Source organism: Acanthochromis polyacanthus, chromosome 15 (assembly GCF_021347895.1).
Source record: "Acanthochromis polyacanthus isolate Apoly-LR-REF ecotype Palm Island chromosome 15, KAUST_Apoly_ChrSc, whole genome shotgun sequence".
In the NCBI taxonomy this organism is placed as follows: Eukaryota; Metazoa; Chordata; class Actinopteri; family Pomacentridae; genus Acanthochromis; species Acanthochromis polyacanthus.
Window position 1 is genome coordinate 3,242,728 of NC_067127.1, and position 119,151 is coordinate 3,361,878.

At 38.6% G+C, this 119,151-nt stretch overlaps 5 protein-coding genes and 1 long non-coding RNA gene across 10 annotated transcripts in view; 4 read left to right on the top strand and 2 right to left on the bottom strand.

Annotated features, from left to right (window-relative positions):
- LOC127537579 (uncharacterized) overlaps positions 1-4,643 on the top strand; it is a 49,586-nt gene extending 44,943 nt beyond the window's left edge. The window contains exon 2 of the long non-coding RNA XR_007947295.1: positions 4,555-4,643. This is a non-coding gene — a long non-coding RNA (uncharacterized LOC127537579). The remainder of the gene's footprint in view (positions 1-4,554) is intronic.
- The window catches only part of LOC110964919 (cytochrome P450 3A30-like), a 21,343-nt gene extending 10,766 nt beyond the window's left edge, over positions 1-10,577 (bottom strand). Inside the window, exons 1-13 of one of the 2 annotated variants that reach the window (XM_051960188.1) lie at positions 10,422-10,577; positions 10,205-10,298; positions 9,980-10,032; positions 9,407-9,506; positions 8,716-8,832; positions 8,527-8,612; positions 8,257-8,399; positions 8,038-8,162; positions 5,214-5,298; positions 4,835-4,995; positions 4,499-4,725; positions 3,284-3,446; positions 2,811-3,201 (exon numbers count right to left, since the gene is read on the bottom strand). In XM_051960188.1, coding sequence (XP_051816148.1) covers positions 3,127-3,201; positions 3,284-3,446; positions 4,499-4,725; positions 4,835-4,995; positions 5,214-5,298; positions 8,038-8,162; positions 8,257-8,399; positions 8,527-8,612; positions 8,716-8,832; positions 9,407-9,506; positions 9,980-10,032; positions 10,205-10,298; positions 10,422-10,489 — 1,497 coding nt within the window. In that variant the 5' untranslated portion in view covers positions 10,490-10,577 and the 3' untranslated portion in view covers positions 2,811-3,126. Of the gene's footprint in view, positions 1-2,810; positions 3,202-3,283; positions 3,447-4,498; positions 4,726-4,834; positions 4,996-5,213; positions 5,299-8,037; positions 8,163-8,256; positions 8,400-8,526; positions 8,613-8,715; positions 8,833-9,406; positions 9,507-9,979; positions 10,033-10,204; positions 10,299-10,421 lie in introns of those variants that run through there. The other variant, XM_051960189.1, reaches the window with a different exon arrangement.
- A 416-nt stretch (positions 10,578-10,993) lies between these two features.
- Positions 10,994-13,736, top strand: LOC110964920 (ribosomal protein 63, mitochondrial). Its single transcript, XM_051960196.1, has 2 exons — positions 10,994-11,052; positions 13,395-13,736. Exon 2 carries the CDS (start codon positions 13,410-13,412, stop codon positions 13,719-13,721), a length of 312 nt encoding a protein of 103 aa, XP_051816156.1. The 5' UTR covers positions 10,994-11,052; positions 13,395-13,409; the 3' UTR covers positions 13,722-13,736.
- Positions 11,005-31,411, top strand: LOC127537576 (ribosomal protein 63, mitochondrial-like). Of its 3 annotated transcripts, none has more exons than XM_051960194.1 (2): positions 11,005-11,052; positions 30,856-31,411. In XM_051960194.1, the coding sequence occupies exon 2, from the start codon at positions 30,871-30,873 to the stop codon at positions 31,180-31,182; it is 312 nt and encodes a 103-aa protein (XP_051816154.1). In that variant the 5' UTR covers positions 11,005-11,052; positions 30,856-30,870; the 3' UTR covers positions 31,183-31,411. The 3 variants fall into 3 exon arrangements, with proteins under 3 accessions (XP_051816154.1, XP_051816155.1, XP_051816153.1); XM_051960195.1 differs by lacking the exon at positions 11,005-11,052 and adding an exon at positions 26,650-26,720; XM_051960193.1 differs by lacking the exon at positions 11,005-11,052 and adding an exon at positions 27,647-27,790.
- Positions 18,591-26,226, bottom strand: LOC127537575 (cytochrome P450 3A30-like). Its single transcript, XM_051960192.1, is given in 12 exon segments — positions 18,591-18,980; positions 19,063-19,225; positions 19,964-20,190; positions 20,300-20,460; positions 20,679-20,763; positions 23,163-23,287; positions 23,382-23,524; positions 23,652-23,737; positions 23,841-23,957; positions 25,170-25,269; positions 25,741-25,793; positions 26,083-26,226. Coding segments are annotated over 12 exon segments (1,401 nt in total). The 5' UTR covers positions 26,149-26,226; the 3' UTR covers positions 18,591-18,905.
- A 5,959-nt stretch (positions 31,412-37,370) lies between the features above and the next one.
- Positions 37,371-115,995, top strand: LOC110964923 (potassium voltage-gated channel subfamily H member 1-like). 2 transcript variants are annotated; one of them, XM_051960179.1, is made up of 13 exons: positions 37,371-37,644; positions 43,614-43,640; positions 45,669-45,792; positions 52,416-52,522; positions 52,908-53,036; positions 54,949-55,067; positions 56,562-56,954; positions 69,292-69,449; positions 74,565-74,836; positions 83,867-84,066; positions 91,076-91,328; positions 99,441-99,637; positions 106,551-115,995. In XM_051960179.1, the coding sequence occupies exons 1-13, from the start codon at positions 37,572-37,574 to the stop codon at positions 107,412-107,414; spliced, it is 2,916 nt and encodes a 971-aa protein (XP_051816139.1). In that variant the 5' UTR covers positions 37,371-37,571; the 3' UTR covers positions 107,415-115,995. The 2 variants fall into 2 exon arrangements, with proteins under 2 accessions (XP_051816139.1, XP_022069476.1); XM_022213784.2 differs by lacking the exon at positions 43,614-43,640 and having other exon boundaries at positions 37,372-37,644.
- Positions 115,996-119,151: the final 3,156 nt, after the last annotated feature.

The window sequence follows — 119,151 nt, forward strand, 5'->3', positions numbered from 1 at the left end:
CCAGTTTACGGGATGTCCCGGCTAATACGGGACAGTTGGCAACCCTAATCGGAACGGACATAGCCACATACATACATAGATACTTACCCAGCCAGATACCGCACCAAATGCAGTAACCCTGCTGACGTTCGTCAGGCGTGGTTAAATACTGCCCTTGTGATTCACAGAGTCGAAGGCTGGTCATTACTTTCCTCTGTTTGTTTTCTTCCTTTTTTGTTGCGAGCTTTTGCTGCCGTCCAGGTTTACAATACACTTAACTAAAAATATACAACATCTTATCTTTAATAACTACACACTGTAAGTTTTACAGCAGATTCTTTAGAAAATACAACAAATTATCTAACAAAAAAGATTGGCATTTAAATGAGCAAAGACTTATTCATCGTAACAGTTGATATCTTTTGTAATGTTAGTTTGTTCACCACTTGTGTGAGCTTTGAATGTAGGTCAGGAAACTCTTTCAAATTACTTTTCAGACAATTCAGTGGTGCCAAACACTTTTGTACGCCGATGGGAAGTTGTTCAGGAAAATATAGCATCCGTGACTTCTGTGTCATAAGTATTCTGACTAATTTGTTTATTGATAATACTACATTTAGTTCCTCAAAACAAGATCAATGACACCAACTGTTGTATGGCAAATGAGTGGAGACCGACCATTCATTTATTCACTTAGTTCATTTTAAAGAATGGTTTTATATTTTGGAAAATGAGCTTATTTGCATTCTTGCTAAAGCTCACAGATCATGGGATAGTTCACTTAAAAAAGCAACTGAACATCTCATTGAAAGAAGACATTTAAATCCCTCCTTCGCTCACTTGAGTTGATGAAGTTGTGGCATTTATGATTGAACAAATGATAAAATTAGACAATAGGATGTGTGAATCAAATTTAAGAGCTAACAAAGACAAGATCAGAAGAGCTAATATCTCAGCTAAAGTTATGAGTACACTAAATAATCCTGTGGAAAACAGCAACCCAAGTGAAGCTTTTGGAGCCCATAAAAGGCATAAAACAGAAAGTTCAAACCCTGTCTTCATCTGCACTCGTGAGTTGAAACATAGGTCACGCTGAGCCAAGCAGAAAAAAAAGAGGAGGTGGGGTAACTTTTGACACGATTACATCATGAATATCCTGATTGGGTCTTTAGACGATGGGTTGTGGCTTCCAGAAAGCAAGAGGAGTGTTTAGGTGAAAGGTAGACGATGTAACGCTTTGTGTAGTCAGTTAAAATCACATTTGTTCTAACAGCCTTTGTATTGAATAAATATTGTTCACATCAGACTCTGAAGACTGCTTGAAGTCTTTTTCTTGAAAACTTTTGTGAAGACTCCAACGTTTTTGATCCAGAATTGATTTTTGCCTGATAATCATTGGCCCTTCGTGGGCAGACGGAGTCACAACAAAGTGCAAACTAAATTACAAATCAAGGCCAAAGTGTATGACTTGGCTTTCTTCAAAGATCTTCAAAAAATCACCAAGAGAAGTCAGAATGTGGAGGGTCAGCATGATTGATTGTCGACAAAAAATCCAGGAGTAATACTTAGCAGTGATAACACCCCAAAAAGACCTGAAGACACTGAGCTGTACGCCGTCTTTTATGCTGTGAGCGTTGGTCATTTTTCCACGCCTACAGAGTGCATAATAGGAGCGACAGTTGAGACACCATTATACTTTTCTCAATCTGTTGGTCAGATCATGATGTCAGGCTATCATATTTCACATTACAGAAGACGTGCATGAAGTTATCATTGGGTCATCTTTTACAGAGAACATGCCCAGAAATGTTATTTTGTGATAGATGTCATGCATATTGTACCATTACGTACTTTATACATATGTTTTACCTCTGGTCTTCAGTCTAATAGCATTTGCCATAATTTGATCATTTTCTACGTTTAGCACATCGTACCCAAAGAATATTACTCTACAGAGTGCATTATGTGGTGAATGTTTACACGCTCAGAATTCACTCAAACAATAAACTAAAAAGACAGTGAATGAGTTATTCTGTCTGAGTGCAGAGATTTCCTGCAGTCTTGTCAAGACTGTCAGTTTTTATGGTTTTGCACTAATTGAACAATGTGTTAATCAACAAGCTTCATGTTCTGGTAAAAAGTCTTTTGTGTTTACTTTTGGACAGAACAACTGCAAACACTTACTTTTTCCACAACAGTGCTGATGTTAGCATTTAATCCTGCATGTTTGGGAATACTGAGTGAGTTTCTGTTGTGAAAACATGTCTGACATTGTAGTTAAGACCAAAACCTTAAAATTGTGAAAACATTTTATTTTTAAAAGCAACACAGTGTGATATTTACTGCTTTTTTTGCATGTAGATCACATAGGTCCAGATCCCAAATCACAACACTTAGACTGTTTAAATCCAGACGAGTTCATCATAGATAAGCTAAAGTATCGTTTAAACACAGATTTGATTTGTTGAAATTGTTTTCCAATTTGTGAAAATGCATTTCAAATATTTCAAAGCATGAAAGCTTTGGATCAAACAAACAACTCAGCTGAACATCTCATGGAAAGAAAGAAGACATTCAAATCCCTCATTTGTCCACTTGATGTCAGTTTTTACACTTACGGTGTTGCATGAATTGAACAAACTCAATATAATGTGTTAATCAACAAGCTTCATGTTCTGGTAAAAAGTCTTTTGTGTTTACTTTTGGACAGACCAACTACAAACACTTACTTTTTCCACAACAGTGCTGATGTTACCATTTAATCCTGCATGTTTGGGAATACTGAGTGAGTTTCTGTTGTGAAAACATGTCTGACATTGTCAACCAAAACATTAAATTTGAGAAAACATTTTATTTTTAAAAGCAACACAATGTGATATTTACTGCTTTTTTTGCATGTAGATCACATAGGTCCAGATCCCAAATCACAACACTTAGATTGTTTAAATCCAGACTAGTTCATCATAGATAAGCTAAAGTATCGTTAAGACACAGATTTGATTTGTTGAAATCGTTTTCCGATTTGTGAAAACGCACTGAAGTAAAACATTTCAAAGCATGAAAGCTTTGGATCAAACAACAATCTGAAAATAATGTGACGGCTTGTAGTTCAGAAGCATGATATCTGTGGAGATCTTCCCTCTGGGATCATGATTTTCGAGGAACAAACTTGAGCTGTACAGGTTTCACCGGTTGAAACATCAAGGTAAACTTCAGTGGAATCTGAAGAAAAGAAATGGATTCAGATTGAGGAACGACAGCAGAACAGCATGATGATCTGAATGTACTGCAGTGTTAGTCTTACCATGGTTTCTTTGCACGTTTCCACATTGTAATTCTGCAGGATGCGGACAATGCTCATCTTCATGACGAGGATAGCGTAGCGCATCCCAACACAGTTACGAGGGCCGAGACCAAACGGCATGAACGCGTATGGGTTCACCTCCTCCCCGCTGTCTTTATCAAACCTGCACATACAGACCAGATTAACAGATAAATAACCCATAACCCAGAACGACAAAGTGAAAACATGTTTCAGGAAGTTTTACACATTTGAAATCCGTCTCCAACTCTTTGCTGTGAACCCAAACGACAATCAATTTTATTCTTGAAATACGTCTAAACACTCGGATAAAAAATGATTCATGACATCCAGGGAACTCTCTGTGATAAAATTGTAGATAGACATCGATCAGGGAAAGGATATGAAACCCTTTTCGAAATCTTTGAGTGTTTCCATGAACACAGTGGCCTCACTAATCGTGAAATGCAAGATGTTTGGAATCATCAGGACTGTTCCTTGAGTTCCCTCAAGGAAGGAAGAACAAGGACGGTAGCAAGAAGGACCTGTTATCAGGGAGGAGTCCAAGAACACCAGTCACTGTTGTGGAGCTTCAGCAGTCGTACTGAAAGAACAACCATCTCAGCAACAGTCCATCGGTCAGGCCTTTCATGTGACAATAACCTGCTAACACCATTCCTACAGTGTGGCATGGTGGTGGCAGCATCATGCTACGTGTGCTTGTCACCAGCAGGGACAGGGAAGCGAAAGGAAATGAATGTCGCCAAATAAACAGAGGTCCAGAGTGAACAGACTGCAGAGACGGTTTACCTTTCAGCAACACAACAACTTGGAACAAGTTGAGACAACAGTAAAGTGGTTTCAGAACAAATCTGTCTGTCATTAAGTAGCTCAGTCGAAGGAACTCCCCAAATTCGTGTGTGCAAAGCCTGTCTACCCACTTTTTTTTAACTGTGCTGAAAGTGTGCACTGTACATGGCAAATAAAACAAAATGGAAACAACTAAAGATGCAATATTTACATATGTATTTAGCACTGTAGTTCTTTCAGAAATAAGAAAGCAGTAAACTGCATTATTGCTCAGGCCAGTCCAGCTTTACGTTGTCTGATATTACCCGTAACTTTGAGTGATTATCTACCTGAAGACCAGTGTACCAAGTTCAAGTATTTCTCTCCTGGATTCATTAATACAAAAGAATGAAAACTGATAACATTCACCTCTCTGGCCTAAAAAGCTCAGGTGACTTCCAGTAGCGAGGGTCCTTGTGCAGCAGGTGCGCAGGAATCCCAACCAGAGTTCCTTCAGGGATGGTGATGCCGTTGATCTGCACAGTTTTCTTGCAGGCCCTTTCAAGTCGAGGTGCAGTGGGAAGCAAACGCATCGACTCATTAATGACGTGGTCCAGGTAATGAAGATCATTGACATCTTCATAGGAAATGGAAGCCTAGAGGGAAAAGTCAAAGCAGGAGGCAAACAAAAAATTTTAAAACATATGGACGGTGTCAGATATTAGATCACAAATGACAAACAAATCTTGTGTAGAGTTACTGTACATCTTTTTTCAGTTTGGCATCGATTTCCTTTTGCAGCTTCTGCATCGCATCAGGGTTTGTGGCCAGATTGTAAAGGATGAATGTGACTGTAACGGTGGTTGTCTCATAGCCACCAAAGATGAAGATCAAGGACTGGGAGAGGATCTCGTGGTCAGTCAAACCTATGAAGAAATGCAGCAAAACATTTCCCATTTAAACAATTTATTTCTCCTATAACCTGTATTAGTATGTAAAGCACTTTCAGTTCATGACTTCTCAACTCTGGACATGAAACATCTGAGTGGATTAATGTGACTTTGGACAAGTTTGTGAGTAAAACCCTCTATCTTTAGTGCCATAAATAACCTGATGAAGTTGAACAATTTGAATGTAAACATACCTTTACTGGGCTGTTCCTGTTCACTCTTTATGTCCGACTCTGGTATCTCATTCTGAATCAACACCTGCAGAAAGTCCCCTCGAGTCTGGATCAGCAAAGAAAACATTCAACTTTAACACAGACTGCACAGATTTGCTTGTTCACTTGAAATGTCTGCAAAATGATTTGAATAAGAGAAAAAGACAAAGAACTTGGGGAACGAGATCTGTAAAATACCCCTTTTGCAGTATGGAGTGACATTTTGAAACTGTACTTGAGGTGGGAATACTGATACTGCTCTGATGTCTGTTTATAAATATTACACTTGGTGCAAGGGGTTAGCTTAGCGGTAGAGCAAATGCTGTCTAGAAAAGTTCTGAAGAAATTTTGAGTGTGTCCATGCAGCTTTTGATGGTTAAATATACATAAGATATAATCCATCCATTCATCCCTCCCTCTCATCAGCAACGCTTTCCAGCTCTTCCTGGGGGATCCCGAGGTGTTCCCAGGTTAGCTCCCTCTGGATGTCCAAACTTCTCACCCAATCTCTATGGCTGAACCCAGCCACCCTATGGAGGAAGCTCATTTCAGTTGGTTGTACCCGCGATCTCATTCTTTCGGTCAATACCCGAAGCTCATGACCATAGGTGAAGGTTGGAAACATAGATGGATTGGTAAATTGAGAGCTTCGCCTTATGGTTGAGCTCCCTCTTCACCATGATGGTTCGGTACAGCGACCACATTACTGTTGATGTTGCATCAAGCCGCCTGTCCATTTCACGCTCCATTTTCCACATCACTCGTGATCAGAACCCCGAAACACTTGAACTCCTTCGCTCCGGGGAGGCAACTCCCCCTAAACCTGGAGGCAGCAATCCACTTGTTTCTGGCTTAGAACCATGGCCTTGTACTTGGAAGTGCTGATCTGCATCCCCACCATTTCACACTCGGCTGCAAACCGCTCCAGTCCATGCTGAAGGTCACGCTCTGATGAAGCCAACAGAGCAACATCATCCAGGGAGGCGGCATGGCTCAGTGGGTAGAGTGGCCGTCTTGTAACTGGAAGGTTGCCGGTTCTATCCTCGGCCCGTCGAGCTCATGTCGAGGTGTCCCTGAGCAAGACACCGAACCCCTAATTGCTCCTGGTGGGTAGTGGTTAGCGCCTTCCATGGCAGCTTCCGCCATCAGTGTGTGAATGTGAATGTGACTTATCATTTATAAACACAACCATTTACCATCCACAAAAAGCAGAGATGCGATCCTCAGGTCCCCAAAAGGGACACTTTCCTCGCCCCGGCTATGCCTTGTGACCTTGTCCATGAGCACCACAAACTGGATCAGAGGCATCCCTGGAGGAGTCCAACACCAACTGGAAATGTGTCTGACTTTATGCCGAGTATGGGCTGTGCGAAGACGCAGGGACCGAATGGCTGGTATCAGCGCGCCATTCAGTACCCCTGTACCCCATGTTCCTGCAGTACCCCCCACAGAGTCCCTTCGGGGACACGATTGCAGAACTTCTCCTGATTCACAAAACACGTTGACTGTCTGGTCAACTCCCATGCTCCATGTTCCACGTCCCCAGAACTAGTCTACGCCACCATGGGGCGATGCACCAGGCACCCATTCCGAACTACTGCCAGGTAGACACAGCACCTGACCCCGATTTCCAGTCCTGCAGTCGTTTGGTCCACTGGGCGGTAGACCTGTGTTACTTCTTTGGGCTGACCTAGGCCTCTGGCCCCAAGGCTCACCTGCCAGAAGCCTGACTCCTTGGGAAGGCCCCGGTTTCCCTAAGAGGTGGCAGTTTTTCCTTTTTTTGCTTTCTTGAGGGTATTTTGAATTGCTCTTTGTCTGGTCTCTCCCGAGGACCAATTCGCCTCGCGAGACCTTACCAGAGGCTACTGCTCTGGACAACATTGGTCCCTGGATCGTACTCTGAGGCGATTTATTAAATAAACATAGGTCTTATAGTAATGAGAGTCCCAATGGGTGAAAGAGGACAGAAAATCCAACATTTATAGTATTTATAATGTATAAATTGTTCATGGAGACGTAAAACTGTGGGAAGAAGACAAAGTTCACCACATTTTATTCAGAAAGATGATTTGGCTGAAGCTTAGAGTGGGTGATGTCACACGTCATCCAGTCCAACTGAAGAAAAAAATCTGGATTTCAAAAAAATTCATAGAACTTGAACTGCGACTACGTAAAAATCGTAAAATTTGTCAAAACACGGATTTAGAGGACATATAGATAGATGACATATAAAGGCTTGTGACTTGTTTAAACTTCATATTGGGTTTCTGCTGTAGAATATGCCAGAGCTACAGGGTTCCAAACATGACTGGGTTTGACAGTTCTCTGATCGACGCCCATTTCCTTGCAACAGAGATTTTAAATGCAGTTTATTGCAAATTTCGCAAAAAACGTACTCAGAATCACTAACAAAAGTCATACCACACCATTCCCAATTAAGGCACATGCTGGGATATTGAAATTATATTAGTTTTCTCAAAGCTCCGGGACAAGTTATTTATCAAAAACTGTGTCAGAAGAATCCATAATTAAATACATCGTCCTTTTTTTTTAGAGGTTTTAAATTAAGTTAGAACTCATCAAAACGATGCTGTCGATATCTCAAACGATGACAGGATGTGTTTGGCCAATGAATAGTCCAACACAAAACCCTCCGGAAAGAAAAAGGCATTTTTAGTCTTCAATGTTTGTACATATTAAATGAGCAAGCATATGATGTCAAGTTTTCTCGCTGCTCAAAGCTTCATATCACACACACAGCCATAACAGTGGTATCAATTTATAAAAAAGAGAAAAGTGCACTTACAGCTTCCCCATTTTTATGTTGAGCTTTGAACTTCTTGATGATGTTGTAGAAAAAGTCCACACTGACTTTGGGCATCATTTCAATCTTGAGAAGTTCCAGCAGACGAGCACAAAAGGGAAATACCACTGAAGGGAGAACAAATAGTTGTAAACTAATATTTGCTACTGACAACATGTGATCATATGACCTGTATCTGTATCAGACAAAAGGAGAACGTACTTAGCAAGAAAAAGGGCCATATTTTGAAGTTTAGAATCTTCTGCATATGAACACTGACGGGGTCTTCTGGGTTGTTTATGGAGTCTGCCTCCACACTGAAAGATGCACTGGTCACCACATCTAAGCTGTACGGTGCCATAAGTCTATGAGAGGCAGAAAAGAGAGGTGGGTTTGGATTAAGTGTAACCACATGTATTTATTTTTGGACACTCAGTGCAGCAATCTTATATGCCATAATCTGTTATGGCATATAACAGATTAATAACATACTTTTTGACATCGACCGCCTCATCCAAATTTGTGCGTCCAAGTTTTTCCATCAGGTGATCTGCATAGCGAACAACAAGAGGAAAGACCTACAAGAAAATGGAGAGAAAAGAAAAGTGAGTTCAGTTTCCTTTCTTGCTTTTTCTCATGATTGCACATCACAGGTAGCAGGAGCAAAGATATGATACCAACCTGTTTGAGTCTTCCACTGGTGAAGCATGGAGATAATGAGCTCCGCATTCGTTTCCACCTTTCGTCTTTGACGACTGTAATGGCGTCATCAAACGGTGCGTTACTTAAAGGACTGTCCTGTGAACGGAAGAAACTACACTGAACGTTTCAATCATCGCACAATTTCCTTCCTCAATTATTTCCCCATTTCAACAAAAGAAAAATGCTGAAATAACAACTTTTACCTTCTAAGTTGTCTCACAGGTGACTCATCACAAATTAATACACCCCAATCCAAGAAACAGCAAGATCAAATGACACACATTTCCAAAATGATAACAAATAAACAGGAACCAATTATTACACATAAACATTCTCCTAACTACTTATCTAAGTTCTATTCATTTTGTTGTTAGTTTATTATAATATAGTCAGTTTTCACAGCTTAGTCAATCTGTAGAATATATAGTCATGTTTCTTGTGCCTCAAGGACTTAATATAAAAATAAATCGAGAGATCCTTTCCAACCACTTAATTTTATTAAACTAATCAAATTTTCTGATTTAGTAAACATTTTAAGTTTCAAACACTATTTTAATGAGTTGGATAGATGTAATAATACTGGTAAATCTTAATATTCCTTGCTCTTTGCTGGTCTCTCTCCCAGTTGAATTTTTACTACCTCTGGTGTCTGATCAGAGGAGTCTCTTACCCTGCGGTTGGTAAATGCAGTGTAGCAGTCCTTCACCGTCACACTTTTAATAATTTCTGGGTCTGTCACCATCAACATTGGCGTTCTTCCATCATACAACCTGCACAAACACAACATCAGAGATAAAGTTTGAGCTGCTATTAACAGACAAATATTATATGAAGCATCCATGTCAGAATTAAACATTTAATGATGTTAAATTTAGTTAAATCTAAAGACATATTGTTATTATATAGCAGGACATCATTTCGCAGTTAGCTCTGTTCATTGCAGTTATTTGCTGTGGTTCATTTGAATGGTTTATTGGTTTATGCAGGCAGTAAAATTACATAAAACCCAACCTATCATCATGCTTGATGGTAATTTATGACCATGTGAATAAAGCGAATGGAGTTTAGTCTTCAAATAGCAGAGCTCATTATTTCATGTAGTGGGGGAAAGTATCAAAGCAACAGGACCTTCCAGTTTTATATTATAGAGAGAAATCTAACAATCCCTTTAAACAAGTACCTAATCTCCCAGTAATTTTGTGTTGTAATAGTCTGCAGAACAAACTCTTACTGTTTTACTCACCCCCAGACATCTCCATACTTGGCCTGGCACGCACGGTCAAATCCAAGAAATCCCTGCAAGAAAAACGTTTTAGTGTTTAAAGGCTGAAGGGCTACAGAACAGGTAGAGCCAAAGTGAACACATAAGTCAGACAGGTTTCTGACACTGATATCTCTTTAATCCTCAACTGTCTGATCAGTCGCCTGTTCACACACCAGACTCAAAGATTTGTTTGTTTTTCCATACCTTCATCAAGTGATGCATTGTTCCAATAAAAGGCAGAGGTCTTGGTCCTTTAATCCCCAAGTTGGAGAAAAGTCTGTATGGCCACATTCCATACCTGTGTTGCAAAGAAGAGAGCGAGTTACAGATCAATATTACACCTGTTTAAAGTATAGCTGCCACTGCAGTGACGGTAAAAACAACATGACCCAGCAGTGTTTTGACAGAAACAGATACTCACACTAACACCAGGGAGAAAACAAGAGCCACTAAAGTCCATGTTGTCGCTGAAAACAGCTCAAAAATCATTTTGGCTTTGTTAGCTGGACAACAAACGAAGGAGAAATAATGAACAGCTCTGACTGAAGTGCACTTAAATATTTCCTGTAGTAGGAGGAGTCATGAGACTGAGGCTGGTCTGAGTTGTCTGTCTATTTTTGCTTCCCTTTTTGGCTCCTGTGTAGATTTGCGCAAGAACTAAATCATAAAAATGTTGACTATACATTCGTTTGTTGTTAAATTTAATAATAAATATGTAATTATGCAACAAGCTGCTTCGTTATTACTCGTGTTCCTTCCTGTTTTCACAATGCACCCTCACAAAAGAGTCTCGTCTCAACAACAGAATGTGAAATAAATTACATACAGCGTTTTAAACGATACAATTACAGTAATAGGGTTTATTTACAGCAGTTTCGGATAGTTTTACTCGAGTGTGATTTTTTTAAATGTGGTTGAGCCTTCTCGGGCACCGTAGCTACCCTGGAAATGAAGCTGGTAACCCTGGTTACCTCTCGCGTTGACTTTTCGTGATTTTAAGCTAAATCTGGGAGTGTTTTCATCTTGTCAGCGGTCGTTAACGCACTTAGAAGGTGAGATTAAGGACAAATATGTGGCTTATGATTTTATTTCTGCTGTCAGGGTGAAATGGCCCCGTCAGGCTAAGCTAGCCTCATGTGACATGCGACTAATGTTAGCAATTAGCCTTCTGCACGCAGACTTTGCTTTGAGTGACAATTTGCTTGTGTGTTACGGGAGGAAATAATATTATTTCTCACCATGTATTCACATTCAAACAGCAGAGGTGTTGCTTTTATATCCACTACACTCGTTACGATTATTTACATCTTTTAACTTCTGTTTATTGATCCAACAGTGACCGTTCAGTCGCTGCAGCTGTTTTTCATGATATGACATTTTGTTGTGTGGTAGGACGTCATTGTCGTCCGCTGCTGTAAATTTATCAGTGTATGACTCATTAGTGTATCATGGGTCAACGTTTAGTAAATTATTAACTGCTGAAAAGGCAGTTCACAAACTCATGATAGAAACCCAGATTAGAAGTTATCACTTAGTTCCTTTCCTTTTTAGGTAGTTGTTTGGAGGGTTGTGTTTTCCCTTATGCATGTTAGCTAAAAGAGTCTGAAGTAGTATCACATACTGATTAACAAATGGGTCAGATGGCAAATGGCTCTTTGGCTGTTGTCAACAGTAAAGGCTTATGACATGTCAAGGGTTTATGATCATATTTCACACTGAAATTCCTCTTTGGGTGTGTTTATTTAGTGTGACTGAGGTGGACAAAATCAAGGTGAAGGATTAACTTCATTTCTTTTTCTGTTTAGTGCTGCATTCATGTGATTTCATTTTAGCCATAGATAGATAGATAGATAGATAAAACCTTTATTAATCCCACAGCGGGGAAATTTACAAAACAAAGCAACATTCTCTGACCAGGAATCAAACCCAGGCCGCAGCAGTGAAAGCGCTGAATCCTAATCACTCGACCACCAAGGAGCTGTAGAGAACAGAGCTGCAGCAAGTAATCAAACATAGCTATCGAATTAACTGATTTGGGTTTTCTTTTTTCAAGAAAAATGAGAAATGTCTGATTCCAGTTTGTTAAATGTGAATACTTTCATATTTTTCTCTCTGACAATAAACGGATTATCATGTGTGCTGTGGGTTTGATGTGTACTCTTAGCTTTTAAGAAACACTAGTCAACATTTTTCAGTTTTCTGACATTTTAGTGACCAAACAACTAATTGATTTATCAAGCAACTAATTGTAAGAATGCAGCCCTAGTAGAGAACAGCAAAGATATTGACTGACTTAATAGCAGCAAATGTCCTATTGCTGGCAGTTACATCAAAATAAACCCAAATATTAACACTAACATAATCTTTTCAGCTCAGCTTATAGTTACTTTAATGCTGTTTGCTTTCGTCTTCTTTCACATCCTAATGAAAGGTGAAGCTATAAATATGAAATGCAGCAAATGAAGCTAATTTAAGCGGTTTGTGTGATTAATAATGTGTAAACACAGCCAAGTTGGAATATTGTTTCCCTTTTTTGCCCTTTCGGTCCACGGTCATCCATGTTTACGTCTTTATTGTTTTTTCAACTGTTGCCCCCTAATAAAGGAAATTAAATAACATCATTTTTCTCAGTAAAATTTAAGGCTCTTTCTTCAGTGTTCACTCAGTTTGATAGCAGGGTTTAAGTTATGCTGCAAAGTCTATATAAAATCACCGTACGCTCCTTCAGACGTTGAGTTTCAGCTCTTGGTTTGATGCTTGCTGTCTCACTGTCCGCTCACTGGAACAATAGAATGTCTCATATTGATTATTAGTGGTATTACCTGTGTTTTTCATATTTTAAGTCAGTCAGACTGCTGTGAAAAATGCCTTGAGACTGTGCTGCTGCTGCTGTTTGTTGTTGTGATTGAGGGCTTTTTCATTTATGTTTGTGCAGCCAGGGGCAGAAAACAAACTTCTGCTTTGTCCTAACAGCTTATATACGGTCAGTTAGAAGTAAAACTCTGAAATCACTGCTTAGAGGACAATTTTATACGCTAAACACATCCTTGCACTGTTCTTTGCAGATTCATAAAGTGAATCTCTGAACACACATCAAACACAGAACATGATGAATGTCTCTAATGTGATAGAAACAGCCACAAACATGCATTAAAACAGATGTTGACAGCTGCATTTTCAGCACAGAACCAGCCACCACCACCTTCAAAAAAGAAATCATGGCTCTGACCAAGTTTTGAGAATTAAAACAACTCTTCCTGTTTATCTCTTGTTGAGCTCTTTCTTGGCCGTTTGTCTGGTGGAAGCCATTCTTTACCTGCTCTGAGGAGCTATTTCAGGCTCGACTCGTCATTAAAGTCGTCACTAATCTATTTTTATCTGTCTCTGTCTCCAGATATAACCCTCCGTCATGTTCCTCACACTCGCCCTGCTGCGGAAAGGCATCCCTGGGAAGCAGTGGATCGGAAAGTACCGGCGGCCGCGGCAGATTACGTGGCAGATGAAGCGCAACACGCTGAAGAATCTGGAGCGCGAGGCCGAAAACGAATACTGGATCAGCCGGCCGTACATGACGGCGGAGCAGGACCACGGCCACGCCGCCGAGCGCCGCGCCAAGGCCTGGATCAACATCAAGGAAGCCAAGTTTGCGAATTTTCCCAAATACAAGCACATCACGGATCACCTGAGTCATCTGAGAATCACCAAGACGTGGTCGAGTTAACGAGACGACCAGCAGAGATAGGGCTGGGCGATATGGCCAAAAAATAAAATCTCCATTTTTTTTTTAGTCATCTTGGACGATTATGATTTTAATCGATTTTTGTTGTTTCTTTGCGGTCTGTTTGCTATGGCTAGTGCTAACCATGCCGCTCTCCCGGAGCTGCCAGCACTTTGCTGCCAGAGGTGCTGAAAGAGGTTAGTTGTGCTGCTACTCTTCGTTTTCACAGTACTTTTGCAAACCTTACACATGACTACAGTGTTGCCAACTCCTCAGTAAGGAAAGTAGCTATTGGCTGTCCTAAAAGTCGCTAGAAGTCGCTAAGTGACGTCATCTCCTAATTTGCATATTTCCCAGTTTGCATGTAATTGTAATCAATATTGTAGGAGAGAGGAATAACGTTGTGGAAGAGACCAAAAAGTGAGTATAAAACACCCAAAATATGTTTTTGAACTAGAGGCTAAATGCTGTGGTTTATTTTAGTATGACAGTGAAGAAACATTTACATTTATATCCCGCTCCGTAAGTCTGGATCAGGCGTAAACTAACCGTGATGTCACCCGTTGGTTTCAGTGCCGAGAAAATGAAGCCCGGATTTTGCTACTTCCTGGTCGCCGTTTTGGATTTTTTGGAGCCAGTGACGTAAAAAGCGTCATCAAACAGGCTGGACCGGAGAGCAACTCAGGGCAGGACCAGTCAATGGGACTGTCAATCAAGTATAGCCACGCCCCCTGGCTCCGCCAACTTTACCGATTTATTTAAAATTCAGTATTGATTTATTTTAAGATCGGCCACCTGATCTCTCATTTTGACCATGAAAACTAACGGGAAAAAAATCCTGAGCTGTAGAAAATCAGTCTATCACATTTTATTTTTTCCAAAAATGAACTGGGGTCTATGGAGCAAAAGCTTTTTGGAGCCAACCCTAGCGGACGGAGTGATATTGTAAGTTTTTGACACTTCCGGGTGGGCTTCAATTCTGGAGCCAGATGCTACGTCCACTATATATACAGTCTATGAATAGTACCCCAGCAGCTCATCCGGTGGAGTGACACGTCAAAATAAGAGCGGTAATTTCACAATAAAATTATCTATATTAAAATGCATTGAAACGCGCCTGAAAGGCAGAACAGTTTATTTTCCAAAGTTACAGGGAGCCACAACAGAGGGCTGAAAGAGCTGCATGCGGCTCCGGAGCTGCGAGTTGCTGACCCCTGTTCTAAAGTGTGTCCAGAAAATTAGTTTTACTTTATTTTAAACTGCTAATAAAAGCCTGTGTTTTGCAGATTTTTGCTGCTATTTAAATTTTTTTAATAGTTTTTGAATGTTCTGACCAAATCCTTTTAGAGACTTTGAAGTTTGACAACTTAGGAAGGAATCCAGTCTTTAAGGTTCATGATAAACACTTTCTTATTAAATCTGCTGTACGTTATTTTTGCGTTTATATGTGTGACCTGTTTTTACCCAGACTCTTTGGTGACTCAGCGGTTGTGAGCGTCTGAAAGTTGCACTTTGTCGCTGCAATCCGCTCACATACAGCTCGTCTGATAACCGCTGACCCAGCATGTCAACAGGAAGGACCAGCAGGTTGATCTGATTTTCATAACCTTCTAAGGTCTATTGAAGATTAGTACGTGCCATAAAACAAAGCAAACACCATCTGTCCTAAAATGGAGCTCCAAGGGGCCAATTCCACTGTCACGCCTTATTTAGGTGTTTTATCACTGACTTCAGCAGACCACATGTTTCTCAACCCGTTAGTGGTAGTTTTGTGTCTTTGCAGTCATTCTGTGTCTCTGTAGTTTTGTGTTCATTTCTTGTGTCAGTCTTGAGCCTCTTAGTGGTGATTCTTTTTCCTCCTGCCGTCTTTAGGTCTTTCCTTGCAGTGGCTTTTGAATCCATTTGTGTTCATATTTCATCTCTTTCTCCAGCTCGATTTCTCTTCACAATAATTTTGCACCTTTTTGTGTCTCGTTGCAGTTGTTGTGTTTATTTGTGGTGTCTACACTCATTTAGTATCTCTTCTTTGTTGGTTTGTGATCTCCCTCTAGTGGTTTCACTGTCTTATTAGTTTTTCTTAAAGGCTCTTTGTAATGATTACGAGTCTCTTCTTGCTCTTTTTGTAGTTGTTTCGTGTGTTTGTGTGTCTTTGTGTTTGTGATCTAACTGTTCGTTGTCTCTATCTCATCATCTCTGTAACATCTCTTTTTAATTGTTCTCTGTGTTTTTGTGTCTCCTTGTTTGTCTTTGCAGTCTTTTCTTTGTGTCTCTGAAGTTTCTTTTCATTTCTTTTGTTGCTTTGCTGCTTTTGTTGTCATTGTCTTGAGGCTCTTAGTGGTGTTTTATTTTCTTTTTGTCTGTCTTTGAAAAGGTTTTGCATTTATTTGTGTTTATTCGTGGCATTTTTTGCACCATTTGGGCTTTTGAGGTTGTCTCTTTGTCGTCATTTTATCTTTGCATTTCTGTGTGTGTGTTTTAGTTCATCTCATTCTGGCTATTTTTGTTTCTTTGTTGTTGCTTTGAGTGTTTTTGCATCTATTTGTATTCATTTTGTTTCATTCATTCATTTCTAAGTTGCTTAATGGGCTTTCTTTGTTTATTTTTAAAAATATTTTTAGCTGTTTTTATCTTCTTTTTTTTAAAATCTGATTTTTGGGGCCCCTTTACAGTTTTGTGTTCATTTTTTGTGATTGTCCTTATGTTGTGACTTCCTCAGTTGCTTTTTTTTCTTTGTGGTTCTTGCATTTCTTGGTTCCTGGTAGCCTAGCCGCGCTAGACCCAGGTCTGAAGACGCAAGGGTCTCAGAACTCTCGACAGGGAGGGAGGCGGGCTAAAAGGTTGTCTATCAAATCACTCTGCAGCAATTGGGTTGGTATACAACCAATCAGTGCAACAAATAGGCTGACGTAGTTCCTTGAGCACCGGAAATCAGAGGATGCGGGAGTTCGGTGAAGCCTTATTTATACATACAAATACGTCTTTCTTCTCAATGAAACACTTCAGTGCCGTCCTTTGTTTATCTTTCAAGCTGAATTTTAGCTTCAAATCTTTAAGGGCTGTGGCCAAAGCCGAGTCAAAAGATAACTGTTTATTGTGCGCAGCCATCGTCTTGTCTATCCTTGTTTCTATGGTTGTTTCCGGTTGTTTCTGTCAGAATCGTCGCGCCTCTGTCGTCACTTAGTTACGCCCGCCTTCTGACTCTACACTTCATGGTGATTCGTCGGCCAGTTTTAGGAGAATCCAACCTCGAGGTTTACCGAGGGTAACTAGACCCACCCTGGCAGAGAACTAATTTTGTTGCCGTGGGTTGTCTAGCGTGGCTAGGCTAGGTTCCTGGTACTTCTCATGATGTCCTTGTTGGTGTTTTCTGCCTCTGTGTGGTCAGTTGTAGTCTTTTGTTGCTGTTTTGTGTCTCTCTCTGGTAATTTATGCATGTTTACAGCCTCTTTGGTAGTTATTCTGAGATTCTTGGTGATGTTTCTTCTTCTTGCAGGGATTACATCTTTCTTTGGAACAGTTTTGTAGCATTGAGGTCTTTGTGTGTGTGTGTGTGTGTGTGTGTGTGTTTAGTCTTTGTGCTTTACTGCTTCTTTCGCTGGTTCTGCATTTCCTTCTTGCCTTTTTAAAATCTCTTTGTGGTCAATTTTAGTGTTCATAGATGTTTTATACTCTTCTTTGGTCATTTTGTGTGACTTTGTAGTTGTAAAGAATGTCTAATTGTGTTTTTTTGTACTTTTTCCAACTTTTATCTCTTTCTTTCCAACTGTTTTGTGGCAGTTTGTGATCGTCTTTGCTCATTTTAAATCTTGTTGTTGACATTTTGAAGTTGTCTGCAGTCTTTGTGTTCTTTCTTGTGTCTTTTTAATTGCTCTGAGACTTTCACTGTTGTGTTTTATGTTTTTTTCCCCTGTCATTCTGTCTTTTTTGCAGCAGTTTGTGTGCATTCGTGGTCATTTTGCATCTTCTAGCGGCCTTTGAAGTTGTCACTTTGCAGTCTTTTGGTCTTTGGGTTCTTTTTTTGTCTTTTCAAGATTAAAGGCCAAAGTGTATGACTTGACTTTCTTCAAAGATCTTCAAAAAATCACCAAGAGAAGTCAGGATGTGGAGAGCAGCAGGATTTATTGTCGACAAAAAATCCAGGAGTAATACTTAGCAGTGATAACACCCCAAAAAGACCTGAAGACACTGAGCTGTACGCCGTCTTTTATGCTGTGAGCGTTGGTCATTTTTCCACGCCTACAGAGTGCATAATAGGAGCGACAGTTGAGACCCCATTATACTTTTCTCAATCTGTTGGTCAGATCATGATGTCAGGCTATCATATTTCACATTACAGAAGACGTGCATGAAGTTATCATTGGGTCATCTTTTACAGAGAACATGCCCAGAAATGTTATTTTGTGATAGATGTCATGAATATTGTACCATTATGTACTTTATACATATGTTTTACCTCTGGTCTTCAGTCTAATAGCATTTGCCATAATTTGATCATTTTCTACGTTTAGCACATCGTACCCAAAGAATATTACTCTACAGAGTGCATTATGTGGTGAATGTTTACACGCTCAGAATTCACTCAAACAACAAACTAAAAAGACAGTGAATGAGTTATTCTGTCTGAGTGCAGAGATTTCCTGCAGTCTTGTCAAGACTGTCAGTTTTTATGGTTTTGCACTAATTGAACAATGTGTTAATCAACAAGCTTCATGTTCTGGTAAAAAGTCTTTTGTGTTTACTTTTGGACAGAACAACTACAAACACTTACTTTTTCCACAACGATGCTGATGTTAGCATTTAATCCTGCATGTTTGGGAATACTGAGTGAGTTTCTGTTGTGAAAACATGTTTGACATTGTAATCTAAAACATCCAATTTTTGAAAACATCACTTTATTTGTAAAAACAACACAATGTGATATTTACTGCTTTTTTTGCATGTAGATCACATAGGTCCAGATCCCAAATCACAACACAGACTGTTTAAATCCAGACTAGTTCATCATAGATAAGCTAAAGTATCGTTTAAACACAGATTTGATTTGTTGAAATCGTTTTCCGATTTGTGAAAATGCACTGAAGTAAAACATTTCAAAGCATGAAAGCTTTGGATCAAACAACAATCTGAAAATAATGGGACGGCTTGTAGTTCAGAAGCATGATATCTGTGGAGATCTTCCCTCTGGGATCATGATTTTCGAGGAACAAACTTGAGCTGTACAGGTTTCACCGGTTGAAACATCAAGGTAAACTTCAGTGGAATCTGAAGAAAAGAAATGGATTCAGATTGAGGAACGACAGCAGAGCAGCATGATGATCTGAATGTATTGCAGTGTTCGTCTTACCATGGTTTCTTTGCACGTTTCCACAGTGTAATTCTGCAGGATGCGGACAATGCTCATCTTCATGACGAGGATAGCGTAGCGCATCCCAACACAGTTACGAGGGCCGAGACCAAACGGCATGAACGCGTATGGGTTCACCTCCTCCCCGCTGTCTTTATCAAACCTGCACATACAGACCAGATTAACAGATAAATAACCCATAACCCAGAACGACAAAGTGAAAACATGTTTCAGGAAGTTTTACACATTTGTTGGAATCAAAAACTAAAATCCGTCTCCTACTCTTTGCTGTGAATCCAAACAACAATCAGTTTCATCCTTCAAATACGTCTAAACACTCGGATAAAAACTGATTCACGACATCCAAGGAACTCTCTGTGATAAAACTTTAGCGAGACATCGATCAGGAAAAGGATATGAAACCCTTTTCGAAATCAACAGTGCCCTCCACTGTTGAATCGAAGACAACAGTGAAGTGGTTTCAGAACAAATCTGTCTGTCATTAAGTAGCTCAGTTGAAGCCGAGACATCTTTGGAGAGACCTGAATACTGCGGTTCCTGATCCAATCCAATGAGGTAAACTCCCCAAATTTGTGTATGCAAAGCCTGTCTACCCACTTTTCTTTAATAGAATTGTGCTGAAAGTGTACACTTTTACATGACAAATACATGGAAAAGGAAACAACTAAAGATGCAATATTTACAAATGTATTTAGCACTGTAGTTCTTTCAGAAATAAGAAAGCAGTAAACTGCATTATTGCTTAGTTCAGTCCAGCTTTACGCTGTCTGATATTACCCGTAACTTTGAGTGATTATCTACCTGAAGACCAGTGTACCAAGTTCAAGTATTTCTCTCCTGGATTCATTAATACAAAAGAATGAAAACTGATAACATTCACCTCTCTGGCCTAAAAAGCTCAGGTGACTTCCAGTAGCGAGGGTCCTTGTGCAGCAGGTGCAGAGGAATCCCAACCAGAATTCCTTCAGGGATGGTGATGCCGTTGATCTGCACAGTTTTCTTGCAGGCCCTTTCAAGTCGAGGTAAGGTGGGAAGCAAACGCATCGACTCATTAATGACGTGGTCCAGGTAATGAAGATCATTGACATCTTCATAGGAAATGGAAGCCTGGAGGCAAAAGTCAAAGCAGGAGGCAAACAAAAAAATTTAAAACATATGGACGGTGTCAGATATTAGATCACAAATGACAAACAAATCTTGTGCAGAGTTACTGTACATCTTTTTTCAGTTTGGCATCGATTTCCTTTTGCAGCTTCTGCATCGCATCAGGGTTTGTGGCCAGATTGTAAAGGATGAATGTGACTGTAACGGTGGTTGTCTCATAGCCACCGAAGATGAAGATCAAGGCCTGGGAGAGGATCTCGTGCTCAGTCAAACCTATGAAGAAATGCAGCAAAACATTTCCCATTTAAACAATTTATTTCTCCTATAACCTGTATTAGTATGTAAAGCACTTCCAGTTCATGATTTGTCAACTCTGGACATGAAACATCTGAGTGGATTAATGTGACTTTGGACAAGTTTGTCAGTAAAACCCTCGATCTTTAGTGCCATAAATGACCCAGTGAAGTTGAACAATTTGAATGTAAACATACCTTTACTGGGCTGTTCCTGTTCACTCTTTATGTCCGATTCTGGTATCTCATTCTCAATCAACACCTGCAGAAAGTCCCCTCGAGTCTGGATCAGCAAAGAAAACATTCAATTTTAACAAAAACTCCACAAATTTGCTTGTTCACTTGAAATGTCTACAAAATTATTTGAATGAGAGAAAAAGACGAAGAACTTGGGGAACTTGATTTGTAAAACACCCTTTTGCAGTATGGAGTGACATTTTGAAACTGTACTTGAGGTGGGAATACTGATACTGCTCTGATGTCTGTTTATAAATATTACACTCGGTGCAAGGGGTTAGCTTAGCGGGAGAGCAAATGTTGTCTAGAAAAGTTCTGAAGAAATTTTGAGTGTGTCCATGCAGCTTTTGATGGTTAAATGTACATCAGATATAATCCATCCTTTCATCCCTCCCTCTCATCAGCAACGCTTTCCAGCTCTTCCTGGGGGATCCCGAGGTGTTCCCAGGTTAGTTCCCTCTGGATGTCCAAACTTCTCACCCTATCTCTATGGCTGAACCCAGCCACCCTATGGAGGAAGCTCATTTCAGTTGGTTGTACCCGCGATCTCATTCTTTCGGTCAATACCCAAAGCTCATGACCATAGGTGAAGGTTGGAACATAGATGGATTGGTAAATTGAGAGCTTCGCCTTATGGCTCAGCTCCCTCTTCACCATGATGGTTCAGTACAACGACCACATTACTGTTGATGCTGCATCAAGCCGCCTGTCCATTTCACGCTCTATTTTCCACATCACTCGTGATCAAGACCCCGAAACACTTGAACTCCTTCGCTCCAGGGAGGCAACTCCCCCTAAACCTGGAGGCAGCAATCCACTTGTTTCTGGCTTAGAGCCATGGCCTTGGACTTGGAGGTCCTGATCTGCATCCCCACCATTTCACACTCGGCTGCAAACCGCTCCAATCCATGCTGAAGGTCACGCTCTGGTGAAACCAACAGAGCAACATCATCCGCACAAAGCAGAGATGCGATCCTCAGGTCCCCAAAAGGGACACTCTCCTCGCCCTGGCTATGCCTTGTGACCTTGTCCATGAGCACCACAAACTGGATCAGAGGCATCCCTGGAGGAGTCCAACACCAACTGGAAATGTGTCTGACTTTATGCCGAGTATGGGCTGTGCGAAGACACAGGGACCGAATGGCTGGTATCAGCGCGCCATTCAGTACCCCTGTACCCCATGTTCCTGCAGTACCCCCCACAGAGTCCCTTCGGGGACACGATTGCAGAACTTCTCCTGATTCACAAAACACGTTCACTGTCTGGTCAACTCCCATGCTCCATGTTCCACGTCCCCAGAACTAGTCTACGCCACCATGGGGCCATGCACCTATTCCGAACTACTGCCAGGTAGACACAGCACCCGACCCTGATTTCCAGTCCTGCAGGCGTTTGGTCCACTGGGCGGTAGACCTGTGTTACTTATTTGGGCTGAGCTAGGCCTCTGGCCACAAGGCTCACCTGCCAGAGGCCTGGCTCCTTGGGAAGGCCCCGGTTTCCCTAAGAGGTGGCAGTTTTTCCTTTTTTTTTTGCTTTCTTGAGGGTATTTTGAATTGCTCTTTGTCTGGTCTCTACCGAGGACCAATTTGCCTCGCGAGACCTTACCAGAGGCTACTGCTCTGGACAACATTGGTCCCTGGATCGTACTCTGAGGCGATTTATTAAATAAACATAGGTCTTATAGTAATGAGAGTCCCAATGGGTGAAAGAGGACAGAAAATCCAACATTTATAGTATTTATAATGTATAAATTGTTCATGGAGACGTAAAACTGTGGGAAGAAGACAAAGTTCACCACATTTTATTCAGAAAGATGATTTGGCTGAAGCTTAGAGTGGGTGATGTCACACGTCATCCAGTCCAACTGAAGAAAAAAATCTGGATTTCAAAAAAATTCATAGAACTTGAACTGCGACTACGTAAAAATCGTAAAATTTGTCAAAACACGGATTTGGAGGACATATAGATAGATCACATATAAAGGCTTGTGGTTTGTTTAAACTTCATATTAAGTTTCTGCTGTAGAATATGCCAGAGCTACAGGGTTCCAAACATGACTGGATTTGACAGTTCTCTGATCGACGCCCATTTCTTTTCAACAGAGATTTTAAATGCAGTTTATTGCGAATTTCGCAAAAAACGTACGCAGAATCACTAACAAAAGTCATAGCACACACATTGTCCTTTTTTAAAAGGTTTTAAATTAAGTTAGAACTCGTCAAAACGATGCTGTCGATATCTCAAACGATGACAGGATGTGTTTGGCTAATGAATAGTCCAACACAAAACCCTCCGGAAAGAAAAAGGCATTTTTAGTCTTCAATGTTTGTACATATTAAATGAGCAAGCATATGATGTCAAGTTTTCTCGCTGCTCAAAGCTTCATATCACACACACAGCCATAACAGTGGCATCAATTTATAAAAAAGACAAAAGTGCACTTACAGCTTCCCCTTTCTTATGCTGATCTTTGAACTTCTTGATGATGTTGAAGAAAAAGTCCACACTGACTTTGGGCATCATTTCAATCTTGAGAAGTTCCAGCAGACGAGCACAAAAGGGAAATACCACTGAAGGGAGAACAAATAGTTGTAAACTAATATTTGCTACTGACACCATGTGATCAAATGACCTGTATCTGTATCAGACAAAAGGAGAACGTACTTAGCAAGAAAAAGGGCCATAATCTGAAGTTTAGAATCTTCTGCATATGAACACTGACGGGGTCTTCTGGGTTGTTTATGGAGTCTGCCTCCACACTGAAAGATGCACTGGTCACCACATCTAAGCTGTACGGTGCCATAAGTCTATGAGAGGCAGAAAAGAGAGGTGGGTTTGGATTAAGTGTAACCACATGTATTTATTTTTGGACACTCAGTGCAACAATCTTATATGCCATAATCTGTTATGGCATATAACAGATTAATAACATACTTTTTGACATCGACCGCCTCATCCAAATTTGTGCGTCCAAGTTTTTCCATAAGGTGATCTGCATAGCGAACAACAAGAGGAAAGACCTACAAGAAAATGGAGAGAAAAGAAAAGTGAGTTCAGTTTCCTTTCTTGCTTTTTCTCATGATTGCACATCACAGGTAGCAGGAGCAAAGATATGATACCAACCTGTTTGAGTCTTCCACTGGTGAAGCATGGAGATAATGAGCTCCGCATTCGTTTTCACCTTTCGTCTTTGACGACTGTAACGACGTCATCCAACGGTGCGTTACTTAAAGGACTGTCCTGTGAACAGAAGAAAATACACTGAACGTTTCAATCATCGCACAATTTCCTTCCTCAATTATTTCCCCATTTCAACAAAAGAAAAATGCTGAAATAACAACTTTTACCTTCTAAGTTGTCTCACAGGTGACTCATCACAAATGAATTACCTGGGGACCAGACAGCCTTTATATTGTGTATTACAAATACACATAAAGTCAGTCCGGAACTGCTCCATTGAACCAAATCTAGCCCAGAGGCGGGACTACCGATCACAGCTTGAATTGGAGAGAGCCAATCAGCGTAACACATGTGTGACGCAATCACTAAACGACCTAACAATTGCCTTTCCGCCATGATGTTTTGTAGTTTTAACAGCTTCCTTCGCCGTACAGGGGTCCTGAGGAAAATCTAAGCTCTCCCTTTCAACAGTGGAGGGCAGCATTACGCATTCTATCGTACAGCCTGCCGGAATTAAAAATACATCCTTTTAAAAAAGAAAAGCTTTAAGAGCTGTTTCTTGTTGAGGTTTTAAGGACAAATTCAGCCCGTGCAAAACAGAGGTAAGCGCACGAGAGAAACCTCGCTCTGTTGCGGGGTAATCTCGGCCCTGAAGATGACGCATCGTTAACTCAAGCCTCTGGTGCTCTGATTGGTTCGGTCTGATCTGCTCGGAGCTTGAAAACCTGTCAAAATATGTCAATGGAGGAGGGCTAGACCGTATTCCCGTATATCCCTTATAACAGGAATACAGTCTGGCTAAGCTAGGCTAACAAATTAATACACCCCAATCCAAGAAACAGCAAAATCAAATGACACACATTTCCAAAATGATAACAAATAAACAGAAATCAATTATTATACATAAACATTCTCCTAACTACTTATCTAAGTTCTATTTATTTTGTTGTTAGTTTATTATAATATAGTCAGTTTTCACAGCTTAGTCAATCTATACAATATATAGTCATGTTTCTTGTGCCTCAAGGACTTTGGCTCTGTTAAAGTTCCTTTCACTTTGAAAAATAATTCAAGAGATCCTTTTCAACCACTTAATTTTATTAAACTAATCAAATTTTCTGATTTAGTAAACATTTTAAGTTTCAAACACTATTTTAATGAGTTGGATAGATGTAATAATACTGGTAAATCTTAATATTCCTTGCTCTTTGCTGGTCTCTCTCCCAGTTGAATTTTTACTACCTCTGGTGTCTGATCAGAGGAGTCTCTTACCCTGCGGTTGGTAAATGCAGTGTAGCAGTCCTTCACCGTCACACTTTTAATAATTTCTGGGTCTGTCACCATCAACATTGGCGTTCTTCCATCATACAACCTGCACAAACACAACATCAGAGATAAAGTTTGAGCTGCTATTAACAGACAAATATTATATGAAGCATCCATGTCAGAATTAAACATTTAATGATGTTAAATTTAGTTAAATCTGAAGACATATTGTTATTATATAGCAGGACATCATTTCACAGTTAGCTCTGTTCATTGCAGTTATTTGCTGTGGTTCATTTGAATGGTTTATTGGTTTATGCAGGCAGTAAAATTGCATAAAACCCAACCTATCATCATGCTTGATATTAATTTCTGACCATCTTATTAAACCGAACAGTTTAGTCATCAAATAGCAGAGCTCATTATATCATGTAGTGGGGGAAAGTATCAAAGCAACAGGACCTTCCAGTTTTATATTATAGAGAGAAATCTAACAATCCCTTTAAATAAGTACCTAATCTCCAAGTAATTTTGTGTTGTAATAGTCTGCAGAACAAACTCTTACTGTTTTACTCACCCCCAGACATCTCCATACTTGGCCTGGCACGCCCGGTCAAATCCAAGAAATCCCTGCAAGAAAAACGTTTTAGTGTTTAAAGGCTGAAGGGCTACAGAACAGGTAGAGCCAAAGTGAACACATAAGTCAGACAGGTTTCTGACACTGATATCTCTTTAATCCTCAACTGTCTGATCAGTCGCCTGTTCACACACCAGACTCAAAGATTTGTTTGTTTTTGCATGCCTTCATCAAGTGATGCATTGTTCCAATAAAAGGCAGAGGTCTTGGTCCTTTAATCCCCAAGTTGGAGAAAAGCCCACTTATAATCATTTTGTGTTACAAAATCCTGAATGTGTTTACCTGCACTGGTGCTGGGTTGTGCAACATCAACTTGTGCATCAGTAGCAGGTGTCTCCACTTTGACATGTTTTAAAGAAGTTATGTTTTTGCCACATGCACAGCAAAAGGCATCAGAAGCTCCAAGCACAGATCCACAGAATGGACAGTACATCTGCAAAAGAAAAAAGACATGGTTTAGGTATGGAGGACTGTAATAAGGGAATCTGTAATAAATTTAGCTTATTTCTCAGGCTAATCTACAAATGCAAATGTGCTGCCTTGCAACGTCTGGTGTAACATACAATAAAATAAATGCCACGTATGTGCAGCATTATATGTAGTGATACAAACATAATCAGAATAAATATACTCGAATGAAAGTCACATTACCGTTCCCGTTGTATTTTAATGCACAGTCGTTCAGGTAAAGACACTGGTTCAGGCAGCTGTCCGGTTCTCTCTCTCTCTCTCTCTCTCTCTCTCTCTCTCTCTCTCTCTCTCTCTCTCTCTCTCTCTCTCTCTCTCTCTCTCTCTCTCTCTCTCTCTCTCTCTCTCTCTCTCTCTCTCTCTCTCTCTCTCTCTCTCTCTCTCTCTCTCTCTCTCTCTCTCTCTCCCATCTGTTACGCCGAGAGGGCCCCCTGCTCCGTTCGTAGTGACTGGTAATGCAGCGTTTTTCATTCGAAGATCGTTTCTTGGTTTGGAAATCGTTTCATGTTTTGGAAATCGTTTCTTAGTTTGCAGATCGTTTCTTTGTTTTGGAGATCGTTTCATGTTTTGGAAATCGTTACTTTGATTTGCAGATCGTTTTTTTGATTTGGAGATCGTTTTCTCCTTTGCATCGTTCCTCTTTCAGCAGCGCGTTTTGTTTTTTTCAGCGCGTTATTTCATTTGCACCACGATCCTCTTTTGTACCTCGTTTAGATCTGTGTTTGAGTTTGTGATTTTGCATCGTTTCTGTACTTGAAGCTGTTTTCCTGAACTGAAGCGTTTTGTAAAGTTGCAGGTCGTTGGCCCCTGTCGGCCACCGTAAAAACAACATGACCCAGCAGTGTTTTGACAGAAACAGATACTCACACTAACACCAGGGAGAAAACAAGAGCCACTAAAGTCCATGTTGTCGCTGAAAAAAGCTCCAAAACCATTTTTGGCTTTGTTAGCTGGACAACAAACGAAGGAGAAATAATGAACAGCTCTGACTGAAGTGCACTTAAATATTTCCTGTAGTAGGAGGAGTCATGAGACTGAGGCTGGTCTGAGTTGTCTGTCTATTTTTGCTTCCCTTTTTGCTCCTGTGTAGATTTGCGCAATAATTAAATCATAAAAATGTTGATTATACGTTCATTTGTTGTTAAATTTAATAATAAATATGTAATTATGCAACAAGCTGCTTCGTTATTACTCGTGTTCCTTCATGTTTTCACAATGCACCCTCACAAAAGAGCCTCGTCTCAACAACAGAATGTGGAATAAATTACATGCCGCAATATAAAGCGTTTTAAACGATACAATTACAGTAATAGGGTTTATTTATAGCAGTTTCGCATAGTTTTACTAGAGTGCGATTTTTTAAAATGTGGTTTAGCCTTCTCGGGCACCGTAGCTACCCCGGAAATTAAGCTGGTAACCGTAGTCAATGACCGTAGTTGTTTCTCGCATTGACTTTTCGTGATTTTTAAGCAAACTTCGTGAGTGTTTTCATCTTGTCAGCGGTCGTTAACGCACTTAGAAGGTGAGATTAAGGACAAATATGTGGCTTATGGTCTGAATTTTTGCTGTCAGTGTGAAACGGCCCCGTTTATTTAAGCTGCCCTTGGTGTGAAACGTCAGGCTAAGCTAGCCTCACGTTGCATGCGGCTAATGTTAGCAATTAGCCTTCTGCAAGCAGACTTTGCTTTGAGTGACATTTTGCTCGTGTGTTAGGGGGAAAAAACATTATTTCTAACCATGTAGTCATACTACATGGTTAGAAATAGCCAGAATAGCCACAGCAGAGGTGTGGCTTTTATATCCACTACATTCGTTACGATTATTTACATCTTTTAGCTTCTGTTTATTGATCCAACAGTGACCAGCTGTAGCTGTTTTACATGATATGACATTTAAAGGACACAACAGAAGTGACGACACCTCTGTGCAATGTGACCTAAATGTTTCAGCATGTTGTTCACATTTCAGTAACTGCAATGATTGTAAGTTGAACAGCGGAACATACCAATAGTTTAGGTTTACTGTAAATGAAATACAGGTTCCATAATAGGAACTCGATGTATTAAAAGTCAGCACGGCTTTCGTTATTAAGTTTTAAATCTTCTTTTATCAGACTTTTGTATGCCCACGTTTGCTTGTTCATTATCAACAGTCAGGCAACAATCTTATCGAGGTGATTGTTTTGACTTTTTCTTTTAAGGAATCTCTTGTGTGATTTTTGTCAGCATGATTTGGATTGTTATGCTGGAATAGTCGTCCTGTCCTGTGCAGACTGGGAGTCATCTTGTTGGTCAGTGTCATGGTGTATTCATGGTGTTATTTATACATGTCACCGTTACACTCCTACCTCTGTGATTTACTGTCAGGATGATGCATTCACTGTGGTAACCAGGTTCACCCCATCTGAGCTCAACAAATGTGTCTCATCTGACCAAAGATGCGCTCCAATATTCATAAGGCTTTGTTTTTTTTTTGTAATTTTGTACCAAACTGCAAGCCAGTTTAAGATTTCAGTGCTGTCCGTCAACACTGCCTGTCTGTCTGATTAGTGGTATTAGGGCTCATTCTGCTGGTGTAAAGGGTCTTTAGTTGCCACTGATCGTCCTGAGGTCTTTTCTATCTATGTGAAGTCTCACAGTCGATTTTTCCAGTGTCTCTGCTACGTATTTTCCTTGTGGAGCCTTGATACAGAAACAATTGATAGGTTCAAAGTTTAGCACATTCTGATGTTGACAGGTCACTTCATATTCATGGTCATGTAATTTGGCTAATTGGAAATGGCAGGTGGACTTATTTTTGTTGCACTGGGTTTCTACTTTGAGGCCTTAATTCTGTAAGGTCTTTGTAAAGTGTTATTTTTAAAAAAAATTTCATAAGATAAAATGCTCAAAATAATGAAAGTAGTGCAATTATAGACATTTAATTAATGTTGCACAGGGGTTTACTCTTCTTCTGTATATGAAACTGTTACAGGTGTGTGTCCTGCACAGTTTTTCCTGTCAACCTTTTCTGTTGTAACCCAGCAATCTCTGGAGAGCAAAAGTGTTGTTGTGTGGTATGACGTCATTGTCGTCCGCCGCTGTAAATTTATCAGTGTATGACTCATTAGTGTATCATGGGTCAACATTTAGTAAATCATTAACTGCTGAAAAGGCAGTTCACAAACTCATGATAGAAACCCAGATTGGAAGTTATCACTTAGCTTCTTTCCTTTTAAGGTAGTTGTTTGGAGGGTTGTGTTTTCCCTTATGCATGTTAGCTGAAAGAGTCTGAAGTAGTATCACATGCTGATTAACAAATGGGTCAGATGGCAAATGGCTCTTTGGCTGTAGTAACCGGTAAAGGTTTATGACATGTCAAGAGTTTATGAACTTATTTCACACTGGAATTCGTCTTTTGGTGATGTTTATTTTAGGGCTGGACCCGAAGATCCGAATATTTGTTCGCTACGGCGGTATCCGGATATTAATTTTGGTATCCGAATATTTGCCCTTAATGTGATTTCGACTCATCTCGTCGTGTGATCACATAAACATATACACATATGTCTATGTGATCACCCCTTCCTCCCCCCAGATGAAAATATTCGGAGCTCGTCTCTTCCCTTCGCCCCACATCAGCTCATCCCGTCGTGTTCGGCTCATCTCGGCTCCTCCATTCCTGTTTGTTTCCACCACCTGAATGGCCGGGTTGCTGCCGACTCTGACGTCACGCTTCACTTCGTTGCATAAACACAAGACAAGATGCTGAAGACCTCCGCTGTTTGGGAATTCTTCTGTTTAACTGAAGACAAAAAAAGGCAAAATTTGGACCCGGGAGACCAGACGAACGGATCCGAATATTCGGGCCGTCTGTGTTCGCTCAGTTTGATAGCAGGGTTTAAGTTATGCTGCAAAGTCTATATAAAATCACCGTACGCTCCTTCAGACGTTGAGTTTCAGCTCTTGGTTTGATGCTTGCTGTCTCACTGTCCGCTCACTGGAACAATAGAATGTCTCATATTGATTATTAGTGGTATTACCTGTGTTTTTCATATTTTAAGTCAGTCAGACTGCTGTGAAAAATGCCTTGAGACTGTGCTGCTGCTGCTGTTTGTTGTTGTGATTGAGGGCTTTTTCATTTATGTTTGTGCAGCCAGGGGCAGAAAACAAACTTCTGCTTTGTCCTAACAGCTTATATACGGTCAGTTAGAAGTAAAACTCTGAAATCACTGCTTAGAGGACAATTTTATAAACACAGCCTTGCACTGTGCTTTGCAGATTCATAAAGTGAATCTCTGAACACACATCAAACACAGAACATGATGAATGTCTCTAATGTGATAGAAACAGCCACAAACATGCATTAAAACAGATGTTGACAGCTGCATTTTCAGCACAGAACCAGCCACCACCACCTTCAAAAAACAAATCATGGCTCTGACCAAGTTTTGAGAATTAAAACAACTCTTCCTGTTTATCTCTTGTTGAGCTCTTTCTTGGCCGTTTGTCTGCTTGAAGCCATTCTTTACCTGCTCTGAGGAGCTATTTCAGGCTCGACTCGTCATTAAAGTCGTCACTAATCTATTTTATCTGTCTCTGTCTCCAGATATAACCCTCCGTCATGTTCCTCACACTCGCCCTGCTGCGGAAAGGCATCCCTGGGAAGCAGTGGATCGGAAAGTACCGGCGGCCGCGGCAGATTACGTGGCAGATGAAGCGCAACACGCTGAAGAATCTGGAGCGCGAGGCCGAAAACGAATACTGGATCAGCCGGCCGTACATGACGGCGGAGCAGGAGCACGGCCACGCCGCCGAGCGCCGCGCCAAGGCCTGGATCAACATCAAGGAAGCCAAGTTTGCGAATTTTCCCGAACACAAGCACATCACGGATCACCTGAGTCATCTGAGAATCACCAAGACGTGGTCGAGTTAACGAGACGACCAGCAGAGACTGTCTTTATGAAGTAAAAATGGAAAATGTTGATGTGTGTCGACTGAGCAGCCGCCCTGAAATGTCCACAAAAGTCTGTTTTCACTCCCTGCATGAAACAAGTCTGTAACTTATTCCCCTCTCTTGCAGAAACTGACTCTACACATCAGCAGGACTGTAATTTCCCCGCTTTCAGTGCAGCTTCTTTGGATTAAAACTTCTCAAAACGCTACTCCTGATCTGTGGGTCCTCATTTCAGAGCTCATTAACAAAAAACGCTTTCAAGTCGAGTAAGTCAGTCTCCCCAGTTGTTGGAAAATCTTCAAAAGCTTTAATTATATCAACTGTAGAAGTGTATTCCATGAGGGGAAACTTTAGAGGAATTATACAGATTGTTTGGGGAAACTGGGGCAAAGTTATGTAACTTTACAAAAGGTTAGTATTCTTTTAACATGGCAGAATGACATCACAGAGTCCCATAGGAAAAATAAAACAAAAGGTAAAATATGACAATACGCATACTGAAAAAACACAATTTTTAATACATTTTCTAGCCTTAATTTGACAGATCATTATATTTATAAAGCCTGTGTGAAAACTGTGAAGTGACCAGAAATATCTCATATTAATGTTTTTTATAAATGGTAAATGTAATTATACATACAGAGATGTTGTAAAACAAAAAAACAATCTGCTCTGTTTAATTACAGATAATAATTTGTAAAATTCCATAAAAAATCCAATTTCAGATTAACTGTAAAAACTAATTAAAAATTAACAATCCAGAAAAAACAGGCCAAAATTGTAAATAATACCCACAAAAGTAATAGTGAGGTTCTGTGCAGTGTTTTTATTTTGTTTTGAATCTTTTTTTTTACACAGTTCTTTGCTCTTTTCAGTCATTTTGCTGCTTTTGTTTTTCAGTTACAGATAATTTTTAAAATCATAGAAAAAAATATAAATTTAAATGTTAACTGTAAAAAAAATGAATAAAAATTAAAAATACAGAAAAACAGGCCAAAATAGTGAATAATACCCACATAAAATATGATATTAGTGAGGTTCTTTGCAGTGTTTTTCCTTCTATTTTGCATCTTTTTCTTTCCACTGTTATTTTTCTCTTTCCAGTCATTTTGCTGCTTTTGTTTTTCACTTACAGATAAATTTTGTGAAGTCATAGAAAAATAAATTTAAATGTTAATTTTAAAAAAAGAAAATTAAAAATGCAGAAAAAACCTGCCAAAACACATAAAAAATAATATTTATGAATGTTAATTTCTTCTAAAGTGTGACCAGAAAATTAGTTTTACTTTATTTTAAACTGCTAATAAAAGCCTGTGTTTTGCAGATTTTTGCTGCTATTTAATTTTTTTTAATAGTTATTGAATGTTGTGACTAAATCCTTTTAGAGACTTTGAAGTTTGACAATCTAGGAAGGAATCCAGTCTTTAAGGTCTACAATTCTACAATTTCATTTAGCAGACGCTTTTGTCCAAAGTGACGATTCATGATAAACACTTATTCAATCTGCTGTACTTTATTTTTGCGTTTAGATGTGCGACCTGTTTTTACCCAGACTCTTTGGTGACTCAGCGTTTGTGAGCGTCTGAAAGTTGCACTTTGTCGCTGCAATCCGCTCACATACAGCTCGTCTGATAACCGCTATCGCTGACCCAGCAGGTTGATCTGATTTTCATAACCTTTTAGGGTCTATCGAAGATTAGTACGTGCCATAAAACAAAGTGAACACCATCTGTTCTTAAATGGAGCTCCAAGGGGCCGATTCCACTGTGACGCCTTATTTAGGCGTTTTATCACCGGCTTCAGCAGATAGCAGGGTATTTTGAGCATTTATTAATATACAGCAGTTGACTGTGTGTGGGTCAAAAGGAAGCTTAACCAGTAATTATTGAGACATTACTGTGCTTTAATAAACACGCTCTGCTTAAAACATCCCCCGCCTTATATACAGTGCCTCTAAGTGCAAGAAATAATAATATATACTGGACGATACACCTACAAAAAGATACATCTTCACTACAATAAAAGAAACAGTTAGGTCAAGGTCATGCACCCCAAAAGGCACATCTACACTACCAACAGGCTTAGTGTGCGCAATATGAATGAAATCCCTCAAGTAGTTTCTGAGATATGCTCCGGAAACGAAATGCGGACGGACATACGGACGGACGTGCACACGCCAATATCCCCCTTCGTGCCTACGGCCGGCGGGGGATAGAAAGTCAGTGTTTTCCTCAGCTCAGCTATTTTCAACCTTTCTTTTTTTAAATTGGTTAATCTTAAACTCTGACACACAGTGCTGGGTCTAGTTTTTGCAGTGATGTGTGCAGCTAGAAGCAGAACTGTGCACACAAGCACACGCTATGTTTGCACGTCCGATTAATGAACGTTTTCTTGCTTTTTAGAGTCCTTTAAATGTTCGTTTTGCAGCCAAATCACCATTTTTCAGCAGCTGAGCGTGAGATTAAACGTAATTTCTGTGTGATTTTTAAACCGAAGGAACTATTAAGTGTCGTCTGTCACAAAACAGAACGTATTTCCTGCTTGTGTGTTTTCTTTTGTGACCTTTTTTGACATAAAAGCAGCAAAATATGCTGAAAAATGGGACGTTTGCGTCTCCAGAAGCAGAACACGGTGCTGGTTTCCATAGTAGCCACAGTCTGATGTGTACCTGCAACAACAGGTGAACTCAGGACAGGAAACTTTCAGTCCTCTGAGCTCACAGTGGTAGCTTTGTGTCTTTGCACTCATTCTGTTTCTCTTTGAAGCTTTGTGTTAATTTTTTGTTGCTTTTGTGGCAATCTTGAGGTTCTTAGTGGCATTTTTTTTCTATTTTTGCAGTTTTTACATCTTTCTTTGCAGTGGCTTTCATCTCTTTATCGTATTGCATCTCTTTCTACACAGTTCTTTTCTCTTTTATGGTCATTTTTCTGCTTTTTGTGTCTCATTGCGGTTAATTTTCTTTGTTTGTGGGATTTTTGTGTGTCTATTTATGCTCATTTTGCATCTTTTATTGTGTCTGTTCCAACAGTTTATACGTCTGTCGTTGTTTAGCGTGTCTTTCTCAATCTTCTAGTTGTAGTTTTGTGGCTTTGCAGTCATTCTATGTCTCTTTGCAGCTTTGTTTTAATTTTTTGTTGCTTTTGTGACAATCTTGATGCTCTTAATGGCATTTTTTCAGTCTTTATCTCATTCTTTGCAGTGGTTTTGTCATATTCTGTCTCTTTCTACACAGTTCTTTTTCTCTTTACAATAGTTTTTCTGCTTTTTGTGTCTCATTGCAGTTAATTTTCTTTGTTTGTGGGTTTTTTTGTGTGTCTATTTATGCTCATTTTGCATCTTTAATGTGTCTGTTCCAACGGTTTGTACGTCAGTTGTTGTTTAGCGTGTCTTTCTCAACCTTCTAGTTGTAGTTTTGTGTCTCCTTGTGGTTGTTTTGTGTGTCTTTGCAGTCTTTTTCCATCATTTTGTACGCCTGGACAGGAAACCTGCAGTCCTCTGAGCTCACAGGTGTGAGGAAACCTTTCGTGACATTTTTCTTTAAGACTATTTCTGTTCTGTGTAATTTAGCTGCAAACGTCGTCAAGAAGAAGCTTTTTTTTTTTTTTTGTCTGAGCTCTGTCTTTGCTCGGGAAGCTGCAGGGTCCAAAATAATTGAACAGGATTAATGAGCTGGTGGGGAAATGCTGTCTTTGAAAGGGGCTAATTCTGCTGCAGGGACTCAAAGGGAGAGAAATCCTCACGGCCGACTGCAGCGGCTCCTTGATTCATGAAAAGCTAAACTAACCACAATCCTCCTGGGTGGATGGAAAGAAGCAGCTTCTTCTCCTCCTCTCTCTTGTTTGGAAACTGAAAGTGACTCCTAAACACACTTGGCTGGTTTAATCGGCTCAAACCAATCGGGTCAAACGACACGGACGACCCAGTCTGCTCTGGGACTAAAGGTGGAAATTAGCATTCATGCTATAATCTGGCATAATGCATCTCTCCCTTCAGGGTTAATGTTTATTTGTGCAATGTCCCATGGATCAAATAAATAAATAAAAGAAAGAAAGAAAGAAAGCAGCAGAATGAACGTTTCACAGGAAAGAAAACGAGCCTTATACGGACGTACGTGACTGAAGGAGCTGAATCTGGAAAATAAATGGAGTAAAAAGTGCAAAAGTACAAACTGTAGTGAAGTAGAAGTAATGTGAAATGAAACTGGTGGTCCATCCCTCCGACATAAGTACAAAACAACAACACAAACAATACACACGCGCTTCAGTTGTGCGTCTTTTTTATTCTTTGTGGTGGATTTTTCCCCCCATTAGCAACTTTCATGTCTTTGTGTACAGTGGTTTTCCATCTATTTGTCATTTTGCATCTCGTTTTACACATTTTTTTTGCTGCTTTTTATGTCTCATGGCGGTTAATTTTCTTTGTTTGTGGGGTTTTTGTGTCTATTTATACTCATTTGGCTTCTTTTATTTCTCTCTTCCAGCTGTTTCTCACCTGTTTGTACGTCTGTCGTTGTTTAGCACGTCTTTCTCAACCCTTTAGTGGTAGTTTTGTGTCTTTGCAGTCATTCTGTGTCTCTGTAGTTTTGTGTTCATTTCTTGTGTCAGTCTTGAGCCTCTTCGTGGTGATTCTTTTTCCTCCTGCCGTCTTTAGGTCTTTCCTTGCAGTGGCTTTTGAATCTATTTGTGTTCATATTTCATCTCTTTCTCCAGCTCGATTTCTCTTCACAATAATTTTGCACCTTTTTGTGTCTCGTTGCAGTTGTTGTGTTTATTTGTGGTGTCTACACTCATTTCGTATCTCTTCTTTGTTGGTTTGTGATCTCCCTCTAGTGGTTTCACTGTCTTATTAGTTTTTCTTAAAGGCTCTTTGTAATGATTACGAGTCTCTTCTTGCTCTTTTTGTAGTTGTTTCGTGTGTTTGTGTGTCTTTGTGTTTGTGATCTAACTGTTCGTCGTCTCTATCTCATCATCTCTGTAACATCTCTTTTTAATTGTTCTCTGTGTTTTTGTGTCTCCTTGTTTGTCTTTGCAGTCTTTTCTTTGTGTCTCTGAAGTTTCTTTTCATTTATTTTGTTGCTTTGCTGCTTTTGTTGTCATTGTCTTGAGGCTCTTAGTGGTGTTTTATTTTCTTTTTGTCTTTCTTTGAAAATGTTTTGCATTTGTTTGTGTTTATTCGTGGCATTTTTGCACCATTTGGGCTTTTGAGGTTGTCTCTTTGTCGTCATTTTATCTTTGCATTTCTGTGTGTGTGTTTTAGTTCATCTCATTCTGGCTATTTTTGTTTCTTTGTTGTTGTTTTGTGTGTTTTTGCATCTATTTGTATTCATTTTGTGTCATTTTTTTAGTTGGCTCCACCTCGTTGTCTTCTGTTTTGCTCTTTTTCTGGTCAGTTTGATTGTTTTCAGATGTTCAGAGTCTTTGTCTAATTATTCTAAGTCGCTTAATGGGCTTTCTTTGTCTCTCTGGTAATTTATGCATGTTTACAGCCTCTTTGGTAATTATTCTGAGATTCTTGGTGACGTTTCGTCTTCTTGCAGGGATTACATCTTTCTTTGCAGCAGTTTTGCAGCATTTTTCATTCATTCGTGGTCATTTTGCATCTTCTAGTGGCCTTTGAAGTTTGCTCTTTGCAGTCATGAGGTCTTTGCGTGTTTTTTTAAAAAATCTTTATGTGCTTTACTGCTTCTTTAGCCAGTTCTGCATTTCCTTCTTGCCTTTTTAAAATCTCTTTGTGGTCAGTTTTAGTGTTCATAGATGTTTTATGCCGTTTTCAGTGTTTTTATATTTGTTTTCTGTTGCTTTCTGCTCATTTTGTGCATCTTTGCAGTCGCTTGCTGCTTTCTGTTGTCACTTTCAGTCTCTTTCTGGTCACCTTAGCCTCTTTGTGGTCATCTGATCAACTCTCAAATGTCAGAAGTTGACAGTCACTTCAAAGCTGTGATCAAAGCAGCCCTTTGGCCTCTGTTGGCTCTGTGCGTGTCTGGCCTCCATCCAGCAGGTTAATCCCTCCATGCACTTTTAGTTCCACCAATGAAGCTGATTTCAGGCAAGAATCAGTGTGAACTGTGAGTGTGTGAGTAGTTTTCTCCAGCAGATGGCGCTGCAGGTCCTGTCAGGGTGCTGGAGGAGCAGCAGAGCCGCGGCCCCTCCTGTGCGCTGCGCACCGGCGTTGTTTTCCTCTCCTGGATGATGAGGTGCGTAAAGAGGCGCCAGCGCAGCGCACCGGGCTGAGGAGGCGGCTAATGAGCGCAGCAGACAGCAGACACTGTCCAACAAACACGAAGCGTCTCACAGCCCGAGACAGCATGAAGACAAACCGCAGACTGAGGAGGAAAGATTCACCTGCAGACCACTGAGTGAGGCGGCAGGATGGCGGGGGGTCGGAGGGGACTTGTGGCCCCTCAGAATACTTTTCTGGAGAATATTGTGAGACGGTCGAACGGTAAGCATGAAGATTTAACATTTACGCACCGGGAGTGAGATTTAAACATGAATAATCGAGTCTAGTTTGTCTGAGAAACTCATTAATTGTCAAACAGCCGCGAACCAATCAACTAATTAACCAAATTAATCAAATGGAGCAGGCTAATTAGAGGAGGAACCCTCACCTTTATGGAAAAGTTATTTTTCAGTGAGCTGCTGGAAGGTTAAACGTTTGCTTTTGAAATCTCACTAATCTTGCAGGCTGGATCTCATTAATTTAATTAGTTAAGATTGAGAGCGATTGGATTTTTAAAGCCTGAGTCCCTGCAGTGAGGTGGAGAGAAGAAGACAGCAAGTCACTCCAATCATTCCATTCCTTATTGATTACATAAGACCTGGAAGTCTCAGCTGAAGAATGACGGAGAACTGAAACATCCAGTGTGCATACTGGTCTCTGCAGGTTAAACATGATGAATTTAATTGCACCAGTGCCCTAAATCATATAGAGGTGCAGATTTATCATATATATGATGAACAAATCTGAACGCTTCTGACCATAATTCATCTTTTAGCTGCAGTTCAGTCTGGTTCTGACTCAGTACAGAACATTTAATGCCTAATATTTACCTAAATAACTTGAGTAACTGTTGAAAACAGGGGTTTATTTGTCAGATCAAACTCTAAAGCCAATGCATACGTTCCTGTTTCTATTTTTTGCATGGAATAAAAAAAAACTAGACTGCACAGGCATTACTGATCACATAATGAGAGGATTTTGATTTGATAGACTTAAACAGACTTTATTAATCCCCAGAGGGAAATTCTGTAAAACAATGATGTTACAGTGAAATTGACTGAAGTATTTTCATTTTGTTTTTGTTTATCTATTATTGTGAAAAGCACAGATAAAAACTAGAGCTGTATTTATTAGTTGACAACTATTTAGTTAATCTATTTTGATAATCTATTGTTACTGAGTAATTCTTAAGGAAGTAAACTCCTAAATGTTCTAATTTCCAGCTTCATAGATGTGAATATTTAGGGGTTTCTTTACTCCTCTTTCACAATGTTTTGGGTTGTGGACAAAACTAGACATTGGGAAACAGTGATTTGCCATTTTTCAATATTTTCTGACATTTTATAGATAAACAACAAATCAGATAACCAAAAAATAACCATAATTGCAGCTTACATACATTTCAGACCTCTACAGGTAAAAACATGTTCTCCATCACATAGGAGTCACTTAAAATATGGATTTTTCCCTTTTATCTTCCTATTTTTCTCAAAAACTGTATCTGAAATTAAGTAGCCATGTGTGAAAATTAAACCTTATCAAACTCTGATGATATTTTTGGGCTTTGGTGTCAGTAATACTTTGCCTTTCTACGTTTACTAGATCTAATAGGAGTCTGCCGAGTTATGACAATAGAAAGATAACTGTAAAACTGAACCAGCAGTTGTTTTTTTTTAATGGAGTTTGGCTGAAGTTAGTTGTGTAGCTTTTAATCAGTGCTCAGCCAACATGTGTCTCATACCTACATTGCAATGTGTTGTGACAAAAAGGGAACAGCTTGTTCAGAAACGGTGACTGCCTCCCTCCAGAAGGAGCTTTTCCTTTACTGTGCGATATCTGAATCCCTCTGATGTATAATATATGAGGAAAAAAACAACAGAAAATCAACTCTATTAAAAAACTAAAGGCCGTGCATATGTTTTTCTTCTGACCTTGGGCGTTCTGTGGATTAGTGAGCAGTAAATCTCTCCCAAGCTAGAAACAAAAGAGCCGAGACAGTAATCTGCAGGATGCCACTGAGACCCAGTGGTGGGTGGGAATTCGCAAACAATGAAATCTTCCTTTTAGCAGTCATTCATTGTTAAATAACCGGCTCCGCTGCACATTCTGATGACTGTTCAAGATTGGAGTGCTTACTTTTTGATTTCCTTGCTCGTGTCCAGTAGTTTGCCACCTACGTTACACTCTCTAATTATGAGGGAAAAAAAATATGCAGCTTTTATGTAATCTACTTTTCTCTGCTTTTAAACCTGTCACCGACCTTTTTCTCAGCAGACGTTTTAACTTGCAGGAAATTAACAACATCAATGATGGCTCTGTTCCGTGTGTCGATAAATGATGCCAGGAACTCTCCAACACGGCATTAAATATGGCCAGTTTGTTAAATGAATATGTTTGTGTTTAAATGTGGAGTGAATATTGGTTAAATGGAGCCATGAAATTGAACCAGAAGAGTTAAGAGGTTTAGTTACACGTTCAGTAGTTATAAAACAGCATTATCATTCATTGGGAGTTGTGTTTCTGTCCAATATTTACTCTCTTTTAGCTCTGTTTTTGGTCTCAACCATCAAATTGTGGCTCTTTAGCTGCTAAATGTGTCATTGTGTCCACCAGCTAGCTGCTAACTGCTTGTTTTGGGTCGAGCAGGTTTTGTAAAGTATGTTTTTAGAGCTTTTTCACTAAAAGTAGCTACAGGTTGGGTTAAAACAAGGTTAAATAGTGCCGTACCAGATGAGTACCGTTAAAGCTAATCTGCTAAAACTGAAGTTAGCAAGTCATGTTAGCTTAAAAAAATTGAAAATATTGCTGCATAAAGAGCTGAATTTTTGTCTCAGAAGTTGGTGGAGACTAAAATTAAGCTAAATGTGGACTGAATATTGGTTAAATGGAGCCGTGAAAGTGAACCAGAAGAGGAATGCTAAAGCTAACATGCTACAACAGAAGTTTCCGTATGATATTACCTGAAGAAAGTTGAATATATTATCCTATAAAGAGCTGAATATTGGTCTCAGAAATTTGTAGAGACAAGAAAAAGCTAAATGTGGAGTGAATACCGGTGTTGAATTCAACAAAGGGCCAGAAACACAACTGCTGGATAATGTATGCTAACACTACATTAAATAAGCTGCAGCAAATAAGGCAGCGTCTAGCTAAATTAAAATGTATTTCTGTTATTTGTTAAATCAACATATGTTTCAGGTATTCTATGCTCTAAAAGGATATCATGTTTTAGCCTTTAGTACTTGAAATGTCTGCTGAGAAAAAGGTTGGCGACAGGTTTAAAAGCAGAGAAAAGTCACAGGTTACATAAAAGCTGCATATATTTTTTCCTCATCGTTTCCATGTGTCAGTAAACGATTCCAGGAACTCTCCAGCACCGACATTAAATCTGGGCAGTGTGGTAAATAAATATGTTTTGGGTGCCCTGAAATCCTCAAAATCCTTCAAACTTTTTAAAATGCATCTCAAAAATGAAGTAAGTTAGCAGCAAAAGCAGTCGCGAAGAAACCTTAGGCAGCTAATAGGCACCATTTCCTCAATGTTTGGCACTCGTGCATCTTCCCCTAAATAAAAACATGCCTTTTATTTAAAACACCTGCTATAACATTATTGATGGTTGTAACAATGCCTCCGACAGGAGTGGGTCTATTTCTTCAGCAATGACAGTTTGTTTACTCTCAAAATAGGAATTATGAGCTCATATAATCTTTTGTGGAGAATGTTATTAGATCCATATATATTGTATTGTCACCTGGCGCGTAAAATGTGTTTTTTCTCATAAATAAATACATTTCCTTCATAAATTAATACGGAAAAGGCTCAGATTGGTGCAGGAAATGAAGGATTTGACAGATTATCCAGGGAAATGACCCCTATAATGTTAAACTAGAATTAACACCTTTGACTTCTGCAGTTGTGCTGCTTTCCTGCATTTTTGGTTCATTTCAAGCCTTTTAACCTACAGTTGCTGGTGCTTTTCTGGGCCCCTTCTGCAGCAGAAATGAGCTGCGAGAACAAAATTAACAGATAATCATTGTAACATGATGAACTTGTTACCCAACTGTTGTTTAACTCTCTGAACCCCAAGCAGTTTGTGGGTGTTTTCATATGTTCACAGCACATTTTTACTCACTGTGGGCTCATTTTTCACTGTAATAAAAAGTCCTGCACCTCAATGGAAACGGCACGAAGATGAAAAGAGAACTCACAAATGTGTTATGTGCAGTCTAATTCATTTACAATTACATAAATAATAAAAAAATGAATAAAAATGTTAAATATCTGCAGTAAACTGTAGATTAAAGTTATTTAGATTAAATATTACAATTTTAAGCATATATTCTTCTTGATAAATCAGCACTTCACATGTTATGTTCATGGACTGTCAGAAAGTTGAAAATGCCAGTATTTCTTCCTGTGTCTGCTAAATGGTGCCACTTTTGGGTTAAGAAAAAGATAAAATGCCTTCCAAACCAGAAGAGTATGGTAAAGCTAGCCTGCTAAAACTGAAGTTGGCAAGTGATGTTAGCTGAAGAAAGCTGAATATATTGTCACACAAAGAGATGAATATTTGTCTCAGACGTTGGTAGAGACTAAAATTAAGCTAAATGCTGACTGAATATTTGTTAAATGGAGCCGTGAAACTGAACCAGAAGAGTAATGCTAAAGCTAACCTGCTACAATTGAAGTTGGTGAGTGATGCTAGCTGAAGACAGCTGAATATGTTATCACATAAAGAGCTGAATTTTTGTCTCAGAAGTTAGCAGAGACTGAAATTAAGCTAAATGTGGAGTGAATATTGGTGTTAAATTCAACAAAGGGCCAGAAACACGACTGCTGGATGTGTAAGTAAGTGTATGCTAACGCTACATTAAATGAGCTGCAGCAAATGAGGCATTTCTAGCTAGCATTTGTTAGCTTCCTTCCATGTTTTTATGCTTTTTAGTTGCCAAAAATTTGAGTGTATCTTTTAATGACTATTTAAATACTATAGAATTAGGGTTGCAAAATTCCGGGAATTTTCAAAGTTGGAAACTTTCCATGGGAATTAACGGGAATATATGGGAATTAACGGGAATTATTGGGAATATATGGGAATAAACGGGAATAAATAAGAAATTTACAAAATTGAAGGTTGGCCCTTAACAGGGAACTTAAATATAGTTGGGGGGGAATATATTGTAGCATAGTCTTGGCTAAAACAACCACATTTAATGCAAGTACACTCCTCCATCACATGCACACAGCACACTGCTTACTGCAGGGCTATTGAGGCCACACCCCCTACATGCACTGCATTCCTCCATCACATGCACAGGTGATTTCTTCAAGCCTGGAGGCCACACTTTTGAGCTCAAAGCACAAGACTATTGAACCCACGCATTTGAGCCCGCGGACTATATAAAGTCAAGGAAGTTTTGATAATATCAGGGGGTAAATATATTTACCCAAGCCCTGTTAACTTGCAAATATTAAATAAAAAAATGCATTAATACAGTAGCTAACTAGCTGGTAAGTTAGGTGCTAAATGAAAGCTATTTTTCATTTCATTGACCATTTGAGGCTAGTTAATTATGGTGGTAGCTACCTCAAATTTGATCATTTTACTTTTTGATTGGGTGGGGGAGGGGGTGAGTATTTACTCAACATTCGTGTTTGGTTGTTCATTAAAAATAATTGTTCATACAAGAATTAAAAACTAAAGTTCTACTGAAATAAATCTGTTGAAATGTCATGTTTTTGTATTATTTTGCATGGATGTCTGCTTATGACAAAAATATTTACATTTATGTATGGATATGATACAGTTTGTTTAAATTACCCCCAATTTCCAGTTAATTACCATAAATTCCCAATAATTCCCATAAATTCCCATAATTCCCATGGAAAGTTTCTAATTTGGAATATTTCCAAAATTCCCCAGCTTAACTTCCCATGGAAAGTTTCTGGAAATTTACTGGAAATTTTCCGCCCCTTTGCAACCCTATATAGAATTAAAATCTATTTCTGTTATTTGCTTAAATAACATGTTTCAGATCTAAATGCTCTAAATATGTTGTGTTTTAGCCTTTAGCAGCCACTGGTTAGCGCAACACTGCTGTGTCTCTTTTGGTTTGACGCGATCCATCTTCTTCATGTGTGCCGTTTCTCACTGTTATCTGTTAACCCTGTTTTCTTTTCAAATATTTCAGTTTGGACACTGTCACATAGACAGACAGGTACTATGAAGTTTAATTTGGCGTGCTGCTCGTGTTCTCTCTACAGTATCTATCCTCTTTGTAATGTACCACGAAATGTTCTATACCAAATGCTGTTAATTTACAAAGCTACTTCAGATATTTTAAAAAAATATTCCTGCAATATTTGCTGCAACACAGTCAATACATGCACTGTATGCTTCCTTTCTCACAAGATTAGCATTCGTGTACTCATTGTAAAATAACACGTTGGCATGGAACGTCTTGTGCGTCATGTTCTGTCAGTGTAATCATGCTTTTAGTTGTCATTTCAGTTTATTTTGTTGTTGATGTGATCAAAGAAATGCTATCCTGTGTGTGTGTTCATATGCGGTATATGAATTTCTGTCTGTGTTTTCTGATGTTTTAATTCCTTTTCCGGCTCTTTCACCCCTGTGTCGTCACGTTGTTGTTGTGTGTGTGTGTATAGCAGGATGGTGTGCTTGTTTTTTAGTTTTTGAGGTTCTACCCCCAATTCTCATTGCTTCCCCTGTCCCATTTTAATCCATTACATCTGTTCCTTTTTGCCTTTAGCCAGCATTTAATGGATCAAACTGAACATATTATGTCTAATATTGTGCTAGAAATAATTCAGACAAAAAAATTAGAAACCTCATGGAAATATTGAAGTGTTCCTGTCTTTTTCTAACCCTGACTTTATTTCATGATTCTGGTTGCCAGCTGGCAAGCAAAGTAATTTATGTACACTGTTATGCATGTTGTTTTTTGTAGATTTTATATAGAATGTAAGATCGCAACATGCACATGTGGCATTTGTTAGTGAAGTCTTTCTATAGTTGTTCTTAAAATACAATTATGGTATTTTATAAAATGACATTTTTGCAACACGTTTCGTCACGTACAAATAAAAGGAAAAAACTGGTCAAATTATATTCCTTTATGTTGTAAATATGAATTGATCAGGAATTTGAAAGCGCATTCTGCATGTCTACTTTAATTTTTAAGTTTCCCAGAGATAAAAAAACAACACGGCACATTCATTTGCATATTGTACTAATCATTCGTAGTTCAAAAAGCCAGCTGTTAAGATGAGAAACACCAGCGTTATCCTTTAATTTAATGTATTATGATTTCAGTTTGAGCAACGACATGAGTATGTTAATCACATAACCGCCGACAGGTTTCAAAAAATAGGATTGAGGCAAAATAGGGCATTAATATTTACATGTGGCTCTGTTCATTTAGGTTTATTAACATTTTGACCACAAAGAAGTGTTGCTTGGAGGCTTTGCTAACATTTGAATATGCAAAATGCGCCATATGAGACTTAATGTTCTCTCTGTTGTTCATTAAAATTGGATATTAATATTTGCAGACTGGACTTACCAATAAGGAATAATCTGTAATAATAAATGCAACCTATACATGAATGGAAAACTGAAACACCAAACTAGGCTTTTTTACAAACTCCACATGAGCAGCGCACACTGAAAAGCTCTTTTTATGCAGCGAACAAGCAACTGCAAAAAATCCCAAATAAGCGTTTGACTCGCATTTGTGTACGCTTGGCCTGTGTGGAGTGTGTAATGGGCCGTAGACCATCATGGCCACTAATGAAAGTTTTTAAAGTGTTTGTTAGCTCTTAGAGCCAGGGTCTTTTTAATGATGGTGGGAAAATTACAAGATAAACACAAGTTTTAAATAAGAAAACTTTTGCATTGTCACCTTACTACCTGATATTACAATAACTTTAGGAGAACTGCAATGCAAAATTTAAAGTGTTTACTTTTCTGAATACTAATACTTGCCTTACAATAACAATTTCCAAGGTTAGACTCTTAAATAGTTAATTTCAATCGTTTGTAGCTGCATCCTATCTTTCGCTGAATAACCGTTTCTTCTTGAAATGTTTCAGCTGCAGGTAGACGCAGATAGGCCTCAACCCTTTCCCAAACCAAACTGTAGTCGTGGCATTTGTGTATTTCTCTGTTTAGGAAATACCCCGCAAGTTATTTGCCCTTTTTTATTTCCTGTTTTCCTCTAAAACAGACACCAACTTTGTCCTGGGAAACGCCCAGATAGTGGACTGGCCCATCGTCTACAGCAACGATGGTTTCTGCAAGCTGTCTGGGTACCACAGAGCCGAGGTGATGCAGAAAAGCAGCACCTGCAGGTAGGCAACATGAGGAGTCGAAACGGTCAAAAATATTCACGGATACACATTTAAGAACATATTAAACACTGGCTTTGTTTGTTAACTTACATTTAGATGTTTTTGATCGATGTTTTGCAGCATTAGAGATACAAGATTGTTACTAATTCTGAGCTTCATCTCAGCAGTGCAATGCTAAAATAATCCCACAGTCACTGCTGCTACGCTACTTAAAGAATGAAGGTGTAGTTATTTACAAGGTTTGTTTTTAATGCAGCTGTGTGGAGATTACTGTGCTACTATGTTTAGCTCATGGATGCGATGATAGAAGGTTTGTAGTGGGCTGGTCTGCTTTTATCTTTTGTAGTTGAGTCTGAATGGTAGCCATTTTCAGTTGTGCGAATGTGTACGTCTCTCTGTGTTTTCACCTCCTACTAGCGGGCAGACAGGCTTATGTTGTAAACTGATAAGGAGGATAATGTAATTATGCGTGCACAGCTTTTTACCGTGCTGATACGTTTCATATGTGGTTTCATGCCTTCTGTGGAACGTTTGTTTTGTTTGAAGGGGAAAATACCTGCTAGATTATGCTGTGCAGTACTTCTAGGATGGATCTCTTTCCACGATTCTTTATTATTTATCAGGATGAGCGCAGGATTTAATACGTTAGCAGTGCAGCTAAGACTTTCTAGGCATTATTTTTTAACCAAACACTGAGATGTCCTTCTGGTTGTCTGCATTATTGGGGTTTGTGGTTATAAAAGATTTACAGCTTGCTAATACAAGTGGTTATTTGAACTAAATGCTAATGCCAGCATGTTCACAATAGTAGTGCTACCATCCAGATGTTTAGAAGGTGTGGTGTAATGCTACATGAAAAGTCAAGAATCACCATCAAGATTCCAACTTTGTCTATCAAATTTCTGTGTTTTCCATAACTTCCAATAGCGGTGGATTGATGCTGCCATCTGACAAAAAGCCTAACTATGAGAGACCTAAAATAATGCCATTTACAGTTAGCTGTGTGCACAATGCAAGTGTTTCAGACTTCTGGAAATTGGCGTTTCTGTGGCAAGCCCATTGGTCAGCATCAAAAGACCAGCCCTCGGTTACTCTTTGCTACGAGCCAGCAACATTAAACTTTGCAAAAGAACAAGAAAAGAAGCCTGGGAGGACATTTTTTGGTCAGATTAGAGCTGAATTTGTTCAGCTCTGATGGGTTCCAGCATGTTTGGTGTGAACTTGGCCAGGACTACCTCAGTGGATGCATGGTCCTGACAGCGAAGCATGGAGGTGGGGGTGTGATGATGTGGGCCTGCATGAGAGCAAAAAGCATTGGGGAGATGACATTTCTGGATGGCGCCATGAACCCCCGTGGATATACTAAAATACTGGCTGACATGATGACTCCCGGTGTGGAGAAGCTTGGCAGAAGAGGAATATTCTAGCACGATACCGATCCAGAGCACGCTGCCAAAATCACCCAAGTTTCTAAAGTACAAAAAAAGTGGAAAGCATGACCTGGCCCAGTATGCTGCTTGACTGGAATCCAATAGAACACCTTTGGGGTATTTTAAAGATAAAGGTAGAGTAACAGAACCCTTTCAGCAAAAGCAGCTGAAAAAGTAGTCTGAAAAATGGCAGAACATCTGTCCAGAAACTTGTGTACTGGTATCCTCCATGCCGAGAAGGATCGAGTCTGTCATTAAAAATAAAGGTGGCTGTGCAAAGTGTTCGTGTATGAATCTCAGTATTGACTTTCCTACAGAGGGGCCTGTATTTTTACTAGAGTATTTCTAAACTGCTACATTTTAATTTTAAATATCAACCTACTATTCGATTTTGAAGCAGAGGTCGTGCAGTTTTGAATAATTTGACATTTGGGGTGACATTGCATAGGGTTGTACTCTCTCCTCTTGTATCCTTATATGCTGAAGTGAATAAGAGCACCACTCGGTTACATGTTCCAATAGTTGGAGGCAATCTGTTGGATTTTTTTTCCTCCTGCAGAGCCAGAAACCAGATGACTGAGACACAAATCTGTGATGTAATCAGGTCGTAACTGCAGAAACTGCCTCCCCATCGCTGACTGTAACAGTGGACATATATACAGTTTCCCTGGGGGTTTCTTCCCAAAATAGAACACAGAAAGGAATAAAAGATTGTTCAGATGAGTAGTACTCCTATTCAAGTTAACTATTTTGCGTTTATTGTGCCTGTAATAAGCGACCAGTACCCACCATATTAATAGGATCACAGTGAAGCAGTCGGTGCTGCCAGGTTTGAAAACCGTGGGAGATTTCATCTGTTGTGGGAGATGGTGTTTGTCACAGCCAGCACTGCGGCTATTACTGATTTGGACCCTCGGGTCCCTAAACATAAGCTTCAGAACGCTTGCCAACACAAACACTGAAGAGAGCGTGTGATGATTTGTTTTAGGTTTATTTTCAGGTTTTGCAGGATGAAGTGAAGTCTAGTGTTTGTTCGAGAGAAAAAAACTAAAATCTCCTGGGTGCGCTCGAGACCTTTTTGCTAACACTTTATAATCTGGCACACAAAGAGAGCAGACTGGGTGAAACTGTATTCATTGCTAATTGCTGCGAATTGTTTGCAGCAGATTTGCAGCGAAGACATTGGTTTTCCAGAAAATGCTGCCACAAATTTGCCAGTGAGAGCCACCAGTAGCAACCGTTCACCAACAGTAAGGTGGTAATAAGAACTTGATGTTCACCAGTGGTTTGGCACCAGAGTTTATCATTAGTGCTAAACTTCTTGTAGCCTTCTAGGAACAAATTTGCCATTAGTATCGGTTTAAGTTTGCCATAAGTAGCAAAAATGTTGCCACAAATTTGCAGCAGTGTCATTGTTACTCCGCCAAGGAACGCGTCGGAGTTTTGTGACGATCGTCTCTCCGCAACATTACTCAAAAACGGCATAATGAGTTTTGATGACATTTTTAGGGAAGGTCAGAAACGGCACAAGGACCAAGTGATTAGATTTTGGCAGTGATGCAGCTTATAGTCTGGATCCACGGATTTGTTTCAGATTTCTGTATCATTGCAAGATAGCGGCACAGCGTCACTGTAACCATGACGACGAGTGAACGCTACAAGCTGCCTGCTGATGACATGACTTCGATCCTACTACAAATCCACCACTGAGGACTTATCCGACAGAAATCCCGCTACATATTTAGGTCACGTGAGTCGGTATCATATCACATAACGTACACATGCATAACACACACCTGTACTCAGCGCAAGGTATTTATTTATTTATTTTTGTTAAAGATTTCATCCATCGGAAATGATACGACTGAGCAGCCTTGGCGGAGTACTGCGCTCTCTGAGGCTTTTCTTGTTTGATATGGAAATTATATCTTTTGCAAACTTGTAGGTTTCTTGCTATGCGTTCTGCATGTTTGCTTCAGATCTTCTGGATGGTTATGGTTTGCAGCAAGTTCACAGCAAATTCTGATTTAATGTGTTTTTGATATTATGCCATGATTTAATTTTTTGAGTATGATTGTATCACAAGAAGGTTGTAGTTTCTAATCTGCTGTTTGCCTGCTGGAAAACATGCATGGTAGTTTAAATGGGGTTTCTAAATTGGCCATAGACATAAATATGAGCATGAATTGTTGTCTCCCAGAGTCGGTTGGGTGACACTTGATCCTGTGAAGAATAATGTGGTCAAAGCTAAGGGGCTGGACATGTATTCCACAAAGTAAGCCAGAAATCCACTGTCAGTTTGTTGCAAACATAAATTGCATATGAAAATATGATCTTACTTCAAATTTACGGCAACATTCCCAGAGATTAATCACAACTTTCTGTCCAAAACCCTATAATTTCCATAATGGCCCATAGTAAGACTTGCATTAGTTGGTTAGAAATGCAAGAAACAGGTTTTGTTACTTGAAAAAAATATATATATATCCATCACTGTCCTATTGCACTTCAAACCCTCTGTGATTTCAGCATTTTTGCATGCATCATCAGTCTTGCACATTTCAGAAAAAAAGTTTATTTTTTTATTTGTGCCATTTTAACATTTTTCATTAGCGGGTTTCACTGCCAGTTTTCATTACTCATCAGACATTTCTGTACCTTTGAATCATCATGATCTGTCTGCTTTTTCATTTTCCGTCAAAAGGCATCTCCACGAGGCTCGTATCAGGCCGTGAAACATTCACACAGAGCGGATGTTTGCAGTTTTTCAGGGTGACTCAAACTAAATGTATGCTCGCCTCCCCGGAGTCTGAAAACTAAAGATGTCTTGCTGTAGATGTGTGCTGATCAAAGGTGTTATTTCCATCTTAACTGCTCTTTCTGTGTCTCTTCAATTATGTATATGTTTATTTCCTCCTTACTGGAGCCCGTAAACATGCGGTGGCGAACCTGTGGGAATTCTCACACATGACTATGAAGTCATTTGAGAAATTGTTATGAACGATATTTCTTTGAAGAAAATCGCTTTCCTCCCGGCTTAGAGAAGACAAGGAGAGTCATCAGTGATGTTCCAGCTGGTCTGAAGAGTCTCTGCAGCGTCAGAATGTAGTCTCATTAAATTTAGCCTTCCTTTTGTATTTCATAACAAACTCTGAGCTATATTTAGATTGCGCTGGAACAGACTGCTGCGGAGTTTGGCTCTAACAAGTAAAGTGAGATGAATGTCTGTGTTTATGGTTGCTTGACCCACCTTCAGGTTTAATTTGTTGTTGTCATGTTTTTCGGTTGTGCGTCTGTCCTATTTTCGTGAACGCAATATCTCCTGGAAGACCTGGAGGGAATTTCCGTGGATTTAGCAGAAACGTTGAGTCAGACCGGAGGATGAACTGATTAGATTTTGGCGGTCGAAGGTCACCATAACTGAAGAATTTATCCAACACGGTGGAGGTTTAATTTCATATTTATTTCACAGGGATGGTGCTCAAAGATCAGCACAAGCATAGCTGTAAATAAACTAGTCAGCAAAAGCTCATTTCCATCCGTTGTCTCTGCCGGTTGCTTAAAAAGATAAATGGCAATTAGAAAAATAAGAGTGATCACAATGAACGCATACAGAATAAAACTAAAACAACACAGCTTTGATTTAACAGTACATACAAAACAAACAGGACATAAAAAATCCCAATAACTGTGAGGCAGTAATTTTTATCCCATTAGAGTCCAGGCTGCCTTTGTTCTTTTCTTTGCTTTCAGGATACATGTGAATACATTTTGATCTACTTCTCCTTTAAATATATATTTATTCTGGGTTATTTTTTTTGCTTTATTTGACAGAGTAGTGAAGGAGGCAGACAGCAAAGTAGGGAGAAGAATGATGATATAATGATATAACTTTTTTTAAGTTGCAGGACCGATATCCGTGAAATGTCATGTTTTTTTAACAGCATGTGATAGCAGGGAAGCTGTCATTCTTCTTCATGAATACGGGTGACTTACTGAAAATGTAAAATAGAAATAGGAGTGATTAAATTAGGACGCTCTCATCTGTTTATGTGGGATCGGCTGAGATGGATCTATTTTTCTCCTTCAGTTTGCTGCTGTTCTCCATTTTCTTAATTCTCTCTGTTCTATCACTTATTGTCCATTAAGGTCCATATCTTGAAGCGTTATTATTGTTTTCTGTTTCAGGTTAATCTGTGGCTGCCTTCTATCCAAACTGTTAGCCGTTATTGAAGCCTTTGCTACTGTGAAAGTAGCTAATTAGCTGTTTTTTTTTTTTTTTTGGGCAACAATCTGTTTTTTTTGTTCAGTTTTTTTCTGCTTGACAGAAATTTCTGAGACCACAGAGTGATGACAGACAGAGAGGAGGCTGTAACAGACCTGAAGAAGCTAATTAAATTTATCAGTAATCGGTGAATAAATATTCAGATGATTGGAAAAATTCCAAATACCAGCCACAATAATCGGTCTGTTTCTACTTAATATGACCTGATCTGGACAGTTTAAGTGAAACCAAGTGGCAACCTCAAAAATGACGCAAAGATCTAAATGCAGTTCCTTAAATGGCCACTTGAGGCTGTATTTATGTGTGAGTCAATCCTCATAGACCTCCATGTTAAAATGACCAACTTTACAGCAGAAAAAAACATGTTTACAGCCTGGTACAACATAAGATTTTGGTCTCTATGGATAATTTCTCCATTCAGGACGACTGTATGGGGTGTGATTTTTATTATACCCATTTAAATTGTATTAAATTTTGAAATTTTGCATGATAAAGGATGTGGCTGGTTTTAATGATGGGGTGGAGACCTTGGCCCGCCTCATGCTCCACCTCTTTTCTCATTGAATTGTACTGAGTCAGGCACTGGCAAGATAGCATCAGTCTGAGCCACCACGCTGAGTTTCAAAGCTTCAGGAAACACATGAATGCTTCGACATTATGCAGTTTGATTTTAAAGGAAATGATCGCCAAGGCTTTGGTGCAGTGACAGAAAAAGGTGCCAGAGCAAAGTCTGACTGAACAAACAGAACAAAATCACACAATCTAATCTAACCAGGGAATACGCATTAAAATATTCACACTTTCAAGCTTTGCTCAGTGCTGTTTAAGAGCAGGAATGAGCGCGCTCGGCCGACGTGGCGCTGTCTATTAAATATTCAAATTGTTTTTTTCCCCTCTGTGTTTTCCAGCTTCATGTATGGGGAGCTCACAGACAAGGACACGACGGAGAAAGTGCGGCTAACGTTCGAGAATTATGAGATGAACTCGTTTGAAATACTGATGTACAAGAAGAACAGTAAGTAGCAACGCCACATGTGAGGAAAAGAGAGAAATGTGAACTTCCACTCTCTTGTCATGCAAATGTATTCAGAGCCTGTGTAACATACTGCAGAGTTCAAAGGCAGCCCAGAACATTTCTACCTCTGCAGAAATGCGCTAATTGGTCGAGGGCCAGACCAGAGAAGCCTTCCTCAGTAAAACGTGGTGCTGCTTCTCCTCTAACAGGTGGAACTTTCCTTTTTCTGGCACCTGTGCAGAAAACACTGAAGTTCTGAGAGTCCAGAACATTTCAGTTTACATTACGCAACCTGGGTTTCTGCTATATGTGCGCCGTGAGTCATTTCCTTCAAAAATAAGCAGGCGATGCTGCTAAATATGTGCTGTTCTTTCTGTGCTTTCAGGGACGCCTGTTTGGTTTTTTGTGAAGATTGCTCCCATTCGAAACGAGCAGGAGAAAGTGGTCCTGTTTCTGTGCACGTTCAGCGACATCACAGCCTTTAAGCAGCCCATCGAAGACGATTCTTCCAAAGGTTAGAGCCGACAAATTTGATCTCTTCAACTTCATGCCTCTTATCAGATCACTTCACAGCGATTAAAACGGGAAAAATGAGTTTACATCCAGACTTGGGCATCAAATCGCCCAGTTAAATTTTTCACAATGCATTTGCAGACACGTGTGATCTACTGCTAAAATTAGCCCGCCAGCCGACCTTACGCATTGTGCATCTGCTCCGGCAGGTACCCAGTCAGTCAAACGCGCCGCCGTCCTGATGGCGATCGGCGCTAAAACGATTCACTGGACTGCATAACTGTTGACGACAGCCAAAATGGAACACGAGTTAGTGAAAGAGGAGCGGCGACAAACGGAGACACAAACAGGATGCGTAGTTGTCATGAAACTGAGATTACAGTTGAGGCTGGAGCGTCAACAGGTGGCTCTCTGCTGAAGGCATCACCGCCTGCAGGCAGCAATAACAAGCCGGGGCTTCTGCTGCTGCTGAATGTGGAGTCGAACAAAAACGCCCACACAGGTCAGCACGGGCAGCGTTTAGTATTTTGTTTAAATTGCACTTGTACAGTATTTGTGCAGCAGCTGCAGTCAGGAGCAAATTTAAAGTACAATAATGCTACACTCCAGGTTTAATAAGTTGTAGGCAGGAGGTTGTCGCTCTTTAACCGTAACTGTGTTGTTTTCGTATTTTCTGTAAACACAACGCTGGTCTGTCTCCGTGGCATGGATAATAATCTGAATCAGAAGGATTGTGTTTGTTTTGCTCGATATCCTGAAAGTTTTAAAATGATCAAACTTCAGCAGAAAGAGGGAGGATTGCATAACGGGGAGGCCACCGGGAGGGATGACCTCCTGTGACGTTCAGCGGAGCGTTCAGTCATTCGTAGTCTCTGGCGCCGCAGCTGTGCTGTCGTTTTTATTCTCCTGTCGATTGTTAGCAAACAGTTCCCCTCTTTGCACATCCAGCAGAGATGCAGAAATGTTGTTATTCATTCGGAGACGTGTTTTTATCCACCTGATGAACATAAATCCAATATCCGCTCTGTTTTTAGTCTCGACCAGCTCATGAGTGAAATCTGTGACTCTGAATGCTCGGCTCTGTTCACCAGCTAGTGGCTGACTTTGTCTAATGTTTTGTGCTTGGTAGGTGATGTAAAGTGCTTTTAAGGGATGGTTTTTTTTGTGCTGAAAACAGCTGCCTGCTGTGGCCAAAAACGACATCAATAAGAGCGAACCAACACACTAAGTTGCCCACTCAAAGTTTTGGGTTCCAAAGTCGAAACACCGTAAAAATAACAGATGATAAACGATCATATGAGGTATTCTTGGACACGATGATGCCACCTGAGTCAGTGCTGGATAAGGCTGGTTACGTTAGCTGCTACTTGCATAAGGAACTTAAATCTGTGTCTGATTAAGTTGTATTGCAGGTAATTTAAAGGCCACATGTGATTTTTGACCCTGTTTTAATGGAGTGTTAAGTTAACAATTTTTAAATTCTGTGTGGTTGATTAATAAAGATACATGCAGGTTAGAGGTAAAGCAAATTCTTCTCTGGCTTATGAGAGCTTTCTGGTCGATTTGCGTCTGGGAATTTGAAGATGTGTTTCTTGTGTTGGTGTTTTCCAGCTGTGCATGAGCACATTTTCCAGATAAAATCAACCAAAAACAGCGACTTTATCCAATCACAAACCTGAGACTTGTTGAAGCTGCCGCTGCCCTGCACGCCCTGGCGATAATCGAGGTTTGATAAGCCTAATTAGCGAACGCAGAGCAATTCTTCAATGCTGACGAAAAAAAAAAAAGATTTTCAGACCCCTTTTCCGACAAGCTGGGATAACACACTGCAGCCCCAGGAATTATACAGTACCAGGAAGCATCTTGAACATCATCGTGTTACAGATTGTGCATACTGTGTGTATAATCCTCAGGCTGGGGAAAGTTTGCTCGACTGACTCGAGCTCTAACAAGCAGCAGAGGAGTCTTACAGCAGCTGCAGCCCACAGTTCACAAAGGAGAGAATGTCCACAAGCACTCCCGGCTGGCTGAGGTGAGGCTCATTCGTGTGAGTTTATTTCTGGTTTTATTGGGTAGAAACAAGTTAAACAGTGCTGCTCTGTGAGGAAATGATTATGTTGAAGTCTGGAAAGTGTCTCTTTGCTTTGAGAGGCTCCTTCCTCACAGACTTAAGGTGCTGTAAACATTTGGAGAGAAGATGTTTTTATGCGTATTTATATGCAGCTCAGAAATGGACAAATGATGATAAACATTAACAAATATAGAGTTCGACTCATGGCATTGTCTAAACCCACATAAAGAGGATTTCCAACTAAGCTTAAAGGTAAGTTAAAGTGCAGCAAAACCTGTAGAAATACACAATCCAGACACAAGTGTCATTACATCTCCACTTGCAGTTCAAGCAAAAACATCTCCCACCACCTGTCAAATATGTAAAATCAAATTAAATAAGCAATAACAGGAGCCCATAAATTCATTTAATACACTTTCTTGAATCTCTCTCCAGAGCAGGAGGAGGTGGGCTGAGCCAAGACACCAGTAGCAGGATATGTAATAGATATGCATTTTTTTATCCATCGCTTCCTCTGGAATAGAACCGACTACATAGAACAGCGGCTCAAGTGGCAAATCAACACTTAAAATGGATCTTCTTTCCATCTGAATCCCCTCAATAATCCAATCCTCTCAATAGTTTCAGTTTTGGACAGTCCCAATATATGTGAGCGTGGTCTCCAATTTTGCCAGAGTTTCTCTTGCATGAGTTGTTGTTTCTTTCATCAAAGGTTGAAGTTATGGAGGTGTTTTAACCCACATGTTGTCCTCATTTATGGGCACCAAAAAATATTGTTTCCTTGTCGGACAAAAATCCAAAAATTCAGCAAAAGAAATTCCTCGAATTTCTGAAAAATTGCAAAACCTTCAGGAAGAAAATTCCAATAATTCCTTAGAAGTTTCCCTTGAAAACTTTATTTTAAAAAATCCACCAAATTTGGCAAGAAAATTCTTGTAAATATTTTCAAAAAAATGAGTAAAAATCTTTAAAAAAAATGCTAAAAATATCTAAAGTGATTACATACATATCAGTAAAACTTCTAGTATTTTCTTTAAGAACATTCACAAAACATAAACCAAAATCCAGTGACATTTGCTGGACTTTTGTTGAATCTTTGAATGTTCCTAAGAAACATTTTTAACATTTATTTTTTCCTACCAAAAAATGTTCAAAGTTTTCCCAATAATGTTGAAAATGTGGACATCAGAAGTTTCACTGTGAAAATACTTTTTTCCCCCACATTTTCCAGCTTTTAAACGGGTCAGTTTTGACCCGCAGGACGACACGAGGGTTAATGTATCTCATCTTTATGGAGAGAAGATTTAATTTTACAAAAATCATACTGTGAGCTAGAGACCAAACTCTGACAGATCTTCCCCATCAGGATGATGAAACTGAAGCTCAACTTGCCACGTTTTTGGCCTCCTGCTGTGCTCAGTCATTTATCTGCCTCTGCTGGTGTTTCTCCCGCAGGTTCTGCAGCTCGGCTCAGATATCCTACCTCAGTACAAGCAGGAGACCCCCAAAACCCCTCCTCACATCATCCTGCACTACTGCCTCTTCAAGACGACGTGGGACTGGGTCATCCTCATCCTCACCTTCTACACGGCCATCATGGTCCCCTACAACGTCTCCTTCAAGACCAAGCAGAACAACGTGCAGTGGCTGGTAGTGGACAGCATCGTGGACGTCATCTTCTTGGTGGACATCGTTCTCAACTTCCACACCACGTTCGTCGGACCCGCCGGCGAGGTCATCTCAGACCCCAAGCTGATCCGAATGAACTACCTGAAGACCTGGTTTGTCATCGACCTGCTGTCCTGCCTGCCGTACGACGTCATCAACGCGTTCGAGAACGTCGACGAGGTGAGTGTTTGGAAACTTCATGCAACAAATCTGCCTTTTTCTGCTTCTTAAACACGAAGAGTTGCTGTTTTCCTTCACCTTTTCTCATCATAAACCAAATATTTTTGGGTTCTGATCCGCGAATTGGACAAAATCAAAACCGAATATGTCATTTTGAGGTGTTGACTGGCATTTTCTTTTGCCTTTCACTGTCATTTCAGACACTGCAATCATGAAAAATCATCAGATTTCGCTAAAATGACGACTCGGTAAACTTATTAGTTGATCAACACGTCTAACCAGCACCTATTTTGATAATCGATTAATTATTCACGTCAATAATTATGCAAACATGCCCAACATTTCATGGTTCCAGCTTCTCAAATGAGGAATTTTACAGTTTTTCCTCTTTGGTTTATTGTTTTAAATAAAAAATGTGTTGGTTTTGGACAGCTGGTGAAACTAGACATTTTTGAGAAGCTTCCAGACAACATTTCACATCATATTAATGATAAAAAAATATACATTTAATTACATATTGGAGTTTGTGAATAATTAAAGTGACATGAATTATGTTTAGTGATAATTTTACTGATAATTTAACATCAATTTTTGCTGCACAGTGAGCTGATTGAGCTTCCGTTAAAGCAGAATGCAACGTTACATTAAAGATCGTCATTTTAACTAGATATGTGGTGTAAGTAGTGGTGTTAGTCCTTAATACGTCCTCTAACATGTGATTAAGGCATATTACGCTGTGTATGCCAATCAAGACTGTGATTTTTTTTTTTTTTTTTTTTGGTGTCTTTACTGAAACCAGCAGCAGTTACTGGACCCGAAGAGTCAAAAATGGAAATTATACAAACAACACAAAGGACAGGAAGTCAATGGAAAATAGTTTCTGGTTTTTGCAGCAAAATTGGACCAAATTAAAGACCCCAAAGTGACCGTTTCTCCTGTGACTGACGGGCTGCTGGCTTTCCACTCGACCACATTTAATAGCCAGCGTACATCAGAGCGAGCTCACGGGTCGTTGTTCCGTGTAGCGACGGCGAAAAACAAGTTTGAGCCAACGGAATATTAACACGCTTGTTTGTGAGTTTGTAAACGGTCCTACCACTGCGATGAGTGTTTGCTGGAGAGCCGTCGCAGGATCTTGAGATAATTGGCACATTTTAATTGGGGAAGGAGCATTAGCACTGTTGAACTGGGGCGCACTCCGACGCTCCGCTGTGCAACCGATGCCCTTACCCCGTTAACACCTCATGACGGCCGACGAAAGGACTGAATCGGGAGGAAAACACGTTTGCTGTTTTACCTGGAGAGCATTTTGAGCACCGGATAATTCAGTTTTACCACTCCAACTTAAATAAATGTGATTTAATTAGGTTGTCTGGTAGTAGAGGAGTTGGGTTGGCTGTGGAAACCGGTCGTTTATTTGTCACCGAAGAGACGAAGCAAATTCTGCACTGGAAAAGTTGCTCCTCTCACCAACTTATTTCAAGGAATTTTTTCCTTGAAAGAAGTGAAAAAAATCTGCCAATATAACACGTGAAAAACGGCTTGGTACGATTTATTGGAATAAGATATGATATTTAGAATATTGAGATCTTAAAATTACCTGGGAAACTTATTTTAAGCTTTATTTTACCGGGATTGTCAAGCTTAGGTGTCTTAAAATAAGCCAGACATGCTAAAGAAAATAGCAATTTTTCCATTAAAAAATAGATTTTTGCTTTCATATAACCTTCTAATTTGAGATCTATTAAACTCAATTTGAGTTTTCTTGCAAAATTCAACTCAAAACAAGATAATTTCATGATTGTTTGACTTAAGACATTTAAGATGCATTGTCTTAACCCTCCTGTTGTCTTCATTTACGGGCACCAAAAAACATTGTTTGCTCATCAGAAAAAAAATGTAAAAATTCAGCAAAAAAAATTCCCCAAATTTAAGAAAATTTGCAAAACCTTTAGAAAAAAATTCCAATAATTCCTTAAAAGTTTTATTTAAAAAATCCCTCAAATTTGGCAAGAAAATCCTTGTAAATATTTTAAAAATTAGTGAAAATCTTCCAAAAAATCCTAAAAATATCTAAAGTGACTCATATGTATCAGTAAAAGTTCTAATATTTTCTTTAAGAACATTCACAAAAGAATCAACCAAAATCCAGTGAAAATTCACTGGATTTTGTTTTTTTTAACATTTCTTTTTTTCCACCAAAAAATGATTAAAGATTTCCCAAAAATGTTGAAAATGTGGCCATCAGAAGTTTCACTGTGAAAATATTTTTTTCCCCACATTTTCAAACTTCAAAACGGGTCAATTTTGACCCGCAGGACGACGCGAGGGTTAAAACAAGATCATTTCAAGATTGTTTGACTTAAGATATTTAAGATACATTGTCTTCAAATATCGCTCCATCTTGCTGAAATGTTACTTAAGTGAATTCATCTCAAATCAAGTGGGATGAGACATTTTAACTAAAAATAAGGACAAATATACTTGGTAATATTTGGAGTTTCTGCAGTGTACAGAGTGCTTACCTGTTAAAGTATTTACTTGTTTGCTATATATCTCTAGAAATGATCTTTATGGGGAAACCAGAGCTTCTGAATCTGGTCCACGTGTCCCCTCCAGTTCAGTTTTTTTTTCTTCTAACAAACACTCTTTGATTAAATGGAGTCTCGAGGTTCTGCATTTGCCAGTTTTCATTAAATCAATGCATCTCTGTGCATTTGTGCTGCGGCGTGCGCCTAAATGTGTCGCGTCTCATGATACGTGTGCGTGTTTTTGTGACATCGCGGCCGTGCAGAGTGCTGCGATGGCACTTGGGCGGTGCATGGCGGCTCTCGGGGGGGCCGTGGGGCAGCACGCTCCGTACAGAGTGATGTGAAATGCGGTGGTGAAGCTTTGCTGGTGGGCAGCGGGTGTATTTGCAGGTCCAGCATTTTGACCCTTTCTACTCTTTCAACGCTTCAGCATCCTTAAACGCTGACGGGTTCAAGCAGCAGCAGTCAGGGGTCAGCAGGAAGGAAAAACAAAACAGCCTTCTGCGGTTTAAAGGGCAGCACTGGTGTTAGCGGAGCTTTTGATTTTAAAAAAACAAGCCTAGATCGCCTGAATGGCTTGTTTTTGCTGTCTTGCCAGATCAGTTTAAAGCACGCTGTTGCTTTATGGTGTCAAACACGCGGTCCGCGGGCCAAAAGCGGTCCTCCAGAGGGTCCAATCCGGCCCTCAAAGTGTAAAAATTACAGAGAAGACATTAACTGCAGATTGTAAACTAGTAAAACTATAAATTTAAAATCATTTCTAGAACTTGACAAGTTGTTTTGATCATAAAGTGAAATTCTAAATTGTTAGAATTCTACAATTTGGAGATTCCACTTCAGTTACAGAAATATTTTTAGTGTATGAAGGAGTTAGTTGTTGGAACCTGAAGTAACATGAGTTTGACACCCCTGATTTAGGGAGACAGATTTCCTCATAATGAACATAGGCTGTGTTTGAAGTTAACCAAATATATATTTAACTGTCATTTTTTAAAATAAAAAGGTCAAAAACTCTCTGTTTTAAAGGGGCACAGAGGAAGATTTTAGCGGAAATGTAGCGTTGCCTACATTTCCCATAAGCCTCGGCGCGCACTGTAGCAAACTGTCGTAAACGAGCGAGCGAGCCTCAGGAAAGCCGGCGGAGTTGAAATCATTGTTGAACAATAACGTGTGTAAATGACTCCGCGGTCTAATGTTGTAAAACAGAGTTGTCAAAGCTGCTCTGAGCTACGGAGTTAACCGCTGCGAGCTAACGTTCGGTAGCTCCGAGCTAACGTTACATTAGCCAATACCAACACAGTGTTTTTGCCACAAAGTTAGTCAACTAAACCAGTCACAGTCAAACTAATCCCATAGTCTACTAACCACACATCGCAAGCAACACACACAAAAGACAAAAGAATTGTATCAAACTTACAAAGAGCTAAAGTTACGTACCTGTCTCGGAGAAGCACAGCCAGCTCGGCATCTGTTTTGATTCCTTTTTGCTTCCGGAATTCTCTCCACCTCTGAAATGCCTGTCCAAGATGAACTTCTCTTTCGCTTCGTTGCCGATCTGGCAAACTTTCTGCTTGCAGACTTTGCTCCGTTTGCTTCCTTTTGCGCTCCATGTTTGCCGTCTTCTCAACCAACTCTCCGCTCTGCTACTGCTAAAAACAACTAGCTCCGCTCTGCTACGCTCCGTCAGCGCACGCGCACCGTATTTGCTGTAAATCGCTCTGTCTCTCACAGGAAACTCTAGACGAGTCGACAAAAAATTAATAAAATACAAACATTTACAAAACCAAAATGATTCATGAATCGAAAATGTGGGCATTAATAAGTGTAAATAACGAAGATTCATCCACATTAATATGAGACTTTGTTACGAGCATAAAAATCTTCCTCGGTGCCCCTTTAAACCTTAGAATGAGAATATTTAACATTTTTTGTGTCATGTTCAGTAGTAAAATAAGTATCTCAGTATTTTAGACTAAACTGGACAAACATAGACGGGCAAAATCGGTTAAAAGGACATAAAGGAGCTGCCCATTTCATTTAGGGAGAGAAATTGTTTCCTTATAATGAACATATGTTGTGTTTTAAGTCAACCATTATGTAATTTGTCATTTTTTTGAGCAAAAATGTCAAAAATTCTCTGAATCCAGCCACAAAATGTGAATATTTGCTGGTTTTCTTGGTCGTATTGAATGGTAAAATGAATATCCTTTTATTTTGTACTCCCTTTTTGAAAAGACTCATCATTTAAAGAAATCAGTTTGACCTCATGGACACTGTAATATATATTTCTAATGATTAGAATTTCATAAACCCAGTCATTTGTTGGTTAGAGGTGCCTTGTGCAGTGAATCGCTTCGTTTGCTGTCCCACAAAAACAGTTTAAAAAGAAGAAAGGGCTGCTTTGTTGCTGTAGGAGGACAAATTCTTTCATTAAAATGAAATAACGCATAAAATAATACCAGGCTTTTTATGTAGATACAGCAAACCAAACATGAATTATCTGAATAGTGTGTTTGCTGTCATAGAAAATCAGTTAAAAGCACCTGAAAGAACCTCACTGTGGCTTTAGAGAGAAAATCTTTCATTATTATGGACGTACGCTGCATTTGAAGTCATTTTTTAAAGTAAAAATGTCAAAGGTTCTCTGATTCCAGCCAGAAAATGTGGATATTTTTACATTAAACTCAATATTTTTGTATTTCGGGCTCTTAGTTGGAACAAACTAGTCATTTATGAAAGATAATTTGACCTCAGGAACATTGTAATGTGCATGTTCACTCTTTTATTTCAACGTATTTTTATAAACAGAATTATTTGGTGATGAAAGGTGCACTGCAGAATGAGTCACTATATATGGGAACAGCATGCGTTTTCTGCCGGACAAAATCAGTGAAAAGGACATAAAAGAGCTGCACTGTTGCTTTAGAGAGACAAATTCATTCATTATTAGTGTCATTTTTATTATGGAAAAATGTCAAACTCCCCAATTCCAGCCTTGAAATATAAATATCTACAGCTTTTCTTGGTCATGTTTGTTAGTAAACTGAATATATTAGTATTTCAGACTTTAAATTGGATAAAAACTAAGAATTTAAATCAGTCACGATCGTTTTAATTCACATTTTTTGCTCTCATTTTAATTTATTTTTTAAACTAAAGGATTTGTTGATTTTAAGGTGCCCTGTAGGTTTTTTGTTTTTTTTCAAACAAAACATTATATCCTCTGGAGAGAGTTCTCTATACAGTTCATGAGGACTAAGTGGAGATTAATGATTCGTCATGGCTGCCAAACATGCAGTTCTTTAGGAATTAAATATGGCTGCTGTGTTCGTTGTAAATAAATAACCTGTCACCTGGTCCAATGATGTGGCTCTTAAATGTGTAGTAGATTAGATCAAGTGTTGATAACCTAAACAGTACTTGATAAGGCAAATAAATGGTTGGTTTTTGATCTTTTTTTTTTTTAGAAAGATGTTCTATTATGTATTACCTATGTAAATTGACCATAAATGTAGCAAAATCAACTATAAATTAGAAAAAATAACCATAAATTTAGCAAAATTAACTATAAATTAGAAAAAAACATAAATTTAACAAAATTAACTATAAATTAGAAAACATAACTATAAATGTAGCAAAATCAACTATAAATTAGAAAAAATAGCCATAAATATAGCAAAATTAACTATAAATTAGAAAAATAATTATAAATTTAGCAAAAGTAACTATAAATTAGAAAAATATAACCATAAATGTAGCAAAATTGCCTATAAATTAGAAAAAAACCATTCAAATTTAACAAAATTAACTATAACTTAGAAAAAATAGCCATAAATGTAGCAAAATTAACTATAAATTAGAAAAAATAACCATAAATTTATCAAAATTAACTATAAATTAGAAAAAATAACTATAAATTTAGCAAAATTAACTATAAATTAGAAATACTAACATAAATTTAGTAAAATTAACCATAAATTTATTAAAACTATAAATTTATTAAAATTAACCATAATTTTAGTAAAATTAATTATAAGTTTAGAAAAATTGACCATAATTTTATCAAAATTAACCATCAATTTGGTAAACTTAATGATAAATTTAGTAAAAGTAACCCTAAATTTAGCAAAATTAAACAAACTGTTGTATTTAAAATTTAATTTGGTCATCGGGGGGGGGAGACAAGAGAAAAATGTCATTGTAGGGGAACTGCAGACCTATTTGGTATTTAAAAAAAATATTTTTAAACTTTTTCTCGTTTTTTTTTTCTTTAGATCTTTTACACAACTACATGTTTTAGTATTTTGTTCATGGATTATTTGAAATTTGTCCAGTTCTGGAATGACCCTTAAAGAAAATAATCTACAGCTCTGATAATAACAGTTATTTACAGTCCTGCTCTTTACAGTCTAGTTTTCTACTTTGTGCTTTAAATGAGGATCAGAGGTGACGAGGTCGTGGACACGCTGACTGTAAACACACACCAGATGTTTGACCACACTTCCAGGAACTTTTTCTGTCTCTGCAACAACTCGTCGACTCCAATTTGCTCCAGATTGCTTTGAGGCGATCCGCTCCCGGGGTAAATGAGAGCGAGTAAACTATTGCCTCTGTTATTAAACCGCTGCCGCCGCCGCAACATCTCGCTGCCGCTCCAGACCTTAACGACTGGCATGAATAACTTTGATGGCTGTTTTCCCCAACAGGTTTCCAAATACAGAAGGGGAACATCATTAACAAGGAGCGGCTGTCAAAGTTATTCTTGGCAGTCTCCTATTGCCGTTCGTCATCTCGGGACCGACTGATGCCGTTGTCGATGATTGATATCCCAAAATGGTTCACCACGTTGTTCTCACTTTGCAGCTTGTTTTGTTTTCATGTTTCCTTTCATTTGATTACTGAATGTTGACTTTCTTTTTTTCTTACTTGTGCTTTCGTTTTTGTTTCTTCTTCCCTCTCCATCCCTCTTGTGTTTGCATGGCTCCCCCTCATCCTTCATGCATGGGACGTGACGGGAAGAATTGGAACCACCGAGCTGTCACTCAAGTAGGCTTCAGTGTGATTAGAATATGATAATGAACAGTTTTGTGCCTTTTTTTTTGTTATTTTACTTGCACACTTGACAAACGCGTTACGTAAACCCTCCATCAGGCTTTTTAGCAACAATGGCCGCTCACTCTCCACGCTTCCCGTGACATTTATTCTCGCGTTTCGGCCGGAGTGCTCGACAGCAGAAGCATCAATGCATGAAAATAAATGTCAGGGAAAGCAAGCTGAGATACGAGCCGCTTGTTGTTGTTTTGTTTTTTCCATTCCTGCCAAAAGCTTTTCATTGCCACAGCGGTCCTCTGCAATACTTTAAAATGAACGACGGCACAATTAAAGCTGCGTGACGGCAGTAAAGTGTCATTTATGACAAACTGATCACAGTTTAGATTTCAAAATAAAGGTCATCCTGCCACTGGAAATATGCTTTAATGTTGGGAGGTTTGAACATCTAACAGTCATCGCTGACTGGATCTTCTCTTGATCTGAAAACTGGGTCAGATTGGAGGAAATTTTCATCATTTTGCGTTAAAATTGAAGTTGAAAGTGTTCATGACAGGCGCATTTGACTGCAAACAGCCTTTGTAGCTCGTATTCATTTTATTTACAGTGTTGTGGTTTAATTGAGCTCATTTAGCATCAACTAAAATTAGTCAGATGAAATTACTCATTGATCACATGCCCGATAAATCAAAAAATTGTAAATAAAACAAAAAAAAAATAAGATGCAAGTGAGGTGTTTTCATAAACCTAAACTAATGAATGGTTAGTAATAATATTTAATAGAGATACTGCTATTCATCCTTCGCTTTTTTGATAAAATATTTAATTTTATAGTTTCAGGAAGGTTACAGAATCTATAAAATACAACATCTTTTTTCCAAAAGTAGATATATTTTGAAAAATATGGTAAATTCCATTTGGTAGCTGGTCAAACATTCAGTCATAATCTTTGAGGCCAAGATGAACCAAAAGTCTTTTAATGCAAACAGTTAATCCATCTTTTTTTCCACTAATAGATGTATTCAACAGGTAAGAAAATAAAGCTATTTTTAGGAAGACATTAAGCTGTAAATGTTGAAAAATTGAAAGATTATGGGAGTTTGTTTCTTTTTTTGCAGAATTACTTCAATTGAAAATTGAAGTAAGGGAACTTTTATAAGTAATTAGGTAATTAAACTGCTTGTTTTTGATACAATAATGACCTTTTTCATTACAGGGTAACATTTTGGGAATTGTGCACATTCAATTTCTTGCCAAGAAAAGATAAACCCCTTTGCTTCTGCTGACGATTAGCTAAATTAGCTTTAAAACAAGCTGAAGCTAGCAGGTGTCTGAATCTCCGTAAAGCCACAAAGTGTACGTTTTGTATGTATTTGTGTGTAAATGAAACAAGCTACTTAAGCTGTGTTAATCAGTGAGCTTACGGGTGTCATTGGGTGCGTTTTTGAACTCTGGTGAGAGTCAGGCTAGCTGTTAGCCCCTCCTTTAGTCTTATGCTAAACTAAGCTAATCCTCTGGTTTAAGTCGATGCTAAATGACCGAGATGAGAGTGGTGCTGATCTTCTTATCTGGCTTTTTAATTAACTCTTGTAGGTGGATAAGAATAGCACATTTTGATCCTGGCCCAGTTAGCCTAATGTAGCATGATGGTGATAAATGGTGAACTTGCAACTATATTTATAAATGTAAATGATCTTTTTTTAATCGCTTCAATTTCTTCTGGCCCCTGTGTTAAGCTAAGCTAATTGCCTGCTGGCTTTAGCAACGTACAGTAAGCATTTGGACTGAATGGTTTGGGGCAATTAAATTGTGGTTATATTGCAGTTATGATTAGATTTGTAATAACTAGAATAATAACTTTTTTTAAACAGCTCAAACGCAAAACATAGAAGACAAAATATCAACATTAAAGTACAGAGAACAGATAAAATGCACAGAAATGTGACAAAACCATGTCAATATTAGTCAAGTCACCAAAGCAACAGCTGTTAATGAGTTTTCTAGTAAAGAAACAGGATTGCAAATTTATCTGACAAGTTGAAATATTAAGGCTAAGACCCTACAGTTGTTTATTATATAAATGCACTTGAAAAAGTTAAATATTGTGGCTAAGACCTTATACTGTTATGTAAAACACTAATTTACCCAGGTAACTTAAACAGCACAGATTTGTGATGTAATTTTTTAAACTCAGGCTTCAGTGTAATAGATTTAAAACATGTGGTTAAGCCTTACTGTGTGACTGTCACACAAGGAGATAAATTTGTAAAGCCATTGACGCAGCGGTTTAAGCTTGAGCCACACTTGCAGCCGCTGCAATCTGATAATTGCATTGTTTGTATCTGTGATTGGGCTGCACAGTGGCCTAGTGGTTAGCACTTTCGCCTTGCAGCAAGAAGATCCCCGGTTCAAATCCCGGTCTGGAGTTTGCATGTTCTCCCTGTGCATGCGTGGGTTTTCTCCGGGTACTCCGACTTCCTCCCACAGTCCAAAAACATGCTGAGGTTAATTGGTCACTCTAAATTGCCCGTAGGTGTGAATGTGAGTGTGATTGTGTGTCTGTATATGTTGCCCTGAGACAGACTGGTGACCTGTCCAGGGTGTCCCCTGCCTTCACCCGAGTCAGCTGGGATAGACTCCAGCACCCCCCATGACCCTAGTGAGGATAAAGCGATGTATAGATAATGGATGGATGGTATCTGTAATTTGAAATCGATTAGATGTTCAGCCTAAGCATGCGTAGATATCTGTGGGGTAGCAGTGCTGGTGGGTAGAACAAGGCTAACAATCTTTATGCTAAGCTAATCTAATCGCCTGTTGGTTCACATTTAGTGTACAGACACCCTCGTAATGATGTCTCGAGCACATTCCCTAACTATCCCGTTAATGAAGTCTCTTTCATATCCGCCCACTGGTGAACTTCCCCTCCAACTTGTGCTGGGAGAGTTTGCAGCAGACCTCGACTGCACCAACAATTGAATTGTGTCGGAAGTCGGGCCTGCAAAGTGATTTGAGAGAAGCTGAGGTGTCTGGCAGGCAGCTAGATCAGATCAAGTGACAGTGAGCGCTGCAGTTGTACTCGCCATTGCAGACCGCAGCACATTAGCAGAATCAATAGCGCTGCCAGCATGCACACACAGGATCCCAGCAGCAGCAGACTGATGGGACTGCAGTCGTCCGTTTGAATCTCAGAGTGGGCGTTTCATATACGGCTGAGCTGAGTGGGTGTTTAGCTGCAGGTTATGTGAGGACAAGTTGTAAAGTTTCATTACATTGTACAGCAACGCGTTTAAAACCAACAAGTGCTGTTCACAGTCTTGTGTTTATCCTTGTTTTGTTTGTGTTTGCTGTTATGTTGTGGTTCATGCTCTTTCATATTGATTCTCTGAAAAGTACTTGTTTCTCTCTCATAGCGTTCTGATGCAGTTTTTCATAGATTTTTATCTGATGTGTTTACTGTCGATTTTACTACAACTTTTATTTAAAACCACAGAAGTTTTTTTGAGACAGATTATTGTTAACTAACAGTTGTCATTTTATGTGTAAAATTGTAACGTTTAACATTAGATTAATTTCAAATAATTCTGTCAGATTTAATACATTTTATGTATTTCTTTAGATTAAAACATTTTTTTTCCAGCAAACACTTGAATCACAGAATATATAAACAACCAAAAAGGTAGATAGGAAAAGAAAATAATAAAAACATGAGTAAATATTTCACCAGCATTTAACTAAAAAGAAAATCTAGCATCATACTTTAAATATATACAACAACAATGTATTAAGTGTTAAAAGCATTTATAAACACTTCATAAGCATTTAATTAAAGGATTAAAACATAAGTAATTGTAAGCAAATAGATGTTTGAAAATACATTTTCCAGCAATTCTATTATAAACACAATCATTGTAATTAAACTATGCTTCATAGTAATATAACTGCGAACAAATTAGCTGTCTCTAACATGCAAGTCCATTATAATATAACTCTTATTAAATGTCGTTATAGTGCTTACAGGCAGAATATATATTAGAGCAGGGATTTATTCCTCTTATAAATATACTTTCAGGTTTTTGGTGCCATTCCCAAGAGCATAACTTCATTTAAAATTGCAAAATTGAAGCTTAGATTAATTACAAATGGGTAAAACACTTTAAAAAAAACACTACATATTATATTTTATGTATTTCTTTACATTAAAACTCATTTTCTCCAGCAAACACTTGAATCACAGGATTAGTAAGCAACCAAAAAGGTAGATAGGAAAAGAAAATAATAAAAATATGAGTAAATATTTCACCAGCGGCTGAACTAAAATGAAAAAACTAGCACCATACTTTAAATATATGCAACAATAGTGTATTATTAAGTGTTAAAAGTGTTTATAAACACTACACAAGCATCTGATTAAAGGGTTATAACAGATAAAAATGTTTTTAAATACATTTCCCAGCAGTTGGAACTGTTACAAGCACAGTTGTAATTAAAATTAAATTATGCTTCATAGTGATAAGTATAGCTGCTGACAAATACTGTACATTTAGAAGCATTTAACTCTCTTTAACTTCATACAAGTACATTATAATGTTCTAATTTATATTAAATGTCATTGTGGTGCTTACAGACAGACTGATTGCTATTGTAAATACACTTTCAGGTGTTTTGGTGTCATTCACAAGACTTCATTTAAAATGTGTGAACTCCACTTTATGCTTTCTGAATATTATTCCTGGTGTCTTTCTTCGCTGTTTCAGGGGATCAGCAGTCTGTTCAGCTCTCTTAAGGTGGTCCGACTTCTCCGTCTGGGTCGGGTCGCCCGTAAACTGGATCACTACATCGAGTACGGGGCGGCCGTCCTGGTGCTGCTGGTGTGTGTTTTCGGCCTGGCTGCCCACTGGCTCGCCTGCATTTGGTACGTTCACGTCACCTGATCGCATTAATCAGTCACCTATAGGAGTGTTTCACTGACGTCACACATCCGGGTCAGTAATTAGCTCGGCGCCATGGTGAGTGGCAAACTTTGAGTCCATTTGTTGGCTATGCCTGCCACTCAGCTGAAAAAGTATATTGACACACTTGATAGCACTTCAAAAGGCCGATATCAGAGGACGTTGGAGTTAATTGAGTAAGTTTCAGCCGTTTGCGCTCATAATATGAGGAAGTAGTAGCCTAGCCGCGCTAGACAACCCACGGCAACAAATTTAATTCTCTGCCAGGGTGGGTCTAGTTACCCTCCATAAGGCTCGAGGTTGGATGCAAACCAACCTCTACCATGAAGTGTAGAGTCAGAAGGCGGGCGTAACTAAGTGATGACAGAGGCGCGACGATTCTGACAGAAACAACCAGAAACAACTAGCCTAGCCGCGCTAGACAACCCATGGCAACGAATTTAATTCTCTGCCAGGGTCGACAACAAAAACTGTCGTTGAGCTCCATTAGCACCGACTCTGAATAATCTTTCTGTTAACATGTCTGTAATATACTTGAGCTTCACCCATTGACTGTATAAATAAGGCTTCACCGAACTACCGCATCCTCTGATTTCCGGCGCTCGAGGAGCCTATTCGTTGCGCTGATTGGTTGTATACCTACCCAATTGCTGCAGAGTGATTTGAAAGACAACCTTTTAGCCCGCCTCCCTCCCTGTCGAGCGTGCCTAGACCCTTGCGTCTTCAGAGCATGGGTCTAGCGCGGCTAGGCTAAGGAAGTAGCCCTTCAGACACAGATTTTTTTGCCGAGATTTTGAACACAGTTTGGTGTAGAATTCTTCCGAAAACAGCATTAATTCAGGTCGCCGATTTAACTAATAATGAACCTAATGATTTTTTTCTATTAATTAGCGTATCATTGGTCTATCTAAATTAAATTAACTATAATAAACAGTGGAGTCTGCCTAGGATCACGCTAATGTGAGCGAACCTCCCAGTCCTGTTGGGGCAACGCGAATCCTCGCTTTGAGAAGCAGCTATTTTGAAAAGATCTTTAGGTCAAAGCAAATAACGGTTGAAACACCTAATTTCCACAATTGTCTAAGTTATACATTTGTTATCTTTCATTCGGCATACATTAAAACTCCCAAAATGTTTTTTTTTCAGTAAAATAATCAAATTTGAGTAAGACTTTTGGCTGTTTGCGAGATTTCAATTGTGTTCTCAAAGCAATTCATGCACTAAAAGTTTATTTTACCACAATAAAGTGTATTTATGGAAGACGAATTGAATGATAGAATACAAAGTAAAAGTGAAAATGACAATTTCTTCATAATACGGGTTAAAAAACAGATACTAATTGCCAAGTGTGGTGCCTCAGCCGGCTGAGTTTCCTTGTCTGTTCACCCTCGGCTCCGTTTAACTGGGCCTTCTGCCCTGTTGTGGCAGCCGTGGACACAACAGGCGTGAACCATTCTTGTCCCCAGTCACACTGCAAACTATATTTATCTTGCTCAATCAACCACTTCTTCCCCCCCAGGCCACTTCAAACTACTTATCTTGCTCGCTGACTCCTGACCACAACAATTTCAACACCCGCCACCCAATATGGCGGACCAGCTAATGTGACGTCATCTGAAACACTCCTATAATATCATATATCATATAAACACATTATCCAATCAGAATCTCTAAGTTTCACTCCCCCACATGTCAAAAAGCGAATAAAACCAGACAAACGTGACATTTTTAGACCGATCTTACTGTACATTACATAACGCATTCCACTTGACTGCGATGCATTAATAGCGCAGCCAATTAGTACAAATGAGGTCATTGATTAGGCTGATTAGTGCATTAATTAGCAGTTGCTTTTTGTCAACATGCTTGTTTTCCCCCCACATTAAAACTGTATGTTTTTCACACCTTAAAGCCGGGAAGAGTTACGCCGGTTTCAAGAGAATTGGCTGTTTTCTCATTAATATGTAAATTTATGGAGCAAGGGGCCTCCAAAGTCTAATCAGATCATGTACTCAACAGGGGGGCGAGTGTGGTGGAAGCATTAAGTTTCCATCATGTGTTGTGCTTGATTTATTACGTCTAAATACACACAGGCTGACGCAGATATCATTATGACAACTTAATGTCCTGCATGCTTAAAAACAGGGGGGATGTGATTGAAGGTTGAGCTCAAAAATAGAAGCTCTAAGCAGCGTCAGAAACGCCGCATTCTGGTCCAGACAGCGTAATCAAAGTTGAATGAATGAAGCCGGTGTTGCTCCGGCATCAGACTGCCACACCAGTAAAAATAGCTCCTGTATCGTTTCCCTCGATGTGGTTTCTGCGGTTGCCATGGTCACACACCGAGCCGCGTCGTGGAGTTGGGGAAAAGTTAAACCGTCATCAATTCAGATGACAGCAGCAACAGCGGCAGCCTCACCGCTGTCTCCTCTCGGCTGTCTTTTAACGCAGAAAAGAATTGAGTCGGATGCAGCACTCGATGAGCACCGGGGTTGTAAATAAGAAAATCATAATCCTACTGTTCAATAGAAATACTGGGGAGTTTTTCTTCCTCAGGGTTCTGTAAGAATTATTCAGATGATGCAGGGAGATGGTGGGAATAAACTGACATTCATTCTGCAATGGGGCATGAAGAAAACCGAAAACAGAGGAGGATGGAAAACAGCTAGGAAAGTAAACGGTGCTTGTTGCATCATCACATCTGTCAGATTTCTATTTTGTCTCCAAGGAGCCAGGTATCTCACAGGTTTCAGGTGTAAATAACCCAACACAAAATATCTCAGAATGAGTGCAAAGATGAACAAAAGTAACTTCACAAGTGAAGAGTTGTATTATATAGCAAAGATCCATTTTAAGGATGTTCTCAGGTTAAATGCAGCATTCATTATCCTAAACATAAAGTCATGAATCATTAAACTAGAAATGGTTTTATAGAAGGACGGATGGTTTTATAGAAGCAACTATTACCAATTCCTCAAATGGCAAATATACAAACTCTTCACACGAGGCTCAAGCTTTACACAGTAGGATGCTCCATAAATGACCGACGAGAGGATGTTTGACTCCATTGCACAGTCTTCTTCAAAACAACAAATATTAAACAAAACCAAAAGCAAGGCTATGTTTTGCAGACATGCAGAAATGTAAAAAAAAACTGTTATTACGAAAAACCTGAATGTGAGGGCACAGTGTTGGGATGATTGAGTAAAATTGTATACTAGAGAGTATGATTCTGGCATATATTGAAAGCTAAAGAAACAAAAAACATCTTGGTTGTCAAGTTAACGACACATTCCGTCATCTACAGGGTGAAGTTGAATTTATTTTTCACAAATCTGTAAAACCACAAATTGTCACCAGGATGATTGCAGCTGACTTTAATGTTCTGTTCACTTGGAGCAACAAGATGACGTTGATATTTGTTATTTTGAGTGAAATGTGTTAAAAACCTTCCAACAGGCTAAACTTAGTTTGGTTTACACGTTCATGTTCCCCTCAGGATGCACTGTAACACATTACAGGTCCGTAAACCTTTCATACTTTGAATAAATACCTGCAACGACATTCCCGTCAGTCACTTCTAGTTTTAATTCGCTAATGTTAGCATGCTACACGCCAAGCTAACATTATTGTGTTAGCGTTGTCACTGTGAGCCTCTTAGCATTAGCATTTAGCTCAAACCACTGCTGTAAAGAGCCACTAGATCTAGATTCATACCAGAAATCCACCTTTAAAGTGATGCAACTCTGACCTCGCTCTGTCTCTCTGCCTGAACAACCACCTGTTAAAAATGTACTAGAAGAAAATAGTTGTCATGTATATTCAACAGGAAGAAATCCACAAACACCAGCGCTGTAAATCAGAAAATTGTAATTCTGCTATACGATAGAAATAGCGGTGAGTTTTTGGTCCTCAGGAATCTATAAAAATGATTCAAATGATGCAGTGTAATGGAGGAAGAACTGCTGCAGCTAAGAGACGTGCATCCTGTAATGGGGCAAGAAGAAAAACAGAAAAGAGGATGGAAAACAACAAGAAGGAACATAGACGGTGTTCATTGCATCATCAGATCTGTCAGATTTATATTCTGCAGATTTTTTTCTTTCCGTCTTCAAGGTGGGAAGAAGCCACGTATCTCAAATGTGTACAAAGCCAACACAGTCAGAGGAAGTTGGATTTATTTTTCACATAAAAACAGTGTCTATGAATTTTCTGTACAGGATGAATCCTCCTGACTTTAATGTTCTGTTGTCATGAAGCACCAACTAGAGGTTGACTTCTGTCATTTGTCCTCACAATGAACTCTAACCCGTTACAGATCCGTAAACCTTTCACACCTTGAATAACTACCTGCAATAACATTCCCAATCTGCACTTCTGTTGAGGTTTAACTGGCTACCATTAGCATGCTACACTCCAAGCTAACAGGGTAGACGTTACACCTGCAGAACATTATCATGTTAATGTTGTCACTGATTGCATTTCATCATGTTAGCATTTAGCTCAAACCACTGCTGGAAACCCTCTCGGAGCCACTAGATCTAGACTCATCCCAGAAATCTACGTTTAAAGTGACGCATGGTCGATCGGTGCGACTCCGACCTCGATCTGTGTCTCTGTCTTAACCGCAAGTTGTTGGAAAAAGTTGTACTAGAAGAAAATGGTTGTCATGTAGGCTCAGCAGGGAGACGTCAGCAATGTTTTCACATGTGGATTCATAGATTTGTTGTTGGTTTTTGGATGCAGAACGCTCACTGAGGCACCAGGGAGTCTGCTAAATCGTTGCCATAACAGCAGGAGATTTGTGTAATTTAAGCAGCAGTCTGTGGAGATTTCGTTTGCTGAGAGCACCAGAGGAAAAAACTCAAAATGCAAAAAGAAAAAAAGCCCACAGGCATCTATGTGGACTGATATATTTGATCTGTTCTGTGTGATTGATTTGATTGATTGAAAAAGCTTCTAAAAATGCTGTCTGTTTGGACTGGATTTAATTTTCAGCCCTTTACTGCAACTCTTCACCCGTACAGTGGAATATTCAGTCAATAAGTTGTATGTTATTGTGATTGTTTACGTTTCAGGTACAGCATCGGGGATTACGAGGTTATCGACGAGGAAACCAACATCGTGCGGATGGACAGCTGGCTCTACATCCTGGCTGAGACGGTGGGAACGCCGTACCGATTCAACGCCACCGGATCAGGGAAGTGGGAGGGTGGCCCGAACAAGACGTCCGTCTACATCACCTCCCTGTACTTCACCATGACCAGCCTGACCAGCATCGGCTTCGGAAACATCGCCCCCACCACGGACGGAGAGAAGATCTTCGCCGTGGCTATGATGATGATTGGATGTGAGTGTGGCCGTTTTATCTTCCCTCTAATGCAGCGGATACATGATACATGAGACGCTCAGCTATGCTCTTTAAAGCCACAATCCACTGGTGCAGGTGAATAAGTGAATTATGAATGGAGCCATCGCGGCTCAGAAAACTGAACTTTACAGATGATTAGCTGAGCAACATTTCTAACTCTCCTCCAGCCTAGAATTTGGAGCTCAGGTTGAATACACTTCACTGCCAGTAATATTTATTTCATTTACAGATCGTAGGCCTCTGATCTCAGCGGTCTTTTTACTGCCTGCTACTTCCTCACAGAAAATTCTTTTAGCAAAAAGTCACAGCTGAAATCTCTTGTGTATTCTCTTTCATTTTAGGGCAGTTTTAGTTTAGTTAGTTTATTAGTTTAGTTAACAGGGACAATGTACAAACACATTAATCTTAAAAAGAAAAGATGCTTTGCACCAGATTATAGCCGTTTACTAATTTCCATCTGCAGTCCCTGGGCAGATACAACATATATAATGAATAGAAAACAGTAGATTAAACAAATTAAAAAACTTTACCTCAGCTCATCAATAAAATACATCAGAATTACACATACATTTATATATAACTTATTCAAGATAAAATTATCAAAATATATAAAATAAAAGTAGCAACAACAATAAAATCAAACATTACGTTACTAAATAAAAGAGAAACACTTTGCTATGGACTCATGCTGACATGTCTGATTATTGAGAATATGTGTTTTTAAATTTTTGAGAAAGTGTGTAGATCTACAGATGTCTTCAAGCTAACTGGGAGGTTGTTCCAGTGTTTGATCATTTCATAAGAGAAGGCTGCTCGACCAAACGCAGATGATCTATAAAGGCCAGCGCAGTTTCTTTGTGCAGTAGAACGCTTTGATCGGGTCGTCTGATCAGAATAAAGTCTAATGAAGTTTTTTAATGGAGGTGGAGCAATATTATTTACAATTTTGAAGACGGTTCTTAAATTCGTATATAGAATCAAATTGTCAAAGCTGAGGATTTTATATTTGCAAAGAATATTACAGTGATGATGGCACAGAGGTTTTCTGTCATGTATTTTCAATGCCTGATTATAGAGAGATCTGAGTGATTTGAGTGTGGTTTCATTGGCCTGAGACCAACAGGACAAACGGTAAGCGATATGAGGAATGATCGTGGCATTGAAGTACAAGAAAGAGGGCTCAGTTGTCAAACTCTTCCTAATGTGCCTAAAGGAGGATATATTGTATTTAATAGAGTTACATTGTTTTTTAATATGATTTTTGAAACTTAAAGTTTGTTTAGACAGTCTCTCCAGAATTTTGCAGCTTCTCTTGAGATTGTGCGGCCTGAAATACTGGAATTTGCACGATCTTACCTAGAAAATTGCGATTTAAGCGTGTTTGTTGCTGTGAAATTGCGGGAGACAGTGACAGTTGCTAAAAAGCTTTTAGAACACGTTTCTACATTTTAATTGACGATAATTCTTCCTAAACTAATTCTTTAACATGCTCCAACCCGTTTACACAAACTAATATATTTTAAAAAAGTTTTTTTTTTTTTTTACCCTCTTCAGAACTATTTGCATAATCAATCTGAATAGCCCTTTGGGTTTTACTTCTTTACAAAGACCAATATTGTGTTATGTTTTATGTTGAATCCTTCTTAAGAATTATTGTGGATTTGCTCCAATTTATCAGCAGTTACTGAAGGATCTTTCATTTTTTCCCTCTTTTTTGAGCAATAAATTACCTATTTCCAAAAACGTAACATTTGTAATTCAAATTCAAGAAATACACTTTAAAATTTTAAAGCTGCAGTCATATTTAAAATGGCAAAATGGGTTCTTCAGTTCTACTGTGATTTGTGGCTGTGCTTTAATTAGCGTCTGAGCTAACGAACTTTCTAAGTATCCATTAGCTTGTTAGCTCTGACAGCTGTTGTTCTCCTTCTGTAAACCTTTGTTGGACGAAAACCTTGATGCTGAGGTGAAGTAAACAGGAAAAACATTAAAAACAGAAACGGAAGAAGCGGGAGCTTGGACAGTACACGGCCGGCTGACGTTTTATTGATTAGCTTCCCCGGTGATCTATTCATAGCCAAGTTTGTAGATATTTTGTGAAAGTGCACGGATGATTCATTTAAGAAATACAGATGATGCAGATGTGATGTCAACGGATTCACAACTGTAACACAAAAAAAAAGCCTACGGATATTTAGAAAAAAATGATTTGAATAATAAAAACCTAAATGGCTGCCAAAGGAAACCAACCTGGCATCCCAGTAGTCCTTTTATATCCTGTGCACTCGAACAACATGTCCTGAAAAAGACAGAAAAGATTGCCCATGTTTAGCTACTTCTGCTTTGGAGATGATTCTATTTTCAGAGGCGCTCTTTCAATCATGAGTTTAAGCCTCTTTGTAAACACTAGAAATGTTTCTGTTCTGTATTTTATGCACATTTTGAAGAATTACGTTAGAAAAAAGTTAGTGGAAGCGGCAAAATTTGTTATATTGACTTGTTTCTGTTTCTTTGATTATTTTCATTCCATAAACATTTTGCCCAAAGGAAAACAATTCCTGAAGGTTTGTCACCATTTTTCTGACACAGACAGTCAAAACTGTTTGTGTTTCTTCTTCTTCTTTGAGTTTCTTTTAGTGATTGAGTTTATTTGCTCCAGAGCAAGTGATGGAAACAGGCCTAATTTGCATTTTCCTGCATTTTCTTTCAGAAATATAGATTTAAGGCAAACAACGCCTGACAATGCAGGTCCGAACTTTGCTTTAGAGAGCTCTGATGGCATGAAGATAAATTTCGTTACAACCTCCGGTGCGAACAGGTTGTGGTTTCTACAACAACGTGCACTGATGACATCAAATTTGTCGGTATTTTTTAAGAGAGTGCGCGTTTTCATGGGTGCGAGTATGCTTGTGTGTGGCACCATCTTAATCACGGATATTTAAGAAGAACCAGACCCCAGATTACAAGACGACACCTCATTCATTCCACAATGTGTGTTAATCACATTTTTATGTCCTTTTAAATGAGAATTTTGTGATTTTTTTTTTTTTTTTTTTTTTTGCATTGTGTAGCTAGTTATAGTCTTTTGTTTTGTAATATGCAGATTTTTGTCATTGGAAACTAGATTGTTTAGATTTTATGTCTTTACAAACCAAATTTAGTAGATTTTATACCCTCTTAATCAATCCTAGTAGGTTTTTTTTTTTTTTTTTACATCGGTCTGTAATCACTTTTTGAACTTAACGTTCTTGTAAATCATAATCTTAGATATTTGTCACTTTGAAGCCAGAATTTTAGTTTTTATTCTGCTTTTATGTCCTTACAGAACCAGATTTTTGAGATTGTTGTGTCTCTAGAAACCAAATTTTGTAAAATGATTTCTAGATTATGACAAGTGGTTTTGATCATGCAGTAAAATACTGGGTTGCTCATTGTTCTTTTGTATTTTGTTATATTTTGTCTTGTTTTTGTTTTTTTATTGCTCGTCTCATTTTTTTGTCATTTTGTTTCTCGTTTTTGTCATTTTGTATTTCTTTCTTGTCTCGTTTGTGTTTTTGTCTTATTTTTGTCATTTTGTTTTGCTTTATTCGTTGTTTTGTGTTTTTTTGTCATTTTGTGTTTTTTTCTTTCGCTTGTGTTTGTGTATTTTTTGTCATTTTGTTTTTTTTGTAACTTTTTTCTCGTTTGTGTCATTTGTGTAATTTTTTCTTGTTTTTGTCCATTTTTTTATTGCTTTGTAGCTTTTTCCTAATTTTTTTTGGTTTTGTGTCGCTTGTCTCATTTTTTTGTCATTTTGTTTCTCGTTTTTGTCATTTTGTGTTTGTGTTTTTTTGTCTTATTTTTGTCATTTTGTGTTTTGCTATTTGTTCTTGTGTTGTTTTTTGTCATTTTGTGGTTTTTTTGTTTCGCTTGTGTTTGTGCATTTTTTGTCGTTTTGTTTTTTTGTAACTTTTTGTCTCGTTTGTGTCATTTTTGTAACTTTTTGTCTTGTTTTTGTCCATTTTTTTATTACTTTGTAGCTTTTTCCTAATTTTTTTTTGGTTTTGTGTCGCTTGTCTCATTTTTTTGTCATTTTGTTTCTCGTTTTTGTCATTTTGTGTTTCTTTGTGTTTTTTGTCTTATTTTTGTCATTTTGTGTTTTGCTGTTTGTTCTTGTGTGTTGTTTTTTGTCATTTTGTGTTTTTTTTGTTTCGCTTGTGTATTTTTTGTCGTTTTGTTTTTTTGTAACTTTTTGTCTCGTTTGTGTCATTTGTGTAACTTTTTGTCTTGTTTTTGTCCATTTTTTTTATTACTTTGTAGCTTTTTCCTAAATTTTTTTTTGGTTTTGTGTCGCTTGTCTAATTTTTTTGTCATTTTGTTTCTAATTTTTGTTGTTTCGTGCCTCATTTTGTAATATTTAGGGTTTTTTTGTCTTTTTTTGTCTGACTTTTGTCGTTTTAATCATCAGAAAATTTCAGGTTCATGATGTTTTGCAAAAATATAATCCCTTCAATGTGGACATTTTCAGGATGTAAGTTTTTGCTCTAAAACAAAAGTAAACTTTGGAGTTGTGGTTATTTCTAGGTTTTTATGCTGTGATTTTAGTGGTCCACTTGAGGTCATACTGGACTGAATGTGGAACCTGAACAGAAATGGGTTTGGCATTGCAGCTTTAGAGCTTTGTTTATCTCAGTTATCAGTGAATTGCTGTTAAAAAAAATCATAGCCGGGATCAGGTTTGAAACGAGCTTGTGCGTGGCTGCTATAACCAGCGTTGCATAACGACTTCTTGTGGAAGTAAAGGCGGAACAGAGCACACTGACACAGCGTATTATTAGGAATGTGACACACACACAATGTAAAATTAAGAAAGCTCAGAATTTTCCCATCAGTTTCTTTCACAATCTCGTCGTCAGCGCTGTCAAGTCGAGTCAGTCCAATTTAATCCGGTGACATATTCAGTACAGTCCTGCCTACAGTCGACTCATTACCTCGGCCTGCTGTGTGATATTGTGCTGAATTATTGAGATTTTCTGAGGCGTGTTTATGAACTGAAAAACACAACACAGCTCAAATGGCGAACAAAAGCACCACTTTTTCTTCATTTTTGCAGCCTTTTAAGCCTATAAAAATACATTTTGTCACTCTGAAACTTATTTTTACTAATATTTGTGTCACCTAATGTGGTTTAATTTGCCAGTTTTCCTCTAAACAGGATCGTCTCGCCCTCACTATTTAACAAAACATCTAATCTGCGAAGAAGGAGGCAGATTTTCTCAGCATGTCCCTCTTTTGGCGTCTCAATATTTATAAGGTGTCTTGCGCTTGTGTGGCTCATTAAACATTGTACAGCTCACTGCCATTATGTGCGACTCCACGCCGAGCGCAACACCTCGGAGCAATAACTGACGCTGCCAGATCAATTTAGCACAGCGCTCCCTGCGATCCCTCTGCAATCACTCCTCACCTCCGCTGTACTTTTTTTTTTGTTTTGTTTTTTTTTAACAGCTACAATCTGGAAACCCTGAGACGTGGAGGACGATCGCGCCCTTCAGGTTTATGACTACATGGGAGAAAACTCATCTGCAGGCTCGTCTTTGTGTAAATTTTTCATTGTGAGATAAAAATCATCTCAGAGCGTGAATATCTAAAAAGCAGACGGGCCCAGGAGGATTCGGTTGTAGATGCAATCTAGTGTAGTCCGCGGCTGTTCTCTATGAAATATGAATGCCCTGATACTGTTCTATTTTTACCAGCAGCACTGGATCGGTGCTGGCAGTAGAAGATCACAGTGTGACGAGGGATGGAGGGGTGGCATGGGGAACAGGGATGGAGGGGCTGCACTATACATATGTCCTGTTTCTATAGCAACTGTTGGCCCGGGGCTCGAGTTTCTGACAACTGTCTTTTGACTGCCTTCAAACAAGCCAGCTGTTTGGACGTCGAGCGGTAAAGTTGCGTGTACGAGAGGGATGGAGCGGCGTTCTGCGGGGAGCGTTTGAGCTTCCTCCCTTTTGTTTTCTGCTCATCACAGAGGAGAGCTTTGCCATCTGCGCTCGAGCTCCGAGGTAGCAGCCATTCCCCTCACCACCTCCAAAAAACTTTGGCAACTTCACGCGGACGCGAATCGTCTTCTTCCGAAGGCCCCTTTTTTCTTGATCTCGGCTGCGATTGTGCAACGCCACAAAAAAAAAAAAAAAAAACGCATCTCAGCGCTCCATAAACGTGGCTGTACAGCTGAGCGGCGGGGTTGATGAAAGGATGAAAGTTGCGGTTATCCTCGCCCTTGAGGAGTTTTGAGCGCTTTTTAATTAGTATTATTCCCTGTGCAGTTTTTCAGTACTTTGATTGTGCGCCGCGAAATAAACAAACACACAGAGAGAGAGAGAGAGAGGGAAGAGCCGTGCACAGGTTACTGCCATCGTCTGAGGATAATTGAAATGTGTGGCTGGCATGTTTCCTCTCCGTCCCTTCTAGCAGGGCTAATTGGGGCTCCATTGCCAGGAGAACAGTGCACACACAGAGCAGACATCTGATGGCTTTGATCCACACACACACGCCAGCTGTTGCACCAGTTCAACCACCTTCGAGACGCTGCTACCCTCTTTCCACCCCTTTTTCTTTAAGACGAGTTAAGAAAACGATATTCTTATTATTTAGCAGGATGACTCTGCATGGGGACGGATGAGTCAGTCCAAATGAAGCCGTAATGACGGGTTTTTTCCCCTCCTTTTGGCGAGAGTCGTGTTGATTATATTCGGAGGCCGTGATGGTTGATTTCCCACGTGATTGATGAAAACATTCACATAAAACAATATTAAGTCTTCAGGCGTGTTTGTCTGTCTGTGATCCGCCATGTGATGTGTGAATATGAAGCCCAACGGTGTCAGAGGGGGAACAGTTTGTTTTTTTCTCAAGTCACGTTTGGATATTTTGGAAATTTATGTCTGTTCATTACGTTTTTATGTGTTGAAATGCAGCATGGAGATTTTTCTGTCATTTTAAACCAGATTTTTGAGATTTCGTGTCTTTACAAACCAAATTTTATAGATTTTATACCTTCTTAATCAAGCCTAGTAGATTTTTATATCTGTCTGTAATCAATTTTTGAACTTTATGTTCTTGTAAATCACAATTTCAAATATTTCTATGTGACTTTGAAGCCATATTTTTTTTATTCTGCATTAACCTAACTATGGAGATTACATCCTCACAGAATTACAAATTTTGTACATTTTATGTCAGCATAAATCAAACTTAATAGATTTTCATGTCTGTCTTTAACTATTTGTCCGAATAAACCAGGTTTTGGGGCTTCATGTGTCCTTAAAAACAAGAATTTTAATAATTTTGTTCCCTTATAAATTAAGTTTTAAAGACTTTTATGTCATTGTGAACCCAGATTTTCATTTTATTGTGTAGCTTAAATTCAGCCATGGAGATTTTTATACACTTAAAAATAAAGTTTTAGAGATTTTTATGTTAATGGCAACTTATTATTTCACCTCAATTCAACCACAGAGATTTTTGTCTTTGTAAAGCAGATTTTTATGTATTTACAAAGCAAATTGTGTAAATTTTGCATCCTAACAAATCAAGCTTAGTTAATATTTGCAAAAAAATCCTTTAAAATCAAGAGTTTTGCTGTTTTTATGCCCTTATAAAGAGAGCTTTAGAGATTTAGTGGTCTTATAAATTAAGATTTGGAGATTTTATAGATTTTTCTCAAACCACGTTTCAATATTTTGTCTTTTTAAAGCAGGTTTTGGAGAAATTTGTGCCCTTTAGAGATTTTTTAAAAAATCTGTTGCAGTTGTGCGAGTCTGTATTTGATGCCCCTCTCAAAACAAGGAGAAAAAACTGATTTCAAAGAACTTTTACCTTGAAATAAGTGAAAAAATCTGCCAATACAAGTGAAAAATGCCTTGGTAAGATTTCTTGAAATAAGATATATTTAGAATATTGAGATCTTAAAATTAGCTGGCAAAACTTATTTTAGCTCTATTTTACCAGGATTGTCAAGCTTAGGTGCCTTAACCCTCCTGTTGTCCTCATTTACAGCACCAGAAAATATTGTTTCCTTGTCTGAAATTTTTTTTAAAGGTCAGCAAAAAATTTCCCCAAATGTATAAAAAGATTTGCGAAATCTTCATTAAGAAAATTCCTGAAACGTTTCCCTTAAAAGTTTTATTTTAAAAAAAATCCCCAAATTCAGCAAGAAATAAAAATTTTAAAAATTAAAAATCTATAAAAATTGTAAATATTTAATATAAATGAATAAAAATGTTCCAAAAAAAAATTAAAGTGATTCCATATATCAGTAAAACTTCTTTTTTTTTGATACTTGTAATTTTTCATTTGGTTTTATACATGCTCAAAAAAATTAAATCAACAATAAATATATCATTAAAACTTCTAATATTTTCTAATAATTTTGGTTGATTTTTATGTGAATGTTCTTAAAGAAACATTTTTTTTAACGTTTCTTTTTTCCATCAAAAAATGTTCAAAAATTTCCCCAAAAATGTTGAAAATGTGGAAGTTTTCACTGTGAAAATTATTATTTTTTCCACATTTTTAAACTTTTAAACGGGTCTGTTCGACCCGCAGGACAACACGAGGGTTAATACAAGATAATTTCAAGATTGTTTGAATTAACGAGATATTTAAGATGCATTGTCTTAAAACAAGTCCCTCCATCTTGCTGAAATGTCACTTATCTTAAATCAAGTGAGATGAGACATTCTGACTAAAAATAAGACAAACAGACTCTGTAATATTTAGAGTTTTTTCAGTGTAACCAAATGTTGTCTGTGTTGATCTGAACCCTGAATCCCTGAAACAAATGTCATGGATTGACGAACCTTTCTCGTTGGTTCATCATACATACAAGCAGCTAAAACTTGATATCTCGACGTCGCATCCACTTCAACAGCACAAAAACGACCCTCATCATCTTCAAGTAGATGAAATAATCCTCTATGACGCCTCAGATTTTGTCTAAACTTCCCTCTTCCATCTTCTCCACAGCTCTCCTTTACGCCACCATCTTTGGTAACGTGACGACGATCTTCCAGCAGATGTACGCCAACACGAATCGTTACCATGAGATGCTGAACAGCGTCCGGGACTTCCTGAAGCTCTACCAAGTGCCCAAAGGCTTGAGCGAACGAGTTATGGACTACATCGCCTCCACCTGGTCCATGTCGAGGGGAATAGACACCGAAAAGGTACGTGGGCTTCTGATTGCTGGCTTTTTCTTTATCCTGGTACTTCATGCCATTCACAAGAGAAGGAGATGCAACAAACCAAATTAATTTCATTAATTAGGAAGCTGTAGAGGTAGATTTGTGTAACCTTTGAACAGAAATGGACTCCCCATTCCAGCCTTGATGCTAAGCTAACTGGCTGCTAACTGTAGCTTCATAATTAATGGAAAGTGTGAGAGTGTAGTTCCCAAAAAGTTGAACTATTTCTATGATAATCCAGTAATTGTTGCAGCATTTTTGTTATGATTAGGGTTTTTTTTATACTGTCCTTATGTTGGAAGGCACATTTTTGAATAATGTGACAATAGCAAGATATTAAAAATATTTTAAAAAATGCAGCTTTGTTTGCACATCTTTTATCGCTGTTCTTTTTTGCTTTGACTTTAACGAACTTCTAAACCAAACCTGTGCCTCCACTAATGCTCCCTGAATGCATAAAATGTGCTGTAGTTCTTCAATTTTCATTTGTTGTGTAAAATCTAGCAGCTTTTTCTTTGTAGCACCCTCCTATCAAAAGGCGTGTTCGCATCAACAGTTAGCACCCGTCGTCCTGCTGAATTCAGCCGACGCTAAAATGATCCGAGTGTGTGGAAATGTGGCATTTAAAGCTGGAAGCCGCTACGTTGAACCGATGCCGCTTTGCTTGATTTGAAGCCAGAATACATTCACATCGCCGCATCTCATTTGAATTTATTATTTCACTGATAACACAAGCATTGTTTTACCACCAGGAAAAGTTGTGCACCTTAACGCTTCAAACTCATAGTTACTGTGTCCTTTTTTGTTGCTGAGCTGCATCTATGTATCATTTATTTGTCTGGCTCCGGGCCACTCTAAAGGGTCTAAAAATGGCACGTAATCCCTCTCTGCTTGACATTCATCTTCAAAGAGAGTTGTTCTAAAGGCAGAGCCCTGCGACGGCCAGGCATCCTGTTGATTAGGCGTACTTGAGCAACACTCAGCAGAACAGAGGCTGAGCTTATAGCAGAATCCGTGTTGCTCTCCTGTGAAACCGTAAAACGTGTGGAATTTATCCTGAACGTACAGCATTCAGTCCAGCTCAGCGGATGAAATGACTTTTAGTGGAGTAAATCCTGAAGAAAAAGCTCCCAGCGTGTTGTCTGCTCGATGGAAAATGTGTTGGTTTATTCGTGACAGTTAATTAATACTTTTGAGAACAAAAACACGAACTTCTAAAAGACTTGGAGGCAGATAGTTCAGGAATTAACTGGAGACTTTACAGTACATTTGTTTAATGAGCTCCCACAACCGTACACACTTTATCAAGGCTGGATTTCACCTTGAACAGTTGTGAGATGAAATAATTCATCATTTCCAACCTTAACATTGTTTATGTCCTCTTTATGACTGTTATAACATTCAGCGAAAATTAGAAGTACCTTTCTGTACTGAACTTGTGCCAGCATACGGTCTTTTTATGTTTTTTTTATAATCGCAAAGTTTATTTCTTCCCCTTTGGCTCGGATCAGAGGCAAAACATCTGTTCGTTCCCGCTTAACTGGAGTGTTGATAACGTCAAATTCAACAACAAGGTTTCCGCCCGACTCCACAAATGTGGGGTTTTGGGAGCAAAAACGATTGTCAGCTGCATCTGTTGGCGGTTCTGGTGTGTGGAGGCCGGCGTCTGCAGTTTGTTGACATCTTAAACAAGTTGCTCATTAACCAAAATTAACGTCTGTATTGTACAAAGACAGCTTTCAAAATTATTAGAAACTTATAAGCATCAAATACAGGGCTTTGCAAAAGTTCTGTTACACGGTTTCATGATCTTTAGAGATGTTTACATGTCGGAGTGAAAAATTCCATTAAATAAACTGAAAGTTCTACATTATAGGCAGGTGTCCTTAATACAAATTTTTTTTTTCTCCGGTGAAGTTGTATCAAGATGGAAGTCAAAAGAGTTGAGATATCTGCTCTCCTTTGTGCTGAACGTCAGCCGGATGACCGTCCACAGAGTCGCAGAGAGGCTAAAGAATGGTGAAGATCTTTCAGGTCTTCACCATTCTTGATAGATCACTGAAAGATCTTCACCATTCTTGAGCCTCTCCGTGACTCTGTGGACGGTCATCCGGCTGATGTTCAGCTGCTTGGCTCTGTCAGACTTGTGGCCAGCATGAAGGAGAGCAGATATCTCAACTCTTTTGACTTCCATCTTGATGCAACTTCACCGGAGAAAAATTGTCTTAAGGACACCTGCGTATAAGGTAGAACTTTCAGTTTGTTTAATGGAATTTTTCACTCCGACATGTAAACATCTCTAAAGATCATGAAACCGTGTAACAGAACTTTTGCAAAGCCCGGTATGTGAAATAAGATTTTTGTAGCTGGTGTTTGGTGAGAGTTTCGTAATGTATATGTTGATAGTATATTCAATGGTCTGCATTTTTATGGAAGTGATATGCAGTAATAAACAAACCCATTTGTCTTTGACACAAAAAACAATCATGTATTTTGATCTTTCGTCGATTTATTGTAGGTCTTCTGGTCATTATTTGGTTAAATGTCTTCACCTTAACTGGGGGCTCTTGGTGGCCGTCCACAAGCTTCTAGTTGAGTCAAAATCTGCTAAGGAGTAATAATGTGTAACAAATCATCTAGAAATTCAGATTCTTTAATTGATTAATCAAAGGACATTTTATTACACTTTGATGATTGCCTTAACAATAGAAACATATGAAAAGATGGTAAACTAGGCACGTTTTTGACAAATGGCCTATCAACGTGGACCCATGGATACCACCACGTCTTATGTACGTTATTTTTTGACAGACAGCGATCTAGTTATCATATGATCGATATATTTTGATCACAGACGGGCTGCTAGCCACAAATGATTTATTTCTCAGTCGGAAATATTTCAGTGGGTTGATTGATTGCAGAGAATGTTTCGTTGTACTGTTTTTTGTTGAGATATCCGGACTGACAGCCGACTTGATTTTTTTGACAGACGCAGTAACACGCGTAAGGGCTGTCATTTCCTTTTGTTTTATATTAAATAAATATGCTCTTGAATCTAGTTAGACTTGTTTTTAGTAGGTCAATATCTATGTTTTTCCGAATAAAGTTTGTTTTCTGGCAAATATAAATTGTAAAGCAGCAGGTGAACTCCAAATGTGGCTCATCGGAATTCTTACACTCAGCACCATCGTATTCGTCGATTATGAAAATAAAACCTTATTTTTCTCGAGAAATCATTAGAACTGACACATGGAATTGTTTCTTTTGTCTCTTATAACTTTATTATTTTGTCTAAACTATTTTTAAGGCACATTTTCTGAAAAACAGTCTTAAGAAATGACTTTTTGAAATACTAAATCTAGTTTTACCCATTAGCAGATAGTGACTTAGTTGTAACTTTGACCGTTTCATTTGGCAGAATTATTGCAGTTCAGCTAAATTTGTTGGCTTTCTGACACAGACCTTCTTCTTCATCATTGTCCACATGTTCTTGATGGGTTTAATGCGAACTTTGAAGAGATTCTAGCCTGATTTAGCCATTTCTCTACAGCTTTTGATTTGTGTTGGAGGTTATTGTCTTGTTGGAACATCCTCCTGAATCCAAGATCCAACCTTCTGGTTGATGGCTCTAGGTTTTTATGAAGAATATGGAAGTAATTCTCCTACTTCATTATTCAGTGTGCTTTGTAGAAAGCACAAGATCCACTGGCACCAAAGCATAATACTGCCACCACCATGCTTGATGCTAGATGTCCTGTTCTTGGGGTTAAAGTTGTCGTCTTCTCTCCTCCAAACAGATTGTTGGTCATAGTGGCCAAATAGCTAAATGTTTGTTTCATCTGACCACAGAACTTTCCTCCAGAAGGCCTTTTCTTTGTCCAATATGTTCAGTGTGTATCAAATTGTCCCTTATTTAAATTGAGTGAGGAGTCAGCAGCTGTAGTCAATTATAATCACCCATGAAGAGGTAGTAGACCATGTCGATAAGAATATTTTATTGACACAACTTCCTACGTTGCCAAAACTGATCATTCAAGTTGCTGTATGCTTTTGACTGATTAGATTTTGTCATATATTCAGAACACCTGTATGAATGAAGGTTTCAATGATTTAGTTATAGGAGTCTGGATACTCAAGACTGCAGTGATATACAGGATCTTCACAGGTGTATGTAAGCTTGTGTTCATGGCTTTACATTTCTAAATTAAATAGCACAAGTGTTTTCTTCAGTTTGAGACATGATCCACATTTCTGTCCTGTTCGCATGACAAGTTAACGAGCATTGAATCTGTTAAATCAGGTGGGAAAAGGCTCCAAAACAGACGATGCTGAAAGGTATAGTAATAAAATGTTTGCCAGGCACTTCAGCCAAGGTTTTCTCATTTACTGGTTTGTTTCTGTGTTGTGCAGCCAAAATGAAAAATGGTTAGCTAGTCTCTGAAGAAATCCTGAAAGCTGAAAACCTTTTTTTCTATTAGAAAAACAATTATATTAAAAGGAATAATGGATGTCGTTTGGAGTTGACAGTTGTCCTTGTTAGGGCTGAGTGATGTGTGCACAGGTGTACAGCAGAGCATCTCCTCTGGGGGCAGGTAGTTTAACTTTCACCTAAATATAGCTACAGATGCACAGAAAGCCTGCAGCCAATCGTCTTACACTTGTCTTGTTGTAGTCTGTGAGGAATCCCAGGTCATATCCACCCCCTGTCAAAGGTTTTAGGACACTGTCTCATTCAAATAAAGTAGAACCTGTCCTACAACTTCAGACAGGGGGTGTATTTCATCATATGGATGTGATCAGGGCAGGACTCTGATCATACATGTAAAGTTTCAGTCAGATTGGAGCATGTTCAGGGCATTTACACAGCATTTGAAATTTCATGGCAAAGGATGAAAATTCCAGAGGCCGCCACGGACACGCCCTTTGACTTTGGAAAAAGATTTTAATAACTTTGGATCATTAAGGCCTCCTGTATGTACTGGCCCAATTTGAGGGGAATTGGAGTTTCCCCCTAGGAGGAGTTCGCTCTAGAAAAAATGAAAAATGGGCAAAATCTGACATTCAATGCAAAATAGCTCACTTCCTGTTGGGTTTGGAATGTGGCTGTCACTGACTTTTTTGTTCAGCCTGATGTGCTGCATATGTGTACCAAATTTGGTAGATACACCCCCTGTCAAAAGTTTTAGGACAGGTTTTACTTTATTTGAATGAGAAAGTGTCCTAAAACTTTTGACAGGTCATGTAAGTACCCTCCTGCAGTGGCTCCAAACCTCTGGAGGGAAAAGCCTCGTCGTTTTCATCTTGCAATACCTCGTAGAAGCTGCATTAACCAAACATCACTGCAGTGCTGTCCATCCATTCATAAATGATCCCTCTCGCCTAATTATGGTAACAAGGAAAAGCAAAACATTTTAATTTCAGGGTGCCATATTCACAACTTTGTGGTTAAACCAAAAGAATCGAGCATGAGTAATTTTCCCCCAAGTGACGAGTTCCACATGTACTTCATTAGAAAAAAAAAACATCTGAACCAATCATCTGTAAGTATGTACATCTTAAAGTACATTAAAGTTTGTCGTGTTTGTTGGTTAAACAGACCATGTATATGAAGACTGGGTGTCCCTCCCTCTCTGTAAGGTGTGATAAACACTGGGTATTATTTATCTATGAGGCCAAATCTTTTTTTTTTGTTTATTTAGTCCTCAGCATCACCTCATTGCTGTCTTTTTAATGTGGGCTCTTACCATACATGCTCAAATGACTGGATTACTGTTTTTACTCAGCTTAGAAAATCCAGTTGCTACTTTTTATTGTTGGTTTATGTTTAAACCTACTTCATATTGTTAGTTTCTCTGTTTCACTCTTTGGATTATTGGTTTCTGTGTGTAAATCCATTTCAGATTGTTAGTTTCTCTGTTTAAATCTATTTCACATTGTTGGTTTCTCCAATGAAATGTTTGGAATGTTGGTTGCACTTTTGCATTTATCGGTTTCTGTGGTTAAATCTGCTTTGAATTGTTGCTTTCTCTGTTTAAATCTACTTTGGATTATTGGTTTTTGTGTTTAAATCTACTTCATATTGTTAGTTTCTGTGTTTAAGTCTACTTTGGATTGTTCATTTCTCCATTTAAATGCTTGAATTGTTGGTTGCACTTTTGCATTTACTGGTTTCTGTGTTTAAATCTGCTTCAAATTGTTGCTTTCTGTGTTTGAATCTACTTTGGATTATTGGTTTCTGTGTGTAAATCTATTTCAGATTGTTGCTTTCTCTGTTTAAATCTACTTTGGATTGTTGGTTTCTCCATTTAAATGTTTGGATTGTTGGTTGCACTTTTTCATTTACTGGTTTCTGTCTTTAAATCTGCTTTGAATTGTTGAATTCTCTGTTTAAATCTACTTTGGATTGTTGGTTTCTCTGTTTTAATCTTTGAATTGTCGGTTTCTGTGCTGTGCACTCACATATGTTTTGAATTAATGATATATAAGTGAAGTTGAATTGAATAATTTTGCTCCTGACGCCTGTAAAAACCTGCAGAACAATGTACAGTGTGACTCATTCTTATCCTTTGGGCAGTTTAGTTTCATCTTATTTTGCCTCCGTCTGCTCTGGTTTTCCTTGATTCATTTCTTTTGAAAACCCAAAATAATGTCTTTATAATTTCACTAACTTTACCTTTTAATAACCTTTTGATATCCAAGTTTCCTTTTTGATCATTTCCAGCTTTCTTTCAGTCTGCTTTAAGATGCGCAGTTGTTCATTTTACCATGCAGCTATTTTATTGTAATTTATTACCTTCTTTTTCAAAGGCGCTTTCTGTGTTCCGACATCTTTCATTGTGAGACTCGACTACATTATAAATGAGCCCTTCATACCTCTTTGTAGATTAAATAAAGTTTGAATGAATAAATAAAAACTCTTGGCAGCAGTTTAAGGCTCCTCTGTTACTGAATTACTTCCTGGACATTCATCTCTCTCCTGATTTCTCTCCAGGTGTTGCAGATTTGCCCGAAGGACATGAGAGCGGATATCTGTGTTCATCTCAACCGCAAAGTTTTTAAGGAGCACCCAGCTTTCCGTCTGGCCAGCGACGGCTGTCTGAGAGCTCTGGCGATGGAGTTTCAGACCATCCACTGCGCTCCCGGCGACCTGATCTACCACGCCGGCGAGAGCGTGGACAGCCTCTGTTTCGTGGTGTCGGGGTCACTGGAGGTCATTCAGGATGACGAGGTGGTGGCCATTTTGGGTGAGTTCAGCACGTTTGCTTTTTTAAATCCCAGAAGATCAATTCCCAAAGTGTTGCTGTTTTCTCTCAACACGTGAAGAGAAAATCTGCTTTAATGAGAACTTAGTGTAGTCGCCTGTTTTTAAAAGGGGTTTGACCAAATTGAGTTCTCTGAGCTGGTTTGATAAATACTTAAATACTTTCCTTTACATATTTGAGGTCATTTTTAATAAGAGTCCGTATTTATCAAGCTTCTGAGAGTCACACTGAAAGTACACAGTAAAGAGGGAGCTCGGGGATAAACAAGTTCTTCTCATGCACTGGAAAAAAAATGCCCCTCTCAAAACAAGAAAAAAAATTTAATTTTAAGGAACTTTTAACTTGAAATAAATGAAAAAATCTGCCAATAGAACAAGTGAAAAATGGCTTGGTACAATTTCTTGAAATAAGATGTGATATTTAGATTATTGAGATCTTAAAATTAGTGTTTTAACCCTCCTGTTGTTCTCATTTACGGCACCAAAAAATAAGTTTCCTTGTCTGAAAAAAATCAAAAAATTCAGCAAAAAATTCTCCAAATTTCCAAAATCTTCAGGAGGAAAATTCCTTAAAAGTTTCCCTCGCAAGTCGTATTAAAAAAAAAATCCCCATATTTGACAAGAAATAAATATAAAAAATATAAAAATTGTAAATATTTTCAGAAAATGAATAAAAATCTTCCAAAAATATCTACAGGGATTCCATATATATCAGTAAAAGTTTTTAGTTTTCTTTAAGAACATTCACAAATTTCACTTGATTTTCATAGATTTTTTTGTGAATGTTCTTGGAGAAACTTTTTTTAACAGTTCTTCTTTTCCACCAAAAAAATGTTCAAAAATTTCCACAAAGTTCTTGAAAATGTGGACGTTTTCAGTGTGAAAATATGTATTTTTTTTCACATTTTTAAACTTTTAAACGGGTCAATTATACCTGCAGGACGACAGGAGGGTTAAATTAAGATCATTTCAAGGTATTTAAGCTGCATCGTCTTTAAACAAGTCCCTCCATCTGCTGAAATGTCTTGTTCAGTGAATTTATCTTAAATCAAGTAGGATGAGACATTCTGACTAAAAATAAGACAAACAGACTTGGTAAGATTTGGAGTTTTTGCAGTGTGCTTGCAGTTAAATTTCTTTTGTAAATAAAAAACAAATAATGAATGTGGGAAATTTGTGTGAAACCGGTTTATTTTTCCATTTCAAATGCATAAACATGGCTAAAAATAGACAAAAATAAATTCTGCTGCTGCTCCACAGAACTATAATAAGGAGAATTTAGCACCACGTTGAAGGGGAAGTGATGGTAAACAAGATTAAAAAAAACAGCTTTATTCTTGTTTGCTTCCAAATAAATGCAGAAAACTAAAGCTAAATTGGTGTAATGTTTTGTAAAATGTGCAAATCACATGCTAATGCAACAACTTTATTCTGAATTACACCAACAGGTTCAGCTGAAGCATCATCTATCCTTCATAGCACAGATTTTTTATAACGTTTTAAAACAGGAAGTGACACAAAAGGTGTCTGCAGCAGGAAAGAAAGGTAAAACTAATTGAAAAATGGTTTTGTTTCTTGAGTTCATGAGTTGTAAATGTAGGTCTAGAACTTTTCATAGCTTTAGAAGACATTTTCACATTTTTAGCACTGTAATAAATAGTTATGATAATAATAAAGGAATTTACCATTTGTGTTTGTTTCACCAAAGATGAAGTCGAGGCTTCTCATTCACTGAGATCTGCTGAAGTTCTGGAGACTCTTAAAGGGATAGTTTGCTTTTTTTTTTTTTGGTTGTATGATGTAAATTCACGGTTGATACGCCCCCATGAGAACCTGCACTGAGCTGCTGTGGACGAGATCGGCAACAAAACGGATCGCCACTACCCAAATAAAGCTCGGCTGTGAATGTGTAAAATAATTCCACCACTTCACCTCGCAGCCAGGCAGCCTTTTCTGACGGGAAGCTTTTATATTCAGACTCTGTTGACAAAAGCGGTAATTTCACTTTGCCGAACACACGAACTTCCAGTCTGTTTCTGTGTGATTGTATTCTGGATCCAGGCTAATGTCTTAAAACAGCAAAATCACAAAATGACACAAAGTAACTGATTTACACAGCCGGCAACTCCTGTTTTCTGCAAGGAGAAATTACTGTTTTTGAGTCTGGCGGCTTTGAAGAAAGCACAGAGTGACATAAAAGCTTCAGGTGGTCTGTCGGCAATATCCATATTTCTAATTAGTCGGCCTCTTTTTTGGTGCTTTTGTTGCTGTTTGACTCCCTGTTTAGCTACTGTAGGTAATGTAATGACCGTAGATGAGTGCTGCGTCCATCCTCACTTCAAAGAAACCAAAGCATTAAGCTCTGACGCAAAATATGTAGGTGCAGCTGTAATCATGCCTCTTACAGACATTTCACATTTTAGAAACACAATTGAGCACAATTTTGAACCAAACCAGCCTCCATCGCTGTTCTTATGGAACAGTTTTGCATCAGTGCAGCAAAGTAATTCTCTTAAAATCCTCCTTTTTCTTTGTGTGCAGCAGCACTTTACAAACAGTTTCTGACTGCAGTGAAAGCTGAGCTGTTTGGGGATCGTTTTTCTGCTGAGTGATGAATTCAGGATTTGGACAAGAACTTGTTTGTCAGTGATTCACATTCCTCTCAGTCACACTTTGACTACAGTCTGGTATTTTCAGCTTTATTGGAATCCCTGTCCATCATCTCACCTCCTTTTGGAACCGTTATTGGTATATTATGTTAAGGACATCTATTTAATTACTACAGAATTTTATAAGTATCTATTTTTTTTCTTTCACTGCATCCATTCTCAGGTATAAATATTGCATGAAATTAAAGAAAACATGCAGAAAAGAGCAATTTATATCATAGAATTGATGGAAATGTGTGCAGTTTCAAAATAAAACTGGATTATACAGTATTCTGTGTAGTATATAGTCTCACCTATTATTTCATAGATCTGTTTTTATGGCCTAAATTAGTTTACAAGATGCCTCCGAAAGCTCCACAAGAAAATACACACAAAACAGTGATACAATATTAATTTTAAAACTGCATCCTGAACTGCAGCCGTCGTTTCATAGACGGCGTTTTATTCTTTTTCCTTCTGAGCGAACAGAAAGCCACAACCACGGCTGTGATCTCCTCCTGTGAAGTCCTCAAAGGGCTCAGATCAGTACCTCTGCCACATACTCCTGACAAGGACATTTCCACAACATATGGCTGCAGCTGCCTCCGCCGAGTATTCATAGATTTTTTGGTGGGGAAAAAAAAGCTTCACCAATCTGCTGCTGGGGCCCAAAATAGTGTACGCTGTCTGAAATGGACTTGATGTGTATAAATTCATTTTTGAAAAGAGACAAATTCAACCTGAGCAGACTCTAAATTAACTAACTGTGGTTCGAATGATGGTAATGTTAAGATGTTTCTCTAGTAATGTGTTGAAGAACAAAACAATATTCTGTAGCCAACTCAATTTTGAATCGGAGACAGAAGATGATGGATTTTAAAACGCATTTTTATGAACATTTACATGTTAAAGAGCCACATATTACTGTCAGTGGTTGGTAGAGACCAAAACCAGAGCTAAAAGAGAACAAAATGTCAAACTTTATATGCATACAAACTCAAAACATCTACTTCATAATAATAATAATAATAATAATCTTTATTTATATAGCACTTTTCATACAGCAATTGTAGCACAAAGTGCTTTGCAAACAGACAAATAATTAAAATAAAATGAAAGGAATTATAACCCAAATCCACCCCACCCAGCCCCGAACCCACCCACCCCGCAATCCATACACTGTATTGTTAAAAAGCAACATAAATAAAAGACAATGATAAATCAGGGACATTGTTATACCCAGTATGTACTGAGGAAACGCCAGCTTAAAGGTTTAAAATAGGTAAACACTGGAGGTTAGTTTAAAGTGTAAAATAAATAAATAAAAATAAATGAATTAAATAAAATAAATCCATAAATAGATCAGTAAAATCATCAAGAGCTTTAAAAACCAATAAAAGAATCTTAAAATCTATCCTAAAAGAAACGGTTAGCCAATGCACAGACCTTAAAATCGGTGTAATATGGGCTCTCTTTCTGGTCCCCGTTAGCATCCATGCAGCTGAATTCTGTAGGAGCTGAAGATGGGAGATTTCTTTAAGGGAGACAAGATGTTAATGCTATGTCCACAGCTTGTTTCTGCTGAACTCAAGTGGTCTAAAGTTTGTCAATGTGAGTCGATTTGACTCCTAGAAACTCTTTTCTGCATATCAAAGGTAGGATAAACAGGAGTAAGCTGCAGTTATCGGACACAGACTACAAAGTAAGCATCTCTTTTTGCATACAAACTTATATTTACTGTTTACATGAGTTATATGCAGGGTTAGGTATTAGTTTAGACAAGAAACAAGAAATATTTTTGTTGTAATATGTGAAAGAATAAGCCAGTAACATATAGGTCAACCAGCAGTAATTCTAGCCGGCCTATAAGCTAACTAGCTGAGTCTATGTTATGCTATATTAGCTAGCTTTAGCACTGCCTAGCTAGCTTGAATTCTTAGCTAGCATCGGGCTATGTGTTGGTGATATTTGGTGATTGAAAGTATTTTTATGTCAGAAATTTAAACATCAATATTAATGATGTTGAAATAAGTTGTAACTGTAATTTTTTAGCATTTGTCAAACAGCTATCAAAATCTATAAAGATTTCTGAGTATGTTTTCTAGGTCACAGTTGGATGTTATCTGGGTTTGCATATTTATGTGAGAGTTGAAGTCAAGTTCATCTCATGCATAAGTAAGTAAGCGAGTTTATTTATATAGCACCTTATCGTAAGCAGAGGGGGCTCAAAGTGGTTTACAGACAAATGTAAAAAAAATAAGCATTAGCAATAAAATAAAATACTCAGAACAGAGACAAGTTGGATAACAGTCGTGTAATAAAGACAAGAGCTGAGAAAAATGAAAGGATGTGAGATAAAGGAGGCAATAAAACAGAAAAAGCTTATTTAAAATGAGGGATTTAAAATGCAGACAAATACTTAAAATAAACAGTCTTCCACTTACTCTTAAAATGACTGCATAGTTTTCTTATTAATTAAAATGATTCCAGTCTGCCTTAAAATGGTTTAATATAAATCTACCATTTCCAGAAATATTCAGGCAAGATTAATATTTTTTTCCTTTATTTTCTTTATTTATTTGAACATAACAGTGTATAATAACACAAGGTTGTAGTAAATACGCTGCAACCTTGTCCCACACATAAAAGAAAAACGTACAGGGATACAGATGTAGAAAAAAAACAATATAATGAAACAAAGACAACAATAGCTTAATACTGGCTGGGTTACACCTACCCTGAAGTGCTACTTTTCTTTTTTTTAGAAAAGTACTTTTTAGGAATAGCCTGTCTTAAAGTGCATATAGTTAAAGTGCCTGTTTTTAAATTGTCTGTTTTTAAAGTATCTGAATTTTTCAGTGTAATACAGGAAGTCCCGCCCTGCAAGCTGACAGGATTGGCTCTTTGGATTTGTGACATATGAAACCCCAGAATTCTGAATCTGTAGTTTTGAGGCTGTCATTGGTTGGCTGCAGTTTAAAGTTAGAAACACCCAGTGATGACTGCTTATTTTGCCCATGAAATAAAGCATCATATTGAGTACGTTAACACGGAAGAAAACTTAAAATTCCCGCATGCATTTCTACAATAGATACCAATTCCTCTCCCTGATTTTATTGATGCTTTTAGTAGATCCAGTCAGGTGCGTACAGCGGATAAATTGAGGCCTGTAGCAGTAGATGACATCCTACTCGACCTGATAAAACTGTGTGAACTCTGATCCATGCCCTAACATCGCCAGCATCCTCCTCTGGTCTGTCGTTCTTCCTCTGCTGCATTCCTTCACTTTGTGTTCTTGTTAAAGCCCACAGAATGTTTTCTTTTTAAATGATTGATCCGGTGAATAATGGATGGCGTACTCCTGCAGGCCCAGCGACCACATCCCGGCTGTGTTTTTTTTGGGTCAATACCCTGCTATCGGTTACTCTTTGCGTAAATCAATATCCTGCCAGGGTGATAGCATTGACCCGGATGGAGACTGCAATGGGGCCTGAAGTGATAAACAAGTTGCTGCTATGAATCAGATCTCATTAGCTTAATGGCACCGCGGAACAGAAACAACACGTGGAGTACAACACGGAACATCTAATCTACTGATACGTACCGCTCCGTGGCTCGTCTAGATATCAGTGATGGTTTGATGAATGCTTTTGCAACGTGAGTGTTCTATTTTTACAGGCCGCATGCCGTTTTAGATGTCAAACAGCGAGTCGGAGAAATAATGAGGTGTTTTGAGCCACGTAAAGCCACATTTATGAATCTTTTCTGTCCCCTAAAATTGTTGGAAGCTGCTGATTTAAATGATTTTTACACTGAGTCATAGTTTTCCGTTGGTCACAGTTGCCTTTTGGTCACGTTGAGACTAGAAATAGGACTGTACATGAGTCATGAGCAAATGTACTTTGCACTGTTGAGGTAGCAGTTTATTATTAAGCACCATTTATAAAAGGGCTGACAGCTACAGTTCATAGCTTTACTGATGTTAATAAATGATTTATTAATGTTTATAAAGCAGCTGTAAGTTATTAACTTGAATATGTTTCAAGTTGTGAAAAGAAACTCCTCAAGTGTGGCACTTTTCTTTGTGGTTTTTAGCTTTAAATCATCCGAAACTCCCTTTTAAAAGAATGTCTGATTAAAAAGTTAGTGTTTTGGTTGAAAAGAGATCCAGATGTCATGCAAGAGGGGGATTTTTCATAACCTGGCAACCTGAAATGTGTGCCAACAAGTAGTTACAGCGACTTTTCATACATGAACACTGACACAATGTGCATTTTTTTGATATAAATCAGTGTTTAGGACATCTTACTGTGCATTAAACTGCACGTAATGTAGGATTCAGTTGAAGAAGCACATTTTTAACTTGTTTTTTTGAAGGGCAAATGTTCAGTTTTTGTATCACTGCAACATGTATATTTGGATTTTCCCATATCATTGATACTACTGACTTGTGACACATATTTTTGCAGTTTAATGACACTGATTCTTTTACTTAAATGAAAAGCTACAACTTTTGGATGTACAGGTTGCAAAAACTCACCTTCACCAATTAAACCACTATTTCTGGAAAACAGCTGCAGCCAATCTGGAACAAAATCCATTTATTTACAGATTGGTGCCATCAATAGCTACAGACATGAGGGCTTATTAAGAAGTGATAAAGCAATGGGTATTAGTGTCATTACCGGAGAGAAAAACAAGATTACTTTTTCTGGCAGCACTAAGTTTAACCTTCTTATTTATTATTTATGATCTGTGTAAGCATTCAATGAATAGATATAGCACCTTACAGTGTAGTTGTATGTGGTAGACTGTATGGCTTTAAGGACATATTTATCAATATACAGAACTTTTAACAGCTATAATAACACTAAAGGGGCGTTAAAGTAATGGTTACGGTTTTGTGATCGCTTGTATTCTAATATTCACTTGATATTCTAATCGGTAGGAGTAATTGGCCCAATGATTTAATATTTATTTAATGATGTGTGTGGTGTGTTGGATAGCTGTATATTATTGCCGTTCAATTTTTGGTTATATGAATTAAATTGTTAATGAAGTAATTTTGTTCGGGGATTAAATAAGTTTTGTCTTCTTCCCACTCCCTTTCCAACATGTATGATTTGTAAATTTATGTGATGCCTTGTTTTAGCTGCGGTTTTATTTTGAATAAGCTGCATCGGCTGTCTGTTAATTTCGTGTTCGAAATAAATTTCATTTCATAGATGCAGAAAAAAAAACCAATATGCTGGTAAAAATATGAGCGTTGTTTACAATCTACCAACTCAAAATTCGTCCTTGACGGCTTGTCACGGTGTAGAAATTATTTTAAATTTACAGTTTTGCGAATTTGCAATGTGCAGTTGATTTGAATTTTGAACTGGAGCCTCTGGAGGCCACATGTTTGACACGCCTACTTTACATGGCGTCCTCCCGTCTCTCTGCAGGTAAGGGAGATGTTTTCGGGGATGTTTTCTGGAAGGAGGTGACTCTGGCTCAGGCCTGCGCCAACGTCCGAGCTCTGACCTACTGCGACCTGCACGTCATCAAACGCGACGCTCTGCAGAAGGTTCTGGAGTTCTACACGGCGTTCTCCAACCACTTCTCCAGAAACCTGCTGCTCACCTACAACCTGAGGAAGAGGGTGAGTGACTCCTTAGTTCGCCCCGAGAAAAGCCGTCATACGCTTCAGAATGTGTTAATAAATCACGGTAGCTGCTGGTTTATTTAACACGCCTGCAGACAACATATTAGAAAAGTCTCAGAAGTCAACACAGTTCATCAGCAACACAAACTACACAAAATGACCCTCTCAAAACAAGAAAAAAAAGCTTATTTCAAGGAACTTTTACCTTTGAAGAAGTGAAAAAAATCAATCTGCCAATAGAACTGAAAAATGTCTTTGTAAGATTTCTTGAAATAAGATGTGATATTTAGAATTTTGAGATCTCAAAATTAGCTTTGAACACTTATTTTAAGCTTCATTTTACCAGGATTGTCAGGCTTCGGTGTCTTAAAATAAGCCTGACATGCTAAAAAAGCAGTTTTTCACTCAAAAATGGATTTTCCCTTTTATGTAAAATCCTAATTTGAGATGTCTTAACCCTCCTGCTGTCTTCATTAACGGGCACCAAAAAATATTGTTTCCTCGTCTAAAAAAAAAAATTCCCCAAATTTCTGAAAATTTGCAAAACCTTCATGAAAAAAATTCCAATAATTCCTTAAAAGTTTTATTTTAACGCATGCACTCAATAATAAAATATTTGGCTGCAAGACTAAAATATGCATTAATCTCATAAAGTGTTGACACCCATTCTGTGGAGTTCAACAATGAGAATAAATGCAGACAAAAGGAAAAGAAAAAAAAAGGTTTATTTTAAGAAAATCTCCCAAATTTGGCATGAATATTCTTGTAAATATTTTCAAAAATTGAGGTAAAATCTTCAAAAAAAATCCTAAAAAGTATCTAAAATGATTACATATATATCAGGAAAACTTCTAATATTTTCTTTAAGAACATTCACATAAAAATCAACCAAAATCCTAGCCTAGTCGCGCTAGACAACCCACTGCAACAAATTTAATTCTCTGCCAGGGTGGGTCTAGTTACCCTCCATAAGGTTCGAGGCTGGATTCTCCTAAAACTGGCCGACGAATCGCCATGAAGTGTAGAGTCAGAAGGCGGGCGTAACTAAGTGACGACAGAGGCGCGACGATTCTGACAGAAACAACTGGAAACAACTAGCCTAGCCGTGCTAGACAACCCACGGCAACGAATTTAGTTCTCTGCCAGGGTCGACAACAAAAACAACAACAGTCATTGAGCTCCATTAGCACCGACTCTGAATAATCTTTCTGTTAACATGTCTGTAATATACTTGAGCTTCACCCATTGACTGTATAAATAAGGCTTCACCAAACTACCGCATCCTCTGATTTCCGGCGCTCTAGGAGCCTATTCGTTGCACTGATTGGTTGTATACCTACCCAGTTGCTGCAGAGTGATTTGATAGACAACCTTTTAGCCCTGTCGAGCGTGCCTAGACCCTTGCGTCTTCAGAACATGGGTCTAGCGCGGCTAGGCTACCAAAATCCAGCACAATTTGCTGCATTTTGGTTGATTTTTCTGTGTGAATGTTCTTAAGAAACATTTTTAACATTTCTTTATTTCCACCAAAAGATGTTCAAAGATTTCCCAAAAATGTTGAAAATGTGGACATCAGAAGTTAGACTTTGAAAATATATATCTTTCCCACATTTTTTTTTTTTTACAATTTTGACCTGCAGGACGACACGAGGGTTAAGCTAGATGGACCACATTTATTTTGCATGCTGTTTCCTCCTGGTTTGCCGTACAGAATGTGACTAATCCTCCTTTTAGTCTTCGGTAGGAGAAGCTTCAATGATTTGCTCCCAGCGAACACCGGCCAAGCAGGCACTTTGGCCGGTCGTGAATCTCGTCCCACAGCGAGACGGAGGAATTGATTAAATAAGCAGCTTAATCGACATCAAGACTTTCTAACTGAGCCAGATTTACTCCCGTCAATACGTTCGATGAATTCTTCCACGCAGGTGGTCGGCACGTCTTTAACGATCTGCAGCTGCTTTAACCTGCTCGTATGAATCAAAATGAAGCTCACCGACAAACAGCCAATCACCGTCAGTTAACGTGTAATCACAGTCACTGATGCTACAGCTTTGCCTTGGCTAGCAGCGAGCAGGTTTGGTTGGAGAAAGTGAAGCAGATGAGGAGGAGGTGGTCCTGGATTTTAAAAAAAAGGTAATGAGTCAGTTGTATTACTTTGCCTTCTGGCTTCAGTAAACATGATGCAAGTAGAAGCAAAATACTGTAAAAACAGCATCTGAAAAACAAGAATCTGCAAAGAAAAAAGCAGAATATCTCCTAGAGAATCTGGAAATTTCTTCTATACATATATTTCTAACATTTTTTTTAGGACGTGTGAAGTGCACGCTGCAGTTTTAGACTGTTCATTCCTGTGGTTTCATTTTTTTATTTCAGCAAATGCTCACCAGAAAACATGGACAATTAAACAAAAAAAGGTTCCTTCAAGTCATGCTATTTGAATCATTTAACAGAATAGATGTTTTAAATATATACACTACTGTTCTAAAGTTTTCAGTCACCCAGATAGTTCCATGTTTTCCACAAAAAATCCAACTTTTATCCATGTGCTAACATAACTGCACAAGGGTTTTCTAATCATCAATGAGTCTTTCAGCACCATTAGCTAACACAATGTAGCATTAGAACACAGGAGTGATGGTTGCTGGAAATGTTCCTCTGTACCCCTATGGAGATATTCCATTAAAAATCAGCTAGAACAGTCATTTACCACATTAATAATGTCTACACTGGATTTATCATTCATTTAATGTTATAGTCATTGGGGGAAAAAATCTGCTTTTCTTTCAAAAATTACATTTCAAAGTGACCCCAAACTTTTGAACAGTAGTGTAAAAAATAAATCGGATTTCATAGAATGTTTAGCAACGTTTGGGACTTTTTACATCAGCCAATCCATTTTTTTAACTACATAAAATGTGATAAAAATATGACTGAACTTTTTCTACATCTGTGCGATAGAGATTAAAGTTCTGACAGTGCACACATTTAATAAATGTCAGCAAACACAGCGTTTAGTCAAATCAGCCTCTGCTGGTCTTATTAAAGGAAGCATGTCGCATTCATATTGAGATTTACACAGGATGTCTGACAACCATTCTTATCTCTGTCAGCTAAATATGAAGCTCCGATTAGCTTGGCTTAGCACATAGACTGAAAAAATGCAGACACAACTTGCCGAGTTCAGTGAAATATGAAGACACTTTAGCTAAAAGTAAGCAACCCAATCAATTCTGTATTTTCTGGCAAAGAAGATACAGAATTTTAATGAATGTGTCTGCTCTGTTTTCAGTCTTGTGTCCTGATTTATTGAGGGCAAATGAATTTGTTATTAAAACGACCTGACTGTGTCCTGGTTGTAGCTTCACATCAACCAGACAGATATGAGGAAAGTAGGGATGTCCCGATCAGGGTTTTTTTGCCTCCGAGTCCTATCATTTTGAGTATCTGCCGATTCCGAGTCCCGATCCGATTCTTTTCTAATATAGTAAAATATGTATATTATCTATTAAAAAAATAACAAAAAACTTACGAAAGGTTTTCCTTTTTATTTTCTTAACGTCAATTCAAAACAACACTTAGAACAGTACATTTCTGTGACTAAAAATAACAATCAGAAAATGAAGAAATTTCCCTTTTAGCTTAGGTACAAAAGTAAAAATAAATAATAAATTTCCCTTTTGGCTTAGGTACAACAGCAAAAATAAATAAATAATAAACTTCTATAAAATAAACAGCAGGTCAGCTCAACCCAAAGGCATGTAAACAATAGGGAATAAAGTTAACAAAGAGCCACTTTATAATACCGTAAGGCCAGTAGTAATGTGCTCTTATGAATGGCACATATTTGTCTAGGGTTTCACTGAAGGACATGTATGTTTTTCTTGATGAAAACCAACATTTCCACCTTGTCAGGTTTGAGCCTATTCCTGTTTTCATCTATATACATCTCATTTTAAAAGGAAATTAAATAAAAAATAAACATATATATCCAACCGAGTCCAAATCGGGAGGTCACTTCCGATCCCGATCGAGTCTGTAATCATGTGATCGGATCGGGACATCCCTAGAGGAAAGTACCAATGTTCTGGCTAGAAGGTGAATAAGCATGTTTTCCAAACTGCTCCTTTTATCTGTATTTTTTACCGCACAGGAAATTCCTGCAGAAAATGTGTTTTAGCTCTGCTGCAGGGTTTTTAAAGACAACGCATATTTGTGCAGCCAGGCCTCATACGCAGCTAAACACGACAACACTGCATTTAATACGAAAGCACGATTCCATTAAACAGTCGCCATATATTAAAGCCACTCTCCCATCCTTCATTCAGACAAGAACAGCTGTGATCAACAACACAAGTGTAGCTACCAATCATTACCTCATTCATAATAAGGTTAGGCTGCCCAGGAGACGCAGGCAAGATTGAAATGGCTGCATATGAAGAGGCAATCTCATCCGCCGCATTAAAGTGGGTATTCGCCAGGGCCCCACACTTCCTGTACGTACACAGCAGGGAAATCCAGCGGCGGAGTGAATAAGGAGTCGAACGCTGGCTTCAAATGGAGCCTCACAGATCGTGGTTTTGATGATATGAATTCAAGTGGTTGTGAGAACAATGTTGGTGTGAGACGAAGAAGTAAAACTGATGCTGTTTTACCTCTTCAAATGTGACGAGTCACTTTGTTTTTTATTGAATTTCAGTGTTGCGCTCGACAACGAGCAGAACTGAAAGAATGAAACACAACATGAATATCAGACTCTCATTATGCAGTAGAAACAAGCTGTGAGCTGGATTTCATTGATAAGAAGTGGACCTTGAGTTGGGATTGTTTTTTCGGACTGTTTCTAAGATCGTGAATTAGTTTTCATGCTTAAAAATTAGATTTGGTTAGCATCTAACAACTTGGGTTTCCTTTAGGTTTTAGAATACGATGTCATTGGTGAATTTTCTTCTCGTAGATTTCAAATGTATTTCGCCCTAAACTGATGACGTGATGATTTTCAACATGTCTGTCAGCACCACGTAGAAACTGATGCACGCTGTCATAACTAGCTCCAGTCTCCTTCCCGGTCTGCTGAAGAATACAATGAACCAGCTACAATTCATTCAAAATCATGCTGCAGCCTGTTTTAAAGCCTTAAGACTGGTTTCCTGCTACATGGCTTTGCACCAGACTAAACCGCAGAAATGCTTTTGGTCCATGAAGCAGTGAACAGTCAAGCTCACACGTGTTGCATTCAAAAAGATAAGGAAAGCAATGTACAAAAAAAATGATCAATACATGTACAAATTGTGCTGGTTGAAGAAAAAAGGTGTTAAAATTGCTGAAGCTTACAATAAATGTGCAAAAAATACCTAAAATGCTGCAACAGCTGCTCAGATGAAAGTAGAAAATATTGGTAATTTTTCTATAAAAAGCTGCTCAGTTTAGCTTTTATGGTTTAACTAATAATGCTTGTTTTCTTTATTATTTTATCATTATTTGTTTTATTTTGGCATTTTTGTTTCGATATAGTCAAGCCATCTCATGCTATATTTCATAATTTCATTTTTAGTGTTGTTTCTATTTGTCTTTTATTTTCATAGTGACCCATCTTTTATTTTTGTCTGGTTCAGTTGTTCGGTGTGTATTCGTCTCTGAATCTATTTTAACTTCCTTGTCTGTCTTTACAAAAGATTGTAAGCTAATTGGAATTGATTCGTTATATTTGGTTGAAAAGTGCTAGAAGAATAAAATTTGATTGATTGGATTGCAGATTAAAGCACAGAGAAAAATACAGAATGATGCAAACACAGCAGTGCGTTAGCAACAGCTGGGTGTAACGCTAACAGTGTGATTCATCGTTCTGAAGCCAGAGGCGGGATGTGAACTATACTGTGTGTGTCGTGGGAACAGACTCGTGACATTTACAAAGAACACAAACTGTACAACCGGTAAGATAGACACTGAAAATGAGGGTTGTTCTGGATTTCTACTATTAAAGGAGGTCCTCGGCTTAAGGTGGAATTCCGTTTCTACACACTGACGTAAGAAGATTTTTGCCGAAAGTTGGAACTGCAGCAAAAATGTAAACAAAGCCGTTTCGTGCATCAAAATAGTTCTTCATAAAAGTCATGAATACCAACGACTTCCATGCATGTATGAATCATTTTAAAAGAAGATAACAGAATATTGTAATGGACTGATATTGTTGTTGATGTTGATGTTTCGATGTTTATTGTTCAGTTTCAGATTTACCTAAAGTCAGTGAACGTGCCATGTTTAGTTAGCTCATCTCGGATTGGCTGAGAGTCAGCAGTAGAGAGCTGGGGACAGCGGCTAATTCTGGAGCTAAGTTATGGGGTTTTTGTTGATATTTTGGCGTTGACTACGGCCCACAGTAGCTTGAAGGTTCAACAAACGGCCAAAGAACAGGTTACGGTCTCACTCATTCATCACAGAGGGTCGCTATATGTTGACCTGTTTTTACAACTTGACCGATGATCGTTGGTGTTTCGTCCTATTCCCAGCGTTTCATTCTGTCTAATTTCACTTCCATGGAGGTGTCTTTCCTTTTGTTTCAAGCACTGCCATCAGAAGAGTCTGATTTACGCTTGGGAGCCATAATGAAGGACAAAAAGTTAGCGAAGGTAGCACAATGCAAGGTGGCGTACAACCAGAGAATGGAAACAAAACTGTCTTATAGTGCCGCATGACGACGTATTTGGTCTGCTCGCCAACTAGTTCCACGTAACCAGTTCTGACGTAACGCCGTAAGTCAAACACGTCATAAACCAAGGTCGCCCTGTATTTGTTCACTTCAGAGATTAAACTGACTCATCTTGATTGTGTGCTGATGTTTTTGATTATTCGACTCTACCTGATGTTTATTATTGTAGTGCTTTTGTCACAAGAACTTTAAATTCTCTTGCAGATCGTCTTCCGGAAGATCAGCGACGTCAAACGGGAGGAAGAGGAGCGGCAGAGACGTAAAAACGAAGCCCCTTTGAACCTGCCGCCAGATCACCCAGTACGAAAACTCTTCCAGCGCTTCCGACAGCAGAAGGAAGCTCGCATGACCAAACCAGAACTGGACGAACAAGACATCGAAAAGGGCCCCGTCTACGTGGAGTTCCCAATGGCTAATGCCGCCATTACGACCACCAGCATTGTCACGGTAACAGAAAGCCCAGCAACGCCCTCATCTTCGACACCTTCGTCTTCAACTCCTCCAAACTGCAGCCCCTCGGATAAGGCCAAGCTGCAGGTGCCATCGCCCATTTCTCTTGTAGGAGGTCGAGCTGCCGAGCCGGTCAAAGTAAAAGGCTGGGGCCGCTTCAAGGAGTCCATGGCCAAAGCCGACAACTGGAACAAAGTGTCTAAAGCCGAGTCCATGGAGACTTTACCTGAACGGACCAAGGTGCACGAGTCGCAGATGTCTCTAAAGAAGACGGACTCGTGCGATAGCGGCATCACCAAAAGCGACCTGCGTTTGGACAAAGTGGGCGACTTGCGGTTGACGCCTCAGGACCGCAGTCCGGCCCAACCTCCAGAGACCAGGCACGTCTTCTACCCCATCCCCGAGCAGACGCTGCAGGCCTCGCTGCAGGAGCTCAAGCTGGAGCTGAAGGACGACCTCAAGAGCCTGAACGCTCGCATGTCCGGCCTGGAGGCGCAGCTCAACGAAGCGCTTGAGCTCCTCAAAGCCAGGAAGTCAAGCGCCGGATCTCCGCAGCCACTTTTTGACATTTCTAGACCTGTTTCACCAGAAGTGGACAAAGAGGACATCTTCTCTTGAAAGGAGGATTCATGAGGTGAATAGTGAACTCATCTGGAATCCCGTAGTAACCGGATTACTCGGATAGCCGAGGCCGCACTGGGTGCATCATTTAGATTAGGCATGAGTGTGTTCTGGAAGAAGCACCGGCCTTCATCGTGGCGACGGACGAAGGCAAGTCTAGGTCGTCGCCCGGATCTTGGCGGCGTAGCACCGAACGCTCGGAGGTTCCACAAAAACTGACAGCGATGTTTGTACATATTTATTTTTCCACTGTGTGATGGAAAAATGGTTCGATTTTATCCAAAATCAGATTCTGAGAGTCTCCCAGTAGATGCATCTCTGCGTGGAGGCTCCAGTGGAAGCAGCATGACCCACTGGTTTGCCACTGAATCGTTTGTATGAGATTCTCCTGCATGCCACATAAAGTAGACGAGCGCCTCAACGTTGCAGGCGGCGCACGTTTGATTAATCGAGGCCGCGGCGCCACTCATTTGCATTATTTCACGGCGACAGTGAAAAAGGGGGACGGTCTTTGCAGATGTTGAAACTATCTCAGAGGAATTTCCTCAAAAAGTCCTCTTATTATATCAGCTGCCAGGATCATTATGAATTATACAAGAGATAACTCTGCCCAGGCAATCTGATTTTCCCTAACATGTTTGAGCAGAACTTCTAATTTCCATAAACCACAGATAGATGTGCTTGATGAAAAATGGAATAGAATGCTAACTAGAGAGCGAGTTATCCATCTTTCCTGATATCTGCTATGTTATTCTCATATACAAACACTGCAGCCACATGCATATATATATATATTGTATGAGAGCCAAGCAGCTTTATCTCCACTGATGCATTCAGTGATTAAGTAATGCAGATGGTACTGATTATGGTTATGGCCCTTACGTTCTCTGAAAACTGTCATGAACACAATAAGGAAAGAAATTTGCATAATATTCCTTAAAAAATTATTTATGTAAAATAAAACAGGCTGTAACAAAGTGGACTAGGATCACAGGAAGCTTTTATAGTGATGATTTTTGCTACTATTGGCCCCTGATGTAGATTTTTCACATTATAAATGCTGCATGATTTAACATGTCTGTCAGTTTTCACATTCACATGGGAAAAAAGCACAAAAATTTGACACAAAAAGGCAAAAAAAATCATCGGCGTACATGTTAAAGCTGAGTGTTTGAAATGTAGACAACCTGTAGACATGTTTTTATTGAGCATTTTGAAGTATCAGCTTAGAGAAGATGGATCGAAATTGCAAAATGTGGGAGCATTTCTGTGTCCGCATGAGGTGGCTTTTTCCGAAAAACAGCCTCAGTGGAGAATGACCACACCTTATCTGAATGAGAATCAGAGAATTAGAATCAATATTTCTTCGTCTTCGGAACACGAGTCATAGCCGATAGGAGCTGACAGAATTCCAAAACTTTCCTCTGAGAGTCCAGATTGCCTGGTTTTGTTTCTTTCTTCTTTTGTTTCAAATTGCGATTTTCATTTCTTTTCTAATGTTTATTGCAGCCATGCATAGCGTAGCCTAGTTTATTTGCCCTCTATAGACCCCTTGCAATGTTTACTAACACAAGGTATGCGTGCGCAGACCCGGTGCAGGAGCTCCTTAACATTCCACTTGAATTTAATGGGTGAGCCAGTGTCTGACGACTGGGGTGTCTCGGAGTTCCCTAAACAAGAACAGAAAGATAGCGTTTAGGAAATTGCACGTCTCTGCTTTGGCCGCATCAATGGGCTCGCTTTGAGAAGGTGGTGGCGGCTGTTGTTTGGGACTGCCGCCGCCGACAGCCGCCTCCTGCTGCCTGCCGGACACGGCCTCTTGCTGTTTGGATGCAGCAGATGGTGTGCTGTCCTGTTGCTGCTGGCCTGGTTCGGCATGTTGGGTATTAAGTAATCCTTCAATGCGTTATCAGGCACTACTTTGACATACTGCACTGTCCTGCTAACGGGCTCAGGGCTTCTCCGGTATATCAGCAGGAACTGTGATATCAACGCAACGACTGCTCCGGAGAACGCGGAAATCAGTATTAAGTAAACCAAACGTTTAGCCGCGGTAACGAAGCAAGTTCCACCTGGTCGCTGTCACAGCTGCCATATCATCTGCTTTACTACGATTCTGACAGCCGACAGCACAACAAGAAGGCATATTTAGCGTAATATGTGCTTGCAATATCACGCCTTGGCCAGGTAAACAGGCTTTGTTTTGAACCGGGTCTGCGCGCGCAGCTGCCTAATTAAGTATGCATACGTCATGTGAAAGGGGTCTATTAGTTGTAGGAATAAGCCTAGTGCACATTTTCTGTTTTCTTTTTTAATCTTTGAGACAAAAGTTCACTTCACATTTCTTAGAACTCATTACTTAGACCAGTACTTGGAGGAAATATTAACCTGCTTGTTGCTGTAATAAAACCTAAACAATCCTTAATATATTGTTCAATAACTTAGGTACCGATAGCTACAGAAGACGTCAAAGTAAAATAGTATTTGATGACTTAAGAAAATCTGATATTGGTCGACAAACTCGTTCTAAAAGACAGAAACACATCAGAGTTCTACAGTTTTCTGCTGGTAATGAACATTTTAGTGACACAAACAGAACACAGTTAGTTTTTCTGGAATCAAACCTGCAGCTTTAAACTCCACATTCTGTTGAAGAATCAGTGTTTTGTTGAAAATTAAGCTTCTCTGCTTTGATTTTAGTTGGAATCACAGAACCAATATGATTAATGGCTACAAATAAATGCGAAGTAAATAATAATAAATGATCTGTCTATAGGAATACAAATTCTTAAATTATTTTTGTGAAGTGACAACATGAAGTTACCTTTTGGCTGTTGGAATACAAATTTAAAAACAGATTTAAATGCCTGTTATATATTGAAACTCTCATTAATAAACCTATAATTTCACACAGCTGAATGAAAGTTGAAGAAAACAGACCTTTAGTTTGCGTTACTGAGGAACTTGTTTCACATGTAAACAAATCGCCATCATCCACACACCAGGGGGCGCTGCAGGAAGAAGTCGCTGGTAGAATTAGCTGCATTGCTGTTAATGTTATTTTGCATTTGTCTTAAAATGATTTGAACACCAGCATCAGTCAAAGTGCGTTGATCAGAAGTTCCTTTAAATTTTAGAATTTTATCTAAAAATTATTTTAAAAAGTCTTTCTGTTTTACATTTTTACACAAATCCAGTTTCACCAACAAGATGAATGTTTATTTGTAATTATTTTAAATGTATTGAGGATTATTTCAGATGTCACACCAACAGTTCACTGTAAAAACACACTAAAACCATTCGTAGAATCCCCAAATTTACACTTTTATTTTAAATAACCGACATAAATCTGTGTAACTGGATGCGCTATGATTGTATCGGAAACAAAACAGAGTAGACTGCAGTGTGGGGAAGATGTGTTTTCATTTTTTTGTTGTTGTTGCTGAAGCTGCGCATTAATTACAGACGTCCAGAGAAAAATATGCATTAAACATCAAGTAAAGCAGAGCAATGAGTTCATGTATTAAGCAATAATAAAGTCACATTTAGCTGCTAAAGTCGACTTCGTGCTAAAACATCAGTGGGAAACGATGAATAATGAAAGAACGTTGAATAATATTCAGTAATTGTGGCTCATTTTTGCAGATTGCAGGTAATGAAGTCCAGAATAAATTGAGTGCAATCAGCAGAAAAAGAGTATTAAATCACAGAGATGTATTCCTAAAACAAATAAAAGCGGTTTTTGGGTTTTTCTCTGGTTAGCAGCAGCTGCTTTACTGCAACTATCAGTGGAAGAATTCTCTAACATGACAAAAAAATAACCATTACTCTCCATTATTTATTATTCATATGGATAATTTATGTTCCCCGCATGTCTCCTCTCTTATCAAGACAAAGACAAGCTGAGACGGACACGGCTGAGGGGAAAAAGATGCTGAGGTTTTTACTCCCAACACTTTCTGAAGCCTCCGTTTCCATCAAAAATTCAGCTTGCTAAAAATAAATGGGCATGTCATCACACAAGTGAGAGCTCATTTGGTTCGGAGCCAGTGTTTGCAGGTCTTTATGGGTCCGCTTTCACAAAGCATTTCTCCAGAATCTCCAAAAATCAGCTCGCCGTGGCCTCTGGATCACAGATAATTCATTAAGATGCCGCTCGAGAGTAAAGAGTTCACAAATCAAAGGGAGGGAAAAAGAGGTCAGGCAGCATCGGCGAGGAGTTCAGGAGACGATTCTAAATGATGTAATGGCACACGGGCTTTATCTAAGCGACGAAATCAATCCTCAGATGTTTTCAAAGTTCAGCGTGGAGTCTCTTAGAACTGATAATTCAGCTCACGAGCCAGCAGATTCTTCCTTATTCAGATCTGTTCTGTAGCTGCGATTTCATAAAGAAACAAAAAGAATAAGCAGTTTTTGGAAGTGATTTATTTAATTTACCCCAAACCTTCAGCGGAGGTTATTTTAATTTCTGTAACTGCATTTTTTTACCGTTAAACGTATAAAACAAGAAGTGCATTTACTGAATTTTTCATCCGACATGGTCTTCTGAACTAATCCTCTCCCAGCAGCTCAGGACGAATCCAAACGTTGCAGATTCCATTAATGATGTATGGACACAGAAGAGAGCCGAGGGGGGAAAGCATCTTTCAAAATTGAACTTTTTATGTTATTTCCTGCCTTTTTTTTAAGCTAAAAGATCAATTCACAATTTAGAATTTTATCAAAATATTTTTTTATTTTAGATTTGGCAACGATTTTACCGTTAAAAAAAGAAGCGACATTTGAAAATCAAAATAGGCTGATGTCAGTTCATTTTCTAATGAAACTTTAAGAAACTAAATTGAAAACACTAGTGACAAATTTAAGAGGCTGAATCAAATATAATTAGAAACAGCTATTTATTACATTAATTGCTTTACATAGAAAAGATGTTTAATTGTTCTCATGTCTGTTACAGTTGACGTTCATAAAGGAGTTATTTTTCATGACTAAAAGTTTCACAGAAGTCTGACCCCAATAGACCCTGTGCACGTCAAAATGCTGACTTCCGGGTTCTGACCGGGAGGGCTTACAGGTCCTTCCGGAGGCTATTTCGCAGCATGGATAACATGGAATCAAAAAAGAAAAACATTGTTTTCTCGGCAAAACAAAAAATCAGATTTCAGCGTGTTCAAGGTCGATATGGGAGGTACTGTAGTGTACCATTATGTTCGGCTTCTGGTGTTTATAACGGTTCTATAAGCCTTCACCGTTTTCCAAAAGACCGGCATTTGCGGGCTCAGCGGATTACCAAAATTAGACGAAAAAAATGTTTCACACTGAGCTGAGGATCGGGAATATTAGTGCATAGTCACTGATCAAACAGCAAATATCTGATAAACTATAACAACAATCCGTGCACTCTTCAATCATTTGTTATTCCGTTTTGACACCTAATCAAATATAGAGTAAATCCAAGCATTTATTTGTCATTTTGTTCAAACAAAGCTACAAATATAAAATGTCTTGCTGAACTCGACTAAGTACCAAAGACTAAAGTGTAAAGTGGATTCTCGTAGCTAACTAAGCAAAAAATAGTAATGTATAAATATTAGAAAATAAAATAAGGTACATGTTTGGCAAGCCCTACAGTTAAGCTAGCGCTAGTTATGTAGGATGCGATGCCACTTACCTTCAAAGTTATATATGTACTGGGATATATAAAATTTGAATCCCTTTTCCCGTTTGCTTTGAGGAGCTGACGAAAAATCATCAACGAGACGATAAACATCGTCAACAGAAATTTTAGGCAAGTTGCCGAGGCATCTGGAAAAGTAAAGTGTACTGCTGGCTTCTTCCATTTTGACAGCGCTGTAAGCGGGACCGGAAGTAACTGTAGCACCCGGAGTTTTTCAACCGGAACTAGCACATGCTATCATGCACAGGGTGTATTTATAATTCCTGACGTGTTCAAAAAAAAGAAAATAGGATTACTATAAGTAAAAAAAATGATTCCCTAACAATATTTGACTTTTTTGTTTTTCTGCAGTCTCCATTTCGTCTCAGCATGAAAGCAAAGTTCCCATTTTACCTCCCAAACACGAGACACCATTGGAAAGGCCAGAAAATCCTCTATTGAACACATCAGGATTTAGCTGAAATGAGTAAAAAACAAATGTCCAGTAAGCTCAACTTCATGCAGATCCAGCAGCAACCAAGCAAAAAGAAATTATTTTACTACTCTTTACTACAACCGATTCAAGTGCAGCTCTACAGCAGGACTGTACAGCGTTATTCAGTGTTTCAACAACATACATGTGTTGTTAGGCGTCATAAAACAAGTGTACAGGATGTAGAAACGCACCATACCCTCAGAAATACAGATTCACGAGATACCAGAGACTTTGTTGGCTTAAAAACATCCAACCAGCTCATCCAAAGCTCATTAGTTGACACATACTGCTTGTTTCCTTCATGCAAAATCTGAAATTTTACGAGTTTTGTGCAAGTAGGTTTATATGAACGTTATGTTGGGTTTCTGGAGGGCTTAGATGCTTTTTTTAAGGGGTTCTCTCCAAAGAATATTCAGTATTATCTGATTAAAACCTTTTATCATCTTCCTGTTGTCAACTTGATAAAGTTCTGCTCAGATGTCAGCAGCCAGCTGACTCTCAGAATCTTTTTTTTTAAAGAATCTAAGATTGTTGCCAACTAGATTCAGTTTGATTTTCTCCCTTGTTCATTTGTAAAGACGTTGTGAGACTCTATGAACTCATTTTCACTCGTCATTAAATTATTTCTTATATGAAATCAAATCGCAGGAGTTTTTAGGGTGAAACTCTTTTAGGGCTGATCTATTTCTTTTATTCCAGACTTGCCACAATGTCACAAAACCTAAAATAACATCTGCGTAGGATGAAGTTTAACTTATTAACTTGAACCCTCTACACATCTGTACATCTCATATCTCACTGTTTCCTGTTTGTCATCACACCTGCCTCGTTTTTTTAGCTGTTTAGAAACTCCAGCAACACATTTACTGTTCCACATTTTTCTGTTTTTCAAGCAATCTAGTATCAAGTAGTCATCATCCAGACCGTTCCATAACTTTACCTCATAAACCCTTCATGGTGGTACGAGCAAATGGCTTTTTTTAATTCAGAAACAGCAACCTAGACATGCTGAGGCTGTAAATAACCCATAATGCAACACTCACTGAGGGAAAACTCTGGATATGACCGGGTTAGTTGTTACCCCCTGCTTCCAGTCTTTAAGCTAAACTACGCTAAGCTAAGCTAAGCTAATGGACTTTTGCTAATAATTTCCTATAATTGTGTGGCATCAATAATCTGATCTAAAGTCTGTTAAATTACTCTCTCAAATTACTCCTTTATGGCTTTATTGAGCCTCCAAGTTAGTTTTCTTGAAGAATAAAGCGTATAAATCAAATTAAAGCTGCTGATTTGTGTGGATTGTGAGCTTTAGTCTCAAACAGCACGAAATAATCTTTGAATTAATGAAAACACAACCAAACATCTGCATTGACTTTCCATGACAACAAAGCTGACAGTAATGAGGTGCTGACTGTCGTTTTCTGTGATTTATCTGCACTAATCTCATTTGAATATATTTATTTTCTTCAACAGATTTATTGTTATACTTTAAAAAGAACTGTAAATTCTTTCTTTGGTGGGATATTTTCATTGGATTCCACTGGATAAATCTGCTCTTTCACTTCACCAATGACAGACATGAATGACAGAACCGGTGATATTTGTATAAAACTTTCCTTCTCAACGACACAATCGTAGCTTCGGGTCTTTTGTGTTGGTTTTATTTCCACTGTAAATTTACCATTTTATCAGTTTCTTTACATTTTATCCACAGGAAGGAAACCAGATCAGATTGTTTTCATGATATCGGTATAAAGATGAATCCTGTTCCATGTAGAAATCAGATTTTGTAGCTCAAGAACTTGCATGTGGAGAGTTAGTTTCACTCCAGAAATACTCGGTACTAAAAGGAGGGATGCACTCTAAGATCCCTGAAAGCAATATGTGCTGTAACATTTATAAACTAAGATCCAAAAATATGGAAAACCTGATGCCACCAAGTGAAGGCGACCTTTTCTCTGTTCTTTTTCGAGTGCTGCGGAACCACTTCACTGCATTAACCCTCTTGTTATTGAAGTCATTACCTTTAATTGCTACTGAGAAGCATGCAACACTGTGCCTTCGTATAAATTGCCCCGTCCTCCTCTTCCAGGCCTGCAGAGAGAAAAGCAGTGTTAAATATCCAAACTACCGTTGCTCCTTTGAAGCGACTGATCTATTTTTGTGGTCAGCTCTGGAGAAGCTGCCTAGTTCTAAAGCCCTACTCATAGCTCTATATAGATAGATATATATGCACAAGTTATACTGCAATGTTTAGGTTCGTAAGAAAGAGCAAAACTTCGGTGTTTGGTTCCTGTAATATGCACATGCCTCTATGTTCACACGTCATGTGATGAGAAATGTAACTATTTCAAGCACAATGGGAACTCTTTGTTATGAACTGTGACATACTGTGCTATTCATAATAAATATTTTATACGTACCGCACCCTGTCTGGTCTCTACGGGAAGCGAATCCTATATACAATCATGGAAAAAAATGATCAGACCACCCTTGTTTTGTTTAATTTCTTCATTTTAATGCCTGGTACAGCTAAAGGTCCATTTTGTTTAGACAAATATAATAATAAAAATAGCGGATAAGAGTTTAATTTCAGAGCTGATATCAGACATTTTCCGTGGTTTTCTTGTTAACCAAAATCCCTTCAGTTCTTCCATCAGTAGCTATGGCATTGTTCTCCCAAAAACAGGTTTTAGGATTCCACATTTTGTTTTCTGTCTGTTTTAGTCCAATGATCCACACAGGAGTTGGTACTGATTCAGAACCATTGTTTCTGGTGACTGCAGCCATGCGTCTTGGCATGCTCTCCGCCAGCTTCTGACGCTGTTCTGCTGTCACAGCAGCCCATTCCTGTTGCACCAATTCAAATTATTTTGTTTTGTTTTGGCACTTGTGGTTCTCCATTTAGTGCCTGATGGTTTTCCACAGGTTTTCAGTTGGATTTAGATCTGGTGATTGAGCAGGACAAGGATGGTTCCAGTGTTCTGGTTCTCCATCCAGGCTTTAACTGACCTGTTGGAAAATCCAGTCATTGGAGGCAGGAAAGAGTTTTCCAGCTGATGGAGGAAGACTGTTTTCAAGAGTAGCCCCAAACATGACCTGGTTCATTTGCCCTGTTCCACCCAGAGTGAAACTACCCCAGATGGTCACTGATCCACCCCCATGTTTTACTGTAGGGGCAGACATTCTGGTTTGTAGCTTCTCCAGGCTTCCTCCTGAAAACTGGATCCATCCCTGAAGAGAACCTTAGTCCAGTCATCAACAGTCCAATCCTTGTGATCCCAGCAGAGAGTAACCGGGCTTTCCTCTGCCTTTCCTTGATGAAGGGCTTCTTCCTGTCCTGTGTGACTTCAGACCAGCTTCAACAAGTCACTTTCCAACTGTCCTTGAAGAACAAGTCCCATTTCTCCACAGTGTTCACGCATTTTTAAGTTCCCTGGAGATCTGAGGACGATTCCTGACAGGAATGGATGAGTGACGGTCATCTGGTGGGAGAAAGACATTTCCTGTCCAGCTAGCAGTTTGGTAGAATCATGCTGGGCTTGTTTTTTTTCTTGGTGTAATGAACAGCTGTCTTGGAGATCTTCAGTTTGTTCACCACCTGTCTGTCATTCATGCCAGTTTCCAGCAATGTCATGATGGCTGCCTTTGTGTCTTCACATAATTATTTAGTTTTAGGCATTATGTGAGACATAATACAGCTGACAAATTCTAAGTTGTGCTACGGCTTGAATGTCAGCAGGAAACCACTCTAGGCCTTTGGATGACATGAAATGATCTCTTATATACCCTGGGAATACAAGTAAGCTGAAGCATGTCAAATAGGACGTAAAGTATGATGGAATCGGCTGCATTTTGTGGCATGTTCATTGTATTCTTCGGGTAATACACCTTTAATGGTACCAGGCATTGAAATGAACAAGCAATTGAAGAAAACGAGGGTGGTCTAAGATCTTTTTCCATGACTGTACGTGTGCTGTTCTGTGTGTTTTTTAGCTCGACTCGGCTCTAAGAAGGTGTAACTCAGCAGGTGTATTCTGCTGCTGATCTTCTTATGTCAGATAAACCTCACAGTTTTGTGCTTATTTAAGAGGATTCCTCGCTGACCGCCCCACTCCACCCCACTCACAATGATCCTACTTAGTGCCACAGACATGATAATCCCAAGGACAGGAATCAGCTAAATGGAAGAACAACAGATTTCACTGCTCTTCTCTTAGTTCCTGACAGAGCAGTTTGGATTTTAACTGTTTATTGACCTAATTACAAACCTGTGCAGGTAAGAAACCTCATAAAAGACGCATTGTTGGGCCGCAAAAAAGAGTCTAAAGTTAATGATGAATTGCAGCTGCGGCATTTCTAACTTAAACTTCAATAATTCGTCAACTAATCTTCTTAAAGCCAAGCCCTGGAGCTGTGTTCTTTCCTTACTGTGCGCCGTGAATAGAAAAGAGGATCAGATTGTTTTTGCCACGTCGCACAAAATACTGTAAAAGCAAAGAGATTATTGAAGCAGTTTCCTGTTAAACCAACAGACGAAAAACTTTCCTTGTTTACATCGCAACTCGTCACCAAGAACTATTGGGGCTCTTTGTTGAAAGTTTTCTCAAATTAAAATCTCATATTCTCATTAAATCAGCTAATTTTAACAGACACAATCTAACTGAGGCTTCAACAAATGGTTATTTTCTTTATTAATCTTCTGTTTCTTTTCCTGGTTGATCCATCTTTTATTTTGTCCAACAAATACCCAAAATCCTAAAGAAATTCAATTTACAATGATGTAGAGAGAAGCTGAAACCAGACTTAAATTATTCATCAGTCCTCTGAACTGAATTAATTTTCTGTTGACTAATCAGTTCATTTTTGTCGTGTGAAAACTTCATTGATAATTAACGACCTCTCCGATGTTTCCAGTACTTTGACAAATATTTGCAATCTCTGTGAACGATGAGTCTGTGGATATTCTTTATTTGTCTTTCTGTCAACAAATCAAATGAAAACACCAGAAGCAACAAACCAGAACAATAAATCAGTTGAGTATTATTTCATATTTTCCTGTTGTCAAAAAAAAATATTAAAAATGCCAGTGTTGGTAAATTTCACATCCTGGAACTCTGCAAAATAAACAAATCCGTCTTTAAACCTTTAAGATTTTAAAGGATAAACAACTTACTCTTGTGAGCATTAAATTAGCTTAAGGTTATGTATTTCTGACCAGTTTTTAAATATTCATGCAAATGAGGCGAACTGAGAGAGTTGGAAAGCACTGAGACACAGATTTAGTTCTGGTTCTTTCAAGAGATTTGTTTCTGATACTTATCCTTTCAAATCCTCACAGAACTCATTCAAAACACATAAAACGAGGCTGTTTTCAGTATTTTCTGAGGAGTTCTATGGGAGTATTTATAGTAAGCTGAATGAGTTTCTTAGTCTAAGGAGGAGCAGATTAAAGCCTTTAAGAAATTGAGAACGTTTGAGTCAAAACTTGTAATTTCTGATCAATCAGGACATTAAAACCACCTGATTAATATCATGTAGATCCTCCTTGTGCCACTTAAGCCGTTTAGACTTGGTGT

Bases quoted from the DNA above. Each gene is read 5' to 3' on its own strand.
- LOC110964923 (XM_051960179.1), top strand. From the start codon at position 37,572: ATGGCGGGGGGTCGGAGGGGACTTGTGGCCCCTCAGAATACTTTTCTG. The intron at 91,329-99,440 runs GTGAGTTCAGCA...GTCTCTCTGCAG, and splicing joins CGAGGTGGTGGCCATTTTGG to GTAAGGGAGATGTTTTCGGG. The intron at 99,638-106,550 runs GTGAGTGACTCC...ATTCTCTTGCAG, and splicing joins CCTACAACCTGAGGAAGAGG to ATCGTCTTCCGGAAGATCAG.
- LOC110964920 (XM_051960196.1), top strand. From the start codon at position 13,410: ATGTTCCTCACACTCGCCCTGCTGCGGAAAGGCATCCCTGGGAAGCAG.
- LOC127537576 (XM_051960194.1), top strand. From the start codon at position 30,871: ATGTTCCTCACACTCGCCCTGCTGCGGAAAGGCATCCCTGGGAAGCAG.